Source organism: Rosa chinensis, chromosome 2 (assembly GCF_002994745.2).
Source record: "Rosa chinensis cultivar Old Blush chromosome 2, RchiOBHm-V2, whole genome shotgun sequence".
In the NCBI taxonomy this organism is placed as follows: Eukaryota; Viridiplantae; Streptophyta; class Magnoliopsida; order Rosales; family Rosaceae; genus Rosa; species Rosa chinensis.
Window position 1 is genome coordinate 62,185,978 of NC_037089.1, and position 131,174 is coordinate 62,317,151.

At 38.1% G+C, this 131,174-nt stretch overlaps 9 protein-coding genes, 1 long non-coding RNA gene and 1 pseudogene across 24 annotated transcripts in view; 3 read left to right on the plus strand and 8 right to left on the minus strand.

The window, feature by feature from the left end:
- Positions 1–811, minus strand: part of LOC112186455 (aminopeptidase M1) — a 5,822-nt gene extending 5,011 nt beyond the window's left edge. For 3 of the 4 annotated variants that reach the window (XR_005806086.1, XM_024324891.2, XM_024324890.2), the window contains exons 1-2: positions 452–811; positions 221–366 (exon numbers count right to left, since the gene is read on the minus strand). Coding sequence is in view for 3 of the 4 variants with exons in the window: in XM_024324891.2 (XP_024180659.1) it covers positions 221–366; positions 452–676 (371 nt within the window). In the remaining variant the exon portion in view is untranslated. The remainder of the gene's footprint in view (positions 1–220; positions 367–451) is intronic. The other variant, XM_024324893.2, reaches the window with a different exon arrangement.
- A 1,956-nt stretch (positions 812–2,767) lies between these two features.
- On the plus strand, positions 2,768–4,904 carry LOC112184716. The gene is made up of 3 exons (XM_040513524.1): positions 2,768–3,647; positions 3,807–4,412; positions 4,692–4,904. The coding sequence occupies exons 1-3, from the start codon at positions 2,768–2,770 to the stop codon at positions 4,859–4,861; spliced, it is 1,656 nt and encodes a 551-aa protein (XP_040369458.1). The 3' UTR covers positions 4,862–4,904.
- Positions 4,905–11,443: 6,539 nt separating this feature from the next.
- On the minus strand, positions 11,444–13,355 carry LOC112189389 (threonine synthase 1, chloroplastic). Its single transcript, XM_024328718.2, has one exon. It carries the CDS (start codon positions 13,247–13,249, stop codon positions 11,705–11,707), a length of 1,545 nt encoding a protein of 514 aa, XP_024184486.1. The 5' UTR covers positions 13,250–13,355; the 3' UTR covers positions 11,444–11,704.
- Positions 13,356–43,927: 30,572 nt separating this feature from the next.
- On the plus strand, positions 43,928–77,683 carry LOC112188271 (midasin). 4 transcript variants are annotated; one of them, XM_040514569.1, is made up of 73 exons: positions 43,928–44,402; positions 44,486–44,805; positions 45,811–45,895; positions 46,853–47,130; positions 47,825–48,022; positions 48,176–48,375; positions 49,125–49,234; positions 49,311–49,430; positions 50,389–50,467; positions 51,545–51,667; positions 51,742–51,841; positions 51,917–52,013; positions 52,094–52,228; positions 52,320–52,367; positions 52,477–52,653; positions 52,759–52,884; positions 52,968–54,767; positions 55,149–55,198; positions 55,288–55,483; positions 55,655–55,759; positions 56,162–56,929; positions 57,137–57,269; positions 57,443–57,541; positions 57,653–57,753; positions 57,883–57,972; positions 58,059–58,124; positions 58,224–58,388; positions 58,473–58,680; positions 58,769–59,661; positions 59,800–61,302; positions 61,393–61,573; positions 61,654–61,707; positions 61,800–61,888; positions 62,006–62,254; positions 62,556–62,691; positions 62,765–62,850; positions 62,928–63,013; positions 63,437–63,581; positions 63,678–63,743; positions 64,036–64,228; positions 64,491–64,645; positions 64,837–64,950; positions 65,573–65,731; positions 65,839–66,021; positions 66,105–66,293; positions 66,456–66,557; positions 66,648–66,857; positions 66,960–67,082; positions 68,509–68,590; positions 68,672–68,802; positions 68,894–69,058; positions 69,272–69,344; positions 69,430–69,545; positions 69,946–70,025; positions 70,127–70,240; positions 70,325–70,393; positions 70,518–70,716; positions 71,302–71,465; positions 71,560–71,657; positions 71,747–71,958; positions 72,059–72,265; positions 72,348–72,557; positions 72,637–72,795; positions 72,882–73,091; positions 73,235–73,531; positions 73,615–73,761; positions 74,248–74,451; positions 74,535–76,268; positions 76,356–76,637; positions 76,725–76,904; positions 77,015–77,122; positions 77,237–77,362; positions 77,444–77,683. In XM_040514569.1, the coding sequence occupies exons 1-73, from the start codon at positions 44,304–44,306 to the stop codon at positions 77,474–77,476; spliced, it is 16,392 nt and encodes a 5,463-aa protein (XP_040370503.1). In that variant the 5' UTR covers positions 43,928–44,303; the 3' UTR covers positions 77,477–77,683. The 4 variants fall into 4 exon arrangements, with proteins under 4 accessions (XP_040370503.1, XP_024183128.1, XP_040370504.1 ...); XM_024327360.2 differs by having other exon boundaries at positions 74,538–76,268; XM_040514570.1 differs by having other exon boundaries at positions 71,762–71,958.
- Positions 77,684–82,448: 4,765 nt separating this feature from the next.
- LOC112184717 lies at positions 82,449–84,579 on the minus strand (annotated as a pseudogene).
- Positions 84,580–87,634: 3,055 nt separating this feature from the next.
- On the plus strand, positions 87,635–89,412 carry LOC112189767 (solute carrier family 25 member 44). The gene has a single exon (XM_024329116.2). The coding sequence runs from the start codon at positions 88,133–88,135 to the stop codon at positions 89,174–89,176; it is 1,044 nt and encodes a 347-aa protein (XP_024184884.1). The 5' UTR covers positions 87,635–88,132; the 3' UTR covers positions 89,177–89,412.
- Positions 89,413–92,511: 3,099 nt separating this feature from the next.
- LOC112190411 (PHD finger protein ALFIN-LIKE 4) lies at positions 92,512–96,005 on the minus strand. Its single transcript, XM_024329838.2, has 5 exons — positions 95,728–96,005; positions 94,708–94,740; positions 93,631–93,859; positions 93,073–93,205; positions 92,512–92,945 (listed from the first exon to the last, which is right to left on the minus strand). The coding sequence occupies exons 1-5, from the start codon at positions 95,846–95,848 to the stop codon at positions 92,670–92,672; spliced, it is 792 nt and encodes a 263-aa protein (XP_024185606.1). The 5' UTR covers positions 95,849–96,005; the 3' UTR covers positions 92,512–92,669.
- Positions 96,006–98,055: 2,050 nt separating this feature from the next.
- Positions 98,056–102,843, minus strand: LOC112187824 (nuclear transcription factor Y subunit A-3). Of its 7 annotated transcripts, none has more exons than XM_024326774.2 (7): positions 102,488–102,836; positions 101,277–101,334; positions 100,901–101,084; positions 100,431–100,540; positions 100,279–100,350; positions 98,960–99,130; positions 98,056–98,861 (listed from the first exon to the last, which is right to left on the minus strand). In XM_024326774.2, the coding sequence occupies exons 3-7, from the start codon at positions 101,052–101,054 to the stop codon at positions 98,484–98,486; spliced, it is 885 nt and encodes a 294-aa protein (XP_024182542.1). In that variant the 5' UTR covers positions 101,055–101,084; positions 101,277–101,334; positions 102,488–102,836; the 3' UTR covers positions 98,056–98,483. The 7 variants fall into 7 exon arrangements, with proteins under 7 accessions (XP_024182542.1, XP_024182540.1, XP_024182537.1 ...); XM_024326772.2 differs by having other exon boundaries at positions 100,901–101,186; positions 102,488–102,835; XM_024326769.2 differs by having other exon boundaries at positions 100,901–101,195; positions 102,488–102,835.
- Positions 102,844–107,218: 4,375 nt separating this feature from the next.
- On the minus strand, positions 107,219–108,581 carry LOC112186181. The gene is made up of 3 exons (XR_002930671.2): positions 108,257–108,581; positions 108,100–108,189; positions 107,219–107,395 (listed from the first exon to the last, which is right to left on the minus strand). It is a non-coding gene; the product is annotated as an uncharacterized LOC112186181 (long non-coding RNA).
- Positions 108,582–112,397: 3,816 nt separating this feature from the next.
- Positions 112,398–120,270, minus strand: LOC112186179 (polyadenylate-binding protein-interacting protein 3). 2 transcript variants are annotated; one of them, XM_024324533.2, is made up of 15 exons: positions 119,963–120,269; positions 118,738–118,887; positions 118,506–118,655; positions 118,255–118,391; positions 117,732–117,919; positions 116,766–116,943; positions 116,438–116,677; positions 115,823–115,950; positions 115,485–115,533; positions 115,339–115,372; positions 114,388–114,695; positions 114,036–114,182; positions 113,246–113,338; positions 113,084–113,146; positions 112,398–112,926 (listed from the first exon to the last, which is right to left on the minus strand). In XM_024324533.2, exons 2-15 carry the CDS (start codon positions 118,865–118,867, stop codon positions 112,897–112,899), a joined length of 1,875 nt encoding a protein of 624 aa, XP_024180301.1. In that variant the 5' UTR covers positions 118,868–118,887; positions 119,963–120,269; the 3' UTR covers positions 112,398–112,896. The 2 variants fall into 2 exon arrangements, with proteins under 2 accessions (XP_024180301.1, XP_024180302.1); XM_024324534.2 differs by having other exon boundaries at positions 112,848–112,926; positions 116,462–116,677; positions 119,963–120,270.
- Positions 120,271–123,146: 2,876 nt separating this feature from the next.
- On the minus strand, positions 123,147–130,582 carry LOC112186178 (disease resistance protein RPV1). Of its 2 annotated transcripts, none has more exons than XM_024324530.2 (9): positions 130,444–130,582; positions 129,782–130,338; positions 128,524–129,634; positions 127,907–128,284; positions 125,924–127,822; positions 125,018–125,811; positions 124,384–124,452; positions 123,999–124,104; positions 123,147–123,875 (listed from the first exon to the last, which is right to left on the minus strand). In XM_024324530.2, exons 2-6 carry the CDS (start codon positions 130,267–130,269, stop codon positions 125,134–125,136), a joined length of 4,554 nt encoding a protein of 1,517 aa, XP_024180298.2. In that variant the 5' UTR covers positions 130,270–130,338; positions 130,444–130,582; the 3' UTR covers positions 123,147–123,875; positions 123,999–124,104; positions 124,384–124,452; positions 125,018–125,133. The 2 variants fall into 2 exon arrangements, with proteins under 2 accessions (XP_024180298.2, XP_024180299.2); XM_024324531.2 differs by having other exon boundaries at positions 124,384–124,458.
- Between the last annotated feature and the right edge of the window lie 592 nt (positions 130,583–131,174).

Sequence of the window (131,174 nt, forward strand, 5' to 3'; positions counted from 1 at the left end):
ATCTGCATCTGTCTACAGTCATATCTTTTATCTCCTTTTTCCTTGGCAACCAAACAGACAAGAAAGTGGTAACAATGAAGACTCCATGTAACTAACTAGATAGCCTGACATGCATTTCTTCTTTTCTACACGCCTACTTAGTAGTTCGTACATTTCAGAAATATATCATTTCAGTGCTGCAACTGCTAGTTTATCTGGAAAATCAAACAAAATTTCTTACCATTTATATAACCCCACCAAATGCGCATTAAGGACTGCAGAAAAGTCAACCCCCAAGACTCCCTCACCAATACCAAGTGCTTTATCAAATACCAAAACAAGAACTTCATCATCTCCATCCAAAACAACATCGCAGGGGTGGTACTTCTGCAAATTAAGAATGAAGATCTTTCTTAGTGGAAACCCAACAAACCAACTTGATAAAACAAAATCATTGATTCAGAATTGTTACTTGGCCGTGAGAGTTGGTGAACCAAACTTGATGAACATCAAGTTCAAGAGCGTTCAAGACAAGAAACTTGGTCTCTTCAACGATGCTAACGTTAATCTGCACGGTGCCGGAGAAGGTGCAGGCAGAGAGATCAAGTTTGAGATGAAGATCATAGCGTTTCGGGATTGCAAAATTCGGTAACCTTGCTTGGCCTTTAAATTGCTCTATGCTTTGCTTCTGTTCCATATCTCTATGTAGCTTAGTGTAGGAAAGCTAAACAAGTGAGCTAGATATATATTCTCTGGTAGTGAGTGATGGGAGAAAAACTTCATAGAATGATTCTTTGCAGACCCAAAAAGCAGACGGCCAGCTGATGTTTCAGTTTTGCATCTTTGCGTAGAAAGTCATGCATGGATGGCTATGTAGGCTGTCTTAGGATGACGATGAACCTTATCTTGTCTTTGCTTCTGTCATTTAGTCAACACAGACATAAATGGGTGAAAGGCCAATGAATCATGGATCCCTCTAATAGATTGCCTTAATGTAAGGGGTGCCATCATTTTAGACATTGAGAACTGAGAAAAAAAAAAAGTGGTCCAGGGTAGAGCAAGCATCATACAGAAAGCATAAAAGAAATTGAACTCGAGTGAAATTTTCACTTGTTTAATGAAAGTTAGAAGCCTTAAGCTCATGTTTTTTTTTTTTTGGTAATGAGAACCATAAACAGAAGGCAAGGGGAATAAGAACCCAAGCAGAACCCTTATCCACTCGTAAACAGACGAAGGACCTAGTAAACCATCGAACAGTAAAATTTCAACCAAGGGGGAAGGTGGTTGGAGAACCCAATCAGGAGGACACTTCCCGCTATGAACTGACGAAGCAATAAGGTAAGCTGCTTTGTTAGCTTTTCTACTGATCCGTGACCAGTCAAAATGCTGGGTTGAAGAGAGGTACCGGACTTGAATGAGGATATGACAATGACTACATTCAATCTGAAACAGATAAGTGCTTCTTAATAGCATCGATGAGACAATCTGAGGATATGACAATGACTACATTGGAAAAAGGGTTAAATATTGCTTACTCCCTATATTATAGGGTTTCATCGTTTCAGTCCCTGATTTTTAAATTTTACCTAAAAAACCTCCCAATTTCCTCCCAATTGGTCACTGCCGTCAAGCATCCGTTAAAAACTCCGTTATCTTCCCCTAAAAAATCTATTATACCCTCAATTACTTAAAAAAAAGGGGTTTTGTCCATTTACCCTAATTTTAGAGTCAATGCTCTCACTTACCCCATGAAGTTTTTTTAATTCTCAATTACACAAAACACTCTAAAGACTTATTTCCTTTTACACAAAAGTTCCATTTTTACATCTTTTTATTGACATTTTTGCCCTTTTCTTAAGGTTTCTTAACTACCCAGCGTCTTCAAAATTTCGTTCGAACGAAGAGAGAGAATTTCTGGTTCGCGCGAAACAGAGAGAACCGCGATAGAGAGAGAAACTCTGGTTCGCGCGATAGAGAGATAGAACGAAGAGAGAGAAGCTTGCATGGAGAGAGAAAGAAGCAATGTGGCTCTATATTTCAACTCTGCTTCAGCTCGGTTTGAACTATTTCTTCGATTTCAATTCCGTTTCTTCGATTTGTTTTTTGATCCATGTTTGCTATTCACCTGCATTGAATCTGAGTTTGTTTTCCTGCGCGGTTTGTTATTTCCGAATGATTTAATTCTATTTTTTGTTTCTTTTTCGAAAAGCGTGAATTTCATCTTTGATTTGGTTCGATTTGCTATTTTCATGCTTATAAATTTGTTGTGCTAAGTTAGATCTTTTTCGTTGTGCTAAGTTTGTGTGGTTCTGTTTTAGAACAGTTCGATCCGTTTCGGTATTTGTGAAGTGTCTATTGGCCCCCAATAGACCCATATTTGGGGGCAATAGATGGTTTACAGAGCTGCTTTTTTTCTTTTTTGATACGCTTAGTTTTTAATGAAGCTCAGAAATAGTTGTTTATAGTAACTTTTTTCTGTTCTGTGAAGTTATTTTGGTGTTCCAGACTCCTGTATTGGGAGGCAATATGTGTCTATTGGGGCCCAATAGTGGTTTGATTTTGTTTTGTTTTTTGTTTTTTATACAAGAATATGGATGGTTCTTTGGCTGTTAAGTGCACTCATATTGGACAAAGTTTCATGTTTTGTATTAATCAATATATGAGCTATGCTCATTTGTTAGAATACATTTGTGAACGGTTCAGTTTTTCTGCAACTCATGGTATTGAGCTTCATTATTCGCTTCCTGGATGTTCTATTTTTTTTCTTCGCAATGATGACGATTTCCAGATGCTGTTTAGCGGTGCCAAGATTTACAAGTTGGATTGTGTTGATATTATGGTGTTGAAGAACAATGGAAGTTGCAGCAAAAATGCTTCTGTTTCATTTGAAGATAGCTGCTCCGGTATTGTGGATGAAGATGATTACCTCACTGAGGCATTTAGGACTGAAGTTCAAAAGTCTTACTTGTCGAATGAGTGGGCTAGTTACATTCAATGTGTAGGGCAGAAATTTCGTGGAGGTTCCTCCGAGTTCCGAGAGAAGCTTAGAAAATATGCTGTTGAAGTTGGGTTCAGCTTTGTGTTTATTAGAAATGATTGGGATAGAATTCATGCGGTTTGTTCCAATTGGGGAACTGAAGGATGTGATTGGAATGTCCGTGGTTATGTATCCCCTGCAAATGGATGCTTTATAATTGGTGATTTGAACAATGTGCACTCTTGCAAAGGTGTTCTTCGGAAGCAAAAACATGAGCTTTTGGGATCAAAAATTGTCAAGACATGTATTGAAGAGGACATTAGCTATAACTTATCATTGAAGCCAAGGGAAATTATCAGCAAGTTCAAGTCAGCTTATGGGTTTGATATATCGTACAAGGTTGCTTGGAAAGCAAAGCAGAAGGCTAGGGAAATGATTTATGGTTCTGAGGCTGATTCGTTTAACAAGTTAACATGGTATAGGGATGCTGTATTTGAGACTAACCCGGGATCTTCGTTTGTTTTGGAAGTTGATCCATCGAGCAATCGGTTTCAGAGGCTTTTCCTAGCTTATGCAGGCTGTGTTAAAGGCTTTGAATTTTGTCTTCCCGTCTTGTTTGTCGATGGGACTTTTGGGAAGAGTGTCTACAAGGGGCAGATACTTTGTGCAACTGGAAAGAATGGAAATCATGGTACTTTTCTCATTTCTAAGATCTTTTATTTGTATTTTTGTTGAAAATGTGGAGCGGCACGCTCCCGTTGGCAGTGCAGCGGCACGCTGCAATCATGTACTGCCTCCCAATAGACATATATTGCCCCCCAATAGACTTACTATTTTTTTCTGTTTGCAGGTTTCTTTCCTCTTGCAATGTGTGTCTGTGATTCTGAGACTGATGCTAATTGGTCCTTTTTCTTCCAACACTTGAAGAACTTGCTGGAACCTCAAGGTAGATTAATTACGTTTATTAGTGATCGTGGTGTTGGACTATTGAGTGCTTTCGACAAGATATTTCCTGGTAATCCTCATCTTTTCTGTTACAAGCACTTGGTGCATAACCTTATGACTAAATACAACGGTAAAGGGTCTTCTGTTTTGAAAGATGATGTTAAAAAGAAGTTTTTTGAGTTGGCATATTCGTGCACTGAAAAGGAATATCGTTTTCATTTAAGAGAGTTGAGAGAAGTTGGTGGTGCTGATATTATAGATTCATTTCTTGCTGATTTGCCTGTTCAAAATTGGTGCCGCGCATTTTTCCCTGGATGCCGTTATGGAATTATGGCTAATAGTGTAGCTGAATCTTTTAATGCTTGGTTTGCTGTTGAGCGTGAGATGCCAGTATACACTATGCTTGATCAGACTCGGATTAGGGTGATGCAGATGATGGGTGAGAGGAGAGACGAGGCTCAACTTTGGACCTCGCAACTTACTCCTGTTATGGAGGGTCGTTTGAAAGAAGGTATGGAGAAAGCTTGCCGTTTCAATGTGCATTACTCCCATACAAATGTTTATGAAGTGAGATCAAAGTATTCTTATGTTGTGGACCTTGGAACTCTTTCTTGCTCGTGTAAAAAATGGGCAATTAACTGCTTTCCTTGCTGCCATGGTCTTGCTGCAATTCAAGCTGCCTCATTGGATGTTTATGCTTTTATAGATAAGCATTTTCATGTTGGTTATTGCCAGAAGTGCTATGATTTTCCAATTTATCCAATTTCCAACGTTGATATGGCTTCTTCGGAATCTTCTAGCAGTGGCTTCATACTTCCTCCAAATGCAAAGAGGCCTCCTGGGAGGCCTAGGCTCAAGAGGTTCAAGTCTAGAGGAGAGTGTGAAAAGAAACTCATTCGTTGCAGCCGATGTGGCAAAATGGGACAGCATAACAAGAAGACCTGCACTGAACCTATTTGAAAGTAAATTTGTCAATTGTTTTAGCATTCTGACTGGTTGTATTGGGGGGCAGTACTAGGCTACTGGGGGGCAATAGATGATTTTATTCAGGGTTAGTTTAACATTATTTGGTGTCAAAGATTATTGACATTGATTTGTCCTTCAATTTTATTGCTGACTGATAAAATTGATTAAGTTTTTCAAGAACTTGTATTGAGATTTTTTCTGGTTGCTCTATCCATTTTTATTTCATTTTAACTTTATCTTATTTCATTTTAGCATGTCTGTTTCTGAGTTGCAAGTTTTTCCAATGGGTTGTGAAAGCTAACTGACCCTACAAACGTCTATTGGGGCCAATAGACATCTATTGGCCCCCAATAGAACCTAAGTTTTGGAGTCTTGAAGTTCAACAAGTGTGGAATTTTTACACCTGCATATTTGCAATGTAGTTTGATGTCCTACTATTTTATTTCTGGCGCTCTATACAAGTTTTATTGGGGGCCAATAGATGTCTATTGCCCCCAATAGAACCTGGTTTCTGAGGTCTAAATGCACAGGTATGTAATATGGGCCTGTATTTTAAATATTGACCTGTGATATGATAAACAGTAGAAACTGGAAACAAATTCTTTCAACTTAATAGAAAATATATTGAAAAGCTTTCAAATCATCCCAAAGTAGTATTAATATGGGTCTTAAATTTACATTTTCTAGCTTTGTGCGTTTCCTGCAGTAAGTGCAGCTTCTTTATGGTATCTTTCAACACTCCAACCACATTCCTCCATTGCAAACCTCTCAAGAATTGTTTTCCTCATGTCATCGGCTTTCTTCTTGTTCGGTGCCACTCCGTGAACTATGCTTTCCATGAAATAGAGCATAAAAGGCCCACAGTCCCCCCTGTAAATCATGAATTAAACTTAGTGATCCTCAACAAAGTACTTATTGCCCCCCAATAGGCATGTATTGGCCCCCAATAGACTGAAAACTTGGCACAAATGTAATAATTAAATTTTCATTTTTCACATCATAATCAAATATTAAAGCTTTTTGAAGCACTTACGATGAGGTTTTCTGCTGAGGGCAGTTGAAGTCTTCTACAAGCTCGTAGTCATGTTCGCCTATATGATTATCCAAGATCCACCTTCTGACCTCTTTCTCTCTTTCGGTCATTTCTTCAACCTCAGTGATAAGTTCTCCTTGAGCGTCCTCACCTTTACACTTTTCTCTTGTGTTGTCTTGATCCTGGCTGTCAGTGTCAAATTTTCTGGCTGTCATGTTCACATCATGGATGAACCTCCTTATGTGCTTTACCTGTTTGATACAGATACATGAAGCATCAATAGACATTCTAAATTTGACCACTTTGAAAAATAAACAAAGTGTTTTGATATTATTACTTACCACCCAGTTTGCGTTGGTGTAGTGGTGATTATCTTTTGTCCATTCCTTCTTTGGAGGCAGCATAGAGTTCATGTGAACAAAGCATTTTTTCTCATTGTCGATGATAAGCAGTGTGTAGTGCTGGCTGTAGCAATGGTGGATCGGGATGAGCACCTTGGGGTAGCTGAAGTTACTCCACAGTTGTTCAATTAGAAATAACTCTATTTCAATCACATGGCCTTTGAAGTCGTCTTTCAAAAGGCTCTTTCCTTCTTTCTTGAAGTCTGCCAGTTTCTTTTCATGTTGAATAGCGTAGTACTGTACAGGAAATAGACACATATTAAATCATTCAATTGTTATAGACACGCTTCTATTTTTGCTTCATTACTTACCGCTGCTTCAATGTCCAGCAATCCAATCTGAGTCTTCTTTTCTTTCAGTTCATTCTGTAATATTTCAGTGTAAGCCTTGATCACCTGCCATCGTTTAATTTGTTAGTATTACATATGTGAAGTTCAGCACCTATATTGCCCCCCAATAGTCACATATTGGGGACCAATATATGCCTATTGGGGGACAATAGGTGACTATTGGGGACCAAAACAAACAAAGATTTAAAACTTACACTAATATCCAAATCTTCCTCTTGGATGATAATCTTCATGTCTCCCCTTGTTACCCCTATTATGCCATTTCTACTTGTCCAGTAGGTATATCTGCACAAACAAAAAAATGTGTAGTTATTACATGTCTATAATCCATTAATATTCAAATTTTAATAGTTATGCTATACACTTACAAATTGTCATCAACCATCTCAAAGAATTGCTGGTAGTGTCTTGCGAGTTGAGGCTTTAAAGTTTTCCAAGTGTACTTCTCGCAATTCACATCTTTAATTTGAATTGGCTGCTCCACTTGTTTCCCTTTCTGCAGGTTTGTTGCCACCTTCTGTTCGGCTTTCTTTCTCTGCTTTGGCTGTTCTTGTGGAGCAGTCTTTCTTTTCTTTCCGTAAGTCTTCAAGATCTCTGGAGTGTCATACTCAAAATCCTCATCCTTGTCCTTAGTTGATGCCTTTCTCTTGTTTTGTTTCACGTTCCTCTCAATAGAATGCATGGCAACCTTTTCCTTCTCTTTCATGTCTTCTGTCTTTGTTGCAGTTTCTTTCTTCTCTGGTTCTGCCATTTCTGCCGAATTAGCTGCTTCGAGAATTGTCGAGACAATTATATCTATTTTTTCTGCTTCTACAGCATTTAGTATCTCCTCCTCATTTAGTATTTCCTCTTCTGATTTCTTGAAAGATTGAGGAACTGCGTTAACTGGATCACCTCCCCTTGGTTCTTCGTTCACTGGTGTTTGAGGTTGATATTCAGCTTGGCGTCTATCATATTCATACCCCGTTCCATCTTCTTGCTCCGTTGACACCAGCACCATCTGAAGTTGATTAGCTCTCTGATCACTACTTTCCTCATCAGGTTTCTTCCCATTTGCCTTTGCCAACAATTTGTTCAGAGCTCTGATGTGGTTTTTGTGCGCTCTGTTTTCTTGCATCGCTTTAGTCACTTTGTTCTCCATAGACAAAATCTTGTCATCAGCAACCATAATCTTTTCCCAAAGCACCTTAATATGGTTTGCCAAGTTTTCATTTGCTTGTAAGATAGTCTTCATTTTCTCTTCCAATTTCTTTTTGTCACCTTCGTCTTCAATCACTGTATTCATCTCCTTTAGCAGAACTCTCATGTTCCCAGTAACCCTAATGTTCTCTTCTTTCTCTTCCTGACTCGCTTGTGGAACCTGCAACCAATAAAACAACAAAAAAGTCAAAAAAAAATTACCATCATTGGGGGCAATAGACGTCTATTGGGGGCCAGTAGACACTTTACAAAACCTGTATTGGGGTCCAATAGATATCTATTGCCCCCCAATAGAGACATTATAAACCCAGTATTGGTGTGCCAAGACAGGTCTACTGCCCCGCAATAGACAATTTGTAAAGTTCCAATGTACCTACTAACTTACCCAGTTGGTGAAAGTTGGTGTTTCCTGCTCCTCTTCCATCTCCAATAACTTGACGAAGTTATGTTCCAACCACGGCCCTTCTCTTATTAACTCCTCCGGCCAGTCTGGATTCTGGTGGAGCTTCTGCAGGTTGAACAGCTCCTTTATTGACCACCTCACAAATCGCGGTTTTTCATCCTCCATTCCTTGAATCCAGTTTCTGATCTTTGTTTTCTCCAAGAACCAGTACTGTAAAAAAAACCATTTTTGTTAGTAAATGAACAACAGACACCCAATTATACTGTATTGGGGGCCAATAGATGTCTATTGCCCCCCAATACTCAAGAAATGATGTATGGTACTTACATATATGAGAAGGAGGCAGCCAGAAAGAGTTGACGGATGATCTTTTCGATACCTCTGAAGCCCATCCATCAGAAAATTGAGTACCATCTTGGCCCAATTGAAGCTGTTTATGTTGTCTAGGTCTTCACAAGCGTTGATGAGGTCCCATGTTAAGGTTGTAGATGTCCTCCTGAAGAGGAATGCGTTGAAGAGGTACATGATAATCAGTGCCGCAATTATCTTGGGATTAGCCTTCTTCTTGTTGAGCTCCTTGCCAAGTGCCTTTTCCAGATCAGGTTTGATTACTGTTTCTTTCCTCATATTGACATCAAATATCGAAGATGCTTTCCGTTCCTCCTTAAGCACCTTCTTGCTTAGATCCCATTCAATACCAGTTGTTGGCAGGTCAAACAATTGATTTATGTCTTCCAATGTTATTTCCATTTCTGTGTCCCCGAACACAAACTTGGCTTTTTTAACATCAAAGTACTTCAATATAATCTCCAAGTCGGCCTCATGTTTGTGTAGCTGAGTTTCAGTGAGCTTCTTCTCGAAAAATGGCCGGATCATCCCCCAAAATACAGTAGTACTCAAAATATCCCAAGCCTCTTTTGGGATTTTGTCTCTGTATGTGTCAATCAATCTCCAGAAAGCACTTAGAGTGCATTTCTGTTGCCTGCACTCGATCTTTGCATTTTCTTTTCTATCTTCTTTCTTCTTCCTTCCCTCTTTCTTTGGCTTTTTCTCTTTTGTCTTTGACTTTTCCATTTTAATCTTCTTTTTCGTTGTCTGTTCATCCTTGTCATAGTCAGACTGTTGTCTTTTCTTACTCCTTTGACTTCTTGTCTGGACAAAGAACCTTTGTGTCGTTTCTCTGTCATCATCATCATCATCATCATCATCTTCTTCTTCTTCTTCTTCTTCTTCTTCTTCTTCTTCTTCTTCTTCTTCTCCTTCTTCTTCTTCTACTACTTCTTCATCTGTTTCTTCTTCTACTTCTTCTTCTGTTTCCGCCTGTTCTTCTGTTTCTTCATCTTCAGTAGAAGTTTCTTCTTCTCTTCTAGATTTCTTCTTATTCTTTAATTCTGTCAGCCTTTGCTGAAGTGTTTCCCGTTTTGTTTCTTCCTTATCTTCTTCAGAGCTGGAACTGACTTGTGGTCGCTTTGTTCTTGCCATTCTGTTCATGAACAAAAAAATAAAAAATCATTAATAATGATCAACACCTCAACTATTGAACTTCAGTAAACATCTATTGCCCCCCAATAGTCATCTACTGCACAGAACAGAAGCTTCTTTGTCCGAATAAACATGTCTATTGGGACAAAAGACATGTATTGGCCCCCAATAGACATCTACTTCATCACAACAGAAGCTTTTGCTGGGAACCAATACATGCCTATTGGGGGGCAATACATGTCAATTGGGGGGCAATACATGCCTATTGGGGGGCAATAGACATGTCCATTATGACAGTATACATGCCTATTGGGGGGCAATACATGCCTATTTTTGCCCCAGTTGAACTCAATACCATGTATTGGGGGGATATACATGCCTATTGGGGGGCAATACATGTCAATAGGGGGCAATAGACATGTCCATTATGACAGTAGACATGTATTGGGGGGCAATACATGCCTATTTTTGCCCCAGTTGAACAACAGTACTAAGCTCAATCACATGACAGTACTAAAAAAATACCATGTATTGGGGGCAATACATGCCTATTGGGGGGCAATACATGCCTATTGGGGGCAATAGACATGTCCATTATGACAGTATACATGTATTGGGGGGCAATACATGCCTATTGGGGCCAAATAGGCATCTACTTCACCACAACATGAATTTGTAACAGATTTGAAACCGAAACCCTAAATTTTTCAGATTTTGAAACATGAATAATCCTATTCTTGTCATTTACCCACTCGATTAACCAAACCTATGCTACGAACAAGTACAGATCTCACAGAAAGGAAAAGAATATGAAACGGAAAAGAGATTTTCACTCACTTTCTATCAATACAGACGCCGGAGAATGTTGAAGCGCCGCTGAGTTGGTCTAGATAGCAGAGTTGGTGGAGTAACTGAGAATCGAGAGCGAGATTCGGAAACCAAGAATCGAGAGCGAGAGGGAGAGCGAGAGAAAGATGAAGAGACGAAATTTTTTTGAAACTGAAAATGGAAACGGAACCGCCTTAATGAGTTAGGTGGGTTAGTGGGTAAAATGGTCTTTTTCTTGCATGTTTGGGTTAGTGGGAACAGTTTTCTTTTGCTGGTGTAAGTGGGCTAAAATTGCCCAATATTGGGGCTGATGGTCACGGCCCCTAAAAAAAAATTTGTTCCTCTCATTTTTTTTTTTTTTACCTCTTCTTCTTCCGGCTCTCTCGCATCCTTTTGTTCATCTCCTTATCAAGATGGTTCCAATCCACAGACCTTCAAGAGGTGAAATGAAAAAAGAAATAAAAGAGAGAAAAAAAAATTTAAAAAAATTAAGTGAGGGCATAATAGACATTTTTGGCAACTTTAACAGAAAATTTTGACGGCAGGCACTAATTGGAAGGAAATTGAGAGTTCAGGGACTTTTTAAGTGAAATTCGAAGGTCAATGACTGAAACGATGAAACGTGTAAATAGTAATTAATCCTTGGAAAAACAGCTTGCACGATTGCCAAGGCCTCAGCTGCCCTTGGGGAAGGAGCTAACGATTTCACTGCTCTTTCAGCAATTAAGCAAGCAAGGAAGCAATCAGAAGTTTCTCCTGCTTACTATCAGATACCGAACAAAGCAAGGAAACAAGCAATTCACAGAACATAAGTGGAAAGGAGAAATCTGTAAGATACAAAATGCAAGTAGAGACTTGGAAGCTAAAGAATACTTGTCATAAGGAAAAATGTGGTGAAATTCATATGATAATGAACTCAAACACAAAATTTGGCAATGCTGCCTTATAAATGACTCCCTTCTCCACCATATTCTGAGCACTACAAGCTAAAACAGTTCCTCATCCTACATTGAATCACCAAAGCAAAAAGCACATAGAGAACAATACCAATGCCTAAAGGCTCTAAGCAAAATAACAAATAACATTTCGAGTACATGAAGCACTAGAGCAGAACACACTAGAACACTGCCCTCTACAAAACTAATGCTTTGGAGCCTCTGACTTACTCAAGTACTTCTTCAAAACATCCATAACCGACCCAAAATCTGCCCTCACTTGAACCGGTGGGTTAGCAAACCGGCAAGCCAAATCCGGAATCTCCTTAGAGTGATAATCAATCTTCGCCTGCGTGAACTTCAACCCATGAGCCGTGCTCACCACCACAGTCCTCTCCGTAGGGCCTATAACCCCCTTATTCCGGAGCTTGATCAACGCCGCCAGCGCCACACCAGTGTGAGGACATATAAACATGCCGGTAGAATCCGCTTGCGCCATTGCATCCATCAACTCCTCCTCGGTCGCCTCCTCCACAATCCCATCCGACTTCTTCAGCGCATACACGGCCCTGTCAATGGAAACAGGATCCCCAATCTGAATTGCAGACGCAAATGTAGTGTTTGCCTTCACAGGCTTGAACTCCTCATCCCACCCGGACTTGTAATGCAAGTACAAAGGGTTTGCATTTGCAGCTTGAGCACACACAAGTCTAGGAATCTTATCAACCAGCCCCAATTCCTTACACATATGAAACCCTTTGTAGAATGCATATATATTTCCGAGATTGCCTCCCGGAACTATAACCCAATCCGGGACCTGCCAATCAAACTGCTGCAGAATCTCAATAGCAGCTGTTTTCTGGCCCTCCAGTCTCAAACTGTTCAGAGAATTAGCTAAATAAATCGGCAATTCTGCAGTCACTTCTCGAATCAGATTCATACAGCCATCGAAATCGGTGTCGATGCTCAGCACAAAGGCCCCGTTTGCGATGGGCTGGACCAGCTGGGCCATGGAGATCTTATTCGCCGGCAGAAACACAATGGAGGGGATCCCGGCGGAGGCGCAGTAGGCGGACAGGGCGGCGGAGGTGTCGCCGGTGGAGGCGCATCCGACGCCGACGACGGGGCGGTTCATTTTGCGGAGGCGATTGACCTGGCTGATGAGGACGGTCATGCCTAGGTCCTTGAAGGAGCCGGTGTGGCTGATGCCGCAGTGCTTGACCCAGAGCTCGTTCATGCCGAGGACTGTTTTGCCGTAGCGCTCGGCCCAGAAGAGGTTGGAGTTGCCCTCGAAGGCGGAGACGATGTCGTCGCTGTCGATCTCAGGGAGGACCCACTCCTTCTTGGACCAGACACGAGAGCTATAGGGCCAGGTGGGTTTGCCGACGCGGGAGTCGAAGAGGTCGCGCCAATACTTGCCGTCGTAGTTCTTGAGGGCGGCCATGCCGTGCTGGACGTCGAGGAGGCCGCCGGACTGGGAGCGGTAGACGACCTCGTCGAGGGAGTAGGACTCGGACGACGTGTCGTCTGCGGGGGAGTTGAAGGGGACGTACTTGGCGGAGAAGTGGTGGGTGTGGGTGGTGTTGTGGCGGTGGGCGTCGTCGCGGATGTTGTCGCGGCATTTGGCGGCGGAGGAGGACGAGGAGCATTTGATGGTGGTGGTGAAATGGGGTCTGGTGGAGGGTGGGGAAATGGGTTTCTGGGGTTTGAGAGAGAAGGAGGGGGATTGGAAGAGAGAGGAAGACGCCATTGTTGAGATTTCAGAGGTTCTGTGAGGGAGGGAGGGAGGGAGTTGGGTGCTGGTTTTGGTGTGGGTCAGGTGGAGAGATCTGAATGGGGTATCTGGTTTTGGTACTAGTACTAGTGACGTTGGTGTAGTGTACGGTTTAGGATAGGTTACCTTTATTTTTTATTTTATTTTTATATTAACTTTATGCGGTGATAAATTAATATTTCAGCCGCCTTAGTATAAAATGTTAAATGTGTGCACAGTTTGATAAGAACCAATCAGAAGTTATGAACTGTTTGAGTGACTTATTACTAGAAGCTTGTTTCATCAAAATGGTGCTCTATATATGGACAGTGTCGAATGCTGTTCGACAACAACACTTGAGGTGTATTGCCATAAATGGTTGATGTAAAAATTACATGAGGAAGAGATGCATGTAAAGAAAAAAAGAAGAATAAAATGCGTTTGTCTGATTTTGATGCAGGATGAAGGAATTTCATATAACAAAGTGAAAAGTTTGAATAAAGCTATATTTGTATTTTCTCTATATACCTAACTAACCAGAAAATATATACTTCAAAAAAAAAATATTCCTGATATAAACTAAAGAATAAGAGATAAAGAAAATAGTTCTCCTCACGCGCCTTACCCTTTTCTCTCGGTGATAGCAACCGTTCGTGATAATTGACTGTGGTGTTCATCGGCGTTGACCTCTTATCTCCGGCATCTATTGAGCCATTCTTGTTGCCTGGTGGCGTCCCCGGTGTTCACCTTCTCCGCCCTTCCACCGGGAAGCGGCGGAGAAGGAGGTGGTTCCTTGTTCCAACGAAAACGAAATCGAAACGGTACGGAGCTGAGTTCTGAATTGGCGGCTCTCAGAATGGAAGACTTGGATTCGCGACGGGTTGAGAATCCTGCTCCTTCACCTGTGCCCAGCTATGCAAGTCTATTGAAAAACCCAGTTGATCGATTCCATCAAACCATGGTAGAAGACTTCGAGATGACTGATGAGGATTATTCTTACTCTGCTGGTAAGCATGGTCTCAACGTCTCCTTTTCTCAGAAAATTCATAATAAACTCGATTATGACTGGCGTAGTGCTGTAGTTATCAAATTGATGGGGAAGCCAAATTCTACTAATGCGTTTGATTTTATGCTAAGGGGTTTAAGGAGAAAATGGCAGCTGAAGGGTGGTTGGCATTTGATTGATCTTCCTAATGATTATTTCATTGTTAAATTCAACCTTGATGAAGATATGAATCAGGTTCTTTGTGGTGGACCTTGGATCCTAGCTGGGCAAACATTGGTGGTGCAGAAATGGAGACCTGAGTTTGATCCAGCTGAGGAGAAAATAAGTCGAATGGCTTTATGGGTAAGACTCTGTGGTTTGCCTGTGAAATACTTTAAGGAATTCACAATTGCTAAGATTGGTAGGATAATTGGGGATGTTGTGAAGATTGATCAGGTGACTCTTGGCCAAGCTAGAGGCAAATTTGCCCGTGTCTGTATTGAAGTTGACTTGAGTAAACCTTTGAGACCATTTGTAGAAGTCGAGGGTGTGGCTTATGGAGTTGTCTATGAAGGAATTTCTATGATCTGTTTTGAATGTGGCTGCTATGGTCATGTTAAGGATAAATGTCCCTATATCCACACTGAGAATGTTACTGGCGCTAATGCTTATGCGAATGCTATTCCTACATCCAATGTTGGTAGTGGTCCAGATGATCCCAATCATAATATTAAGCAAGATATGGATACCGCCCAAGTGAATGTGGTTCCCTCTCCGCCCGTTATGAAGAAGGACATGGGTCCTTGGATGTTGATGACATACAAGAATAAAAGAAGAACTAATGCTGACAATGGGGATGTTAAGAAAGTTCAAGGCTCTGGGTCTCGTTTTGCAGTGCTTCAGGAGGCTTCTGGAGAGGAGAATATCGGAAATGAGACAAATGCTTCTCTTAGCAATGAACCAGCTCCTCCTTCTGATCCACCAATTGTTAAGCTTTGGAAGAACCTACAAGAGACAGTTCAGCAGACCAAGGTGTCTAAAGAAACTGATGATAAAGCCTCTGATAAGAGCAATGGAAAGAGAGTGATGAATGAAAAAATCAAAAGGCTGAAAGATAAGCTTCCTGCAAGGGTTCCAATGAAAGATATGTCTAATGAAGTGATTGGGCCCTCTAGCAGTGGAGTTGTGCCCAAATCCACTATGCGGTATCAGAGGAAGAGCAAAGTTTTAACTAATCCTGGTACTAGTACTATTGGTGTGAGTTTTAGTACTAGTGTTTGTCAGGAGAATAACATACCAAGTTGTTGTGTTCCAGCAGTGTTTGGTCATTGTCCTCCGGAGGAGAAAATGTCGAATGGGGATTGTTCAATGGAGGATACAGTGTCAAATGCAGCTGAAAATTTTGTTGAGAAGACCTTTGCAGATAACAGTGTTTTGACACAAGTTCAAGAGGTGCCTTCCCTTCTTGTGGAAGGTGTTATTTCTGAAAATTAAGGGATTCCTCCCTACCTTATCTTCATCTTACAATGTTTAAAATTTTATGTTGGAATGTGCGAGGTGCTGGGGGTAAGAAGTTTAAATCATCTATTCCCGATCTTGTCCATTTATATAAGGTTGATATTTTAATTATCTGCGAGCCTAGAGTTCTTTTCTCTAGAGTTAAAAATTTTCTTCGAAGACAAGGGTTTCCTGATGCTGAAGTGTCTGAAGCAGTGGGTTTTTCTGGAGGAGTTTGGGTTTTATTCGATAGGAATAAAATGCATGTGGAGTTTGTTGATAGTAATTCTCAGTCTGTCACTCTTAAAGTTTCTGTGGATGGTTCTCAGGAATGGTTCCTTTCAGCTATTTATGCTAGTCCTACAACCTCTTTGAGATGCCAACTATGGAATTATCTATCTGCCTTTGCTATTCGATGTCAGCTTCCTTGGTTAATTATTGGGGATTTCAATGAATTATATTGTAGTGCTGATAAAAATGGGGGTTCAATGGCTGGAAAAATTGGTGGGATGAAGAGGTGGATTGATCAATATGGTTTGATTGATCTGGGGTTTCATGGATCTGCTTTCACTTGGACTAATAAGAGGGTTAAAGAATGACTTGATAGGGGTTTTGTAATGATTTATGGAAACTTGCCTTCCCTGAAGCTTTTATTCAACATTTACCACGTATGAAGTCTGATCATTGCCCTCTTTTTCTACAGTCTAATTCTTCTGTCATTACCACTGGTGCAAATAGACCGTTTCGTTTCCAGGCGATGTGGATGGGAAACATTAGTTATAATCAGTTTGTTCATGATCAGTGGAAAAGCTATAATGGTACCCTGCAAAATAAAGTTGTTCAACTTGCCTGTGATCTCAACGAGTGGAACTCCACTGTGTTTGGTAATCTTTTTAAAATGAAAAGAAGACTGCTGGCTCGTATTGCTGGGATTCAGAAATGTACGAATAGGATTTCTAATTCTTTTCTTATTAATCTAGAGCAACAACTTATCCAGGAGTATGAAGCTGTGCGGGACCAGGAAACTTTATATTGGCAACAAAAGTCCAGAGTGAAATGGCTACAGAACGGGGATAAAAACACCAAATTTTTTCATATGTCAACCATGGTTCGAAGAAGGAGAAACAGAATTGAGGCTCTTCTTGACAATGATGGAGTTTTATGTAGTGAAATAAATGGTATGAAAGCTATTGCAGTTGAGTATTTTGCGAATTTATTTTCTTATGATTCTACTGATGATGTGAGATTCATTATTCCTTATCTATTTCCTACTCTGGATAGTTGTGATTTGAGAAAGCTGAGTAAATGCATTTCCAGGGATGAGGTTAAAAATGCTGTGTTCAATATTGGGGGCTTGAAATCTCCTGGTGCTGATGGATTTCCTACTCTTTTCTATCATCGCCATTGGGATATCCTTGCTGAGGAAATTTTTCAGTTGGTTAGTTCTGTTATGCATTCTGGGAAAATTCCTGATGGGCTTAACCACACTCTAATTACTCTTGTTCCCAAAGTGGCTAGTCCTCAGAGTTTGGCTCTCTTCAGACCCATTAGCCTTTGTAATACTCTCTATAAAGCTATCTCCAAGGTGTTGGTTGCTCGTATCAGACCTCTTCTTAAGAATCTTATTAGTCCTAACCAGGTAAGTTTTGTACCTGGTAGGCATATTACTGACAATATTATTATTGCTCATGAGGTTTTGCATAAGTTCCAACGCTCTGTTGGTAAGAAAGGATTCATGGCCTGGAAAATTGATCTATCCAAAGCTTATGATAGGCTTAATTGGAACTTCATTGAGTCAGTTTTATATGAAGCATGCTTCCCTGAGAATATTGTCAAATTGGTTATGAGTTGTGTTTCTTCCACAAGCTTTCAGGTTTGCGTTAATGGTGAGCTTTCTAGTACTTTCAAGGCTAGCAGAGGCATTAGACAAGGAGATCCCTTGTCTCCTTATCTGTTTGTCCTTTGTATGGAAAAATTATCGCATCTGATTACTTCTAATGTGCAAGCTGGTCACTGGAAGCCTGTTAGGGCCTCTGGTTCTGGTCCTTTCATTTCCCATTTGTTCTTTGCAGATGATCTTATTCTCTTTGCCGAGGCTAGCTGTGCTCAAGCTAAAATTCTTAAGAGATGCTTGGATCTATTTTGTGCTCTGTCTGGGCAAGAGGTTAGTTATTCTAAATCTGTGCTGTTTTGCTCTCCCAATGTTTCTAAGTCTCTGGCCAGAAATATTAGCAATATTTGTGGTTCTAATCTCACTACTAATCTTGGTAAATACTTGGGGATGCCTCTTATTCATTCTAAAGTTACCAATCAGACTTATGCTTCTATTGTTGACAAAGTCCAAAGTAGACTTTCAGGATGGAAGAGTAAACTGCTTAGCTTGGCTGGAAGGCTTACACTTATCCATTCAGTCACTTCTTCCATGCCAGTTTATGCGATGCAAACTGTGAAGCTCCCTATGTCTATTTGTGATAAGCTTGATCGAATTAACAGAAACTTTCTTTGGGGTGATTGCAATGGGGAAAAGAAAATTCATTTAGTTAATTGGGATCTTGTGTGCAGACCTAAGCAATTTGGTGGTTTGGGTATTAAAGCTACAAAACATATGAATCAGGCTATGCTTGCTAAATTAGGTTGGAGACTTTCTCAGGGTGATAAGGGCCTGTGGAGCAAAGTGCTACATAAGAAGTACATTAGTGATGTTCCTTTTCTGCACCCTCAATACTCTAGTCCCTCTGGATGCTCTAGTACTTGGAGAAGTGTTGTGGCAGGCATTCAGCTTCTGAAAAAAGGTTTGTTGTGGAGGATTGGAACTGGTACTACTATTAATTTCTGGACTGATGCTTGGCTGCCTATTGGACCTTTAATCAATGTTGTTTCTGTTCCTCCCAGTGTTGATCTTAATTGGAAAGTTTGTGACTTTTGGGAAGATAATGGATGGAATTTAAGTTTGCTACGATCTTACTTTGATGAAGACATTATCAAAATGATTATGCATATTCCTGTTGGTTTCGAAGGAAGTGGCCCTGACAGAATTATATGGGGTGAGACTTCTAATGGGTGTTTCTCTGTGAAATCAGCTTACTTGGCCTTGATTAAGGAAGAAAATTATGATGCGTTTCCCTGGTACTTTATTTGGAAACTCCCTATTCCTCCTAAACTAAAGACATTTATGTGGATGTTATGTCAAGGCAGAATTCTCACTAATGTTGAAAGAGTTAAAAGAAGGTTAGCTTCTGATCCTTCTTGCCCTATTTGTCATGAACATCCGGAAACTCTTATTCACATGCTTAGAGATTGTCCCTCTGCTAAGAATGTGTGGAATGGTGTTGTGTGCCTAGATACTATTGCAAGGTCTATGCAATTAGATTGGTATGATTGGTTGGCTGCTAACACTCACTGCAATAGACCTTGCTTTGATGGTCTAAAATGGTGTGGTGTTTTTGTATATACATGCTGGTACATATGGAAATGGCGCAACATGGCAGTTTTTAATGGTAACTTCTACCCTCTTTCAATTTCTAGCAAAATCATTTTAGATGCTGCTAATGATTGGAAGATTGCTAATATTGGTTCTGTTGCCAGTCGTAGAACTTCTACTATATTTTTATCTTGGTCTAAACCTCCTGACCACTACTTTAAACTTAATGTTGATGGAGCTAGGGGACCAAATGGACTTATTGGTGCAGGAGGGGTTTTGAGGGATCACAGTGGTACTTGGATTTCTGGCTTTTCTGCTAGTCTTGGTAATGGAACTGTTTTACAAGCTGAGGCTTGGGGGCTCTTACTTGGTCTACAATTGGCTAGCAAAAATCGCTGCCAACATCTTATTGTTGAATGTGACTCTGAGGTTTTAGTGAACTTAATCAACAATGGGGTTAATGACCTACATCCTCTTCGGTCAGTTTTGTGCAGCTGTCAATTTTTGCGGGGACAGTTCTTGAGTTGTGACATTCGACATGTTTATCGAGAAATAAACTTGGTTGCTGATTTGCTGTCTAAAGATGGTGTTGGTGCTGATCTTGGAGTGCATTTCATGGAGCAACCTCCTCCGCAAGTTATCAATGCATTGCTTGATGATTTGTGTGCTAGTCCTAGATCTAGGACTGTAATTTGTGATTTTTAGTTGTTTGTTTTGTCGGGCCTTTTGGCCCCCATCTATCCAAAAAATAATAATAATAATAAAGAATAAGAGAAAGAGAACAAAGAGAGACATAATATATGAGGAGGTAGAAGTGTTTAATTCATTCTCTCATTAGGTCCATTTATATGTGAGTACTAATGTTCACATCATAAAAATATAACTATGAGTATTTACGTGGACAACCACATTATACATATATAAAAGTAAAATGAGAATGGTACTGTTGAATGAATAGTACTACAGTGACCAGCCCGTTTTGCCCCTGCATTCTCTTTGGCTTTTTACCTGATTGCCCTGACAGGTGTACGTCTTCATTTGCGTCCGAGGCTTTCCGCGTGGCTCTATTTCCTTGCTCCACGAAGAGAGAACAATGAAAGAGAAATCAACAACTAAACTCCACCTCCACTCACCGGCCAACAACTTCTGGGAGTTATATCATCCATGCATGCTGCTTAATCGAGGCCGCCTAAAAAAAACACCATCAAATTGGCTCTAATTTCTGGTGAAATTGTCTGCCAGTGGTAAGGGAAGCTGATTTGGTCAAGTGGATTTTCTACTTTCTGGGATTTTTTTTGACACACAACAAAAGAGAGGAGAGGAGACGAGATGAGGGACAAGGGGACTGGAAGAGCATGAATTTGGGTATTTGACTATTCAATGCTCTGCTCATTGAAATATACCAAATTTGTGGGAATTTGAATGTTCAAGTGAATTGTTTTGTTTTGTATTTTCATCGTCTTCCCTTAATTTTACATCACTTTCTGAGAAAGTTTGGAAATTTAGAGTTCTGGGTTGAATTCATACGAATTCTGAATTTGAATTCGATATCTTAATGCATGTGGTTTTTGATTCTTGCTCTGTTTGGATTTTGGTTCTGCTTGCATCAATCCCTCACATTAGATATTTACTTTTTGATGGTGGGGATGCAATTTCTGTTATAGGGTAGTCACAACAGTAGGTAGATTTCACCATCATAAATGTGAAACTATTGTCCGTCAGTTTTTGGTATTGGCAGCATTGAGATTTGGGGCTGAGTCAGATCAAAGTGGTTTTCTTCAACTTTGGTATTCGCAACACAAGTGTGAGATTTGGGATTGAGTCAGTTGGATCGTAATCGAAAAGAAAGAGCTTTCTGCTGTATTCTTGGAGGGTGAAAGAAGGAACAGAGGAAAGACCTCTGTGTTGTTTTGAAGATTTGATAGTTTAGGTTTGGATTAGGTGCGAATGAGCTGATATATTTTTGTTGTTTCTCTTTCTGTCACGTGAGGACAAAGAGTGCATGGAAGACGAAGAACTAGGATTTCATCAAGGCTGACGAAGGCAAGTTGTTCGATGTGATCTTGGTGCGTTTCTCTTTCTGTTTGTGATTGAAAGTTGAATTCAGATAGTGAGTTTGCTATGTTTATGCTTAATTAAAAGGTTCGCTAATATGATTGATTGAATAAGGAAAACGACTTCTGAAAAGTGTATGGGAAAATTTGAATAGCAATTGGAGTGGATTGATGTGTGCACATGATGAATCTAAACTTTTGTCAAAAGGTGTAAACTCTTTATGAATTCTCAGACAGATTAGGAAGAGAAATAATGGTTTCCATGGGTGCATGTTAAAGTAAAGTTAGGAAGACGATTTAGTAATGTATTAGAGTTTGTGATTGAAATTGTTTATTCATGATAAGGTTTGTCTGTTGGGTTATTAAATTGAGTGTTGGACCACAATGTTTTTGAGCTTATTGCAATGTTAGCTGGTATAATTTCAAGATTTGTTTGCTTCGTTGTTATTTTCATATTTTTTTTTTTATACTTTCAATTGAATTCATAGATCCTTTCTTGCATTTCTATTCTTGAAAGCAGCTTGCATGGCAGATATGTTAGCAAAAGTAAGTGAGATTTCATCTTTGTTCTTTTGCACGAAGACAGAGAGTGAAAGATAATGAACGTATTCTGGATCTGCTTAAAATAGGAAGAAGTAGGATTTGATCAAAGGTGATCTTGGTGTGTTTCTCTCTTTGTGATTGAATTTAATTGTCTAATTTCAGAATTTGGATTCCAAGTCTGATGAAAGTTGAAAGCAGATAGTGACTTTGCTGTGTTTATGTTTAATTAAAAAGTTCCTTAATACAATTGATCGCAGGAGGAACAATTGAAACCTTGATAATATCTGCATTATAATTATGCTCATTCATAAATATATTATAATTATGTTTCATATTGTTTATTCACATAATTATGTATTGAGCTTAGCAGTGATTTAATAGTCATTTTGATGCCGTATCATTGATTTTCTACAATTTCTCCTTAGTTTCTTGGACTATTCTTCACGCTAAGTTGGCTATTGTAACAATTTCTCCTTCATCGATGAAACTTGCGCTTATAATACTAAAGGCTTTGGATCTTCCCGGAAAATCTCAATAGAAAAGTTGATTCAATATGAAGTCCAATACTAAAGCCTTTGGATCTTCCCGAAAAGTTTCAATAGAGAAGTTGATTCAATATGAAGTCCAAACTTCTGCTTCACTTCAATCAGCACTTTTTCTCCATTTCATTACAGCAACGCGCAGGCGATCTTGCTAGTATATATAACATTTATAATACTCTCCGTTGAATGTCCACCAATAAATGATATGGTGTTGGACGCGCTTGATGTTGTCTCATTAAAAACCTTTATCAAGTAACAAAAATTCAGTAGGAGAAAAACAACCCTGGTTGAAGGAGAAAAATAGTGCAAGGTGCATATGTCCTGGCTAGGTAAAATAATTTTTAATGTTCCTCATGATGAGAATATCTCCCTGATTGATGCAAGCTTCAATCATGAATCTAATAAAATACATGTACCATGTATAGTGGATATGATGTGTTGATCACATAAGTGAGACCATGTGTTAGGGTAATACCAATAAAACTATGATATTCTCAATAAATCTTATCTCACATGATAACAGTATAAACAATTTCCTATGCTCAACTTCATAAATAAAGACATTAGCTATAGAAAAACAATGTAATAACAATTGGCGCACATTTACCTTTATACAATATTCCAAGCATTGTGTTTCAGTGGTAAAAACGGGGTTGTCGTGAGGGCTTCCATCTCCGAGATCTGGTACCTGTCAACCATGAACATAGGTCAGAGGGAAGATCGGGCTAGCCGACCTTCGACTCTCCGATGCCTAAGTCAGATACATGTGAGAATGTAGACTATGTAGGAGTTAGTGGAGAATGGTGGCTTACCTTGAGTGAGTGGAGAGACATGTATTTATAGTGTGGGGATGAGTTTGTCACCCTTTTATTTCCAATGTGGGACTAGCTGTGGTCTACCCGATACCACAAGTATACGGTATCGGCATCATGTCTGAGCTTTATTGGCGTTACTTTAAGTGGCTAATGAGCCTTGTGCTTCCAATATTTGTGCCTGAGAGGTATCTATACCAACAAGTCCCCTAAGTCCTTGGTCAAGAGTTCTCTTGGGTGGGGAGTTTGTCTTTAGTAGAAGTATCGGAAGTGCAAGGCGAGTATCTTTGCCACGTGGCTTCCATACAACAATTACCCAGTGTTCTAAAAATCGGCCGCGTAGGCGTTGGGCGGTGGCTTTCGGACTCGATTAATGCCAAATCGGGAAGGTTGAGCGGGCTGGGGTTAGGCCACTGCCTGGGTGGCCTCGGTAGCCGACTAGGCACCTGAGCGGGTGGGCGGCCACTCTAGGCTGGCTTTCACGTTTATATAGAAATGTTTTTTTCCCGACCTGCCTAATCGTGTTGCGAGACGCGATCTGCCTCTCTCTCAATCAACTACTGGGCGCTTCTCTCTCTCCACCGCGAGTCTCTTAATTCGATTCTAAGGTTCTAACTCCTCTCCAATACTGCTTCATCCTCTCTCTCAATCATCACCCTCCATCTCTATCTCTTTGATTTGATTTATTGACTGGGTTTTCTGAAATTTTCTTTTTCTGGGTATATGAAATCCATTTTTGGGTTTATTGATTGAATGGTTGCTGCAAATCTGCAATTGCAAATGAAAACTGAGTTTTATGTTTTCTGTGCTGTATTGGTTTGTGTTTAGATAGTGAAAAATCAACCTCTTGAGGTATTCAGAAAGCTCAATTTTAGTGGGTACCAAATATGAAAATTGAAAATATTGGATGGTCTGATGCTGATACGGCTACCATATATTCTTAGCTGACTATGCAAAAGTGATGGGTTTTATTGCATTGTTGGTCCTGTTCTTTGTGTTTTCAATTGGCAACTTATGAATTGGTCAAATTTCTAATGCGAAAATGAGTGATGGGAATGGCGTTGATGCTGCTATGTACTTATGAAGCTTTTCATGATTGTGCAGACATTGTATCTGATTGGATCATAATAATCACTTGCTACAAGTAAATGGGAGTGACGTTTGTTTAATGTTTAACAATTGCTAATTGTTCGTTTGATTGTTTGGAACATTGGATTATACCTGCGAGTCTGGGGAAAAAAAAAAGAGCAGCTGCAGCTTTGTTTTTAGATGAAAAGCAAGCAGCTTTGTTTTATGTCAAGACAATATCCTCTTGTGTACTAAATAATAAAGAATGTTCTTTTACTAGACTAGCAGCATGCCTTCTATAATTGTCATGAACTACATGATAAGTCATAGTTGTTTCCATAGTAGTATAAATCATGAATATTCAATATTCAATTATATTACTCTTTATATATTCTTATACATAAATAAATGCTATAAAAATAAAATAAAAAAGAAAAAAAAATACGAAACAACCTATGTGTCCACCTAGACGCCTGGGCGCTAGTCCCCTGACCACCGCCCAACTAGCACCTAGCGATTTTTCAAACTTTGCCATTATCCCTAGTCCCCAACTAAGAGGAGTCTTTACTGGGGTGGTGATTTCATTTTCCAAGTAAAAATGGCGCAAGCATTCATTGGATATTTGGCGAGAGTGTCTTCCTTGGGGTAACTAGTCCTCCAATCCCCCGAGACCTAGATAAGGGGGTCTGGACTAGGGTTTGCTATCATATGGCATTAGGTGTGCTTGATACAATGTTACTTGTGGAGAGAACACGTGGCGATATTGTGTCGTGTAATGGAGAGATGAGATATGGCGATATCATGTAATGGAGATAAAACATGCTAATGTATAATAGAGAGATAAAACATGGCGATACTGCGTGTTGGAGAAAGATAACACATGCCGATATCATATAATGGAGAGAACATGCACATGGTGATATTGTATAATAGAGAGAAGATTAAGCGATATCGTATCATATGACGCCGCTAATAGCAAGCGCGTAATTTAACCCTGAAATATCGTTAGTAGTATAAGCAAATAGGGATCGTTCTATCCGGGGATTGAGGGTACACTTGTAATTGTGAAACAAATAAAGAAAAGTATTATTTACAAAAATAAAATAAAGAATATAAATATATACAATTGTATAAACAAATAAAGAATTAAAATAATAAAGTATTATTTACAAAAATAAAATAAAGAATAAATATATACAAGTAAACACAAATAAGGGGGGGAATAGGATTCTTAAAATTAAAATTAAAATAAATAAAATAAAGAAAACGTAAAAACATATATACAAGGGTGGAACGCAAGGAACAAAGATCAAAATCAATTCCATGTAATCAAATTCGATTCAAACCCTATAATTGTTCTTCCAAGTCATGAGAGAGGAGTTGATCATGTGAAACATTCGAAAGCAAATGATTTCCCATATTTTACTTTTCAATGCTAATTAACCTAAGCGAAAGCACCTAGATTAATCCTATCAAACATGCAATCAAGCCCTAGAAAGCTAGTCAATCATGACATGTTCAACGCATTAGACATAGAGAAAGGCTATCAACTCAAGTGTACAACTTAGTTATGGAAAAGTCCACCTAATTGCAATCCTCCTCAATTAAATTCGATTCTTGTCCAGAACCTTTACTACTTTTGATTCAAGTTACACAAAACGAAAAGTCGATTTCATGTTCTTAAACCTAGCACCAATTACATGCAAATCCTATAAGTGTCGACCCAAATAAGATAAACATATAAAAGTTTTCTGTAAAGCAAATTTAATCGAACAAACTCACATAAGCAACTTAGAATCACAATTATAGAATTCGAAAACTTTATTTAAACATAGAAATTGGGCTTAAACTTTGCCCTAAACATTATTGTTAACTAGAAACAAGTTCATATGAATTCAAACAAGGAAAACAAAAGATCATTACAAGGAAAAAGAATGAATTACACCGTGAGGGGAGATGGAGATGGAGAGCTAGATGGTTGGATCTTGAATCTTGGAAGCAAGCCTTCAAGGTGGATGATGGAGGATATGATCTTCACGGCTCCTTCTTCTTCTTCCTCTCCTTGCTTGAAAACGCAGAACTTTGCAACTAGAGAATGGAGAAGGAAAATGGAAATGAAATGGAGAGACAAAGAAGATGAGATGGATGAAGGAATTTTTGTAGGAAATGGTGACTAAGGAAAATGGAGAGGAAATGGTGAGACAAGGAGATGAGATGGATGAAGGAATGTGTTTTAGAATGAGAGGAGAAGGTGTTTATATAGGGAAGAAAAAGAAGAGTGAAATGATGAGTGGAAGAAAAATAATGAAAGTGGAGTATGAAAGTGATTTGTAAAATATGGAAAAGAAAGAGAAATGATGAAATGAAAGCAAAGCATGAAGGTGCAGCAACATGGAAGTGATGATGATCAATTAAAGAGATTGTAGAAAAAATATATCCAAGGAAAAAGAGAAAAGCATCTAGCTTTCTTCATGTGGGTGGGAAACATGAATATGTGGTGTTGAGCTGTTTTCAGGTCAGTTTCTTCCCCTTTATTCCTTCAATTATTTCTCCAACAAGACTTCATTATATGCCTTCGACTTCTTCATATGAAATGTTCCACTATGAGTGTAGATCATCCTGACAAATTTTCAGAGCTTCAATCCATGTGGTTGGGCCGGAAATGCTGTTGGACCTCTTACAGGTCCAGTTTTCCGGTTTTGCTTCTGTAGAAAATTGGGCTGATTGTTTGAAGGCCTTCCACTCATATTTTTCTCTGGCACTCTTCATAAGAAATGATCCTTTGGGTGTCTAGAATGGATCTGGAAGGTTTCAGCTCATTTGAAGTTCATTTGGTCAGGCGGCCGCTCCTTCTTCTTTGCTTGGCTTGGTTTCTCCTAGCCGGAGTAGGAATATGTGTAAAATTGATCTTTTAGTACATTTCCATTTTTCTCCATCATTTCCAGGTAATTATGGACCTAACGCTCATTTCACCTTCATTTACTCCAATGTACCTAAAAATAGAAATTGAATTAAAAATCGATTCAGTTAAGGAATTAACTAAGCAAAATGTGAGGAATTAACTATTAAAATATCACATTAAAATGCTCCTATCATCATATAATAGAGATAAAACATGGTGATATCGTGCAATGGAGATAGAACATGCCAATGTCGTATAATAGAGATAAAACATAGCAATACTGTGTATCGAAGAAAGATAACCCATGCCGATATCATATATTGGAGAGAACACATGGCGATATCAAATAAAGAAGAACGTGTCATAATTATGCCTGTGGTGATATTATGTGTTTTCTAGAATAGTGCTAGGCTATGCACAACCATGCTTGTAGTTATTTCATCTTGATCATACGTTTAGCCATTTCAGCTTGATCGCATTTAGACATTTCACCTTGATTGGATATCATTTTGGTCGCATTTAGGCATTTCATCTTGATTGCATTTCATTTGAGTGCTTCACCTTGATCACCTTTCACTTAGGCATTTCGCCTTGGTCTCCTTTCATTTAGGCATTTTGCCTTGGTCGCCTTTCATTTAGGAGTTTCGTTTAGGTATTTCACTTTGATCGCATATAGCCATTTCATTTTGATCGCATTTAGGCATTTAATCATTTCGGCTTGATGGCATTTAGGCATTTAAGCATTTTGGCTTGATCGCATTTAGCCATTTCGGCTGGATCGCATTTAGCCATTTCATTGTGATCACATTTAAGCATTTCACATTGATCGCATTGGCAATGCACTTATAGTGCTATATCAGCACAACCAGCCGTTAGCGATATTATTGATTTGAGCCATTGTGGTTTGGTTATGCATTAGGCAATAGTTTGGCATTGCTATATAGTGTGTCCATGCCTTTAGCAATATTTTGATGGAGAGAGATCAGAAATGCTGATATCGAGCCAATTTCATTGAAAACTGCCAAAGGCAGTGATAACATATAAGGCGATCGTGGGTGAATACATGAGGATCATTGGAGAAGGCGTGGCGGTCATCCGACAATACATGGCGATCATTGGAGAATATCATTAGAGAATATATGGTGATCATTGGAGGATTCCTTAATATCATTAGAAATACATTGCATTGGAGAACACATCGAGATCATTGGAGAATTGGTAGAGTTCCAGAGGGCAGGTTTGTAAGAGTATAGTCCCGAATGCTGCTAGGGCACGAGCGGAGAGTTGAGAGAGTGTCTGTTAGGGTATAAGCTTGAAGCTAAAGTATGGGCGAGTATATGGTGCTAAGATATGGCGAGTACGTTGAATATGTCGCTGAGGCATGGCGATTGTGCAGTTGAGGCATAGCGAGTGTGTCATTCGAAACATGGTGAGTACGCCACGTTGAGATATAACTAATGTAGGTCGCCTGAGACATGGGTGAGATGTCGCTGAAGCATGAATAACACATCGCGGAGCATGTATATGACATCACTGAAGTATGGATAGTGTATGGCTGAAGTATGGATAATATATCACTAAGGTTTAGAAAAGATACCGCTAAAGCGTGGAGAACGTGTCGGTGAAGCATGAAGGATATATCGCTGATGCATAGATGATGCTGAAACATAGATAATTACTACTAACAGATAGATAATATACAGCTGAAACATAGGGGAGTTACCGCTGAAGCATAGGTGAGATACTGCTGGAGCATAGATGAAATACTATTGAAGCGTAAGGAAGATATCGCTGAGGCCTCGATAATATGCTGCTGAAGCATAGATGAAATGTTGAAGCATGGATAATATATTGCTGAAGTGTGGCGAGTACAGGTCGCTGAAGTATAGATAACACGTTGAAGCATAGATAAGGTACTGCTGAAGCAAGGCGAGTGTATGCCACTGGAGCATGGCGATTGTTACGTCATTCCAACGTGACGAGTAGAATGTACAAGTCCCCCAGTATTGAGAACATTTATCATGGTGAATGTTATGTCATTCAAACATGGCAAGTGTATACCATTCAGGCATAGCGAGTGTATGACATTCAGGCATGGTGAGTATGGTGTACAAGTCCCCCCAGAATCGAGGACATTTACCATGGAAAGAGCGAGGATTGATCTCGCTGGTGAGATGTCATGTAACTATAAGTAATAAATGTGCTAAACATGTATCAGCATGTGGATATAAGATTAAAGTGTTTAAATAAGAGTATTGAGTATAGCTCAATGAGCAATTTTGTGTGCATGACACTATTTGGGCCTCTATGCATGTCACAATTAGTGAAGCGAGTATCGCAAGTGTATACGTAGTAATGTAATCAAGATAACAGCATGACATGTGTGTTTAGCATGTAATTGCAGTGGAGATATTAATAATATTGTGCATTTTATAGTCATGCTTGATAATCATTGAGACATTTAAAACATTGTATCATCATTAAGGCATAGCGAATATGCTACAAAGATGATCACATGTAGGCACATGTTTGGATTAATGATCAATGAAGTATGTGAAGTATAGCATTAGCTCAAATTGAAAGGGTGTAGATGAGAACTTATCTGGAGCCTTTCGTAAGTGGCGCAAGTTTGATAAGAATATTGAAGTTGTCCATGCATAAGACTTTATCTTGGTCAGGAGTGCCAGTAGCTCATTTGGCATTGTTTTGTATATAAAGTATCCCGTAAGGGTGATGGTACCTTCTCAAAAAAGAATAAGTGAGTAGTACTATGTTTGCATAGTATGACATGCTTGGCCATATATATCAATTTGTACAATTTATAATTTTACATAGGCTCTATAGGAGCTCTAGATAATTCATAACTTCGTGAAAGTTAGAATATGTTGCAACATAACTCGAATTCGATATCTTGGTCTTGTCATAATACACATTGAGGTAATAAGTCACTTTGACTATAATAGAATGAGTATATGATCGACTTTAGACTCTTTGATTCCATGAGTGAGCTTAAAGCTCATTCATACATTCATGGACATGTCATGTGGGCAATATGAATCCTTTAGGATTTGATTAAGCAATATGCTTATAATGACACATACGATTTGAGGATTTGCTGTTAGCAATGTGTCTTTAAGATCTTTAGAATAACCAAGACAACCTACCATAAGCCTTCCTCAATATAACAGCTATATGTAACACTAAACTTATAAAAAAGTTGTCCTTAGAATGAATGGAAGAATGATATTCATAATCTTGAGTCACTATAAAGAAATTTGTGTTATAGTGAGTTCAATTCACTTTAGTACACTCTCTTGTAATTTTTAGGATTGATAAAATCCAAGTATATCATCACAATTACTCAAATTCATTGGAATTGCTTCTTTCTAATTTGGCCAATAGTATAGTTTGTAAACACAAAGAAATGTGGTATAGTATACGGCCCTTGATTAGTAGCTACTATATATAAGATGTATCATCAATTTGCGATCCCGCAAATTCATATATGCATGCATTAGCTATAATAAGCTTATTCATATCAGGTATCCATGCATTTTTTAGGGCATATGTTTTCTATCAAGGACAAATTAATTAAAGAATGTGAATATTTGTATAACCTCATGATATAGGATGCTTTAAACATTAGACTTATATATTTTACATAATTCACGCCCTTACATTAGTATTTCATCTCCCTAAAGATGGGAAGACTATCAGATTTGACCACACAAAATATGTGTTTATAGATATTAGATTGAAAATCCATTAGTGGGTGACAAGCCCAAATCAATTTTTAGGTAAAAAAGATAATGGGTTGAGACTTTTTCTCAAATATTAGATGAGATATGGTGGATAAAACCTCACACTAATTCACAAACGATATTTTTTTCATAATGGCAGAATGATTGTCTCATTAAAATGACAACTCACAAATATGTGATAAATTAATAATTTCCTTGTTAACAAGATTTAATATACAATGCATACCATAAAATAAGGAAATATAGTTCTACCCAACATGCTAGATTGAAAGTGAAGTGATGAACCACAATTTGATAAAATATATAGTTCAGACACCTTTGTATAAAATATGTGCACAATTTGATAGAGCCAATTGGAAGTGATGAACCACATATCTAAGTCTTGGTTTAAGAAATGATACTTCTCTAAAATCTCAAACCCAAGCTTAAGCTACCAAGTAGCTTACTGATCAATACCATGATGTCGCCAAAGGACTTTGATAAAGGATATTACTCTATTTTGTGACTTATTGATAAAAGTTTGTCTTATCAAAAATGTGCTTTAAATATGGACAATGCCCGAATGTTGTTGAACAACCTCACTTGAGGTGATTTGCGTCCCATAGATAGTTGATGTAAAAATTGCACAAATGAAATATGTATATTTCTCAAGCAATAGCTTGACATCACTTTCAGCACCAGATTGGATTAATCTGCATATCTGTTCCTTTGTCTGTCAGTGAATCAAGTAAAAGGACATCAGAAAAAATTTTCAACCTTAATTTGTCAAGGAGTTGATATCACCGTTTTACCAATCATATGCTATTTGGTTAATAGTTATGTAAATGATGGATAATCTATAGAAAAATTAAAACATTTTGAAGTAAGTCTTTTAAAAAGAAAAATCACAATTTTGACATGGAAACATGGTATTCAGAGGAAAAATTGAAACTTTTAATTACACAGCCAAGCTCAGCATCACGTTCCACATTTTTTTAGAGGAAAAAAACACCTCACCCAAAGCTGGAACAACAAAGTGCCCAAGAACAGAGGAAGCAATATAGGAAAAATTACATCAAACCTACTTCAAGGAAAATAGGACAATAGATCTAACCCTTTAAATTCTAATTAAGGAAAGGGAAAAAAGCCGCCTACCTTTCTATTACAGAAGGAGGACAAGGAATACCATTGTTCGCAAGCACATGAACCAAAGATAGTGGTGGTTTGTCGGCCAACTTTTCAGTTCCACAATCTTAACACTCAACGAAGAAGCAAGATGTGCCACTCCATTCGCTTTTCGAAACACTTAACTCCAGCGAGATGTTCCACACTTACTTTCAGAGATTGCCCAATTCCACAAGTTTGTTCTCCATAGTTAAGATTAATAGTACATATTTTGAAGTGAAATGTGGGAATGTGGCAAATCACTGAAAGTATGAGCTGGAACATAACATAATATGTTCTTGAAGATTCAAGAATCACTCTCACTCTAAAGATTCAAGAATGATGCAAACTCATATTTTCATATTTGCTAAATGTAAGGAGAAAGAGAAGACCGGATGAGAGTGAATTGGGAGGAAGAAAGAAGAAAGGTAAAATGTGTTTGTCTGATTTTGATGCATGATGAAGAAATTTCATATAGAAAGTGAGAAGTTTAAATATAACTATCTTTGTATTTGCTCTATACATCTTAACTGACCAACAAAATTATACTTTAGAAACAAAATTTTCTTCGTTTTCATTACGAAGATATATTGTGCTTCTTAGTTCACATAAGTTATTGGCCATGCCCTCAATAACATCAAGTTCTCATTCAAGACCTACCATATATAGCACATATGTATGATTTAGCATCTTAATGCAGTTGTCTCACTCAAATGCCAAAGTTTGTGGTTAATTTGTTCACGGATAAGCAAAGTTAAAGTGTGACGTGTGATGTTAGATTATGGATGTATTTGATGCTCTCAATTTGTCATATACTTGGAATTATAAAATATATGCATTTACTTATATATCAAAGATTAGTTAGTTTGGGTAAAGAAAAGAAAAGGTAAGTGTGACGTTAAATTATGGATACATATAATGCTCTCAATTTTATCATATACTTACCATATATAGCACATATGTATGATTTAACATCTTAATGCAACTGTCTCACTCAAATGCCAAAGTTTGTGGTTAATTTGTTCACGGATAAGCAAAGTTAAAGTGTGACATGTGATGTTAGATTATGGATGTATTTGATGCTCTCAATTTATCATATACTTGGAATTATAAAATATATGCATTTACTTATATATCAAAGATTAGTTAGTTTGCGTAAAGAAAAGAAAAGGTAAGTGTGACGTTAAATTATGGATACATATAATGCTCTCAATTTTATCATATACTTGAAGTTTGTAAAACATATAGTTTTTCCTTACTATTTTCTCTTTTGGCTAATTTTGGTATGCAGTGTGACATTTATTGCTTGGATCTCAAATCCAAATAAGAGAATTGAATAACATATTGGTTTAGAAGCCATGTAGAATTTGAATTTGGTATATAGGTTGTGCTTCATAATTGTACCTCAAGTCTTTATGGCTTGTACGCCAATAATCTTGAGTTCATCTTTTCCTCACTTTGTTGGCCATTTGCACAATGACCATTTTCGCCTTCTAAATTAACAAGTGGGGAAGCAACCACTGTATTGCAACTAGTGGTATTGTATGATCTATTTTCGTACTGGTATATATGTATTGTTATTTGTGTTACTATGTGAAGCCAACATCACAAAAAATCGTTATTTTGTTTTTATTTATTTTATCTATGGAGCAGCTTCATACTGTGAGTCTATTTCCAGCTATATGTAGTTAATAGATCCATCACTAAGTAATAGATTTTTTAAAAAGAGTTTTTAACCCCGGGCGTGAACACATCTAACAAAGATAAATTGAGGTATTTTAAAATAAAAATTTGTAAACTAGAGTATGAAATTGAAAACACTACTTTGTTTAGAGAGTAAAATTTACCATTGAAATTAGGAGATTATTGATCCAATTATTGCATATTGTTACTTGTAGTTTTGCTTATAATGAAAAAAAAAAAAAAGTGAATTATGTCTTTTTGTTTTCTCAGGGTAGTTCTAATTGAATCTCCAAATTTGATACTTGGACATCTCCTATTAAACCTCAAATTTACTTTTTTAAATACTTAAAAAGCTAAATACACATTCATAATTTTAACAAAAACCCTTGAACAATTACATCTTTGTCGGTCTTCAACTATTTTTTGATGTTGTTGGTTTTTTATTTATTTATTTTTATTTATCTCTATCAATTCAACTATGAAGAAATTTGTAAGGGAGTTGCCTACTTTTTTTGTGTACTTTCATCTATTTCTAGGTAATAAACTTAGTTTGTTGGCCGAAGCCCAAACTTTGTCTTTGATAGAGAATCAATGATAAAAGGGAGAGGAGGTTGCATTTTATTTTCATTTTAAAAATAGAAGTTAACATCTTTATTTTTAAGAAAAAACTCTCCCCTTTCTCGAGCACACGACAAGAAAACCCTAGAAAAAACAGTTTCCTCGTCGTTAGATGGTCCAAAGTCCTTAACGATCTTCTTTAGCATATGCATAGTAAGGGTGGTGGATATTGATTGCTGATAGTGGAGTCGTTCAATCGAATCATACTTACTTTTCTTGAATCTGTAGCAAAGGAAAGCATGACTGACCGGCGCACAATGGTGGATGGTTTGTGGATCCATCTGGGGAACTGCGGTCTATAAGCACGATCTGGTGTGGAGGCGTGGTGATCATGGTTGCATTGTGGGTTTCTATGTTTGGATTGATTGCTTCCAATCGGCAACAAAGATCTTAGAGTCTGCTGGGATCATACGTGGTTGCTCCTTAATAAGTTTTCTAGTGAAGCGGTTGCAGATGGAGGTAGGACGGTGGTCAGCGGCTGGTTTGTCGGGCCATACATGTTCACATAAAGGCAAACATCCCTAGACTTTGATGATGGGAAAGTGGAGGCTATTGCTCATAGTGGTGGCTTGGTCGACCATTGGAATAGTCGTATGGTTCCAGATTGGTGGTTAATTAATATTGGTTCGGTTTGTGATTATGAGACTCTTTGTATGTCTGAGTATCAGTTTATTGCCTTCAGTATGCTGCGCCACAGATTTTGGTCTTTCTCTTGTTGTGGTTTTTAGTTTTTGAAAATGTTTTTAGATTTCAAATAAGTCCACATTACTGTTAGTTAGGGTTGTAGTCATGGATTCCAACGAGTGGATGAATTCGGGTAGCTGATTCATTGTTAATAGAACCGAGTCTTCTGCCGGCTTAAGGTCGTGCGTTTCCTGGAGATCCTGGGATGATCCACCCAATAATTATCTATTGTGGTCATTAATTGGGACCTATTTTGGTCAATTTAGCTTGATCACCTAGCCATTTCATGTTTCGTCGTTAGATCCATTGCCATGTCAGTGTCTACTCTTTAGAGTGAGAATGTGTTGGATGAGTCTAGAATTATTTGTCTTTGGTTGTAATATGTTGTTGGGTGCTGTGATTGCGATGTAATTGCAGCTTATTTGAATGGTCCTATACATGTATATCGAAATCTACTAAATTCCAACATCTCCATTCAATAGGATGAGTAATAGTTTCCCTCGAGGAATTTTATTTTTATTTTTAACAAATTCAAAGCGTATGATTATCTAGATACATTATATTAGCAAACTTTCTTGTGGCATTAAAAGAGAATTAGAAAATCAAATCATTAATTTGATTCATAATTGTGAAAAGAGCATAAGCTTGTTAATTTCAATCAAATTGACGATTATAATTTCTGGCAATCTCTTTGACAATAATACATCTTTATTGATTTCCTAATAAACTAAAACAAATAATCAATTTGGTCATTTACACAACGTCAATATACTAGTATATACTAATCATATTAAATAGTATAAATAATATTGTCAAACAAAAAGATATTTCTGTTGAAGGAAAACCTAATTTGTGTTTAGCCCAAACTCTAGGTTACTTGACCTAGTGGTAATATGATTTAATTAGAAGGATCTAGAATCCTAATCAATGTAGAATTACTTTCCTTGTATGATTGAGATTCTATGCATTGTAATCCTCTATATATAGAGGCCCCTATTATCAATGAGAATACACAGCAAATTCCTCTCAAATTCAGTTTCTCTACAACACGTTATCAGCACTAGCCCTAACCCTGAAACCCTAAATTCGTAGCCTTCAAATCCCAGAAACCACCGCCGCCCACCTTGAAGATCCCAACTCCAGGAGTCCAGAACCGGCGGCCTCACCCCCAGAACCGGCCGGAAAACCACCAAACCGGCCACCGGAAAAAGCAAAGGTTCCCCTGCCCGGTTCAAAGCTTTTCTCACCACCTCCTGCAGCCATACTCGACCACCTGCAGCGTCTCCAACCCAGAAACCCGGAACCGGAAATTTCATCACCAGAACCGGCCAAAATTTGACCGAACAGGCCACCGGAATCCTCCTAACCTGAACCGGCAGAAGAAGAAAAAAAAAAAAAAAAAAAAAAAGGACCTGTGCAGCCCACCTGCTGCAGGCCCAAACCCACATGCAGTAGGCCCCAACCCAAGCCGCCAAGCATTCTGCCACGTCAGGACTCGGTCAACGACCGGTCAACGCCGGTCAACACTTTCCGGCAACTTTCCGGCGATTTTTCCGGAGACTTTTCCGGCCAACTTCCCGGCGACTTTTCCGGCATCTTTCCGGTCAGCTACAGTAACTCCAGCATCTACAGTACTTCCGGCCGCTACAGTACTTTCCGGCGACGCCTTTTCCGACCATCTTTTAAGGTAATTTTTTTCTAAAAGTTCCCGTTTTGAAGTTCTTTTTCAATTTCCTTTTCTTTTCTCGGGGACTTCCAAAATCCCTTCTTCTACCCCCCTTTCTCTACATAGGGGAGACCAAAAGCCGAACTGTGGGGGTTTGCGCTCACTCCAAGCTTGGAGCTTGTAGAGTCCTCCAAACTTAGAGTTTGTTGAGAAGAAAACGATCGACCACATACATCGTTATTTCGATCTAATCCAAAACCCCTCTTGGAATCGGATTTTCTTGGAAGCGACTACGCTCAGAAAATTCCTAATTTCTTGGAAGCGACTACGCTCAGAAATTTAATAGTTTTTCGTGGTAGCCTTTTTCGCTCCGAAACTAACCCTAATCTTGTGTTGTTTTTCAGGATGAGTTACCTGAACAAGTTGAGCTTTGTCCCACTCGAGACAACTGGCGCAGGATAACATAGGTGGGTCCGAGATGTGCACCAACATCTTAAGGCTGATGGAATTCTGGAAACCATCCAAGAGCCTGGTCAGAACGTGCTCTCAATCGAGCAAGCTACTGCTTTTGAAGCAAAACAAGCTAAGGCCATAATTCTCATGACAAGGCACATGAATGACGCGCTCCAAAATGAATACCTCAATGAGGAAGACCCAAGAAAGCTATGGGTAGAACTAGAGCAGCGATTTGGCAACGTTCGTGACTCCCTGCTTCCTGATTTAGAAGTGCGATGGCATAGCCTTCGCTTTTGTGATTTCAAGTCTGTGCTTGATTATAACTCGGAAGCTCTTCGTATCAAGTCTCTGATGGAGTATTGTGGCCAAGCCATAACTGATACGATGTTGATCGAGAAGACTCTCTCTACCTTCCCCGTCTCTGCATTGATGATTTCAAAGAATTATCAGATTGATGTAAATGCATGACGTATCACAAGGTTTCATGAGCTCATTGGCGCCATGAACGTAGCTGAAAAGCACGATAATATCCTTGTGAAGAACTATAATGCTAGACCCGTGGGAACTAAGCCTATTCCGGAGTCTAACTATAGTCGCACCCCCAATGGAGGACGCAAGGAGCGAAACCCTAAGGATAGGGACAATTCTGGACGTTCTGGTCCATATATTCGCCCTAAAGAGGAAGGAAATCGCCAAGAGATGCAAGCACGGAACCGTAGAGGTCAACGTGTGAAGAGAGAGAGAGGCGGAGCCTCCGACCATGGTGGTAACGCCACCAAGAGGATAGGTCGTTCAAATCGCGCCCCAATGGTGCCTCGATCAAGGGAGCCTGACCATGATGATGTTTGTTTTCGATGTGGATCAACTGAACATTGGGCCAAAACATGTACCGCACCCCAGAATGTTGCAAACGCATACAAGACGTATCGTGAAGCAAGGGAAGCAAATTACATGGCACAAGAAGATCAAGATGGTGATCTAGATCTAAGGGTGGAAGACTACAAGGATCAAGACCCAGAAATTGGCGATTTTGATTAAGTCTTTTTATTTTCCAAGAGATGTAGGCGATTGCCATATTCCTTTTTATTGGATTAGATTTTCTTTGATCATAGAAACAATGATGTATTTCGTTGGCTTATGAATAAAATTTCGAGTTCTTTTCATTATGACTCAATTTTGATTCTGAGCATATGACTTTGTGACTACGATGGCTAGACCATCAGTATTAATTTAAGGACATGGAATAGCCCAAGTTCCACTTGCCAAATGGCACCTTGATTACAGTTGTCACAGAAACTCTCTACGCTCTTAGGGCAAATAGTACCCTACGAATAGCCAACGAATTCCATGCGAAAATGCATGTAGAGAACGAAAATGAGTTCATTTGCATTACCTCTAATGATTGCGAACAAAGACGCATCTTAGAGACGTTTATGTGTCTCTCTAGTGGACTTTATGTCACTATTCGAGCTATTAAATCCAATAAACTTATGAAAGAAGATCTCTTGGATTTAGACACATATTGGCTTTGTCACGACAGGATAGATCATCCTAGTCATGATATGATGATCCGTTTACAAAAGACTTCACATGGACATCATTTCTTTTGAGCAAAATGAAGCAAGATGACGCCATAAAAGGCGCCAACCATGGGCATAACGCCATGGTTGTTCCTCCTTGTGGCCATGACGCCATACATGCTAATTTCCATGGCTCCCACGCCATGATGGGAGATGTAGTCACATATTTTGCTTCTAATAGCGCTACAAACGCTTAGGCCTAACCAAACTCCTTATTGGTTGCTTCTAAGGCCTCTCGCTCGTTTTACAAAGCCCATTCCTTATGGAAATTAGGACTGAGACCGTCCTATGCAAAGGATATGACAATACTCATTCTGTTCTTACAAAGAATCCGTAGGGATTTTGTGGATTGATTCAACCAACTTGCGGACGCTTAAATATTTCATGATGTTGGTTGACACGCAAACACGCCGGTCACGTGTTGTGCCATTGTCCACCTATCAATGCTACTTATGCTACACTCCTAGCACATATCATGTGACAATGGGCTCACTCCCCGAATCATCCTATTCAGTCAATTGGATTTGACTATGCTAGAGAGTTTACATCGAAAGACTTTCGATGGATCATCTGCTTGGGGTGATGCGATATCGCATGCAGCCATGCTAATTCGTCTACGACCTACCGCCACTCAGTGTACCTATGCGTTACAGCTAGTGACTGGGTATACGTATTTTGTACTTACGCACATTTGAGTGAGCCATTTATGTGCTACTTGCGCCGCCATAACGCTCTATGATGGGTCCTTACAGACGAATGGGCAACTACGTTGGATTTGCGCTTCCAACAATCGTCCGCCACTTAAATGCCCTTGCTAGGCGATCTCCTTACCGCTAGATTTGCAGATGTCACTTTGATGAGACAGTCTTCCCGTCGTTAGGGGGAGATAAGAACATGAATGTTCAACAGGAACGACAGAAATTGTCGTGGTCTGTCCCCACTATGTCTCATCTTGATCCCTATTAAAGTGACGAGATCACACAAATATGCTGCAAACATGCCTGCAAGGAAGGACGTCCCTACGAGAGGACGTAAGCGCCACCCTACACGGAGGTAGGCATGGCGCCAATGCCAAAGAGAGTGGCACTCTGGCATTACAGGCCATGGCCCCAGCTAGGATGCGTGGGAGGCCCGTGGGTTCGAAGGATACTTTGGCACATTCCAATCCTTTAATCATCATGACTCAAAATCAGTCTCATGAGTATCTTCCGGGTTATGGTTATCGTTGGGGGACGCCTCAACGTCAAACCCTATTCCTGAGAATATAGAGCTCTATGAAACTTACACTAGTGTACATGAGACGTGGGATAGAAACTCCATCATAATTGATGATGTAGTTACGCATTTTGTTGCGCATGAGTTTGCTGAGTCCGATGATATCGAACCACGCTCCGTTGATGAATGAATGCCAACGTAGAGAGTTTTTGGCCTAAATGGAAAGATGCGATCCAGGTTAAGATGGATTCTCTAACGATGAGGAAGGTTTTCGAGCTAGAGATGCCAACACCTCCTAACATAAAACCTGTTGACTAATGGGTCTTCGTTAGAAAGCGTAGTGAGAAAAAGAGATGGTAATCTCGCCTTATGGCGCAAGGCTTCTCACAAAACGCCCTGGAATCGACTACGATGAGACATATTCTCTCGTAATGGATGTCATTGCACTCCACTACCCTGTCAGTTTGGTAGTTTCCGAATAACTGAACATGCAGCTTACAAATGTGGTCACTACGTATCTCTATAGGGATCTAGATACGGAATATACATGAAGATTCATGGTGAACTTCATTTACCCAAGTCAAGTGGCTCTAGACCATGGAGCGCGTTTACAATAAGGTTGAAACGCTCACTAAAGTGACTACTTGATTGGGAAGGGATATGCCCACGCATTTCTATAACAAGTTTCGGATTCCATCGCGGTTCATGTTGGACATGATCTTCATTAGAAGCCCTTAAAGAGTTAAGGGAAACCGCTAAACACTTGAAATCCGAGTTTGAGATGAAGGATTTTGGGAGAACACGATTATGTCTCGGTTTGGAACTTGAGCATCGTGTCGATAAATGCTTAGGCATTTTGACAATGTCAAGCCTTCAAGCACCCCCATGATCGTCCGTAGTCTTGATCCTGAAAATGATCCTCTTCGTCGAAAGGATGATGATGAAGATGTGCTAGAGGCAAAAGTGCCTTACTTAGTACAATAGGCGCATTATTGTACTTATCTCAATGCACAAGACCGAACATCTCATATGTTGTGAACTTGTTAGCTAGATATAGCTCTGCGCCAACGCGACGCCATTGGATTGGTGTAAAAGATATCTTTCGATACTTGTGATGTATGAATGATATGGGCTTGTTCTATCCCTATACAAAGAGATGATGGATTCGGACCCATCACACACCAGGTACGCCGCCAACGCTGGCCTGCGTTCTCTATCCCCATCCCAAAACGACATGTGTTTTGGAAGGTTTTGCTGATGTTGGGTATCTGTCTGACCCACACAATGGTCATTCCTAATCCGGTGAAGTGTTCACCATGGGAAAAGACCGTGATATCTTGGAGGTCTACATATTAGACCCTAGTCGCTATATCTTCGAACAATGCAGAGATCATTGCTCTTCACGAAGTGGTTCGTGAATGTATATGGATTGGATCTATAATTACGCATGTTCGGACAATTGTGGTTTGAAGTCTACCACAGATGAGCCTACGAGCATTAGGATAATGCTACTTGTTTTGAACAAATGAGGCAAGGCTACATCAAAAACGACAACACCAAGCATAATCAGCAACAACAGACACTCCTCGAGATCAAAGTGAACTAGGTTCGATCTGAGGACAGTGAGGCAGACTTGTTTACTAAGTCATTGCCCAATACCACGTTCGAGAAACATGTGGCAAGAATTGACTTGCGGAAATTATCTGAACTCCCATGATCGTAGTCATCAGGGGGAGGTGCAGACATCAGGGGGAGATGTCTACATGTTCGTCTCGAATCGTGAAGGGTGTGTTGTGCTCTTTTTCCCCTTCGACCGAGGTTATTTTTGTCCCACTGGGTTTTTGTTACTCGGCAAGGTTTTTAACGAGGCAACGAGAGAAGCACCGCGTTTGGGCAACACAAGGGGGAGTGTTGAAGGAAAACCTAATTTGTGTTTAGCCCAAACTCTAGGTTACTTGACCTAGTGGTAATAGGATTTAATTAGAAGGATCTAGAATCCTAGTCAATGTAGAATTACTTTCCTTGTATGATTGAGATTCTATGCATTGTAATCCTCTATATATAGAGGCCCCTATTATCAATGAGAATACACAGCAAATTCCTCTCAAATTCAGTTTCTCTACAACAATTTCATGATTTTTGAGAAGAGTTTTAGGTATTTTGAATTGTGTATTTATTAAAATATTACAATAAAAAATTAAATCAGTGGTTTTGAGTAAGGAGTGTGTATTAAGTAATTAGAGGTTTTTTTTTTTTTTGAGGGAAAGGTAGGGGATGAAGCACCCCTAACCATTTGTATTATTGATGAATAAGATATTACTAGACCTCGGAGGGGACAAAGTACCTAAATTTCTCATTTTCTATTAATAAAAAAAAGTTTTTTTTTTTTTTTTTTTTTTTTTTTTTTTTTAAGTTGAGGGAGGTCAGACTTTATTGATAATCAAAAATAATTTCAAGGTACAAACTTTCTGAAAAAGAAAAAGAAACAATAATTGCATCAAAAATACAAGAAAATAGGAATATAGCAATAGCGCAAGCGCTGTTTTACCACTACGGATTGCTGCCGTGTAGTGAATGCTGTAGTCGATGGTATGACTACCCTTGCATATCCAACTCACAAAATGACAAAAGTCAATCTGAGAAAGAACAAAGGGCAATCTTCCATCAAAAGATCGAAGCCGGCCAAGGGTGTCAGAACATGGCCGTGTTGGCATACGATCCTAGAAGGGATTTTGATCGGAAACAATAACTAATTGAAAATTTCAACAAGCATGAGAGATTGAGAAGAGAATATACTTTGAGATTAAAAAGAAAAATTGACGAGGTTTTTTTTTTTGAATAGGATTTGATGTTATTATATATCAAAGCCATGAAAACAGGCCAGAGTCTAACAGAACTTGCATAAGAAATCCGGTAAAACTAGATAAACCTATCTAAGCCAATACTAAACTCATTAAAGTCTAAAGGGACGCTCGCTGGAAAGCAAGCCTAACCAAGCAAGAACAACCTCGCTATTCTAAGGAAAAATCATTCATCTAGTTTAATCTGCCAGCACACACTTGTGGTACAAATAACAACTAAAAATATCTTAAAATAACTCATAGAGATTACTCAAACTTTAGAAGGCTTGGATTAGGGCTGTCAATGGGTCGTGTCGGGTTGGGTTCGTGTCGGGTCAAGGTATATGTCGTGTCACAAGAGACAAACCCAAACCCAACTCATTTATTAATCTTGTCAAAAATTTAAACCCAAACCCAACCTATTTATTAAACGGGTTACCCGTTTCCAACCCGCTTAACCCATTTAATAAATAGATCGTGTCGTGTTGGACAAAATGACTCATTTAAAGGCTAACACTGCGACCTATTTAACTAAAAAAATGCATAAATTAATTAAATTCACTAAAAACTCCATAAGACGAAGAATATAGATAATTATATATAATTCATAAATAATTAAATCCAATAATGATGAAGCAAAATATTTCAAATTGTCCAATCCTAGGATCAAATACTCCAAACTTCCAAAATTTCAAAGAAGAAGGATAGCATAATCAGGTTATATGGGTTCATTTCGTGTTGGTGGGTTGACCCGCGGCTGACCCGTTTATTAAATGGGTCATGACGGGTTGACCCGCTACCGACCCGCTTTTTAATTATGCAGGTTCAACTCGCTTTATTTCGTGCGGGTTTCGAGTCATGTTATCGGGTCATGTCGGAATTGACAGCTCTAGCTTGGATCCAGATGTCTAATATCAGAGAGACTTAAGAAAATGTTAGCTCCATCCCTTATGATTAGACAAAGTTAAAGATGAAGGTCTAAATATTAAATTTAAATATCCAACTAGAGCGGCCGTGTTTCTTAAAAAAAAAAAAACATGAAAAATAGATTGGACCAAATTTTATTATTTTCTTTTGGGGTTTTTTCTTTTTTCTTGTTTTCCGGTATTATTTAATTGAATGTCACCTGGCTAAGCGGTGTCCGGTTGTCTTCTATAAAACCCCTCTGCCCCTAAACCCTAAAAAACTAAAACCTCAGAGGCTGAACCAAGGATCACATAAACCCTAACGTCAAGCTTCCAGGCCAAACCCTTCCTCCACGAAAAAGAAAACAAAAGAAATCTCCTCGCCAAAACCCTAATTTCTCTTCGTCTTCTGGTTACGAGTTTTGCAATTGAAAATCGTTTTCAAAAGTTTTGGGAAAATCTGTTTTGTCAAATTCATTTGTACTTTGAAAAAAAAAAAACAAAACGGGCTTTGTGTTTTTGGAAACGAAATTTCTCCATTTTCACTGAACTACATTCATACAATTTTGTTTTGGTTTGATTTTGGTTTTGAGATTATATATATAGAGTATCTACTAACATATATATACCCAGTATAGTTTTAATCATCTTTTGCAATTGAGTTTTCAAAGCCGCCATGGATGGGAGTTTCAGCCTGGATTCTGCACTGGAGAGGTTACTCGATCGTTGCCCAAAGCTCCGATCGTTTCCGAAATTCGATTGGCTCTCAAAAAAGGTAACCATTTCCTTCTCAATTGTTTGGTTGCTGAAGAAATTGAAGAACAAAAACTGACTAGAATATGAATGAATTTTGTGCAGGGAGACAAAGTTACTGAAGACGAAGTGGTGCAAGCTCTGGTTGAGGTGTTTGTGAATCCTAGTTATACTATTCCCCTGACAGGATGTTTTCGCCCTATAGCTGAGGAGGTTGTGGTTAAAACTGTGGAGTTGCTTCGGCTGGTGCCCAATTTGGGGACTAATACCGACAAGAGAGGTGGAAGTTTTGGGGAAGATAGAGATTTAAGTGAAGTGTATAGTGTTATTGAGTTCTACAATAGAGCTGGGAGGGGATTGGATCTCCATGAGCATGCTTGTTTGGCCTTCTGTCGCGCCCTTGATTTGGCTCCTTTTTTGTTGGGGTAGGTTCATCTGTTTATCTGTTTAAGCCTAATGATAATGTATAATCTATGTATTGTGTGCATGCATATGTGTCTTGTTTGAGTGTTTGTGTGTAATTTTATATACTACCCAAGGTATTATTTAGTGATAAATTATTGGAACATAAACATATCTAGATTAACTTAGATATCAAATATAAATGAATAGTGATCTGAGGAATGAAGCTAGTTGCTTTCTTAGGAACATAAACTTTATAAATATCCGAATGATTATTTGGGCAGAACCTACCTATTATGGAACAGAGTCTGTTTCTGTAGCTTTTTGTAGTCATGGCCACTGCTTAGGATGAAAGAGAAGTGTTGTATAGAATACTTTCATAGCTGTGTGTGTCTCAGCTTTAAAATGTAACTTAAAAGGTGAAATATGGTTTGTTATTGGTTGTTGGGCAATATATTGGGGCTTGGACTCTAAGATTGTGGACCACGGTTGCCGATGCAAAAATGGTCCAAAATTGCTAAAGCCAAAGGTCCAAAATTTTGCAGGAGCAACTACTTTCCCCCTGCAACCTCCCTCGAAAGGCTAGTGGATAAGGGATGGATTTTGGGCTCTCCTCTATGATTATTTTCTCCCTCAGCTGTCTAAGCTGATGCTAGTAATCATATAAGGAACTTGACTCGTAATCCACAAGGATATCACTCCTTCAGCGTAACAAGAAAATATAAGTTAAAATCTCAGTAATCTTTATGACCAAAAGCATAAATTATTGATTTGTGAAACTTTTTAGTTTATTATTTATCTTCTGTCAACTCATTTTGTCATTACCCTGCTTCATTTGTTTTTTTGACATAAAGGAATATAGCTTTAGAAACTAATTCTTGAGCATTTTCTTTAAACTATTGTTGTACGTAGATGCAACTTTCTCTTGGTATTTGGAAAATGTTTAGATGTGCTATCAGGTTGATGTTGGAAGTTTAACTGTAGAAGTTGTATCATGTGTTCCGTCTACTATTTTCCCATTTTTGCAGGTCTGTAGAAAGTTATTTCAAATTTGCTCCACCTCCATTTGAGCGCATTTTGAAGAGGCCAAAAACTTCTGATCTCTCTTTTGAGGTATGTAAAATTTTCTAGCAAGTGTTTCTGTAAATATGGAAATCTATGTCTTCCTTGCTGCCTTCTAAGACCAATAAATAAATTTAAGAAAGAGTTGATCTATTTATTGTTATTTTTTTTTCCTTCTAATTTCCAATTGCATATATTTTGGTTCAGCTTTTTTATTGTCTATAATTTTGTACAAATTGTGCCAGTCTCTACTGGGGTTATTACTCATTTTTGTACTTGCTGTTTTATTTTTCAATAATATGGAGATTGGATGATTAGGCAGCACTTTCACATTGACGCACTAGATATACATTTTCACTTATAGGTTCAACATTATATATTGGCTAAACTTGTTGTATATGCTATTCCCTCTTCCAAATAATCATTGTTGGTATATTTGCCCCAAATGATATCACTACATAATCTTTTTGATGCTGCTTCCACTTTTGTCTTATTTCATATGCTTTTCTTGTGTTTTTAGAATTAGTTTGACCTTATGGTAGCAGAATATTGCAGAAACTTTTTCTCAATTGTTGTAAAAATGAAGACTGGAAATACATAATAATGGTTCAAACCTGATGGAATGTTTTTGTGGTGAAAAAATGGTTGAAAAAGATTCCCACCAAAATGCTCCAAAATGTATATCAAAACCTCAAAAACATTTTCGTCATAGATGTTCAAAATATACTTGAACATGCCTTTTCTGAAATGAATAAATTATATGTGCCTTAGCTTCAATGCGCTAGCCTTGCAGTAATGTAGAATTTTCTTCGCATACTTGGAGAGTGTTCTGTCACAAGTGTTCTGTTTTTGAACTTCACCTTCTCATGAAAACAAAAAAAAGATAGCTCTTCAGTGAGTGGGGAGAAGTGGAAGCAACACATAGTTACATTTTGGTGACCTTTGGCATTTGTCAGCTGATTGGTCCACATTTATCAATTTATCTTATTTCACGTCTTATTTTTGTAGGTTGGAACTGGTGTATTGTATGCAGTACGGATTTCTTACCGCCTCCTTTTAACGGAATATAATAAATTTTCTGAAGTTTGGGACTTGGCCTGTTTCTTGGAACTTGTTAGCCATTATGCAAATCTTGATCTGCGCTGCAGTACTCCAGATATTGTGGAGGTTATCACAGACATAAGATGGTGTGGACTGCAGATAGTGTTGCTTATTCTTAAGCTCAGCGATAAAGCAATTTCAAATTTGGGTATTGGAGATGAGGATGCATTTTCATGTTTATTGAGGTTGGTTTTTGTTCACTTTGAAATAGTTAAATGTAGAGAGCGATACAAAGGAGTGAATGAGGACTCCACAACCTAGAGCTGAGAAAAAACACAAAAGACTAGCAATTAGAACACACCAGAAGCTAGCCTTACTTCACAACCATTAACAGGTTGATTGTAATAGAACGATAAAATAGTGCCTAAAAAGCCCGAGCATCACTTGATCCCTAATCAGTTTTATTGCCACCCCCTCATAAACCTCAAAATTTGTTTGCTCTGCTCCATCAAAAACTTCGTTCCTAAAGCTGGAAACATGTGCCCAAAAGCTCATAGCACCTTTCTGGAATAATGCAGCGAAGTCTCCCTAATCAACTTCCAATAAGAACAATGGAGAAATGCATAATTTCCATTTTTCTCCCCATCGATGAAGTAAAAGAGACACAAAAGTCCTCCTTTGCACAAGATCGCATGTGTTGACTAACCTAATATCCTCCAGCCAAACCTTGACGCCTTTAGGAGGGACCATCAATTTCCAAATCCGAGAAACAAGAAAGAAATAGGGACTGCTATTTTAATAGTTGTTATCTACTGCCATTTGTTCACAATGTTGGATGAAGTTTGAAGTTCAACCACCCCCAACCCCACCTCGCAAGATGAAAAAACTTAATTATCTATGGTTGTTATGCCAATATTTATCTTTATTTCATTATTCTAGGTGGAAAGAGTTTTGTCGGGATGTCTCGTTGGAGGATGCGGGCTTGTATGTTGATTTATTCAATGGAGAGGAATCGGAGTCACAGAATGAGAGCATTGATTACCATCAGAGAAGCTGTTTGCAGCCTAGTAGCCTTAATACAATGCCTATTCCTTCATCACAGTGTTACGGAATTCAGCCACAAATTAAGCGACAAAGGTGAGCTACATGGTTGTTCTCTTTTGCTAGAACATGAAATATTATCCACTAAGAACTCTGCTATGTCTCTCTCTCCCTCACACACACATTCATTCACAGCTGTTCTTTGGTCTTTGGTTTCTCACGTTGCATAAATTTTATTTGTATGCTTAGGAATGAGAGATCAGCTGCAAATCCTCTGCCCAATGATATATCAGGTGCAAATCCATTTGTCTTGACATCAGCTGTGAAGAAAAGTTATGAGATGATGCTCTTAGCTGTGAGTCAAAGGTGGCCCGTTCTTCTTTATGGTCCCACCGGCAGCGGGAAATCTGCTCTCATCAGCAAGTTGTCCCAGGACAGTGGCAATCATGGTATATGCAAGTTGATATTCTAGTATCAGATCTTGTAAACCAAAATTTACACTAGTAACTTTACAGTACTTTAGGATGGAGTATGGAATGCATAACGATTATTTTTAAAACTGATTTAGGTCATGGGCAAGAGAAACCCCATTAAGTAATGGTTTTCTATTGAATGGTGCACCTTGAACTGTTAAAAGTAGAATCTTAACTAGTCTGTGTTGCTATTTTTGTAAAAGCAGAAACTCATTTGCAGACGCAATATCCTCAAGGATATTGTGTTTGGCACAAAAGCTGGAACATCTCTCTGTTTGAACTTTTTCTATAGTGAAAGTGAGAATCCAGAATTTGGCTTGATGCATGAAGACTTGGGATTGCTATCGAACAAAACAGATGATGAGATAAAAAGAAAATGATACTGCCCATGGTGAAATTTTTGTATTTTGTTAACATTGGCACTACAAAAGTAATAGGCATCCTATTGAGATACAGCAAGCATAAATAAGTGGTCTAGAAATGTTGGACATAAATTTCTGCTTATGCCTTAAGAGTCCTTGGGTAGTGTTGAACGTGCATTAGCTATGAATTCAGTGATTTATGTATGGCTAGTGTTTCTAGTTTCATGTTCTTTAAATCTGAATTCCAGTTTCTACTTTCATGCTCTTTAGCTATGTCTAGTCTTTTCTTTGCGGCAGTGTTTCTAGTTTCATGCTAGTGGTTCTATTTTCTTGTGTGACTGGTATCTGCTCTCTGTATTGCAGTTTTATCAATTCACATGGATGATCAAATTGATGGTAGAACACTCATCGGTAGTTATGTCTGTACTGAAAAACCTGGCGAATTTCGATGGCAGCAGGGGTCACTTACCCAGGTTTGTAAACCTTTTTCATATACATTTCTTTTTGTGCATACAAGTATTCTCTAACCTCAAATTCTCCTTATTGCAGGCTGTTTCTATGGGGTATTGGGTTGTCTTTGAGGATATAGACAAAGCACCATCTGATGTGCATTCTATCTTATCACCCTTACTGGATGGTGCACGCTCGTTTGCAACAGGGCATGGACAGGTTTTTCTGCTTTCTTGTATTGCTAACTCCAGTAAAACAAATCTACTCTTATTGTCAAGTAGTAATCAGTATTATTACTGAGCCTTAGTTCAAGGATCATAGGAAACTAATTAAGTCATAGTCAGAGGATGCTTGTATCATTAAGTTCGAGTAAGTTTATGGGATCCCACAATAGATCTGCTATGAGTATGCCAGCCACCCAACGGATTTGAATGAGTTTTTTGAGGTGCATAGACCGTAGATCAGTGAAACAACATCGGGACTGGAACACTTTGTTTTCTTTTTGATAAAAAACTTTTAACTGATTCCATAGCTCTGGAGAAGTTCAGAAATCTGTGAAACTTTTCTTCTTAACCAACTGAACAAGTAGAGTAACAGGTAATGCAAAAATCAAGCAACAATCCCAGCGATGTTTGTTAGACACCCACAATTGACATTTTACCTTGGACCGTAAACAAGCTCTTTACATTCTTTTGCAAAATCTAGTCTCTGTCTATCTGTTTAGTTGACAGATGTCATAATTTAGATGACTGAAAATTTAAATTTATTTTTTTGGTCGGAGTCTAAATTATCAATAATATCCCTGACATTTCCTTTATGAAAAGGTTTGATATAAATAAGCATTTTTCTTATAGTTCTATTGATATCAACATTTGGTCGGTGAGTCTATGTTTCTGTATTATACCCTCTACATATCTTCTATCCTCTTATTTTACTCATTGACCTATAAAAAGAGAAATGGAAAGGCCTGGAGGAAATAGTTGCTTCGGTACTTGTTTTTTATTTTTATTTTTTTTCCTGGTTGCTGTCCCTGATTTCCTTTATTTTTTGTTTTGATCTATGTTGCGAGTATTATGTATTTATTTATGTGCGGTGAAAGTGGTTTCTTCATCAGTGCAAACTTGCATTTCTATTCTAGCCTTTAAATGTTCTTGAAGTATTTCTGGGACATTTGCAGGAGATTAGGGTGGCAGAAAGTTTTCGACTTTTTTCGACAATTTCAACTTCAAATCTTGATGTATCTTCCATCGCAGAAGGTTGGTGACCTATTTCTTTTTGTCCCAAGGCTTAATAATTGTACATAGCACTATAATGTCATTTAGTTCTTGATCTATTATTTGGTCTTGGAACTTTTATGGCTTAATTTGCATAAGTTAATTGGAAAACAGAGTATACAGGTAATCTTTTCTGGCTCTGTAGAGAGGTTTAGTGGAAGTTTTGAAATTTTTTGTTTTTGGTCTTAAATTTTTGTTGATTGTATTTCTTCCTAATTTTGCCAGACTGAAATGCAGTTGTGTTGGAAGAGTTACCTAGTTGTTTAGTTCTCTTTGTCTAGATGTGGAAGCCTAGCTGTTCTAGGATAGGTTTCCTTTTTTTTTTCCTAAATTTTTTTTTTATTGGACTTCATGTTCACAGCTTGAACTGTTCTATTTGTTTTGATTTTGTTTTCTTATTAAATGGGAAAATATCACAAATGGTCACCGAGGTATGACCCGTTCGACACTTAACTCATTGTATTTTCAACAATATCATTTAACTCACTCACTTTTAAATCAGTCTTGCACTTAGCTCACGTTAATATTATTGTAAGAAGCCGTTAAAATTGAGGGTATATTTGTCTAAACACTAAAAAAAGGCATTTCTAACTTGATATTTTTTTTCTGAAGAAAAAATGACATATTTTTTTCAAATTATATTTCAATTTAAAAAAAAAAGCCTTTTCTATTAGAAATTTCAGAAACAAAAAAATTGAAAAAAAATACTTAATAAGCTTAGATTTTTTTTTTGTCAAAGTTGGAAATATATTTTTAAGTGTCAAATATACCCTCAATTTTAACGGCTTCTAACGGAAAATTTAACGACATTGAGTTAAGTGTAAGATAATGTTAAGTGTGAGTGAGTTAAGTGATATTTTAAAAATATCAGTGAGTTAAGCATCAAACAGGTCAAAACACAGTGACTATTAGTAATTTTTTGCCTTTTTAAATACAAAAAATCTTACGTTGTCAACCATTGTAATCAAAGATGGGGTAGTGTTGAACGGCATTTACACGTTAGAACAAGTGATATTTTATATTTCAGTTCATTAGTTCACGTCAAACTCTTTGCGGCAGGTGGGAGTTCACTTTCTGCTGTTTGGAGGAGAGTGATGGTTGCACCTTCAACTATTGATGACTTGCAAACGATATTGAAAGCGTGTTATCCAAGTTTAGGGTCTCTCTCTGTCAAGCTCACAGGTTTGCTCTATACCATGTTGGAAATTGTTTCGTATTACATGAATTTACAAACTGCTGACTAGTGTCTGTTCCAGAAACACTTGGAAGTGTCAACTCTGTCATATTACACCAAATTGGTGGATATCAACCCGGGAACTCTGCTTCTGTTAGTTACCCAAGTAGATTCTCTTCAAGGTAAGTGGAGTTGGACTCTGGTTTTTGTTTAGTTTCTGTGGATTTTTAGGGATCTTTCACTAAATTTAATGACAGGGATCTCCTCAAATGGTGCAAGCGCATAGAAGGGCTGAAATTAAGCTTTTATGGAGATAATTTGGATTGTGATGCGAGAGTACGCATCTATGAGGAGGTGATACTTGAATGCCTTCTTTCCCTTTTATCCTTATATATTCTTTGCTGCATATTGTGAACATTGTCTTGTGATCTTAGGCTGTGGCCATATTTGCTGCTTTCTCAACATCTACGAAAAGTCGCTTAACTATAATGAAAGAGATCGGCAGGTTATGGGAAGTGCCATCAGATTATTCAGAGACCTTGTATCCTTCTAACAAACACAAACTCCAGGTCTAAGTTAATTTCAAAACTTAGATCGCATTAAACTTAGTTTATAATTTGGTGGCATCATCAGTTTCTCATAATTTGAACTGTATTGCAGGAATTACTCTCAGAATTAAGAGTTTGCTTCCGTCACCCTCAGAGCACTGTTAGTCCTGAGCTCTTCACCTTGTCTACGTTGTTTTATTTATTTATTTTGATAAGATGTAAAACGTCGAACATGGAGTTAGGTTTGATATTTCTATGTACGCTTGCAGTTATGTGGCAAAAGGAAGTCTTTTATTGATTTAGATAGGTCCATTTGTTTACTCGAGAGACTAGCTTCATCAGTAAAGTGGAATGAGCCTGTTCTCCTGGTTGGGGAAACTGGGACTGGGAAGACTACACTTGTTCAGGACCTGGCTGGGAGGCTTGATCAGAAACTAACAGTTTTGGTACTATCACTAGTCCCCCTCACTGTTTCTCTCTAATCTGTGGTCAATACCTTATTTATAGGCGTATCCTTTGAAGTAAGTTTAATGTGAATATATTTGTTTCAGAACTTAAGTCAGCAAAGTGATGTTACTGACTTATTAGGGGGATATAAACCCGTGGATGAAAGTTCTGTGTACCCTCTCTTGTGTAAGGAGTTTGAGAATCTATTCAAGAAATCATTTCCTGTGGAGGTATTATTTAATCCAAACATTCTTTGCTACTGCTTGTTTGTTACAGTCTTCTGATAACTTATGTTGTTTATGCTCATATGCAGAATAACAATAAATTTCTTATGCGTTTACACGAGGATCTTTACAGAAAAGATTGGAAAAAGGTGAGAAAAATCTTAACAAAGGCTGTTGATCACTTCCGGAAGTCTGCGAAGGAAAGAATGGAGTTGGTAAAAAAGGAAACAATTGAGTCAGTCGAAGAGACAAGATCTGAGTCTCTTAAAAAGCGGAAACGGGTGAAACCTCGGACTGATGAAGAAATCAAGGCATGGGAAAACTTTAAATTCAACCTGGAGAATGTTCATGGAATGATATTTTCATTTGTAGAAGGAGCTTTTATAACTGCAATGAAAAATGGTGAGTGGGTTTTGCTTGATGAGGTGAATTTGGCCCCTCCGGAGACCTTGCAGAGGATTATGGGTGTTCTTGAAGGAGAGCACGGGTCACTCTGCTTAGCAGAAAGAGGGGATATTAGTTATATAGAACGACACCCTAACTTCCGGGTATTTGCCTGTATGAATCCTGCTACTGATGCTGGAAAGCGGGATTTGCCCTTATCTCTAAGGAGCAGATTTACAGAGTACTTTGTTGATGAGGTTTTAGATGATAAAGATCTGGAAAGATTTGTTAAGGAGACTTTTGGAGACCTAAAATCGAAAGAGGACTTAGTAAAGAAGATTGTGTATTTTTATAAGACTGCGAAGAAACTATCTGAAGAAAAGCTGCAGGATGGAGCTAATCAGAAACCGCAATATAGTTTAAGGTCTCTGTACCGTGCTTTAAAATATGCAGAGGAGGCTGAAAGATATTTTGGATTTGAAAAAGCAATATATGATGGGTTCTGTATGTTTTTTCTCACTTTATTGGATAGAAGTAGTGCTGTAGCCATGGAAAAAGTGATCTTAGAAAATTTGTTGGAGAAGAAGACTCCGAAGAGAGTATCATATGATCGTTACTTGTCCAAATGCTACACCATTGGAGAGAACTCTGATGAGTTTAAAAAGAGGTACATTATAACTGCAAGTGTTGAGGAGCATCTCAGGAATTTGGCTCGTGCTATTTGGACAAAAAATCAGAAGTATCCTGTTCTCTTGCAGGGGCCTACATCCAGTGGCAAAACTAGCCTTGTGCGGTATCTTGCTGCAGTAACGAATCATAATTTTGTACGCATAAATAACCATGAACACACAGATTTGCAGGAATATCTTGGTTCCTATGTAGTTGATACTTCTGGGAACCTCGTATTCCAGGAAGGTGCGTTGGTAAAAGCTGTACGAAATGGTGATTGGATTGTTCTAGATGAGCTTAACTTGGCTCCATCTGATGTGCTGGAAGCATTAAATCGATTATTGGACGATAACAGGGAGCTTTTTGTGCCTGAGCTGCAAGAAAGTATTCATGCACATCCCAATTTTATGCTTTTTGCTACGCAGAATCCACCTGGTCTTTATGGGGGGCGTAAAATGCTTTCTCGGGCTTTCCGCAATCGTTTTGTAGAGATCCATGTAGATGAAATTCCTGATTCTGAGTTGAGCACAATCTTAGAGAGGCGGCCACCTGGAATATCTCCAAATGTGGCAAAGAATATGGTTGCTGTGATGAAGAAATTGCAAGAGAAGAGGCAGACAAGCAACGTTTTTGCTGGGAAGCATGGGTTTATTACTCCGCGTGATTTGTTCCGCTGGGCTGATCGTTACATAGAACTTGGGGGCAAGCCAGAGGATCTGGTCCGAGATGGTTATTATCTTCTGGCAGAGAGGTTGCGGGATGAAGGTGAGAAATGTGTTGTTAAAAAAGTTCTGGAGGCAACCTTCCGTGTGAACCTTGCTGACCTTTATAGTCAGGTACCATCTTTCTTCTCCTTTATGTTTATGTTTGTCTTTGGGGCATTCCTGCTTTGAGGTTCTTTTGGGTATTGCTTGTTTTTCTTATGTTTAAACTTGCATTTGAATTTTATTTTCAAGTTAACATGCACTGTATCATTGGTGTATTATCACGTTTGGTCACTTGTCAATCTCACATTAACTTGAAATGGATTTATTTCACTGGACTTGCAGTTTATTATGTTGTTGGAAGAAATTTCAAATCCCTTGTTTGTTTGTTTTTTTTTTTTTTGTGTCCTGGAGAAAATCACTATTGCTTAGATACTTTGTTTGAAATATCACAAATTGTATTATATTGAATATTTGTGAAATCTTGTTCTTATTTATTTATTTTCATTGCAGGGGCATGTTCCTGACTTGCCTAATTGTCCTGAACTACCAGAGAGTCTCAAGTATGTGCTCATATTTTATGTAGTGCTAGTGCTTCTGATTGTTTTATGAATATTGTTTGCACTCACACTAGTAATTATGTACGATGTAGTGTTAGTTGGACGAATAGTATGCGGAGATTGTACTTTCTTGTGGACCGTTGCTATAGAGTGAAGGAGCCTGTACTTCTTGTTGGTGAAACAGGGGCTGGAAAGACAACTGTCTGTCAGTTACTGAGTATTATTTTACGTTCGAAATTGCACATTTTGAACTGTCATCAGTACTCAGAGACTTCTGATTTTCTTGGGGTAGGTTATTATTTTATATTCTGTTTGTGGCTTAATTTTAATTCCTATTTGGTATTCTGTAGATGCTTAGTGTGTTTTTTTTTTTTCCGATTGATGATGCTTAGTGTTTTGTAAAGCATCTCATTTTTATTCTTCTAGAAATTGGACTGGTAGTTAATGAACTTATTTCAGGGGTTTTATCCTATTCGAGATAGATCAAGACTGATGTCAGATTTTAAGGAAGGAATTGAAGAACTAATGACTGCAGAAGTGTCGAAACGCTTCCATCTGGACCATGTAAGCATCTTAATTAGTTGTTTTCTGTTCTACAGCATCTGTATGGAAGGTGGTATTAGTTGAGACTTGAGAGTACACTAATTGAATGTGGACTATTGGTCTAGTAGTTTAGATGCTTTTGACTATCCTTTGAAAGGAGATTGAACAAATGGGATTTCTTTTGTAATTAATTCTTTCTCATCTGTTTATATAAGTTTAATAATTTATTTCCTGCAGAAAAAATGCATCTTCTTCTTTTTATATTATATTTTATTTATTTTTATTTTTATTTTTTTGTGAAAATTGACAGCACTTCCAGATCTGGTGTCCAGCCAAAAAATGAGTTTGCTTATGAGGAGTTATTTGCAATTTCTTGCTGTTTAGTATGTTTGTTGTTTTCTCATGCATCTCTCTTTTCTGCAGATTCTTTCTTCAGACATAGGTCAAGCCTCTTCAGTGTTGTCGTATCTAGACAAGATGTTCAGATATTACGAAGGCAGTTCTGATGTCACAAGTGAAGATAGAAGGACTTTACAAGAGATGATGGTGAAGCTCTCGAAGATGCACCAAGAGTGGAAAAAACTTTTTATGTGGCAGGATGGGCCCCTTGTTCAGGCAATGAGGAAGGGTGATCTCTTTCTCGTGGATGAGATTTCCCTTGCTGATGATAGTGTACTTGAAAGGTTGAACAGTGTATTGGAGCCAGAAAGAACTCTGTCTTTGGCCGAGAGAGGAGGTCCTGATCTGGAGGAAATTGTTGCTCATGAAAGGTTCTTTTTGCTTGCTACAATGAATCCTGCTGGTGATTTTGGCAAGAAGGAACTGTCTCCAGCTCTTCGTAACCGGTTTACAGAGATTTGGGTACCTCCTGTAGATAATATAGCTGAGCTCAGAAGTATTGCATTGAAGAGGTTGTCCTCTCCGAAGCTCGCGTGCATCCTGGATCCTATGTTGAGTTTTTGGAAGTGGTTCAACGACCTAAAACTGGGGAGGATGCTTACCGTGAGAGATCTGCTGTCTTGGGTTGACTTTATCAATGTAACTGAAATTACATTAGGGCCTCAGTATGCATTTCTTCATGGTGCATTCCTTGTTTTGCTTGATGGTCTCAGTTTAGGGAGTGGGATTTCTAAAAGCAACGCTGAGGAGCTAAGACAGCAATGCCTATCATATCTTTTAGTGCAGTTAAAGGTCTGTGTGGTTTTCCTTTTGTAACGCTTCTCTCCCTGCTGAATCTGTCTTATTTTATTATATAATTCAGTATTAATTGATTAAAGAAATTGTTTTTTTTCCTATTCTATTTTTTACCCGTAAAACTATTAGTTTTGAGTGTAAAATTGTAGTGTTTTCACCATCAATTTAAAGTAACCTTGCTTCTGTTCACTGATGGTAAAACAGGGCACTGATAAACATGTTTACCCGATGCAAAATTTTGGTTGGGGTGATCTTGAAACAGCTAGAAGCGATTTGTGCATTGATAGCATGCAGTGCGACAACATTTTTGGTGTCTATCCATTCTACATAGAAAAAGGTAACTATTTCTTGCATGGTTTGGACTTTCTCAAAGGAAATGATTTTTATTTGGGAACAATGGAGACAGGATAGATGTGCTCACCCCCCCTCATTTTTTGATTTCCAGTGAGTTTCTTTTTGATGTTCTAGATCTTCAGTCTTATACAGTTCCTTTTGCATTGCGGTGTATAGGTGCTGAGAATTGTGATGCTGAAGGTTTTGAGATTTTGGCACCAACCACCAGGAGAAATGCATTGCGTGTTCTACGAGCTATGCAGCTTCCTAAATCTGGTAATTTTGCATTATGTGTGCCTCTTCTGAGTGTCCTCTTTGTCTTGAGTTGTTCTCTTCTTTGTTTCATTTTGTCCTCTTTAACATTCTCAATTGTTTTATGCATTCCAGTTCTATTAGAAGGTAGTCCAGGTGTTGGGAAAACTAGTTTGATAGTTGCCTTGGGAAAATTTTCTGGTCACAAAGTTGTAAGGATAAATTTGTCTGAGCAGGTATCTAATATTTTTTTTTTCCAAATTTTTTTTACTTGTTGCACTGCTATATTCATCGCAAACATCTCCATTGCTCTCTCTTCTTGCCTTTTCCATGCAACCATGACGGTTCTCCTGCTTCTGGTGCAGACTGATATGATGGACTTGTTGGGATCAGATTTACCAGTTGAAAGTGACGAAGGAATGAAGTTTGCCTGGTCAGATGGAATCTTACTGCAGGTTAAAGCACCTGAACTTGAATGTATTACTCCGTGACTCGAGTTTTCACGATTCTCATTATTCTTTCTTATGTGCAACTCTTGCAGGCTTTGAAAGAGGGTTCTTGGGTTTTGCTTGATGAACTCAATCTTGCACCGCAGTCTGTATTGGAGGCATATCCCTCATCCTTTTTTCCTCGGAATTATTTTTCTTGTTTTTAATTTTTGTTATTTGATGGTCATGATGGTTAATAAGGAATTGATTTTTATCAGGGTTTGAATGCTATTCTGGATCATCGAGCTGAGGTCTTCATACCAGAGTTGGGCTGTACTTTTAAGTGTCCATCATCATTTAGAATATTTGCTTGTCAAAATCCTTCTCATCAAGGTGGCGGCAGAAAAGGCCTTCCAAAGTCCTTCCTCAACCGTTTCACAAAGGTATTTGTCCTTGAATTTACCTGTGTGTGAATCTGATGCTTACATATTTCAATTTTTTAATCCATGTCCTTTAATTTGTTTCAGGTTTATGTGGAGGAGTTGGTTGATGACGACTATCTTTTTATCTGTAGTTCACTTTATCCTTCAATCTGTACATCTCTGCTTTCAAAACTGATTTTATTTAATAAACGGATGTATGAAGACACCATGTTGCATCGCAAGTTTGCTCTGGATGGTTCTCCCTGGGAGTTTAATCTACGAGATGTGATTCGATCCTGTCAAATAATAAAGGGTTTGAACCACTTGTTTTTCCTTTTCATTTATTTCTTCAGTATTTTATGTAATGTTGCTGGTTTCTAAGATGTTGTATTCAATCTCAGATTCACCATCAAAGTCCAAAGATTATTGCTTTCTGGATGTTGTCTATGTTCAAAGGATGCGTACAGAGTCAGACCGGAGAAAAGTCCTACAGTTGTATGAGCAGATTTTTGAGATGAAGCCATATATAAATCCTCATCCACGGGTTCAGCTCAATTCTCAATACTTATATGTTGGAAATACTGCTGTAAGGAGGAGTTGTGCCCAGTCATCTGCACTCCCTAGTAATTCGCTTCAGATTTTGCCTGGAATTCGTCAGAGCTTGGAAGCTGCTGCATGTTGTGTAGAGCATGAATGGATGTGTATCCTGGTAGGTCCAGCTTCCTCTGGTAAGACCTCATTGATCAGGTTACTGGCTCAGCTCACTGGAAATGTGCTAAATGAATTACATCTGTCATCGGGGACTGACATATCTGAATTGCTTGGATGCTTTGAGCAATACAATGCCTTCCGTAACTTACGTTCGGTTATTACTCGGGTCAAGTTCTGGGTAAACGAGTTTTGCAGTTTGCAATTGGAGTCGTCAAACGAAGCTTTTTTATCTATCATAAAAGATAATTCTACATCCAGATGGTTTGCTTTATTATCGAGCATGGACCAGGACTCTGTTTCTTGTTTCACTTCTACTAACGTGGAAGATAGAGAGAGATTTTCAAGCATTCTCACTCTGTTGGTTAAGATTATCAAACATTTAAAGCTGGTACTGGAGGACAACAATTTATCTATAAGTTGGTCAAGCAAAGAACTCGATAAAGTCATGAAGACAATTTTCAAGTTGCAAGAAGGATATGAGAGACGGCCAGGGAAGTTTGAATGGGTGACAGGAGTACTAATAAAGGCTGTAGAACGAGGGGAGTGGATTGTCCTAGAGAATGCAAATTGTTGTAATCCCTCGGTACGCAAGTTCTGCTATGTTGTTGACTTATCTTTCTTCTCTTGTTACTATGGGGTTGTCCTATGTAATACCAAATTTTCCAATTCGTCAATGTTCACTTATCTTCTCATTTGATTTCTTTTTATTTTTTAAATTTAGGTACTTGACAGGATCAACTCTTTGGTGGAACCCTCCGGATCCATTACACTTAATGAGTGTGGGGTCATTGATGGAAGGCCAGTTGTTCTGCAGCCGCATTCTAATTTTCGTGTGTTCCTGACAGTTAACCCAAGGTTTGGTGAAGTCTCCCGAGCAATGAGGAACAGAGGAGTTGAAATATTTGTGATGCCACCATATTGGCTAATGAATGAGAACATGAGAAGTCGTGGAAGAATTGAACTAAACGATGTGAAAAGATTCCTTGTTCTATCTGGTATACCCTTTACTAAATTGGTCTATTCAATGGCCAAATCACATATATATGCTAAAGAGGAAGGATTACGTTTTAATGTTTGTATCACATATCTTGAGCTTTCACGCTGGGTTCAGTTGTTTCAACAGCTTCTCAAAACTGGCAGCCAACCTTTGTGGAGCCTACAAACAAGTTGGGAACACATATATCTTAGTTCATTTGGTGAGGCCATTGGTGAAAATGTTATTAGTCATGTGAAATATACATATTTATCCATGACCGACTTATGTGTATCTGGCTCATCACTGTCTCCATATTGGTGTTTGCCTGGAGGATTTCCCATGTCTATGAAGCCCAGGGATCTTGTGTGGCACTCAAAAGAGTCTTCTGTGATGACTAACTGCATGTACCTAGAGTACCTGGGGGCCAAGTATGCATCATATAAATTACATCTAGCCAGGAATAGGTGCTCCATTTACCAGGATTCAATTGCCTGTGGATTTGCAGTGTCTTACTTGATGGGTATGAAGATTCATAAGGCTCCCCATCTTAATACATTAACCCCCAGGGAGAATGCTGAAATTCACAAGGCATTGGCCAGGGTTGAGAAAAAGCTATTGTTTGCTGCCAACTGGGCTTTTGAACAAGCTACTGAAAGTGATCTGAAGCTCTATCTTCTGTCTTTTAGCTGGTTTCGTTCTCAATTACAGCCCTTCTGTGACTTCTTTGATTCTTTGGTGAAGTCAATTACACTCACCATGGAGCATAAGATTTGGAAATATGTCTCCTGTCATTACCATCTGCTGACATCTCTTTTCCAAGTAGAGTTTGAAAAGAGGCTAGTGCCAATGCTATCTTTTGAATTATTTGATGTGCCCGAATCAAATGACTCCATCAAGTTTCTCCACAACGCCATGTGCTGTATAATGCCGCTGAGGCTTAGTTATCAACAGTGGAATTCTGAGGACAGCTACATGTGTGAAAAAGCTAGCTGTTTTAAACCAGTGTTAAAATCTTTGCGGAAGTTGGAGGAGCAATTTATCAATAAGTTCCTTGATTTATCTCTCATTGAGTCTCCTTCTTTCGATGCACTTATTGAGATGTACACTGACCTTCTTGAAGATCACGTGTTATTTTGGGATGCTCTTGAGTCATCTGAATTTGAACTCTCACTAATTTCCTGGCATATATTACTAAAGGGTGCTTCAAAATTGAAGGTTTTCTGTCCACAAGCAGTAGATGACCTACTGGTAGGTTGAATATTGATATGCTGTTTTAGTTTTTCTGTAATATACCTTCAGCTTGATTTATTTTTTAATTTTTTTGGTTGTCTGATATAGAAGGAGAGCAAGAATCTGGAAAAGATCTCTTCGTGGCGATTTCACTCAGAGAAGTCTTTGTTGTGGGTTCATGGTGGTCACCCTATATTGCCATGCTCTTCTAAAATATTTGAAAAACAACTCCTGATTTCAGAACTTTGCGAGTCAGTTTGGCCAATGTCCCCAAAATTATTGGCGCATGGTAATGTTAATTTCCTGTTTCTTTGGTTATTGCAACTTTTTATTTTGAAATAAAATGGTCATCAGTGTTTATTGTTACAGTTAATGATCCTATTGGCTTTGTTTCGTCGGATATGCGCTTCCGTATTCTGGAAGGTAGAATCTTATCCTACTTGCAATTTCTCGGAACCACATTTATTCATTGATGTACCATCTCAATTTCCTTTTGACACTTGTTATTCATGTAGGTGTTTCTATCACTTCGTGCATCACTGGAAAATCTGATTCTGTCGAGGATGAAGAGCACCTTTTTACGCAGTTGGACGCCATTTATCAGGTTGTGGCTCCTCATATGTATAATTTTGTGTAATCAAGAGAAACAATGAGCACATTAATCTGTCAATACTGTGCTAATGGAAACATATGTATATATGTATATTTTTCCCCTCTGCAGAAGCTCCTACAAATGTTTGAAAAGCAAAGAATCAAATTGAAGGAGATTTCATCATCTAACAAGCTTTTCTCTGGATCAAATTTATCTAGTTGTTGTTCTTATTCAACTGAGGCATTAGGCCACACATCTGGGTATGATACTTGGCGGGACACTTCTCCCCTAGTTGACAGTACCAGTTTTGCCCTGGATATGAAGCTACTTCTGGAGTTATCACATGTTCTTTTAACTGATCCCAAAAGAATGCAGCAAGTAAGATCATCTATATATAAGTATAAGCTACATATGTTTCGGGTTTTATAAGTTCTGATTTTTAATTGATCAATTGGGTTTCCTTAACCCCTTACAGATAATATCTCTTAATTGTATGTGCAGTCTTTTAATTTAGGGATATCTGATTCTTTCTGGGTTTTGCTTTTCAAGTTCTCTTTGTGGTTCTTTAAGTTTTCTTTTAGATTGACTGCTTTTCGAACCCAAAGAGAGGTTGCTACCTTAGAATAGAATGCTCTCATTTCATTTCTATATCAAATGTTTATTTATCTGTAAATCACAGGATTTTGCCAAACTATCTGGCCATCTGAAGTATGCGTTGGATTTCTCATTGGACTTCTCATCAAGACCACCTCAGGTGTTTTTGCCACATCAAAAGATTTTGTGGATACTGGATGTGTGGAGTTCAGTGGATGCAGGTAAATGAACTTCCTCTTGTATTATTTCACTTTTGCTGGAATCTGTACCCTTATGTATTTCCTTGTGTTGCAGCAAATGTAAAAATGGCCAGTTTTGTGCTCGAACTGTGGTTCAGGTGGCATCAATCTTTGTGGATCTATTGCCCTCTTTCAGTTAAGGTACATATATTAACTTATTCTGTATGTATAGTTATAGTATTGGTATGTTTCATTGATGGACTTCCTATTGTATACAGAGCTTCTCAGGGACTGATGATTATAATATTCCAGTACCTGATGTGCTCCTTCAGCCTGTGGTAACAGCAACAGTCTTCCAGATAGTGTAAGATGTTTATTTCTCTTTCCAGGATTACTGTTTCTCCCATATGATTAGAAATGGAAGTTAAATAATGCATGCAGGTTTGCTTGTTGTGCAACTGGTATTGTAGATTTTCTTACTGATGATCCTTTCTATCTGTAAAAAGGACTATTAGGATGAATTTATAATCACATTGGGATAAACAATGCATGTATGTTGTTCCTCTCATGTTTGATAAATATAATTTCAAAAGTAATTCAACAGCTAGGTTGTTTGTCCCAAAGAAGTTCCCGGTTATTTAGTGGTTGCCAGTTTCTTGCCGAGGAGCTGCTTTCTCTTCCATATATGCACAATTGAAGACATATGCATGCTATTATATATGTCATGCAGTTTTTTGGTGTATTTTAAATAGATTAGTTTCATAACTCTGTTTGGTGTGCAAAATAGGCAAAGCAGCATCTCTGCTATTAAGGATTATTTCACGGGTTCTCTAAAGCTTAGAGTCGCATCATCTAATCTTTGGAATAGCTCACACCCTGGAGCAAATTTACCTGGTTTCTTACTGTCTGCTGCTCACTCTTTGTTCCAGCAGGTAGACTAATTTTTGTGACTTCCTCTGTAGCTTTTTATTGTTTAACTGCATTATCAAATGAAATCGTCTCCATCTAAATCTTCTGCTTCCTTGCAGATTGTATATGCACATGAGAAATCTTTTGATGCTGATCACTTTGCTGAAATAAAGTCTGTATTTGAGGTATGTTGTTTAAGTGGAGAGTAGTTGGTCTATGTATCCCGAGATGCTTGTAAATTGATGTTCCAAAATTTCATTAGTACCATGTAATCTCTCGATGCTACAATTGGTCATATGGTTATACCATTCTGCCATTATGCACTTTAATGTTTGAAACTGCATAACTGGTATACCACGGTTCTTATATGTAGAAGAAATTGTACTCCAATCATACTGATATTCTACGATAGGAAACCAAGTTGATTTCTAAAACTGAAAGATATTGACTGCACACTACATATTCTTATGGTAACAGAAAGGAAACATTCTTGTGGACTCTCTTCTTTCAAAGTCAAGACACAATGGGATGAAAGAGTCGATGGAAAAATTTATCGAGCATGTGGGATCTCTTATTTCAGAATCAAGTCATCACGGGCTGAAAGAGTCTGTGGATAAGTTTATCAAGCCACTGCTTTATAACCTGTATCTGCCGCATTGCTTATCTAAAGGTCATCTTTCTTTTACTTATTTTGTTCACGTAAATTTGGAATCTGTAGCAAGCAATGTTTGCATATTGTTGCTATCTATCTGATTGTTGTTTTTGGTTCACAAATGTTATATTTGTTTTGAGGGGGGATCTAATCGAATGTAGCCGTCATATTATACTGATCTTGGGAGTGCTTACTTTTGTTCTTTATGAGATTGCATATTTTCTTCAGTTTTCTCCTTTTTATCTTATTGTTGACTTCATTATTTGCTGTCTGACTCCAGATTTTCACTTTAATCATGGTTGTGCTTGGTTGCGGCTTGGGATATTACGTTTTAGACTACTGCTTAGCTGTGATGATATGGATCCTGCCATGAAATACTATTACAAGCATTCACAGATAGCAGAAAAGATTTCTGTGCTGAAACTTGAAATTCAGGTTGTCCTCCATGACAATATTCTGCCAATCCATTTTCAGTCTTCAAACATTCTTTTATTATTCATAACCCAAGTTTTCTACAATTGGTTTTCAAAATATTAACTTTCACTCTGTGCATGTGTTAATTATACTTGGGTTATACTATTTTTTCTAGTCAGAAGAAAGTAAAGGTTTATAATTTGATTTTGTAGGTGCGACAAAAATGTGATTGTTTAGCTGGGCATATTGGTAACAGAGATTCTGATGAAAAAAGGGTACAGACATTGAAAAAGCTAGAAGTGGAGCACAAAAAGCTGCAGGGAAAGGTCTTAATTTTTTTTTTCTTGTATTCAACTACCAGATCAGTGGTCTAATTTCTACGTGTTAGATGAGCTATGGTATCTTCAGGGGAATTACAGTCTAAAATCTTTATGTCAATGAAACTTCTTCACTTAAGAAACTAAAAAACAAAGTTACTTGATGATTTTGATGAGAGCAGGGAAAAACTTTGCGGAGTTGTTTGTTAGTAGCGGTTTTTGGGTTATTGGGGTGTTGTGGCATGGTAGAATTTACAAAGGGGATTGGAAGATTGAGTTAAAAGTTGGTCAGCTTTATGGTTTTCGGTCACTACAGATTTTAACGGGAATACTTCATGTGATTTGCTGGCCATGGGAGCATGACATCGGTGGTTGTAAGCTTGTTTGGTCAGGACTCTGTTTGGTTTTTGGTCTTGAATGTTGATTGGTTGTTGACTAGCATCAATGATTTTGGATATTGATTGGTTTTTGGTCTGAATGCTGATTGGTTGTCAACAAAGTTACTTGATGATTTTGAAAAGTGCAGGGAATGCCAGTCTAATATGTTATACTCTTCAGTAATAGTGTGCTGCAGGTTCTTCTCTTAGTTGTCTTTTTACTTTTAACTAATGGTAATTTTTTTATGCTTTAGATCATCTTCCGCTCCGACTTTCGGAAATTTAAGAGGTTAAAACATGAATGCGATAAATTTCTTGAACGTGTCACCTCTGATGTGTTTTTTCAACATGTTACAAATGATAAGTCCACCATGAATTCACAACAGCTTCTTGATCAAGGCTCCAACTGGCAGGTATAATTTTGAATGTATTTGTTGATAGTCATTCTTTTTTGAATTTCTTCAAAGTTGTTGCTCTGTTCTTAAACCACTAATTTTTGTTCACATTATGTTGTTCTCAGAAAATGGCAACTGGTTTTATTGAACAACTGTTATCAGAGAAGTACATCGAGTACAGTGACTTTGTTCAACCCATTCTGGTTGCATTATATGAAATAAAATTGGGCTTGTCACTGATTCTTTCAAGTGTAATGCAAAAAAGAATCCTGAATAGAGTTCAGCTGGGCAATACAGATATGATTTTGGTACTTCTTTGACTCTTTAAACATCTTATGGCTTCAACTTACTGGTCTTCTGGCTTCAATTATCTGACTGGAAATTCTTGCAGGGATCTATTTATTCATTTATGAGGTTCCCAATGTTAGCTTCTTCCAAGACCATTTCTGTCAACTTAAACACCGGTTCCAGTGAATTTCCCTCTTTTAAGTTGGAAATTCCTACAGTATTCGATGCTGAGGATATAGGTCTTCTGGAGAAATTGCTTACCTTTTCAAGCGATATTGGGTTTAATAATCGAGTATGTATTTAATGTTATACATTTTTTTTTTCAGAGCCTCATAGTGGTTGTCCCTCTTAAGTTTGGCTGTTTCCTGCTGAATTTATTTTCTTGTTCTGTATTATGACTACCGACCAACTATGAAAGTTAGTAGTGATTAAAACACGTTCCTATTTGTACCAGGTCTCTGTTACACAACTCAAAGCTGCTCTATATCAAAACATTCTTGTGCGTGTTGCCCATTTTGTTACCAATGCAAGACTGATGGATTGTGAATCTTTTAAGGTCTGCTTTTAATTTTTCTTTGTTTATGTTATTTTTGTATCACTTTTGGAGTAGCTGGCATCTAAGGATGTGATGTGTTTTTTGAATCAGCTCTTGGATAAGATATTTAGTGAATCTGCAAAGAATTGGATGAGTACAAAGATTCACATGAAAGCCAAACAAGACTATTCTTCGCAGCAATACAAGTTTAGGGCTCGTGCATTTAAACTTGAGAGTATAATTGAACTTGATATTTCGTCTCTCGAGAAGTCGTTTGCTAATGAAAGCTTTTCAGAGTGGAAGGATTTTCTTGCTGAAGAGGTACAAAATTTATTTGTATATTTTTTCAAGGTGTTCTGCCTGCATGGTACATTTTTCTTACCTTTCCTCTTTCTTTCTTTCCTTTGTCTCATAAAAACTCAGGAGGAAGCTTTGAAGGAACAAGAAAACTCAGAGGAAGAATTGAATCATATGGAGGATGCTAGTGTGAAAGACGTTGTTGATATTCACAATCAGTTATTTGGGACAAGTAATCTTGTCATAGCGGTAAGAATTTTGAGAAAGTCAATTGAAATTTACTTTCATTTACTGCTGAAAAGTTCTCCTATTTGGAGGTTTTATGCTGTGTTTGTTGATTTATAAAACTGGCTTCCTTTTCCCCTTCTATTTGCACCATTCAGTTATATAATTGTATATGTGGCACCACAAAAGCAATATTACATTTTTGTTAGACATAGTCATTGAATAATCCAAATACACAAACAGCCTGATTGCCTTGCACTCCAGCCAAATAGCTGAGATGGTCATCTTTAAGAGCTGCGACCAAAAGCCATAATGATATTTTTAACATTCCAAATAAATAGGTTTGATCATGACCAAATAAATAGAATAGTTTGAGATAAACACCGAAAATAATCATCATTATAATCAATTGGTGAAATGATTTTTGATTTTATATTAATTGTAAGTTTTGGATCTGGGAAAAACATCGTTCAGATCCCATGGTGGTGGTCTTGGTATATATGGAGGGACTGGCAGTGTATAAATCAGATGCTTTCACCTTGTCTGATTGCATTAGTTCTTTGGACAAGCCTTTTTTGGGAGGCTAAGCTGTGTTGGGACTCTGGTTTTATTGCATGGAGGTGTTTTTCATGCCTTTTTGTTGAATTAGTGGACGAAAAGGAAGAAAAGACTTTGTTCTTACATATATAGCATTCTTAAGCTCTTTATTAGATCAAAACATGTCGCTTAGTAAGCTGTTGGGGGCACTTGACGCATTTCTAGGAGAACCAGCTAGCTCTGGGTTCGAGTGGCATTTCACCTCTAACCACAACTATCCACTGATTCTTCAACATCAGTCGGTTCAGACCTCCACTTAGTTTCACTTGTGCTTCATCCCGGTTATGGATAGATCATCCAGGTTCGGGTCCATAAGCAGTGACAATTGCCCTATGAAGACTCGCTTTCGCTGCGGCTCCAGTGGGTTCCTTTAACCAAGCCACTGCCTATAAGTCCCGTCTCATTCTTCAACAGGCACGCAGTTAGAGGCGAACGCTTCTCCCACTGCTTGGGAGCTTACAGTTTCATGTTCTATTTCACTCCCTGATGTGGGTTCTTTTCACCCTTCCCTCACGGTATCACTATAGGTCACCCAGGAGTATTTAGCTTAGCCCAAATCGTGAGGGGTATTTAAGAATTGAATTATGACTAGAACAAATAAGGGGTTTAGTGTGGATCAATGTGGTTCTGGGCATCGTTATCATTTCCAGATCCTGTTTAGCAATAAATTTCATTTTTGGAATGAAGCTTTTTGTTGGTTTTAGTGCATTAATGCATATCTTGTCAACTGTTCTGTGAACTTAATAATGATATGATTCCTATGAAAATGTATAGTGTCTTGGGTCCCCTTGTTTTTTACTACTAAAACTCTAAATGCAATTGGAATTGTAATGTTTTCATTTTCTCAATTCAGCCGGGTCATCATCTCATCCATGATTCGGAAAGAGTGCTTTCATTCACTGCTTCACATACACTAGGAGTTGAGATGCTTAAAGGTATGCTGTCGGAGATTCCCTTTTTTGGTTGGATTTGATTATACTCCTTGTTTGTATGTGTTTACTCTCTTCTATTTCCAGGTTTAGGGTGTTCGTTTCTTGCCAGTTTGGAAGCCAAACTGGTGCCAGAAAATTTGTTTCGTATTTGTTTGGAGCATGAGCAGGTGTTCAATTCATCGCACCAATCATCCTTCAGATACAATTTTTACAAGGTCCGGATACATTGAAGTAGTAATATGGAAAATTTACTACAGTCCTATCAAATATTGATTATTTTGTTGTGTGATTGCATCCCTATTGTAGGATCCAAATACCACAAAGATGTATGAAATGGTGGAAGCGCTTATCCCTCTTCAGCAGCGAATTTATTCCCTTTTAAATGAATATGAAGATCATCCACAGCTTCAGAAAATATTGGATATAATTGAAATGCTTTTGAATATTCCATTGCGCACCTCCTTGGCTAAGGTATTGATTCTCCTATTGGTACTGTTTTTTTAGTTGTGTAATAAGAACTGGCTCAATGCTCTTATTGTAAGGATATACTTATTGTCTTTTTGGGGATTGCTGCGTGTTTGTATGTGTGCCTCAACTACAAGTCTGCGTGCTTGTTTTTGTTGCTAATTATCTTATTTGGAAACTAGAAAGTATCAGCTATTTAAATTTATTTTATTTTTCCAGACTCTCTCAGGATTGCAGTTTCTAGTTAGATGCCTCGATTCATTAGAAGATGGCTCAAAATTCTCTTTTGCTGGTACCAGTTCTCGCTCAATAAGCATTTTCTTTCTTTCCTGGAATTGCTTTGTTGTGTACTATGTTTTTCTTGTGACTGCTTATAGATCAAGTGAAGAAGCCCATTTATGATCTTCTGTATGCATGGAGAAAATTGGAATTGGAGTCATGGCCGGCATTGCTTGACGAAGTGCAGGATCAATATGAGATTAATGCTGGAAAGGTAAATCCTTGACTGGGTCAGTCCGGCTACTTATATTTGTGAAGGTTGAATCTGTTGAAATACAGTTTGGCTAAGAACTCGGATTGTCAACAGGGGTCTGGTGAAATAATAAACTAGATGCAAGTAACACTAACTTTGCACAAAACCGATGTGTTGTCGTCTCTGTGTCGTAATAACTTATGTTTCAATTTTATTTTATATTATTTTATTTATCAATGTTCTGACTTTAATTGTAATTGAGGGAATGCTGTAGCATAAATTATTAATCAACTGATATGCATATACATTAGTCTCTTACCCTATGGCATTGTGAACTGTGTTGCCTTGGTCTGCAAGCTGTCCTGGATTTAAGTAATGATTTTGATTACCTAATTTAATAATTTGTTTCAAAATTTTGCAGTTGTGGTTTCCTCTTTACTCAGTTCTACGAAAGCGAACTTCTCCTGATGCTGCTGCCTACAAATTGTCTACTATCCAAAGGTATGTTGAGAGAAACTATTTACTTAAATAATGAAGCTGCTTTATGCAGAAACTTTCTTTTAATATCTTTGAGGTTTTATGACACAATTGTAACTTTACAGTGTGGAGGACTTCATTCGCACATCCAGCATTGGCGAATTTAGAAAAAGACTACAACTTCTTTTCGCGTTCCTTGGCCATATAAAAACTGGCGTATGCCTGGAAGTTTACTCAAGGTAGAATTATAAATACTCTTAAAGATACCTTGGTGTTTGATTACAAACAGGCACTCATGGCCTTTCCGGTAATAATTTGTGCAGTTATTACGAGAAGGAAAATGAAGAGATTTTGTACAATGCATTTGGATATTATGTGCAATTCTTACCAAAGTAAGTTGCTTATAAGTTGACACTATTATTACTCTCTCTCCTGCACACACACATCCTCCCCCCCCCCCCCCCCCCCCCCTCCTTCACAGGAGCATTTGATATATAATCTATCTTTTCATTTTAGAATTCTCGCGCACATAGAATCTGGTAGAAGTGTTATTGAGAAGAAACTCAAAGATCTTCTCAAGCCATATCACTGGGAGCATCATGAGAGTTCTCAGGAGCTCAGGAACATTATTGAGAAGAAACGCGCAGATCTTCTGTCTGTTGAAAAGTCCAAATCAACAAGGCAGAAGCTCAGGAAGATTATACAGGAGTACACAGTAAGTACACATGAACTATTTGATTTCATTTCTTATATCAGCTTGAAGTAATTTAAATACAGCGCAGAATACTTAATTAGTGGTTCAGCTGGTGGTGTTCCTCAATGCTGAACTAGTAACTCGATGATTTATCCCTCATTATTTCCTCCTATGCAATCAGCATAATTTTTTCATCATGTTTGGCAAGGGCCCAAGGATTTGAAAGGTCGTTTCTGTATATCAATATAAGAACACTCAGTTGTGTGCATATTAGGGTTAGTATTTCTTACATGGGATAATAATATAGTTACAAGCACATTTAGGGTTTGAATAGATTCAGCTAATCACATTTTTTACAAGCATATGACCTCAAGGGAAATGAAATAATATAGTTATGATGCAGAAAGTCTAATGTTGGGAGTGTTTATAATATCCAATTACGGAGCAAACTGTTTGTCAGGTAGTCTGATATAGTCTGTTGTGTGATAGCGGGTGATTCACTGTGCTACCATATGAAGGGGCCAATACTCCCCAGTCATGTACTTAGTCAAGTGCTTTCACACATTATTACAAGGTGCAATACTAATCATGTGTTTTGTTGCCTAGGTTCTGCTGGAACAACCTGTGATTGTCTTCCTTGAGCAAGATGCCGCTAAAGGAACTGAAACTTGTTCTCATCAAGGTCAGAATTTTGTCATTGATAATGTGAACAAAAAAATTAAGTTGATGGATGCTGCTTTCGATTGGACAGTTATCAATGATGAAGACAGGTAATTCTTGTTACTTATTTAATTATTGCTTATGCTTTATTTCAAAATGCAAGCAGTCTAAATCTAAACTTCTGACATGATTACTTTGTAATAGGTGTATGTGGTATACTGGTTGGGCCAAGAAAGCGGATTCTGCCCTGCGCAAATTACAGTGTGATGCATTAATTGAGTTTGGACATTCAGAATCTGAAGGTGCTGCAAATCTATTCATTTTTTTTATGATTGTTTTCTTATTGTTTCTCTTTCTTCATTCTTGCATATTTAATTTACTTAAATTTCAGATCTTAATAACTCAGGAATCTGCTCAGAGGTTACAGGAGTTCCCAACCAATGGAGTGCTGTGTGGGACACACTTCAAAGAATAATTAGGAAGGCGATGGATTGTTGTGAGCTGTGGAAGGATGCAAACAAGAGTCAAAAGAAGGGGCGGAGTTTCTCTGACCTTCTGAATCTTTTAAAAAGCAGTGGTTTATCTAGAGATGTATTTACTGAGGTATGAATGTTATATGGTTGTGTTAATTGGTTTGTCTGAGGACACTTTATGTCAATTTGTACGCTAATTGGTTTTTCTGTTGCTGATTTGCATTTGATAGGATGAAGTTAATTCTTGGTGGTTCGTTGAGCCATCATTCGATGTTCAGCATTTGCTGCTAACAGAGAGTAGACTGCCCCATCTTTCTGATGCAGCTCTTCCAGGCAACCTTCAATGTTCTTCCCGTCAGAATTTGGTTACAGAATGGAGAATGGCCAATGCATACTATTTCACAAGTGTGGAATCTGTTCTTTTCACTCACCAACAGGTAATACACCTGGTTTCAAAAGTTAGACTTGATGTTTTGTCTTCTCCCGAGGCTTTTTGTGTTAATATTAGACACGCTGCAGGTTGGTGTGCCAGACCCTTATCTGCAACAATTCATCAAAATACAACAAGATCAACACCAAGCTGCTAATAAGTTTGCAGAGAAGTTAAGGCGTTTGAAGCAATGCATTTCTACTTTTGAAAAATGCATTGATTTTGATGATGGAAATGGTAGCAAGTGCTCTATCGGTCAAAATCAACATGCCACATTGAGTTGTATGTGGCAGCAGAAGGTAGTTTCTCATCTTGGGATTTCGCTATCCAATTATTTGATTTGTTTTTACTTTACTCATAATGTATGTTATGTTGCAGCAACTGTTTGATAGTCTGTATGCTGTGACACATGATGAGGTTTTGTTGCTAAGGATATTTGAGAACACCCATTTAAGCAAATGTCATATTATGAAGAATGAAGCAAATGAGTTTCTTGCTTCTGTCGAGAAGTTAATTCCAGAGCTCCAAAAGTCTAAGGTTTGTGTTTTCTGTTCCTTGTGTGTTCTAGACTTCTACTCTAAATGCTGTAGCTTTCACACTAATTCCTTGCACAACTGTAACAGGAATCCTTGGACAATTACCTTCTTGGCCCAGAGAGAACAATTCAGCCTTCTCAATCCTTTATTACTTCAAAGCAGATGGAAAAATTAGTGATTCAAAATTTTGAGGTTATAAGGCAGTTTGAGGCCCATCTTCTTGCTTTCCAAGCCCAAGATGTGAAATGCTCTGTTAAAGATATTTTGCTCCATCATCTTCTGGAAATATTTGAGAAGGTATTTCTAAGTTTGTCCTTTCCTCTGAATATGATCTTTTTTTTTAATATTGTTGGTACGACAAATGGATTTGTTATATCGGGGTTCAAACTTTTAGGCTTTGTTATGAATGAACTCAAATTGTTTTGTTTGTTATTTTTCAGGTAAAATTGTTGGAAGTTGTATTTAGTTCAGCGAAGGACAAGAAAAAGGATTCAATCAGTGAACATGATATGGACGATTACCATAAAACAGATGCTGCATATCAGCAAGCCCTTAGAAGTACATTTGAACATATTGTTGAAGCGATGCAGAAATTGGGTTCACCAAGTAATGGCCAGGTTCATCCGGACAAGTCTTTGGGGCAAATTACCTCCTGGGAAAAAATATTTTACATATTTGTCGAAAATCTGAGCTTGGATCAATTATGTGATAAGCTTCTAAGAACAATATTTTCTGCTGTGAGTTCTATCACGTCTATGTTTTTTTTTTTTTTTTTACTTCTGGATGAATACCCAATAATCATCTTATGTGCTATCTTCAGGAAAAAATGGTGAATCATAGGGGTGGTGGATCTAGCAGTCCACTCATCCGAGTTGAAGCTGATTTTAAGCAGCTGCGTCTGTGTTTGGACATCTTCTTGGATTTTGGCCATGCTTTGTTAAAAGAACTTTTGGCCATGCAGAAAACTGTAAGTTGGTCTTATCTGCATCTTCATCTCGAGTATATCTCAGATGCGGTCTCTTATTGTTTGTCTTTTGGTTACCACCTGCCCATTACCATAATGCTACTGACCAAGCCTGTACTATGCACCATTTACCATTGTCTGCATTGCGTTATGTTATTCTTCTCCTTCCTCCCCATTCTGCCATCACAGCATGCCTCTCTTTCACCAACCAGCACCCCACATACAAAAGCTTGACTTGAACATCTAGAGATCCACAAGTACTGACTGTTGCTCAACCCAAGACAAAAGCTTGACCACTAATAATCCATATAATGGCCTCATTTTCTATGTTGTATGTCATGTTTGTTTAAATTTTTGACACAAGACACTAATATTATATTGAATGGTAGTTGTCCTGTCGTTTGAAATTTATGTTAGTAGATATATGATACACCGAGTCATCATGTGGTTCTTCAGGTTCTTATATTAAATATGAACGCTTGTGTGCAGGTGTCTCTAACGACTCATATACTCGCAAGTCTTTTGGCTTTATCTTCAAATGGCCCTGTGATATCTCCTGAGGACAATGGGGATGATGCTACTCGTGATGTTTCTCAAGAACAAAATGGAACAGGTATGGGGGAGGGTGTTGGGCGGACTGATGTCAGCGATCAGATTACGAATGAGGACCAGTTGATTGTGGCATCAGAAAAGGTATTGATTTGAGCACTTGATATTTTCAAACAATATAGGTGGTTTGCCTTGAGAAGTTACTAATTTTCTTTTTCATTTTTCAGCAGCCCAGCGAGGAAAAAGATGCCCCAGGTCAAGCCCCAAGTAAAGATGATAAAGGGATTGAGATGGAGGAAGATTTTGAAGCTGAGAAATTTAGTGTCAGTGAGGACTCCGAAGACGATACAAATCCAAATGATGATGAGGATGATGAGGATTTAGACACCGAAATTGGAAAGACTGGAGAAGATGGTGCATCAGTTGACGAGAAAGGTGGGAATAAGGATGAAGATGAAAATCCTAATAATGCAGATGACAAGTATGATCCTGGGAGTTCAGTTGTTGATAAAGATGCGAGCTCTAGGGAGCTTAGAGCGAAGGGAGATTCTGATGCCACTAAGGAACTGGGAGAGCTTGATTCTGATGAACTTGACGAACCAAAGGGTGAAACTGGAAGCCAGGATGACCCTGTGGAGAATGTAGATGACAAGAACCTGGATAAACAAGCAGATTTGGACCCTACAGAATTAACTCCTGATGATCCTGATGGCATGGATCAAAATCCTGCTGAAGAAATGGATTTGGATGATCCTGAAGAAATGGATTTGGATGATCCTGAAGTGCATGATAAATATGATGAGAATATTACACATGAAGATGACCATGAACGTCCAATTGATGAAACCATGGAAGAACCAGAGGCAGTGGTAAAAGAAATAGATGCAACCTTAGAAAGGGATGACTCTAGTAGGGATAAGGAAGAAAATACTGAGATGAATTCTGGAATGAGAAAAGATGTGTTCGAATCAGGATTATCTGACTCCATCAATGGTACTGTGCCTAATGCAGAATCTTCAACACAACCAAAGGGTGACTCAAAGACATCAGATGCAGAGGATATAGCACCAGAGTCAAACTGGGCAACTAACAATGAAGTCAATAATGAGCTCACACCAATCAGAGGTTTACCTTCCAATAATACGTCTGAGATGGATATGACGACTTTGGACTCATCAAATAATGGCAGAAATGTTGGTGAGCTGCCAAAAGGTCAACTGCCTAAGCAGGAAATGCCATCTGTTTGTAGAAGTCAACCAAATCCTTACCGTAGTATTGGGGATGCACTGAAAGAGTGGGAGGAAAGAGTAAGAGTGTCTGTAGATCTTCAGGAGGGTGATCTAGGGGCACAGGATGATATCGAGAGTGAAAATGTGGAGGAGTTTGGATATGTTTCTGAGTATGAAAAGGGGACAGCTCAGGCTTTGGGACCTGCAACATCAGAGCAGATTGACAAAAATGCCAATGGTAATAAGACCAATGAAGATGGTATTTCAACGCACGAAGATGACTTCGTTGAGATGGAAATTGAGAAGCTACAAAATGAAACCCTCCCTAACAGGAGTTGCGACTCGATCCTTAAAAATAGGGTAGAGGATCAGATGCATCTTTCTGGTCTAGAGAAATTTCCTGATGAGGGATCTCAGCGTAATCATGATGATGGTGAACCTGAAAGCATGGTTGAGGATGTGGTTTCTATCAAGAAATCGTATTTGAGTGATGACATACATCAGCTCAGTAAACTTTCTGTAGATGACGATGACATGGGGAAAGCACAAGATCCTGGGGAGTTTTCTGATGAAGTTACAAAGAATGCTACTGCTCTCTGGAGTAGATATGAGAGGGTCACGACAAGGTTGTCCCAAGAGTTGGCTGAACAATTGCGTTTAGTCATGGAACCTACCCTGGCCAGCAAGCTTGAAGGAGATTATAAGACTGGGAAACGTATTAACATGAAGAAGGTAAATGAAAGATGGCCTTTTTTGTAACTGTTACATATTTTTGTATAGTGTGTTTATTTTTCTTGTGCTGTTATATTTATTTATTAGGTGATTCCCTACATAGCAAGTGAGTACCAGAAAGATAAAATATGGCTAAGACGGACCCGGCCTAACAAACGTGATTATCAAGTTGTTATTGCTGTTGATGATTCCCGCAGTATGTCTGAGAGTTGCTGTGGGGATGTTGCTATTGAAGCTCTGGTGACAGTGTGTCGTGCAATGTCACAACTGGAAATGGGCAGCCTTGCTGTTGCAAGCTTTGGAAAGAAAGGCAACATAAGGTTGCTCCATGATTTTGATCAGCCCTTTACTGGAGACGCTGGAGTTAAGGTCAGTACCCTTGATATCAGTTTTATTTCTAATGAATTTGATAATTCCTTTGGGGCTGAAGCTGAATTTACTTTTGTGATGGCACAGATGATCTCTGGTTTGTCATTCAAGCAAGAAAATACTATTCTTGATGAACCAGTTGTTGACCTATTGACGTTTGTGAACAAGAAGCTAGACACAGCAGTTGCAAGAGCAAGACTGCCGTCTGGACGGAATCCATTACAACAGCTTGTTTTGATAATTGCAGATGGTCATTTACATGAGAAGGTAACTTTCATTTTCTTTCTCTTTTGACTGACCAACAAGCTATTGTTGCTGCCTATATTGTTCAACTTCAATGTTTCTTTATTTCACTGTTAAAATTTTCATCTGTGCAGGAGAGGTTGAAACGTTGTGTTAGGGATGCCTTGGCTAAGAACCGGATGGTTGCATTTGTGCTTGTTGATAACCCACAGAACCCACAGGATTCCGTGACGAACATGCTCGTAATTATCTATACTTTTCTTTTCACTGTTATAGCTGTGTATTTTTCTAAAACGTTTCTCTTTCTAGTCAAGTGGATCTAATTCCAGAACTTTATTTTCTGCAATGTCCTTTAGGAAACATGTTATGAGGGCGGGCAGGTCAAATTTACAAAGTACATGGAATCTTTTCCCTTCCCATACTACATTGTACTAAGGAATGTTGAAGCACTACCTAGGACCCTTGCTGATCTACTGAGACAGGTAATCATAAAAACCTGTTGCATATTTTGCGTTAACATACTTGGTTGCTGTTCTCTGAAATCCTTTACCTGTCCTTTGCAGTGGTTTGAGCTCATGCAGCAGAGAAGGGACTGAAATCGAAGTGATGCAATTGCCAATGAAGTGGCACCCCTTTGCGGGATGTATGTTGCTGGAATCAAGAACAAAAAGGAAGATTTTGTATAGTAGATGATGAAACTTCTAGTATATGGGATATTCCCTCCAAAGAAATTCTTGTATAGGGAAACCATTACATCATCGACTCAACTTATCATCAATGAATCAGCAAGTTTTCCGTTCGTCTCTTTTTGCGTCCTCTACCACCACACACCATCTCAACCTATACAATCCTAAATGAATGACACTCGCATTCTAAATATCAATAATATACTAGTAAAAATGTTCAACTGATTAAGAAAATTAATCCCAATTATAGTTGAATGTTAAAATTATTATTTCAATTATTAAATTTACATTTAAGAGTCGTTGAAAATAATTCTTTTTACATTCAACAATAATTGAGCATAATTTTCTTAATTATTGAGCATAATTTTCTTAATTAGTTATTGGTCATGTGAACATACTATTTCAAACCATTGTAGCAATCCATGGTGAGTATTTGAGTCGGGCTTGTGGTGTAGACTTCATCAAAATATGGTTACGAATGAAATAAAACTCAAAGAAATATTAAATTCAAATGGTCAAAGTACAAGTAGGGATGTTAATGGGTCATGTTTAGTTGGATTTATGTTGGGTCAATGTATTATTCGTGTCACAAGAGACCAATCCAAACCTAACTCATTTAATAATCGTGTTGAAAATTTAAACTTAAACTCAATCTATTTATTAAATGGGTTATCCGTTTCTAACCCGCTTAACCAATTTAATAAATAAGTCGTGCCATGTTGGACAAAGTGACCTATTTAACTACATGATTAAATTCACTAGAGAATTTATAGTGTCAATGGTGAAGTGGTAACCTTAGTTAAAAGTGAGAAAAAACTTACTCGGCCGTTATATACATATAATAATATTATATTTAAAAAATAAAAAAAGAATTGCCTACACAAGATATAAAATATATAACCCCACTCACTTAATAAACAGGTTATACGAGTTCATTCGTGTTGGTGGGTTGACCACCCATGTCTGACCCTTTATTAAATGGGTTGTAGCGGGTTGAACTGCGGCAACCCGTTTTTTAATAGTGTGGGTTCAACCTGTTTTATTTCGTGTGGTTTTCGAGTTGTATCAGAATTGAGAGCCCTACCCATGTGGAAACGCAGGGAAAGTAATCAGAAAATGTATTTTACTTTCTTTTCCAATGTTTGGTTTGTGCATGAATAGGAAAGTAGGTAACATCAGTTTTTCAATAATATGCTTATTATCAAAACATAAACAATTCAAGGTAGACCCAGGCATGTCTGGAAGAGGCATTCTATATGATCTAGATTTGGAGATGGCGATGAGTGACATCGCAAAACTTGGATGGCAGAGTGCCGGTGCTTGGCATAAAGGACGGAAGCAGGAGATGATTGGATCAGATTGACAACAACAGGCTGCAAATCTGCCATTGCAGCCTGTCTTTGAAATTGAACGAGCAATGTCGGAGTTCAACTGTGATCAGAAGTCGACGACGACGATGAGGCCTGATTGCTCACGACGATGCAGACTGAGGATGTAGAGAGACATACATCGATCGGCATGCACGGCGGCGAAGTTTGCTTATGCTGCGACAACGAATGTTTGCATGGCAATGATGCTGCGGGGCGATGGGTCAAGGAGCGGCCGTGAAGATGGAGATCGTAGGCTGGGTCTTGATAGGGTGTCCCAACAAGTTTGGATGCTTGCAACATACTGGGTGCCCAAAGTAAATTCTGATTGGGGGCCCAATGGAAGTTTGAGACCTAAATGGATGAAAGTTTGGAAGTGGGCTCAACTAGGGGCTTTGAGCTGGAGTCGGCCTCTCTTGTGGGCCAAACTGATGAGCTCCAATCTGTTAGGGTTTTGTATTTGGGATCCCGGAGGCTTTGATCGAGCAAAGTATGTTTACCTTGACATAAGTGATATTATTGAATGAGGGTACGGAAGGAGGGTTCAAGTTATTCTGTAATGGCAGAGCATGAAACGTCAAATGGGTGGACCTATCTCTATGTACCACCGTGGGTACTACCACATCTTCTTGTTTTGTCTGTAGATAGCAGCGAAGGGGGTATGTAATGGCCACTCTGGCCTTAGGTTAACACAAATTTCTAGTTATTTGATAACACTCCACAAATGCTATTTATTTGGAGGTGTTACGATATGGTTGTAACCAATCTCTATTGAATTTATAGATATAAAAAATTTTCTTTGATTAAAAAAAAAGAAAAAAAGTTTCATGGATAATTTTGTAATAACAAGTTAACAACCATTAAAATAATATTATATTTTTAGAGTAGGTAATTAATGTGCAATTAATGCAGGGAAAATGAATCTCATGGAGTAGGGTGTGCGAGGAGGATCCATTTTCCTCCTATTTTCCCTTCATGCAGGAAATTTGTTCATTTCCTTGGGTGTGCCAAACACAAGAAATGATCAACTTTCATTTCCTGACATTTTTATTTCGTGAACCAATCGAGACCCTTATATTTATTCATGTAACCATAAAGCTTAAAAAAAAAAAAAGGGGGGGGGGGGCCAGTGCTACACCCTTATTGCACCTATTCAGAGTCGGCCCTGATATTAAATCTTCACAATCTCACAGTTTTTCCGGGTTCTGAGAAACTGTATAATATTGAGAAGTTTATTTATTTATTTTTAAACTAACAAAGTTAACTCTGGTTTAGTGAGAGATTAATGGATGTGACAAAATGTCGAGAGATTAATGTATGTGACAAATGTCGAGAGATTAATGGATGTGACAAAATGGGACAAGTGATCTCCTCCCAAAAAAATGATGCTGCATTTCTTAACAAATTAAATGAAGACAAACTAATCCCATATGCTAGTGTTCTAACTTGGTAACTTGCATGGAATGTAAGCACATGAATCATTAGCTTCCCTCCAGCTACGGAAGTAAAGGCCAAAAATCTGTAATTTAATATATAAAGGTTAAAATAGTTAAAAAAAAAAAAGAAGGAAAAATTGAAACAAAGATATCGAAACATGTGAACAGTTACTATAATCACAATTTTTTTTGTCTTTTTACTTGTTGTTTTTTATTTTTTACTTTATTGAAGAGAATCAAGGATAATATTTGGATAACCGGTTATGGTTAGCCAACTGTAGCCAATAACAAGAGGATACGTGTCCAGTTAACAAGGATAATACTCATAGTAATTGTGGTAGAATCTTGTTCATATTCTTGTCAAACACTTTTAGCTAGTTATTACACACATGTTCTCTTATTATTAACTAACTATAGCTGGTTAGCCAAGTATTATTAGAGAATCAAACAGAGCAATTTTTTTTTTAGTATCAAACAAAATTCTCTAGCCACAAAAGTACTATGTATATACAGAGAAAAAACAAATCATTGACACATGCGTAAGCATGTATTAAGAGGCTAGTATAATTATTATATAGTATCGATCAATTTTAAAGCTACCAGCATCAGTCCCATTATTTGGAGCTAGCTTTTGGTTTGAAGCTCCAAGCTCAACAGTTGATGTAGTACAAGCTAGATAAACATGTACTGTTGCCTGTTGGTGGAATATCATCAGAGGTCCTGGTTAAAGAGTCCGATTTTCCCCTTTCGCTTCTGCTGTTCTCAGCAAATTTCACACTTGCGCGACGAAAACCTTTCTCCTTCTCCACTGAAGTCCATTCGGACATGTAGTACTCCTCTTCAGTACCGGTGTTTATAGATGATGGAGCACTCAACATTCCACCCCATTGCGGGAAATATATTAGCGTCAATGGGAGAGTGCAACATATGATCATGACCCCCATTAGAGTAAGCCCTATTTCTTTCGAATACTCGGATCCTTTGAAGAAAAGAAGGTGGGTCATAACTGCACCCAAGCTTCCACCACCCCCTATTAGGGGCGGATCCAGATAGTAACTGGGGCGGGCTTGAGCCCGTCCGATATTTTTGGGCCTAAAAAAAAATTAGATGTATACTATTTTTTTGTTTGTTTTAGTTGGGTATTGTCCAGCTCAAGCCCGTCCAGGCCGTCCTAATTCCTTAACCCACTCCCGAGTCCGACTCCAGTTCACTCCAATCACTCGACTTCGACTTCTCGATTCTCCAGTTCGTCTCTCACTCTCTCCGGAGTCTCCTCCTCCTACTCTAAACTCCTGCAGCTCTGCCATTCTCGGCTTCTCCACTTCTCTCAGTGATCAAGACATCAACATTCAGGGGCGGATCTACTTCTCTTACTCTCCCTCTTCAATTTGGGGCAATGAATTCAATGTAAGATTTTGTTTAATTGAATCAATCCAATTTGGGGCAATTTATAGGGTTAAGGATTGATGTGAAATTCATGTTCGTAGGTTGTATTGGATTGAAGATTTCGTGGATTGAAGAATGAACTAATGAAGGTTGCGGTCAGCCGGTCAAATTCTCTATTTCTCTTGGTCTGGGCATTCTCTTCTTCTGCAATTTATTGTTTAATTGATGTGGGTAAGTGGGTTTGATTAATTGATTGTTTTCAAAACTTATCAAGGTCCATCAGACATTAGTGGCCGCTGGGTCTTCTTTGAGTTATTTCTGCAATTCTGCTGTGCAATTGTTGTGGCCTTGTGGGTTTAAATGTTTAATTGATTATTTGATTTCAATACTTATCAAGTGGGTCTAATTAAAGTATAATGCAGTAATTGTTGTGCTAATGAGTAATCAAGTTTGGGTTGTTTAATCAAGTTGTATAACGATGCTCACTAATCAAGTTTGGATTTAATTAAAATGTTGTGCTAATCAACTTTGTGTCTTTGCACTTCAAACAGGACTCAGGAGGCTTCTTTCTGTTTGTTTGTTTAATTGTGAATGGCACTATGATTCTATGAATTGGGAGTGGAACTACGAACTGGAACTGTGGAACACTGGAACACAAAGGGATCAAGTGAATGGCAAAAGCTCTGCTTGAGTCTACTGCATTTCGAGGTGCTTTTTTTTTTGTTTAAGAAATCCCAGCCCGTTCAATGGTTCAATCCTGGATCCGCCCCTGCCCCCTATCATACCAGAGATGACACCTAGTGACCTGACAACAAGATTAAAATTATAATCAAGCCTGATGATGCACAAATGGATTGCATATGCTAACTTAAACCGGAGGACAAAACGTTATATCCTTCATTGTTGACATGTCAAGCAACAATTAATCAAATACACTACTAAACATTATCAAATCCATCAAATACCCCACACACACACATATCCATATAAAAAATAACAATTCCATAACTATAAATAGTCTTATACTCCTATGTACTTTGAGCATTCTAATATGGAAATTTCATTCATCATCATATTGGGACATCAACATAGCATAATTTATGGGGAGTGAAATCTACACTCCCTATTTTACAATCCACACTCCATATTTTCTTTTTTAGTAACTTAAAATTTTATCTTTAGTAACTTAAATTGTCTTCTGTTTTGTTTAGAATTTCAACTAAAAAAGAATATGAGTGTGGATTTCACTTTCCTAAACGAACAATTCTTAGGTTTACTCTTTAATTGGGTGAATGAGCATATTCACCATCTCTTGCGATTAACGCATAATAACTTTATAATTTTATAATCCAACCATTCATGTTATATAACGTAATGCAAAGATTGGTTTTGTAAAAAATCAATCAATTTGAAGACCTTTTAGTTATTCATTTATATGAAATACATGGACGGCTCATCATAATAATAGTAAGTGTTGTTAGAATCATCAATTTATTTGATTCAATTAGATAATTAAACAATTTCTGATTTGATTGATTTTTTACAGAGATGATCTTTAAAGGCTAATTTAAGATATGGACCGTTGGATTATAATTTTATTAAGTAAAAATATGTTAATCGATAATAAGGGTGAATATGCCTTCCTAAACTATATTTATTTTAATGTGTCAAAGTTGAAGACGTACCTTCTGGAAACAAAAGGAACCACTCCAAATGTAAGCCCACAAGCACTTTGGCAACACAAGGAGAACAAAATCATGACACCAATAGAAGCCTTCAAAGAACCAACTCTTCCAAGAATCACACAGAACACACCCCCCAAAGTTTGCACCACCCACAAAGTCCACAGCCTCCCCCTCATCCCAAACCTCCTCGCCATCAAATCCGATAAAACCCCTCCTGTCGGTCTAGAAACAATATTGGCCAACCCGAAAGTCGCCGCTATCATCCCTGCAGTGTGAAGCTTGAGATTGAATCTGTCGTAAAAGTACTCAGCTATGATATTATCCACAGTGAGCTCAACACCAAAGCAATAGCCATAAGTCAATGCCAGAATCCACCCTCTGTAATTTTTAACCCCGTGCCAGAAAACATTCGAGAACTTGTCTTTCGGTTTGTCACCGGACTTCTCCAACCGGTGGATGTTACCGTCCGGCATGTCCTGCCCGAAAAGCAAGATTGCAATTGCGGAGAGCATCTGAAACACGGCAGGGATTTGAAACGCTATTCGCCAAGCAGTGAACTTGGCAGCACCAACGTTATGTTGAATGAAGCCAAACACAAGTGGCATGATCAGCTGTGTCGCTCCACCACCAAAGTTCCCCCAACCTCCTGCAAAGCCATTTGCTGTGCCGACCACCGGAGGCGAAAACATAGAGCTCATCCAGAACAAAGTTGGCCAAAGAGATACCGACGCAAAAACGCAAGAAGAGAAAAGAAAAGGGGGACGAGGCCATTGAGAACAAGAAGACAGCTGGTGCAGTGAGGAGTAGGAGTGAGGCAGAGGCGAGGCGCGGTCCGAATAAGTCGGAAAGAGTTCCCATGGCTATACGGGCAAAGACTGCGCCTGAGACCGAAGCGATTCCGGCTTTGCCGATGTCGGTGGTCGTGAGGTTGAGGTTGTCCCGGATTATGGGGAGTAGAGGTGCTGCGGCAAAAGTGGTGAGGAAGCATGAGAAGTATGAGAACCAGGCTAAGTGAAAAGCTCGCATGTGAGGTTTGTCTATGGAGAAGATTCTGAACTGTGTTGACTTGTGATCAGAGTCCACGCGCAGAGCAAACTTTGGGGACTGGGAATCGTATTCCATGACAGGATTTAAGGAACTAACTCACTGTATAGGGGTATAGAAGAAGATGGTATTTTGAAGTTATATAGACAAATTATGAGTGAATAGACTATCTGACTCTTAATAGAATTTCGTTTTCGTCTTCCAAAAAAAAAATAAAAAAAAAAAGACTATCTGACTCTAGGTTTAAGCAAAGAGGATGTCATGGAATCAGGCTTGATTCCTTGTTGACTTTTTCTTCTCTCTCATGTTGTATTTAGCATTAGCCTTTAAGCATTTAGAATGTTTTACATACTAAATTAATTATTAATTATAATGATTAAGAATGTTTACACCCAAAAATTTAGGTATCAAGTTTAACCATATTGTGAATATACCTATATATCCTCATATATGCTAAATAGAGTTCGAGAAGTTTGATTTCGAAATCACGAGTATCTCATACCAATCGGTCGGAATAAACAATGAGATGTCCTATTGAACGTACTGAAGAGGCTAAAGGCATTACAATTCCTTAGAAAGCCGACTCTAAAATACAAGACCAATCAAAAAGTAAAACATGTCAACGACTTCCAAATACCAGCAGGTTGAAGAAGAATCACCATGTATTCTTAATTCGTATATGGTAATCTCTTAAAATATATATGACGCAAATGACTAGTTTAGCTAGGACTACATCGATGATAATGCATGCAAATCCAAATATTACAAAACAGAAACTTGTTTGAATTACATACAGCATCTCGAAAAAGAAAGAGAAGTAAACCCTCATATATGGGGGAGGTAATTTCCCTATTTATATATGGAGGACTGAGGGTGTGTGTGTTTGGTGGGGTGGTAAGGCTTTGGTCTCATATATAAGAGGTCAGGAGTTCGAGCTCCATGAAGGGTGGGAATGGGGTGGAGTTTAAAAAAAAAAATAAAAAAAAATGGAGGACTGAAAGACCACTCGCATATTATTGTGCTCTTCCCATCACTATTGAGTTGGAAACTCCTCCACTTATAACCTATAAGTTTGTACTTGGGTAATGGGTGGTAAACGCATATGATTCGGTCGCATATATATTAATATTTCATAATTAAAGAACTCATGGAAAGGACAATGGTGAAGACGATGGAGGTACCGTTTTCATCCCAGCCAATGAAAGATGACTAATTTGTCTGAAGTCAGACCTCACAATCTAACATATAGAATTCTAAGTGATCACAATTCACAAGTCCACAAAGTAATTACCTAACTGGTTAAACTTTTCCACTTGAGAACATTTACCTGAGCGCTAATCACTGGGAGTGGGTGCTACACTTAAGTAAGGGTTAAGTACGTTGGACCGAGACCGAATTATCCAAATTCTTTGTTATTTGTCTCATCTCTTTATAGAATATTATGATTGAAACTCTTTGTTGGACCATAATGACTAAATCGTTCAGTAATAGGTGAAGTTTTGAATTGACGAACAATCAATTTGTCTGATAAACAGTTAAATAGGTATACGATAGAATTGATACCTTTCAACAAAATAGGAAAAGACAATTTAGATGTTTTGGTCCTGATTGAATTTTGCCCTTGCACTTTAGGACACTACAACCAAACTACAACTATCACTTGGGCTTGCAAAAGATGGGGCTTGTGCTTTGAGCCTGAAGCAAAGGGTCGGGCTTAGCAACGTGTGTAATATTGAAGTGGGGCTATCAATGAGTGGTGCTGAGTTGAGTTCTTGTCAGGTCAAGATATTTGTCATGTCACAGAGACAAGCCCAAATCCAACTCATTTAATAATTGTGTTGAAAATTTAAATTCAAATCTAACCTATTTATTAAACGGGTTACCCATTTCCAACTCGTTTATCTCATAAATAAATAGGTCATGTCGTGTTGGACAAAATGACTCATTTAAGGGTTAACATTGTGACTTATTTAACTAAAAAAATACATAAATTGATTAAATTCACTGAAAACTCCACAAGACGAAGAATATAAATTATTATATATAATTCATAAATAATTAAATCCTATAATGATGAAGCAAAATATTTCAAATTGTCCAATCCTAGGATCAAATACTCCCAACGTCCAAAATTTCAAGAAGTATAGCATAATCGGGTTATATAGGTTTACTTAGTGTTGGCGAGTTGACTCGCGGCTGATCCTTTTATTAAATGGGTCATGGCGGGTTGATCTACGACCGACCCATTTTTTAATCGTGCGGGTTCAACAAGTTTTATTTCATGTGGGTTTCCTTTCCATTTTTTTGAACACTAATTGAACACCCTTGTTCAACTTTTCTATGCAACAACAATTTTAAACGGTGATTGTCGGTGTGTTTATAGGAGAAATGTATTTTGATGTGCTTCATAGAACCAAAAAAAAAAAAAAAATTTAAGTCATTTCAAACTTCAATGTGCATCACACAGGTATGAAGCTAGTACTATTATTAAAAGAATATCAATTTTATAAGAACAAGGATGGTCTTGGACGTTCAAGACAAGCCCAAAAGGCCAAAAAGAAAACAAATCACAGGCACCCCAATGTTTTTTTGGACGACCTGAGGCCTTCCCGACCCAGCCCACTGGCAGGTCTTGGACTTTAACTTGGTCTTGACCAATATGGGCACATGGGCTTCTGGCGTAAGATCATGGTGGGACCATGCATATTTGAATTAGTTTTTCTTGTTCTAACGTGGCACAATGAGATTGATGGAGATGAGATAAAAAAAAATATCATTGCACAATAACCATTGGATCACATCTCAAAGAAAAAAAAATTCCATTAGATTAATTAGTGAATGATTGAGAGGCAATTGACCTTGCCAATTTGGGGTGCATGAAAAAATCGAAAGGCAAAGACAATATTAGTGAATAATGAGGCAAAATCTTGCCTTTTGCCTTTGCGTAAAGCCTCTTTAGGGGGTCGACAAAGTTTTTAGGCTTCAAGGTCAAGAGAGTCGCTCAAAAAATTTGTATTTTCATGTGAAAGTGAAACGGATAGGATCACACGTCACACGCTGTCGCTGGCTCCGCCTCTATCATCTTCACCTTGGCAACCGAAACCGACACGTGTCAGTTACCGGTTCCTCTTCCTCCGCTCTCACCACTAAAAACCCATTCCCTCTTTCGCCTCCTGCCTAGAATTAAGTCCGGTCACCCACTCTATCTCTCTCTCTCTCTCCTTTTAGGGATCTGTATTCTCCGTTTGATGTTCTTTACTTCTTTGGAACCTTAGCTTTGCTCCTCCGGCGAGGTCTCCGGTTTCCGATGACCTCTCTTCCGGTAAGGTTCTTCGGCTGTGCCCCAAAATGTTAGACGCATTCGGCGGTCCCCTTTTCCGATCCAATACCTGGTTCCACAGGAGGAAAAAGACGCTCATTCGTTGATTTGGATCTCTTAAATTCAATCCATATCTGTGTATCATATTTTAGAAGCTTTTTTTGTTGTTGTTGTACAGCGCCAATTATTAGATTCGTTTCCATTTTTGTAAATTTTGTACAGTTAGGATTGTAGATTCGAAGAGATTTGGTGAAATTTCGATTGAAATTTGATAGGTTTTAATTTTTTTGGGTGAAAATTGTGGTTGATTCATCTGGAAACTGGCTGAAATGAATTTGAGAGTCGCCGAGGATGAATCGGCGAAAAAAGAGATTCATATCCCGGCCGAAATCGACTGGGAAATGCTTGATAAATCCAAGTTCTTTTTCCTCGGAGCGGCGCTCTTTTCCGGCGTATCGGCGACTCTCTACCCTGTCGTGGTTTTGAAAACCAGGCAACAAGTATCTCAGTCTCAGCTCTCGTGTATCAAGACGGCGTTTTCCATCGTCAGGCATGAAGGATTTCGGGCATTGTATAGAGGCTTCGGGACTTCTTTGATGGGCACAGTACCTGCCCGGGCGCTGTACATGGCGGCGCTTGAGATCACCAAGAGTAATGTGGGCGCTGCCACCGTTAGGTTAGGGTTTTCGGAGTCGTCCGCTGCCGCGATTGCCAATGCGGTTGCAGGGTTGAGTGCGGCGATGGCGGCTCAGCTTGTGTGGACTCCAATTGATGTTGTGAGTCAGAGACTGATGGTGCAAGGCGGTGTGAATCCGAATCCGAATGCCAAGTTTCCTAAAGCGTCTTCTTGTAAATATGTTAATGGGTATGATGCTTTCAGGAAAATTCTTCGGAGTGATGGGCCGAGGGGGTTGTATAGAGGGTTTGGGATTTCGATTTTGACATATGCACCATCCAATGCGGTTTGGTGGGCATCATACTCTGTGGCTCAGAGGATGGTTTGGAGGGGAGTTGGGTATTATTCTTGTAAGAGCAATGAGGATGGGGTTAACACGTATAGGCCTGATTCGAAGACAATAATGGCAGTTCAGGGAGCCAGTGCAGCCATGGCGGGTGGCGTGTCAGCTTTGATCACAATGCCACTCGACACGGTCAAGACGAGGCTGCAAGTTCTGGATGGGGATGACAACGGGCGGCGGGGACCAGGCATTGGGCAGACTGTTCGGAATTTGGTTAAAGAAGGCGGGTGGATGGCTTGTTACAGAGGATTGGGGCCAAGGTGGGCCTCAATGTCGATTTCTGCAACCACCATGATCACCACCTATGAGTTTCTGAAACGGCTCTCCACTAAGAATCAAGAGGTTTTGACATGATGATCCAACTAGAGAGACTCAGATGCCTTCTTCATCTTTGTCTAATCCTGCTTATTTTAAATGTTGTCATTGTTGTTTTCTCTTCTTGCAAGCAAGAAGTTGTCTTTTTTATGTTTATGTGAACCTGCACAGGTTGTTGATAATCAGTTGTAATACAATGCAGGTTTTTATGTTATCCCCTAATTGCTGTTAAACCAATGGGGATCTTATACAAGTTCTTCTGGTTTACCATATCATAACACTAGTGATTCAATGTTTCTGAGAATCATTCTAATGTCTCGAGGTAGCTGAACCTTAGAGCTACTGCTACTCTGCTAGTGGTATGTCCATTGAGTTTATCTTAGATCTCAAGTTTCAACCAAATCCACCAAGTTGGTAGGGTAAAATTCTAGATCAAGGATGTCGTTTCCTTGTGGATAAGTCTAGATTAAATGGTGGGGGCTCTACCAAACTTTCAATTAATCAGGGGGCCACCCATCACATCAATATTCCAACTCTACTTTTTTATTGTGGTTTATATGACTAATTCATTAGATGGTTAGTCTAATCCATAGTTGTGTCCCATAACTAATAACTTGTTTATTTAAGGAATCTATCCCAACGAGACCAACTTGGTTTTCACTTGATGCAGATCAGGATTTGTTTGATTATGCGGACCATCTGCTGGATGTAACATTAGGAATTGCTAGTTTTATATCACAATCCATCAATTATACATAAAATTCTCAGCTATAGACTCACTTAATTGCGAAAGAGTTGTCTTATACGACAAGAATACTTACTGGAATTTTTTAGAGGGTTTTTTATCTGAATTCTTCGAGAACTTTTGAAATGATACTTGAACTTTCAAAGTTATCAATGTGATACCTGAACTCATTTTTTCGTATCAACGTCATACATGCGGTCGATTTCTGTCACAGAACTGTTAACTATGACCACGTGTCCAGCACGTGAGGCACAAAATAAGGGTAAAAATGACCTTTCCCACTTCCTTTAGTTCTTCACGGGGTTTTTTTACTTCAACAGTATCTGAACTCTTTGAGGACTTTTGAAATGATACCTAAACTTTCAAAGTTATCAATGTGATACATGTGCTCATTTTTTCGTATCAACGTCGTATCTGTGGTCGATTTCCGTCACATAACCGTTAACTATGACCACGTGCCCAGCACGTGAGGCACTTAGTGAGATTAAAAGACTAATTTACCCTAAAAAATATTGTTTTTTATTTTTCTTGCTTTTTCTTTTTCTTTTTCTTTTTCGACGTCTTCTTCCCTCTGATTTGTCCCCTCCGATTGGAAGCCATGGCTGCAAATCAGATCTCACATTCTCTCTCAACCACCCAACCCTTTCCAAGCACTACTTGACTACAACCACATTGAACTCAGCTAGATTGATATGGCTACCTTGCAAAAATTCAAGCTCCTCGCCACTCAATGCCCCGTCATCGCCTGAAGCCCCACGCGCAGCCCCGTCATCCACCTCCGCCACCGTAAAACCCTCAGATTGTTCCTCACCCGCCCCGACTGCTGCTGATTGCCTCGTCAGAGTACCTCGTCCGATGCTCCCACTAAGTAATGATATTACAGCCGCAAATAACCAAAGGCCGGTTCTTTTTTGGACAAATTGATTAGAAGCTGGAATCAGTGAAATGATCATTGCCCCATTATTCGATAAATCATATACTGATAGATATAGTTATACACAGACACGCAGTCGTGGAAAAATCTGTTTTGGGTTTTCTCCCATCATCACCGGCCATCCTTTGCCTTTTCGCCACTGTTGGGAGAGAGAGACTCTCAGTCTCCTTCACTTTTGCAGATTTTGATTCAATTACAAAGACACGGACTATTTTTGAAATTCATGAACTTATGCTGTGATGTTAGTTGCTGTGAGGAAACCGAGTGCCACGAAGGCATGGCCCGCCTCCGTCATATCTCTGGCAAGCTGCACAAGAAGGTTTGGATTGCTGCCGGCCATATTCTCTCTCTCTCTCTCTGATCCCTCTGTCTGAAATCTCAGGTAAATTCCGAGTCTCAGATCTGGAGGCCAAGAGTTGTGAAACCGTCTACACCGCTCCGGCCTGCAATAAATTCAGAGAAGTAAAGCCATCGAGAAAGCTATGCTTGGAGAACTTCGACGATATGGAGTCCCCGACGGAGTCCATCCATCAGAGAATTGGATTCAAGTTTTGCTTTGGGTTTTGCATTTTGGTAGGAAATGTCATCATCCCATCTGATTGCATTTTGCAGATGAAAAAGGAAATAGAAATGGAGAAGAAGAACTGAAGGTACGACGGGACACATGAAGAACTAAAGGAAGTGGGAAATGTCATTTTTACCCTTATTTTGTGCCTCACGTGCTGGGCACGTGGTCATAGTTAACGGTTCTGTGACAGAAATCGACCCAAGGTACGACGTTGATACGAAAAAATGAGTTCAAGTATCACATTGATAACTTTGAAAGTTCAGGTATCATTTCAAAAGTCCTCGAAGAGTTCAAACACTGTTGAAGTAAAAAACCTTTTTTTATACTTTTGAGGGTAAATTAGTCTTTTAACCTCATTAAGTGCCTCACGTGCTGGGCACGTGGTAGCAGTTAACGGTTCTGTGACGAAAATCGACCGCATGTATGACGTTGATATGAAAAAATGAGTCTAGGTATCACATTGATAACTTTGAAAGTTCAGGTATCATTTCAAAAGTCCTCAAAGAGTTCAGACACTGTTGAAGTAAAAAACTATTTTTAAGAGGGTAAAAATTAATTAATCTATCAAAATTACCAGTTAAATTGAAAAGACAAGGTGATGCAAGAATAACCATCAAATTTCTGTATATCATTGGCTAAAAGTTGTTGCGACGAGTTTTTGCGCAAAATTCACTTTGCTAATCAATTAATATTTTCACGTGTGAAATGTGAATGCTAGAAAAGACCATAAAACATCAAAAGAACCCCTAAAATATCATAAATTATTAAATCATTTGCTATTTTAGAGGGTCGAGCTCAAAAGCCCAAATGCTTGTAATTTAGCAATTTACATGTTTAGTTTCCAAGTTATTGAGTATATTCCTAATGGTTTAGATGCTTCATATGTTTTAACCTCAAAAAACTATTCTTTCATAAATTTGTGTTTTGACTCCCGCTTCAAATTTAGCCTGAGCTAAAACTCCTTGACATAACACAGGAGTGTTTTAGTGAAATTGCAAGTTTTTTAATGTCTTAATATAAATATTAGATAACATCTGTTGGAATACGGCCTAAATATCGGGGAAGGTTAACCTATGCGAATTGGAAACTCTTTGGTCTTTTTAAAAATATCGAGATTATCATCGATATTTATACTTAAGAATTTAGCAATGCATTGCAGTACTAAAATGCTAAGAATTACATAAAAACATTAAACAGTCAAACGTTTTATAATAATAAACAACAAGCTATCACTAATGTGTTCTGAAAGTATGTTTACGACTAGAAAAAAGCCATTAGAAGAAAACTACATTGGGCGAGCCCTCTTGTTGCTGCATGAAGGGCATTTGTACTGCTTAATCTGCTTTGCTTTTGCAGGGGTCACCTTCACACACTTCATGTGGAACCACGTCTCACAGAAATCACACAAAATCCAGGGTTCATCTAATGAAGATGGCCCGCCTCGGCCACAAGCTCCACAAGTCTCTTCTTCATGTTCGTCTTCCTCATCTTCGTCTAACCCCTCATCTTCATCTTTTGCTGGCAGCACTTCCAAATGTCTTGCTTGGGATTCTGATCCTCTCTGCTTTTTGGTCACCAACAGAAAAGAAAATAAAGCATGTTAGTTTATAAAGAAAGAATAACTAGGATAAGCTTCCCCCTAACTTTTGCACAAGTGCTAATAAGTATGAACAGAAAAGTTATTTTACCGCTTTGGAGTTTGACTTGGATTTGTTGCTACCGTGGTTTGAAGATGGCTTCTCCTTTACTTCCTTCTTTGCAGTACCAGTCACAACTTCAAATATTGTTGGAAGTTCATTTATCATGCTAAAAAGTTTCTTCCTGCACCACAAAACATCAATAAGTTATAGAAAACAAAATGAAGCAAATAGTCAATCTCACAAAAAGATAAGGCAACATAGAATATTCTTTAACTTGTAACTGAGCTTCACAAATCAAATTAACCAGAAGTCATAGAAGACAAACGCCCTTGTTTCCTTGTTCCTTTTTTTTCTTTTAAATGATAGGGCCAGAAAACAATATAGAGCTAGAAGCTGGTATTTATTTCAGTATACCTGTTGATCCCACAAAAAGAAAACGCTATGAAAACATAATATGCAAGCATCAACATTGGTTCTGTACCATAGACTATTCTTTACCATCGGGTCAAATCTAACCAAATTAACTCTCCACCCTGGGAAAAGAAGAATTTAAACTTGAACAGCTTCAACTAACAAAGAAACTCTATATATAGTTGCTGGACTCACCTATCAACCTTATCGAACCCAAATCTGGATCCAAAATAGAAGGCAACAGAAAGTAGCCATGCATCACTGTGGACAGCAACCAAAGCTAGCCAGTCCTTTTCTGCCATACCATCTCTTGCAAAGTTGATACCCAGTGCAGGCTCTGGCAGCTCCGGAGGCACTTCTTCAGCAGGTAAGTTGACTTCCCATTGCTCACTAGGGTATCCATACAAGGAAAGATTCTCCTTCTCTGTAAATAGAAAACAACTCAAAAACACTAGTTGAAAAAACAATGGAAACATAGCCAAAAATAAGAAGTAGCAATCAACAAATGACAACTGATTGGAAAATTCAATTAGATACAGCTTTTGTTGTTAATAGCCTGAACTTCAAAGATTAGAAAGCAATTCGAAGATTTTATAAGGCCTGGTCTGTGTGTGTGTGTGTCTATAGAGATATTTAGGTATATGATTAGTTAAAAAATAGTATAAGGACTAATCACTCATGCATAAAAAACCAAAAGGAACAGCACAAACATTATATAAGTAGCAACAAAAACAATCAGAATTGTCACCATTACTTCATAAAAGCCTCATCCAGAATGTAGCATCTCTAAATTCGAAAAGCGGGTAACTCTCCTTTGACTACAGCTCTAAAGAAATCTAAATATATTTCACAACACAAATAAACCTAGCACAACAGACAAAAATAAGATTTCTTTCTTCGTTCTCCAAAATCACTATTTGGCTGATTTCAATTAAATAGTATTTCACCAAATTCAATATATTCAATAATTGCATCATTCAACAAGAACTTCCAGAACAGAAATATTCGACACTAGAAATTCAAGCAATGGAAAGGACTTAAAGTGTCCCTCTTTTTTTTTAATGTGACATCACAAGAACCTTGAAGTGGCTTGAACATGCTCATTTATGTGCATGATTGCTAACAGAAACTGAAGATGACCATTTTGTTGCAGACCTCTCATTTACAGCTCCGAGAACAAAGGAACAATTTATATATTGCACAGAAGCTATTCTACAACTAGGTACCACATTTACAGAAGCATTTAAAAAGCACACAGAGAAAAATACTTACCAGGATCACACTGCTGATGGAACTCTTCAGCATCTGCAATAAAAAATGTAAAAGCGTGTAAATCACTCGATCAAAACAAAACAAAAATCAGTTATTACTGTAAACAAGTAAAGCTCCAACAAATTATTCTAAAATACTTTAAAAGCAAACTGAAATGACCCATTATGATAGAAACACACAGGCACAAAGAAACAAAACAGATTTAAAGCAGTGTCCTTTTTAGTCACAGCTCTTATCACACATGCTAAGTATTAAAATGAACTTCTTTACACTTTTCTTTTTTCATACCATATGTTTTCTTCACATCCAATGATCCCAATAGAGGTTGATTTTCGTTTCATAAGAATTCACCATTTAGGGTTATAAGGGACTCAAGTTTCCTAACATTAAGTCTAAACCTGCAAACACAAGTCATCCTCCAAGAATACGTTGGACGATGAAATGAAGTATCATTTTAGCCACTTTTCTTAAGGAATTCCCTGAAAACTAACACTGAAGCTACAATACAACGTACGATTCCAAGATCAAAATAGTTCATCCTGTGTTCCTCAATGAACTCAACAACCATCTAAAAAATAGGACCATATGAAAACAAAGCTCAAAACTTTACTCCTAAATGAACTCAATTCACCATTCCTCTATCCATTTCTTCAGATACAGAACACAGATAACCAATAATCCAAATCCCAATTCCAAAATGCATGAAAAGAGCTATTCCCCCATCACCCTAGAACTGCATCTCAATGGAATAAAGCCACATTATTCCGAACCAAAAAACATCACTTTACTCTACAATTCCTTATTCTGCGTAGTTATTACTTCCTGGGCTATCTCCGAAACCAAATTCACAACAAGCTAGACCCAGTAAAAGACAAAAAAAATAGGGCAATTTCCAATTCAAAATTCAAAATTGAAAACAACAAAAACCCCAGAATCACCAATTGCGTTTCTGGGTGTTCTGAAAAGGCAAGGTAGAAGCTAATTGAGCAGAAATTGAATAAAGGAAAAGGGGTAAAATACCAGTGGTTAGAGCCTTGATCAAGCCAGTCCGGCGGCCCTTGAAATCTCGGAAAACCTCTTCAACGGTGCGAGGATTATAGGCTGCTGCTGCTGCTGCGGCGCCAGCTCCGTTCATAGCCATCTCTCTCTTCTCTTCTCTCTCTCTCTCTCTGTGTTTCAGTCAGTGAGTGCGCTCGGAAAACCAAGTCAATAAGTTATTATTGAGTCAGAGCCAGAGTTTATATCAAAAACGCAATATGTGAATTTTGTTAGCCTTCGCCTTCGCCTTCAAACCTTCTTTCTTCTCATGTTAAATCGATCTAGACTTTTCTACCTTCCTTTTTCCACATTTACCCTTTCTCTAATTTTTATTTTCTTAGGTAATCATTATAATTTTTTTTTTTTGGGACTGCGACACCCCCGACGGTGACGCAGTTCTCGATAACCTATATCTAATAGCTATCATTGTCATCGGCTTCCTTGTACTGACGGTTGGTTTTTTTGCCGTGATCTTTTTTTGTTTAGGCCTGAAGTTGTCTTCTACTTGTGTGTTTCGCTCCTTTGTCTTTGACTTTGGTTGTGGAGCCACTTTTGGTCTCAGTCTTGCTAATGTTTACGATATTGGTTAGACCGTGGGGGCTTTCAGATTGTTTGTTGATTTTATTTTGATCTAATTTTTTCAATTTGAATGGTTATTTTGGCTATCTTCTTGTCTTTGCTCATCAGACAATAGTAAATGGATCTATGTCTGGAATTCGTTTTTAGATAAATTCTTAGGTAGGGCAAACGTACCTGCCACGTGGTATGCCCAGTCAATCGCGTCTTCTATTTTTTAATTGTATTCTAAAACAACTCATATTTAATTATAATGAAATACCCAAAACACATCTCTGCATAAACAATGATTGACTGGACGTATTGCCACGTAGCGCGCCACTACGCCAACTTTACCTAAGAATCTCTCGTTTGGAATTCGTTTTTAGGTTAGTTGTTGGTGGATTTTGACTTCAATTTTGATGGTGGATTCTTAATGAGTGGTGGCACTAAATAGAGAAGATGCACCATTTGTGGGACATGTTTCAATATATAAGGATGAGTATTGATTTTTTAGAATCGGGTTGAGTATGGAACCCATTTTTAGATTTATTTGAATTCATATTCAAATTTGAGATCCATTTCGGCTCTCTCCATAGCTCCCGGCTCTAGATTTGAGTTTTTTTTTTTTTTACACTTATTATCTGGACTAAGGATTTGATTCAATAATTCGTATACTTTAATAATATTAACAATAGTAAAATGAATCATTTTAGATAGATAGAGGGTTATGTAGATTGTAGAGTCTTAGTAGTTGTATAAAATATCTGTCGAGCTCCGGTGATGATTGAAGGCTATGTCGCTATGCAATTTTGGGACATGTTGAGCCTAATCACCCTATAAAGGCTAAAGATGTTAAACAATGTTCAGACCTAGCACCTAGTTTGCTAACAATTTAGGTATGTTGGGGCTCCACAACCATGTCTCTACTCTATTGTCTTTACTACTATTACTCTATTTAGCATTGGCTACTTGCTATTTGCAAGGCTGTCGCAACAAGTATATTCTAGTACAAGTCCACGGCATTAATATGGTCATTTAACTCAGTTTGCAGCCTCCTCGTTGTGTTTTTCTGGTCAACTCTTGGTTTTGAGATGTCATTGGTACTCCTCATTTTCATCATTGTAGTTATGTTACAAGTGGTACTTTTTTCTTTTGTTTGAAGTTTTGTCCATATCGCTTTGGTTATATATATTGCAATTTCAATCTTGTTATCTTATATTTTAGACGAGAATAAATTAAGACAATTTTCTCTGGAATGGACATTCAAGTTTAATTTTCTCTGTCCATTCAAGTTTGTTTTCTTTGTGCCATGTAATTGGTTTACGCAACGCACCTATACTTTTAAGGATTAAGCACTCTCTTGTTCTGCCTTCACGATTGGATTGTGGATGAGCCACATTTGATATCATGTCCTTCTATCTCGATATTGTCCGTCCAACACACCCAACATCTCTCCTTTGAAGTTTATATGATCACCATTCCAGCATCTCTCGGTCTTCCCTGGTTATCTACAGACTATAGCAGCATCAAAGTTTAATTTTTAATGGCTTTCATCAGGGGGTTATCAAATGCCAACGAACTCCAGCTCTATTCGCTATCTTAGGTTCTATCGAGTTTGCAGCGTCTAATTGATTAATTCAGATAATACTTGGGTTAAGCTGTAGCGTTTAAACTATCAATCTGGTTTGACCCAAGCATTGTTCTATGTTCATTATAAAAAGATCAATTTTGACACAAGTGGGCACTTAAAAAAGCATACAAACTGAGGCCTCTCACTTATTATTCATTTCATTGATCAAAGTGGCTGTTTGCTCTTCAGCACAAATTTAAACCAAAGTCATTACTATTCTTTGCACGAATACACAAATTGAATATCATTGCATACATAAATTTCTTCAACCGTATGTCAATTGTATGCACAAGAACAGATTATTCATCACCATGCAAGAAAAATAATGTTCTTTGTCACAATGTACCAGTTAACCATCGGTTCTTCAAGCATGCTTGCATTGCTTGAAAAAGGGTTAAACCATCGCCAGCACAGGTTAACACTGACGATAAACAAACAGTAGAAGAGTAACTTGAATGAGCCAAGGATGACTTCCCAAAGGGAAAGGGAACAACACTAGTAGCCGTATTCTCCAACAGAATGTCGGAATACAGACTGCTGAGTTGACTGTTCACCGGAAGATGGAAACATGGTGCTGGTTTCCGCCACCACGCACATCAACTAGAGAAACTTGCAGCATCCCGCCAATGTGAGAGGGGTAGCCAGAGAACCTAAAATCTTGCCGTGGAAAGATGTCGTCACTGTTAGAGGTGCTAGTGACGTCCGAGCAAGAGGTTGTCGAAGCACCATCTCGAAAGTTGTCAGCCTCATGAACATCAGATTCTGACATATTTCTGGTCAAATGTAGCTGAGCAGAACCTGAAGCATCCACTCTATGGCTTGTGGAGTTAGGCTTGGAATCTTGGAGCTTTTTCATGTTGAGAAAGCGCCCACCAGATCCCCTAGCCCTCTTTAATGCATGAACATGTCGAGATTCATGAAGATACGGCTGCAAATATATCACAATGGCCTTTCTTAGAATACACTCTTTTGTCAGTTATAAAAAAAGTACAACTCTCCTTTACACAATGTCCTACAAATACATACCTTCCGAACTTTGGTCAGCTTGTTTTGAGCTTCAAGCTTGGCACGAAATTGCCTCCTCCTCAGAATTGCGCGGTACTGTTTTGCGTTTACATAAATCGGTTCATTTTCTGTGAGATCAAGAGGCAAGGGAACCCGACCAGGAGAAATCCCCATCATCTGGGGATGATGAAACTGGAGATGTACAAATGATAAATATCTCATAAATAGGCAACACAAAACACACATTCTCATGGAAAAACAGCCAGAGAGGTGTTTTCTTATATAAACCTTTAGGACATAGTTTGACTGAAGGACAAAAGAATCAGAATCTATGTCAACACCACTAGATTGTAGAATCAACAGGATACATCCAGAGATGAATATAATCGAGTATCTTTAAACTTTTGTGATTAGACTTTTGATCCCAACAAGAAAATCTCTTCAAGATTAACCCCACTTTGCATACTCACTTTGCATATATGCCTTAAATGTTCTAACTTCATAGATCTAGTCCAAGCTTACATGGACAAGAAGAATATTTTGTACTATAAACAATCACCAAATCAACAAAATAGAGAACAATAAGAGCAAAGGAGATGCGAAGCAAAATAGAACAAAAGAATTATAAAATAATCACCTACTTTAAGAATACTGAGGTATATGGCTAAAAAATTTGCAAACAGAGAGGCCTAGGCCTAGGAAAGTGCTTAATGGCTCTGTACAGTCTAACCTTTAAATATGTATATGCTGAGTTGATAATGGACCCTTTATCCTACCTAATAAAGGCAGTCACCTAACCACAGCACTTAAAAACAAGAACGAAGATAAAAAAAAAAATGCTAGAAATACAAATATTGTCCTACATAAGATTTCAAAATTTCCTTTAAAGATTATTTTTACAGTATTGTAATTGCAACTGTCATAATGAAATACAATTTAATTATGTAACCTCAACTATAGTTACAAGAACCTACTGCTGTAGAAAATCCATTTTAAACTTTCAACAAATAAGATTTTCATGTTTTGAAGCTCATGATAAGTTACAGAATCCTGGAAAAGAGATTCCCTTCATAGTCACAACTTTCTATTACATATCGACAACAGTTAATGCCCAAGTCACCGTATTTAGTTCAAGAAGCTGTGCGACCACATTGAAGGAAATAGCCATTCCCCATTACTATGCATCAAGTAGCAAGTTCTAAAGAACAACTAACCTTTAGTGATTTCATTTGATAAGCCAAACATTGGAGAGTATAATTTTTTAGTTTCTAACATAACACAGAAGCAAACAAATACAAGTTGCAAACAGGGATTAAATGAATTAACTTTGAAGCACTAACCATAGCTTGTGGCCCATAAGCAGCAAGTAAGCCACCAAAGTATGGTTCAGCACAGTGGAATGGAACATGAGCCTGAATTATTAGCCATCAAATGATTAAGATTTTAATCTTCACTCAACAACCACAAAATACAAAAGCAGTGATCAACCTACCATGGAATGGCTAAAATCAAGTTGTGAAGGGAAGACAAGTTCCTGACTTGTGATTGAGGAGAGAGATTTCTTGTGGCCCCCAACAGGCCTCCCCTGTGTTTCATTATATCCTGTGCAAGAACATGACTAACAAAATTAGAAAGTGATCTGGTCTGGTAACTAAAGAAATCAATGTGCAGAAAACATGGACTTTATTAGGGGAAGTTCTCCATTAATATCGTGGAATGTCAATTCCAAACAGAATAAAGACACGACATTGATGAACATGATTGATAAACATGTACTCTAGCACATTAATGTAAAGTCAAGTTATCTCTTTTACATATCTTTTGTATAAACCCATTATACAAAAAATATGCCACTTAAAATGGACAAAATCCAAAAATGCATCAAGAATAAGAAATTTCTTATATAGATATGAAGAAAAAGACTACAAGGGAAAGAAAGCATAGGAATATGAGTATATGGACCTGAAACTACGCCTTGCCCACAAGGGTTGCCTTCTTTCAAACTAGCAAATTCAGAACGCGATTGACCAGTGGATTGAGTTGAGGATGAATCCTGATCTTGAAGGTGTATTCCAGATTTCGTGGTGTTACGACAATGTTGTAGTGGCACACCCATCTTCAAGATTACACTTTTCGATATAGATGACTGCAGAGCGTGAGTTTCAACAGAATTATCCCATGAAGAGGATCCAACAATGAATGAAGATGTCGAGTGGGCAGAACTACAGGAGGTTTTACTATACAAACTCTGCATAGTCTTAGACAACTATTCAGCTTGTTGACAAACTGAAGGGTTGAAACTTAGTAGTTATCTTCAGATATGTTAAAAGAGAAAGACCTGAACTTTTACTTGAATTGTCCACCAATCAGCAACCAGGTGTCCAATTAAGTCCAAACTGCCACAGTGGTATTTGAGTCATAAAGTACAGTATGGACTTACAAATGTAATAATGACACTAAGAAATTTCAACTGAATATGAAAGAAGAACAATATAGCTAGAGGGAACTGAGGTAGTGATAGTAAATATGATGCATAACTAGAAACATATCACCTCACCAAACCCAATTAAATACAGTACACCAATTAAAATTATTCAGGATACTAAGTATAGAAGAGCTCCAGCAAGAACCATGGATGTAATCAAAGGAAAACTATCTAGGGGATGGTAAACTAATCTGCAAAATTTTCCCAGACATATCGGATTTGAGAAAAGACAATGCCCTGCACTACTGATATACACAGAAAAGCAGAATCCATCCCATCAATTAGAATTCGCCACAGAACTTGAGCTATTATCTCATCCACTGCGATGCACATATTACTTAAGGAGCCATGGTACCAATTTGGATATTCATGAAATAAAGAAAATCTAAAGACATGCAAACACCGTTTCTACTCTCAAACATCATTTGAACTTGGATAAAAGTATTAGCACCAATCACAACCAAATCACCATTGATACAAGCGTATTACGGGGGGAAACAGATAAGCATACTTGATGCTCCAAAAAAGAAAAGTAAATCAGGTAATTAACTTGAATTTTGGTAAACCACACTGCGTAGTTCAAATGAATCATTCGTTATTTTGGCATATAACTCAGAATATATTTCTGATACGGAATAAATGCAGAGCTGAAAAATGTTCCACAGAATAGAATGCCATCTCATACATGCAACACCAAGAATAAGAATCTCAATACAAGAAAAGCAAAATCCATATGATACTTTCTACACCCAATAACAAGAATAACTCTTGAATCAGCAGAGAAACATTGACTCTTTTGTCTTTGCCCAAAATAATAAGAAACCCATCATTTCAAACCCAGAAAGCACTTCACCCATCTCAATTCCCACATGCAATCAAATCAAAGGCTCCCCTTCTACCACACAGTAGATTTAAAAACAGGATTCCCAAAATAAATTCTAAGAAAAAATAAACTTTAGTAAGTTCCACCAAAATAACTGAAAGAAAACAAACCCAGGTCAAGAAAAAGAAGCAGAGTCAGAGAGAGTGAGTGAGCAAGTCAGAGACATAGACAAAGAACACACCTTTTGTATTGTCAGCTCAGAATTGTACACGTCTTTCTTCTTCTTCTTGCTTGTAACAACCGTCTCCTTCTCAGAAACTCACTGTCTCTCTCTCTCTCTCTCTATAATCAAACAAAGCAAAGCAAAGCTTCTTTTACGTCTCCAAATCTCTCCTTAAACGACGGACTTCATTGCATCAGACTCCACAAAGTCTTGGTCACACAGACACACTAGAATACACAGAGACTCAGATCAATCTCTCTCGACACCCATTAAATCCCTCTCACCACCTTCCCACCTTCTCTGTCCTTTTAACTATAAATTAATCATTTCCCGAGTGTCATTTAATCTATTTAATCCTGCGGATAATGATCCTTCTCGTTTGGTACTTCGTCTGTATCCTTAGTAGTTCCGACTTTGTCGTCTTCTGCTCTTTAAATACCCGTTGTCACTATTCAATGCCACCTACGACGCCGTCCTTTGGATAATCACCCACGCGCTGTTGCTTCGCGTGCAGCTTTTCGGGTCAACGTCGGGTGTTCGAATGGTTCGGTAATCTGGGGACCCTTGGATGAGGTGGGGTCCTGCATCGGACGGTGATCTATTCCTCGGCGTCCAGGGTGTTAGGAACCTTGGGAAAAGTCGGCTCATGAGACGTAGGAACAGTTGGCTCATGAGACGTGGGGAACTGGAATTGGGGTATTCTTGACCGTATGAAGAATAGTAGTTATGTTGTAATGTAAGGGACAAAGCTGTACACGTCTTTGGGTACGTATCGTTAGATTCTTGCAGAGGGATCCTGATTCTTTGGGTAACGTCTAAGTTTTGAAGGTTCACGCGACACATCATCTACCAAGTTATTTTTCGTATTATTGTCTTTCTGAGTCGCTATACATTTAATTAAAATCAACTCATGTTGTTAGGTTTTAATATCGAGCCTTGTAGCTAGTCTTGAGTATCAAGTTAGTACAGTTGTTCATAAGCTCTAAATTTTGAGTTTCAAATAATGAATCTCGAGCTTAAATCTTATGGTAATCTAACCTTAACATGTGACTACTCAAGCTAGCCTATATCTCGATTGAAGACCGTAAGATCTGTACGTTTGACACAAAATCACAAAGGACACAAGGCCATGAGCCTGAAGCCTTCGACTTACAACACAAGCTAGTAAAATGTTTGAGAACCACATTTGATGGTTGTAAGTATTAGGTTACCATTATTCAATTTGAAATGTCGTTTATACACACTTATTATCAGTTCCTTAACTTACCTTAACATCTAAGTCTATATCACCACTCTTGTTCGCTTCAACTTCCTTTACACATTATCTTAATTTATGATCTTATTTATTCTCTTATACACGCTTGAAAAGAGAGTGGAACAGTGGTCATGAGTTTTCTCTTCACCTTTTCTTAAGAAAGATAAGGCATGAAAGGCTAAAGCACTTGAGAGAAGATAAGGCAGCTCCCACACAGCTGTATTAGGGTTATTTAATACATAAGTGCCATCTGCCATGGCCATCCATTATTATTTGGAAGTATTAATAGTGTCTAATTGTAGTTTAATTCTAACTTGGGATTACATTAATAGAAGCTTGTTGTGTCAACTCATATTCATAATTTCATATATCCTCCCAAAAGCTCCGAGAGTTACACAATGGTAGTTCTTTAATATTTCGCTAGTGAAGTTTGAATTTAGAGATAACAAAAGTGTCTACTAGGTATTTAGAATCATCTGTTTCGCTTCCTCATTCTTCTCATTTTTCTTATATAAACGGAAGAAAATTGAAGATTGATGGTGAATAACGGGTGACCTCTAAATAACTTTGCTATATTTACGTAGTTAAATTAGTTCTAATTTTGTCAAAGACAACATTGCGGTAAGTACCTTGAATCGTAAACATTTAAGAAAGCTTTACATGAATTACATCTAATAAGTTTAATAAGTAAGAGGTTGACAATACAATTTCAAATTATACTTATATTGCGCCCTTTCAGTAATATTTTTTTTTTTTTTTTTTTGAGGGGAACGGAAGACTGATCCATTGATATAAAATCATACGACCTCACTCGGTCAATCATGAAGGGTACAAACACCCCTCATATTACAATCATTGCTCAAGTAGTGCACTGAATGCACAAAAAAATGACTACTAGCCGAGACTACTGCGCCTTGAACACCAAGAAGCTACAACACCAAAAATCAGTACATCCGCCTAAGACCCTAATGGTGTACATCAGTACTGATCCTTGGGCACATTATAACGTCCTAGAGAAACAAGGTATACAAGGCCAAGGCCTATAGCACCCAATAAGGGGATTATTGAAACAAAAAGACAAACTAAAAAACCATAGAGATGGGCGGAGAAACGAATCCCTAGCCCATCAAAACACTGTCCCAAGAGGCTCCATAAACGTGCCCACCCCAAGCCCAACAGGCCAAGATTGGCCCAGACCAACTGCCATCTCCAAATCCGTGCAGCAAGCCCAGCAGACCTCAGCCGCCACCAAACCCACGCCCGCTCCGGCAAGGTACCCACCGGCGCGACGCGACACCGCCACAGACCCTACCACGACCCAGCGCCCCATGATTCCGCCACCCAAGTCGAACCCGCCTCGACTCCACAACACGACGCTCCACGATCCACGCCGCCCCGAAATCGAAACTACCCCAACCCAGCGCCCTCAATCTGCAACCCCGTCGATCTGCCTACGAGACCCACCAGACTGCACCACCACGCCCCAGAGAAATCCGTCGATCCAGAGCCGAAAAATCACCTGCAAAACTTTCGAGCAAACACCTATACTAGAGCCTCCAGCACGCTAGCATCGAATCCCGTCCGGCAGCAGATCACGCGTCATTGGTGAGGCAAAGTGCCCTCCCTAATACCATAGCTGCCGCCGGACGAGAACACTCTTCTCGGTTGAGGCCGCCGCCGACCTGTCTACGGTTCTGAGAGAGAGAGTATGCAAAGTGCTTTCTCCCCTTTCAGTAATATTTTAATCTAACAGCTATGAACACAAATACTTTTTAACACTTAAATCAAAATCAAGGAAATTGTAACCTAGCTAAGACAGATAGAGATTAACAATAGAACTCCACATGCCTTGGTGTTAATTTTTAATTGTCATTAAGAAAACCAATGAAACTTGGCATCACAAAAAATTGCCAAGTCACTGGTCATGGAGATTTATAATAGAGGGCTGGCTCAAAGAGATTCAGCATATATTTAAACGAGTGAGCCAATATTCAATTAGTGGCCAGACCATGCATGAGTGACCATGAGATTAGATCAAATTGAAAATTTCATTTTCACATGGAGAAACAGAAAAGAGCGAAAAAATGTCACACCCCGAATTTTGAAATAAGGATTCAAATCCGGAACATGACTAAAAACAATACAAATAACGTTCTGAATTTTTCTCTCAGAAACAACCACTAGTTACACCTCTTGATATTACATAAACCAAATCCTCAAGCTACTTATTACAGCACACTCTCACCAAATCAAATTGTAAAACTAAAGTGAGTATAATTCTCCTCACAAAACAAATGCTGTAAATCTAATACTAATACTCTAAACTGCACGATCACTGCCCTGATTCTCCTGACCTGTGAGATTTCCCGCTACACAATTTGAATAGTGTACCGGGAATTGCAACAACACAAACCCGGTAAGCTTTTGACAGCTCGTGAGTAAACAAGAAAGAACTGTTGATTTATTATGTTACAATTATTGTATCTCAAGAAAACAATCAACACACTCACAAGGTAACTCCAAAAATCACAGAAACATAAAAGTAAGTATTTTTCGATACTCTCTTTTAAAACTCAATCAACAAATATTGCATCATTAATATGTGAAATAACATTAAAGCAATGCATGCTAGATTTTCTTTTTACCAACACCTTCACATACTCAAAATATATCATGGATAGATATTTGATCAATTTCACATAAGTACATTTCTCTTTTTAGTGAATTTTCGGATTAACTGGTAACAAATCACAAATCCACATGCTAGGGACCGACGTACTATTCCCATAGCATGGGACAACCAGGTTGACTGGTATCAAATCACAAATCCACGTACTAGGGACCGACGTACTATTCCCAAAGTACGGGTAAGCCGCAGCACACCAAGGACACAACCAAGGCATGTATACTCAAAGTAAGCACCCTTCCTAAGAGTATAATAGTGCACTATCTGAAGGGACTAGGGCCCACAGCTTAACTCCTCATAACACCAAAACAGTTTTACCAGTAATTCACTTAAGCACGGGGTTGTTGTAATCACCCGGCTTCACAATTGTACTTTTCAGCCATAAACAATTTCTCAACATACAATCTTTATAAGTTTTAGATTGTATAAATGTGTATAAATGTATATGTACACCCATATAAAGAGACATATTATTTCAAGACAAATCTTTACTTCTTAGAATAATTTCCACATATTCATAATTGACCATATAAAATAGCTTTCACATCTCATGATCAACATTTCATTATTCAACAATTAAATGGGAGATTAATAGCTTGAATAATATCCAATCAATTCTCAATCATTTCATCATACCAATCACACGCCAATTAACATATATATTTCACGTAAATATATATATACGTAATCATCCGCTCAGGAATGACCACTAATACCAACTATAGTATAAAAACCATGAAATTCATTTGTATAATAAAATCATTTTACTTACCTATGGACCGTAGTTGATCAAGTCCATATGATTTAAAACAAATATTTATTCCATAAATATTTTCACACAATTACGACAAAAATAAAGTAATTAAATTTATTGGGTTCGTAATATGAACCACGTGAGGTTTACTCACCTTTAATCCAGCTGCGTCTTCCAAAAAGTCAATTATAACGATATTCCAAACGCTCGTCAACTCAAACCGTCAAGTACCTAATCAAGTATGGTCTTTGCTTAGTAAACGAAATACGAAATAAACTTAAACGACGATCCAACGGTCAGATTCTAAAATAAAGACGATCCAACGGTCGGATCCTAAAATAAAGGTGATCCAACGGTCGGATCGAAATTATATGATGATCCAACGGTCGGATCCTCACGGATCGCCCTTAGGATCATCCTCCAAAATTATCACGAAGATCCAACGGTCTGATCTTCCTGAATCGTCCTTATAAACATCTCCACAAAATTTCATGAAAATCCGACGGTCGGATTCTCACGAATCGCCTTCCGAATCACTATTTCACAATTATACGAAGATCCAACGGTCGGATCTTCGCCCGTGACCTCACAAAGTCACCGGGACAGTCATACGATCAACATATTAAAATTTGAAGTAAAACCGATGGTCTGATCTTCACAGATCGTAGACCGAAGATAAAACGTAAAACTGTTAAAACATAAATCCACTATTTATCAACGTTTTCTAAAATAACCTTGTAATATATCAAAACGCTCGTATGGATGCGTAGATCATTGTCCAGATAATATAAACTCAAAATATGGTCCGACGCGCCGCCACAAGCGGTGGTCAGTGGGTGGTCAACACAGCGGTCAACGTGGCGGTCAACCACCTCCGATGCAAAAGTCGTCAACTACAAACTTCTTCAAAATGAAAGGGAGATCAACTTTCATACCTGGAGCTAAGTCCGGTTCGGCCTAGATCGTCCTAGATCAAGCTTTGAAGTTCAGATTAATCTGGTGCGTCTGATCTGATCAGATTGGATCTGGGACGTTGAAAAAGTCAAACCATGATCTAGCGTTCTACACACAAAATCGTGATGAAAGACTTACATGGGGATGATCAGGGGGAGGAGAACAACCCAAAACCGAGAGGATCGGCCCATGCAACGCCGGCACGACCAAGATCCGATCGGGTCGAAACTTAGGTACGGAGGGGCTTTGATCCAGCTTTCGGAGCAGCGGCGAGGCAAGGCGACACCAGAGGGAGGCTCGTCGTGGGGCGGCGATCCCAAGGGAGTCCGGGTCAGGGGCCGGAGAAGGCCGGAGGGGCCGTGTTCGGCCGGGTCGGGTCGGAGGGTCGACGGGCCTGGGGAGGGTTTCGAGCGAGAGAGAGAGAGAGAGAACCGGAGGGGGACTATTCCGCAAAAACTGGAATTTTTCGTCCTTAATGAAAAAATTCCGGATTTTCCTCTATTTATAGAAAATTCCCGATTTTCAAATATTCATCACTTATTCATACGAACTCCGAATATTGCGTTCCACATATGCACGCGATCGTATCGACGAGCTCTACAACTTTCATGAAGGAAGCCTTCCCAAATTCGGTACATATAAAAAGTCAACTTTCGCGGGTCCCTAAATAACGTTCGATTTCGAAAATAAAATCGTTCGAACTACTTCCACAACTTCTTCAAGCTTCGTACTCGCTCCTAATACCGAGAAATCAATTATAAAAATCCACAGAATTTAATTTGGATTTTTCGGGGTATTACAAAAAACAAACACAGAACAAAACAAGAAAAGAGGGCAAAAGGATTAGCATTTAAGTGACCAAAATTCTCACGTGAAGGCGCCATGGTTGTCATCTTATGTTCCTTATTAATCAAATTTCTAGCTTCATTATAGGAGAATTGCTACATTTAATGTATAATGAACAAAGATTTTAATTACCATCCCTTTGGAATATAAATAACTCTTGCCCAAAAAACAAAACATGTTGTGTTATATGTTTTCCGGCATATTTCTGAGAGTCCAATATAATTAGAGTTTTTAAATACACACCCCTAATTACTTAATATACATACCATACTCAATACATCACCCATCTAATATCTCATTTTAATATTTTACTAAATAGACAACTTAAAGTACCCAAAATATCCTTAATCTCAAAAACTATTAAATACCATATTATTTGACTATATTAAGGTTACTATTTAATATATTGATGTTTTGTAAATGACCATATTGATTACTTGTTTTAATTATTAGAAAGTCCATAAAGATTTATTATCGCCTAGAAACAGATTTTGTACTATTTGAGTTCTCATCCACCAAACACCTAATGATCAAGTATAAAAATTTTAGTTGAACATTCAACAAAATTATATCAATAGTTTGTCAATAGTGGCAGAACTACAAAATTGTCATTGGAGGGGCCAAAAATTACAGAGTCTTCTACCTGTGATGTATCATATTAGATAATAATAAATTGACTAAGCATAAGTTTTAGAACAAACAATGAAAATTAACTAAAAAATGGGAGTTAAACGATATATTTTAAAAATATTTAATGTCATTGATTCCAAAGTTCTGAATTATTGGCACGTTTACTTACTTGGAATGGAAAATAATCATGAATCGGAGACAAGTGAAATGGGAGAAGAAAGGAATCGGTATTGATTTCGGATGAATGATTCCTAAACTCATCTCCCCCATTCGTAATCGAATTCCTGAGTATTCAAGAATCGATTCCTGATAAGGAGGTGGGACCTACATCCATTCCGATTCCTTCATGTGTTAATAAACGTAGGAATTCTTTTACCCGGAATCATTCTGATTCCTTTATGTGTTAGTAAACACAGGAATGTTTTTACCCCGTAATCATTTCCTTTCCTTCCAAGTAAGTAAACGTGTCATATATGTTCTCTCACTCCATTTAATTACTATCTGTTTAAGAAAAATTTAAATTAGATGGTTTCTAACTTTATTCCTGTATTAAATGTGGAGTCCTTGTAGAAATTTCTTGTGTTTATCTATCTATTTATTTATAATTATAGAATAATATAAAGAAAATATGACTATTTTTCTTCTTCTAATAAATAGATGTCTGTTTTGGACATTTAATGTACCTATAAAATCTGATTTGAAATATAAAATTATAGGCATGTGTATTAAGAAGTTAGGAGTGTGTATTTAAAATTTCTCCAATATAATAGCAAATTATTTTGCAGCTTTAAGTCAAAATGTTCTTCATAATATTGTTTAATTTCAGGACTTCCCTACTAGTGTTTTTGATAAAGCTTTGTATAAAATCCCTAGAACGTGCTTGTAAATTGTAAATTGTAATGCTTAGTTTCATGTTAAAAAAATATATAATAAAAAAATAAAATAAAAAATCTCTTAGGAGCTGCACATACTACGCAAAAAAAACAAACAAAGAGACTAGTCCAAAGATGGCCAAGGCTAACAAAGTTGACATTGCCAAGGAACGGATGCAGCTAATTAGGGGTAGAGTTTTTGGAGCTGAATACTGATTCACCGCACTGAATCAAACTTAATTGAAAACTAACAGAATTCTAACTGAACCGATGGTTGCGATGTGGGTTTCAGTTAATATGTAAGAAAAACCAAATCGAACCAAAAACATATAAATAATTAAAATTTATGTTTTTATTAGATGCGGTTGATTCTCATTAGCTTTAAGAACAGACAGAGGGGTGCAATCATCATCATGTGAAGGGGTTGTATCATTTCCAAGTTCTCCGACGCCTATAGGATGAAGCAAGGCACCTCGTTGGCACACACTAGAGCTCGCCCTAACAACCACGCTCAGTGCCGTCTGTTTGCACCACTCCTTCATGAGATCAACCAAGGCTTTGACTACTACAACCAGACGCACTTGATAATTGTTTGAGTATTCATAATCGTGATTTACTATTATGAATATGAACAGTTCATGTTGGACAGATTTTGTTCGTCTATTGATTTGTTCTTGTTCGGTATCTTAAGAACTGAATAGTCGAGATACCGATATGTGATTGAAAAGTTGGTCCCCCAAATGATTCCTTAAATTCTTAAAATGACAAGTATATATAGTTAGTGTGTGTGTGTCCCCCAAATGATCCCTTAAATTCTTAAAATGACAAGTATATATAGGTAGTTTGTGTGTGCGTGTGTGTATATAGTTAGTTTGTGTGTGTGTGTGTGATGGCACTTGCACTAAGGGATCCCATTTTTTTGTCATTTTAAGAGATCCTCTGGGGGAGCCACTTTTCAATCACATCAACATCTCGACCGTTTAGTTCTTATGACCCCATGAGTGTATCACTTATGCAAATTTTTAGCCAAATTGATGGCTGTGAAGGTTCCAAACTAGATTAAATCAATGGACGAATCAAATCTGTCCAACCTAAACCGTTCATGTTCATATTATAAATCACAGTTATGAATGTGTTAATAATGTTTTGCTGAAAATTTGCAAAAGTGATCTACTTATATAGACCTAAAAACTGAACGGTCGAGATGCCAATATGTGATTAAAAAATTAGTCTAATAAACGACCCCTTAAGATGACCCAAAAAAGGAATCCTTCACTGCTTGTGGTCAAACTCTATTATGGATTTCTGACCACATTCTCCATAGTCCGATTTATCTCTTCCTTCTTCAAGCTTGGGTTATGGAAGAAGGAGAAGATGGAACAGAGACGAAACAACAACCATTGGTTTTATTACAGGACAGCTCATAATGTTCATATCTATCTACCATGCGTCTCTGCATCTAGCTTCGAGTAGACCTCATACAATAATTGTCCTAGCACTGTCGTATCTTTTGTTTCATTTCTTCTGGGCCAATCGCAAACACTTTTTGAGTTGAGACTAAAAGTAATGTATAAACCAATACTATAACAAATAAAAATGATAAAAGTGTAAATTCTGCAATTGTGGCCTCAATGGGATTTGTTATAATTTGGATCAGCTATTTTTGGGTTAATTATATATGTAGGACTTGTGCAAAGAAAAAGAGGAAGGATATACTTTTTAGAAAAGTGGGTCATAATTTCTCTCCCCTTCCTTCTACATATATAGAAAAATTAAGAAATTGGAAAGTTAGGTCAAAATTCTATTTATTTTCCAAAATACACCTTAAAATCACATGAGAACCTACAATCTTGAAAATCTACCTCGTGAACACTTTCTTTCGACAATTTGTCATACCCAAACACTATTATAATTGCCAGAACTTGCTACACTGAAGTTAAAAATCCTAATAATTTGCAAATATTGTTACAACAAAACCTAATGATACATGGCAATAATACCCAATATTTGTACATATAAATGAAAACACATCAAATTGTGGGTCGATCAAATAACAAACCCCACATGTATGCATATGGCATTCACAAGCTTGGCAAAAAAGTAAAATGTGAATTAATAGTACATTAACCCAAACAAAGAACTCCTTGAAATATAACTGTTTGCATAAAGGAAAAAGAACACTGTGGCAACATGCTATATGAAATTGGGAAATCCAGAGTCATCAGTGCGGGTTAAGGTACAGGTTAATGCATAGGTCACAAAGGTATATCCGGGAAGGAGAAAACTTCCCTGGCACACAAAGGTTCATAAAATATGTAGCATCTTTTGGACTCAAGGGCTCTCTTCCGTGAAAAATTAATCCAAGTTTTCGAGGAATTATTCTTTAGGTGCAGACCGGAACAGCCAGAATGCATTCATCCAAATAAATGGTTAATAATCTCGTCCTTTATATGGCATTTCCTGGAAAGACAAATACAAAGAGATAGGTTATATTTGATATTTGAACTAAATTTATATTCTTTAGATAAAGTGGCAAGTAAATTGTGATTCTACAAGAAAATAGAATATCTCAATCAACTAAGCCAAAATATGTTGGAGCACATTGTAAATGGCTTACAGGTTGGTAGTTCGGCATGTATACAACTTGTCTAGGGTGTCCAAGAAGCATCTGTTGTCCATACTGCAATTAGATGAACAAATGTAAGAATATCAGGAGCTTAAACTCTGTGTGAGAACTTTACACACGACCTGTGAAACGAACTTCAAGATAGAGTCGCACCTGAGGCCCATTGGGATGATAATATGCTTGGGGTGCTTGCATCTGCCCCACCTGTGGATTAAACATAACAGGTTGGTGTGCAAAAGAGTGTCCCTGCATACATCATAGAAATAATCTTGGTTACGAATCTTTAATAAAAAGGTTGAATTTAGAGTTCCAAAAGAAATAATGTAGGCCAAAATGTAAGATCTGTAAGGGAAAAAGTGGAATGCTTCAAAATAATCTAGGTAGCAGCTTCCCCTTTCATCTAATTTTATCCCTTCCCTACGCCCTAATATAACAGTATAACACAGAAAAAAAGTAATAACAAAAAAAATCTATAAAACATAGCATTAAGAATTTAAAATCAAATTCAAGCCACCTTATTATATTTTAAGTGATCAATTTATTATATAATTTTGAATTCATGTCACTTAACATTTCCAGAGATGTAGCATCTTTTCAATTCAGGTCAGTATTATCGAGGTTATGCATCGGACATAGTGCCTTTACTCTTGATAAACTAAGATTTCTATGAATTCTATCTATACCAGTGCAGAAGGGATTGGGGAATATATAACCTAGAAATTAAAATAAAAATTTAATAAGAAAACAGTTGAATTTCTAGTTGCTTCTCCAGGTCCCAAGTCTGGGTAAGATGCCTGGTAGTGAATTATGAACACAATCATAGATTGTCTAGCAGTCATAAAATCCATATGGCACCATATCTAAAACAAGTCCGTACCAAGAAAAAAAAACAGAGGGGAGCGAATAAAGGTGCAAGAACTAAACAAAGCATCAAAGTACTTACTCCAATGCCAACAGGCATGCCAGGCATATGTGGTACAGCAGGCATGTTAGTTGGATAATAGAAGGAACCATCCGACACTGGGGAAGGAGGCCTAACAGGGGTTTGAGATGGAACGAAACTCTTTGCATGTGGGTTGAATTTGAATTCCTGAAAATAAAATCAAAAATTAAAAATTAAAAATAATAAAAATAAGGGAAATTTATAATAGCTGGATGTATCAGCTACCCATCATACACAGGTACCTAATTTTAGCAAGTGAGTATTTCTGATTAATGATGACGATGAGTACTTGTGTGCACTTCAGGCCTACTATTAATAAGGGTATCAACAAAACATAAGCTGCATCACACACCTTAGCATTGGGATTCAATGTCGACTTTTCAGAGGACAAGGAACCAAGCGATGAGCTTGGTGATAAACCACGGCCACCAGAAGCAGACACAGCACCTGCACATTCTGAATTGGAAGATGCAGAACTACCAGGTCGTCCATGAGTATTTACTGTGTGTGTCTGTGCATGTGCTTTACCCGTCACTGGACCCTCCAGTTCACTAGAACTCATCTTCTCCTGACCTTTTGATGAAACAGGAGGTAGAGCATAAGAGGTGGCATTCGAGGATAGCACATCTGTATCAAATGCATTTTTTGTCTTCTCTGAATCTACATCCGATAATCAACAAATCAGTTCTCAACTAGAATAATGACAAACTATTATAATATAATGCTTATCATCCTTTTGCGCTAAGAAGCGAAGAATCACACAGATAGGGCAAGATCAAGAATGACCATGAATAATTAAATAGGGTTAAATCCCTTTCTGGACTTTACAAAAAAAACATTTGTGCCCCTAGAGTTCTAATTTGATCACATATGTTCTTATACTCTCCAATTTGATCAATCATAACCATCTGCCAACTAATCCCTCAATTTTTCCATGAATTGATGATGCGGCGAGTCCACTAGGGTCAATTTTTAGCCTTGACTATGTAAACGGTGTGTTTCTTGGGTGACACAACCAAAAACTAGTTTAAGTGGGCTCGCCATATCAACAATTCATGAACAAATATATGGATGGATTAGATAAGAGTTGGTTATGATTGATCAAATTGGAGAGTATAAGGGCATATGTGATCAAATTAGAAGTTCAGGAGCACAAACAATTTTGAGTGTAAAGTTCACGAAGATAAATGAATATAGCACATTTAAATACAAAAATTCATAGTTAGCTCAACTTTAGAAAACCACATATAATAAAAACCTCCCTTTAGATGTCTAAGGAAGAAGCACATAGAATGGCACTCACCATCTGGTTTTGACGTTTGACTGTCCCCGGCCAGCTGTATTGACAAGAACATAGATCATGAAGCACTGATTTTAGACTCCCGAACAAATAATAATAATACAGGGCACCTTAAACATTTCACATAATAGAACGGAACCATCACTCACCATATGCTTTTCTACAGAGTCAGTAGCACTGTCGGTATCTACATGTTCACTGGAAATCATGCACATTGTTAATCAGAAGGAAACCAAAAAGAAAAAAAATATTTTCATAAACCCTGGGGGCTAGCCCAGGCAGTCGGAGGAACATGGGAAATGACGGATAATGAGTTTAAAGCCATCCCAACATAGCAAAAAATGGGTGTTTTTGTGTAACCACAATGAAAATAATCGATAAACAGAAGTGCAGAGCAGATGGTGGGTCACACCTCTACAATAAAACTAATCCTACTTGCAAGGAAACAAGAAGCTATTCAGACTTGGAAAAGAACCAGAAATCAGACCTGCTTTCACCAGCTGTACTGGCAAAACTTTTATTAGGTGGTTCTGATGCCAGCTGCCTAGCATGGTCATAAGATCCAGAACGATATAACTCTGGGGCGACATTTGATTCAGAATAGTGTGTGTAATCCTGCAAAGCAAAATATGATCAATATACTGTTCACCATTGATAAATGAATTGTTGTCAAATGACTTTAAAAGAAACTCACAAACAAGCAAAAAAGACTGAATCAATCCATAATAATATGAGATCAACTCCGATAAACTTTGGGGTAAAAATTGTAGGCCTCCATTATTGATGGAGGAGGAGGACTGATAAGCTCCCCATACATTTGTCTTAATTGCTGTCATTTTGAGTAACGAGAGAGCCCTTAAAAAATGTAGAATGAGGGAAAGGATGGAAAAAAATATATATTTAAAAAAAAAAGTCTCATGCTTCAGTGACTACCAATCCATGAAAATTAGCACAGAAGAACACACTATTTATGGCATCTACATAGATGTCCTACAGGACGATATCCCCAGCCAAACAAATTACACACTATAGAACTTAGAAACTAAACCCACCAGTCCCAGCCAACTATGGTCAGAATAATGAGATAATAGTGAGGAAGTACCACAGATGAAGAGCTTGAAGGCACCTGAACTCCATGGTTGCCTTTTCCACTGGTCCAATCGATTGAACTCTTTTGCTCAGAACCAGGAGAACCTCCAAAGGTCTCAGTATTACGTGAATCCAATAAAATATCCTCATCTTCATCGTATCCACTATCATCAACTACCTCACCCCGATAAACAGAGGAGTATCTGGTCTCCTCATCAATATCAAAATTTTCATACGGCTGCATGCCTCTTTCCTGTGAAAACATATTAACATGTAAGATATAAGGGATGAGGATAAGTGATAATTTGTACAAGCATGAAATCACATCAACAAAGCCTCACCTCTGCTGCATGCAGATCCTGGGTATCCTCACCCTCAATTTCTCTTGCTATTCGTAAAGCTTCCCTTTCCAACTCTCTCATTTTAGGACCTTTCTCAAGCTTTGTTGTGTAAAGTTCCTCATCAAATGTGCTTTTTACCCCAAATAATGCTTCATTTGTTTCAAATTGATCCCAGTTCCTAAATAGAAAAGAATAAAGAAAACATTTAGCAACCACAATTTTCCTTTCTTCTGAGACAAATTATAGAAATTATTTGTGTTTCATTTGATACAAATAACAAAATGCTTTGAGAACTAAGCACCAATCCTATATTCAATAAACCAAAACGCTACTTGCAATTATCACTCCTACTATATGACTCTGAAGGCTATTATATTTCTCAAATCCATGTCTAAAAATAGCATCATATAAAGTAAACTAGTACATCATTGGTCCATCTACTCCCATTTAACTTCTTCACTTTCTCAGGAAACTAAATGACAACATACAGAAAAATAGAGGCACCATGCTACAAAGAAATTCGGCACCACACCTCTCTTCAGAAAATATATAATGAAAGGGCTAGATTTCACATAATGCTAGCCATCAAATCATAATTTCCACAAGACTTAGAATTTCACAAAAGGACATTAACTGCTCAACTATAGCCCATCCCTACACCCTTAAAGTATGTTCAAAACAATTCAAGGTTCCATCAATAATAACAACAAAAAATCAATCAACTGAAAATATCACACCAGGGCACAAAGCTCCCTGATAACATAAGTAAACAAGAATAATCAGATATTCTGGAATAATGTGCTATCAGATTATTAAAGCTGATTACCACTTTAACAGGATATAGCAAAAGTCATGTAACCAATTGAAAAAATAATTTCCAGATGGCACTGGATTCAAGTAGAGAAGCTATTGAACAGTTGAACAATTACCAAGAGATTTGGGGAAAGAAATTTACTATATAACAACCTATTCCAATGTCCATCAAATATATTTTCCAACTCAGGACGTGGATCATCTTCATCAGGGATCCACGGCTCCAGCTCTCTCTCCATCTCACCACGGCGGGATTGTGATATGGAGGAATCTAGCATAAGCTCCTGATGTTTTTCATGCTGGACCTCACTCAACAATCCCTCTCTACTTATTGAGACATCCTGTCATTAATCATTTAAACATGCAATTAGTTCACAAGAGATCAGAGGAACAAAATATAAAAGTAGCTGCTTAATCTACCACAAGATCTACTACTTTATTATTGCATAATCCTTCTCTCTCTACTAGCTATTACTCCTAGTATACGACTCAGCAAAGAGGGAATCATGAACACAGAACAAGAAGACAACCACCACATTCCTTTGGAAAAGAAAAGACACTTTAAACTAATTCACTCGCACGGCAAAATGATACAATGATAGTAAATCAATAATAATAATAGTTTAATGATTTTACAAGGTTCAAACAATAACATTGCTAGAAAATGCAGCAATACCTTTGCTATCACTTGCACAAGTTCTTTGGAAGGTATAATTAATGTCTTTAAAGGAGCCTTGCTAACTGAATCTGACATAGACTTCTGCCCTCGTAAGGAACCATCCTTTATCATGCGAGCCATTTTCAATATGATTCCTGAAAGTGAAAATCAGGACAAATGCATGATCACTCAACAAAGCAAAAATGCTAGCGTAAATTGTAGTCTCTTGAAGAAAACCAAATTCAACATCAATGAGGAAAAAACTATACCAAAATCTTTATCAGCATTCGTTGCATGAAATATTCCGGTGTATATGGATCCATTTTTCACCTGAACCTCCACATGATGTCCAATAAGACATGTAGTTAAAAATACTACGCGATCACGCGAAGGACTCTCATAGTTACCAGCTTTGCTGCCTGTTCGAGCATGTAACAGTTAGAAAAGGAAAAATAATGTAATACACAAGCAATTTGATATTAGCAATTTCATCAGTATTACTTGATTTGCTATGGTTTGCCTTCCCCGACTGCGACTTATTCTCGACCCTAGCACCCCCTTCTCTTTCACTTCTTCGACGACCAAAACCATTAGCAGATGATTTAGAATGGACAGCTGGTTGCATATTCATCCTCGGTAGCAACCTCTAACCTATGAAAAAAAAAAAAATTAAAGCCTGTTTAAACATACTACTAATATATATATAAAAATACAAAAATAATAAAAAATATAAAAAATTCAGACAGACGAGTATATCTTGCACCTCTATATGAAGTGTATATATATATTAAAAAGGAACCGTGAGGCAAAGAATAAACATAAGAAACAGGAACGAACCATGAGGCGAAGAAGCTATATGATGTTTTAGGGTGCATATATGCTACACAACCTATTATAGTATTAAGTTTTAATTGCAATAACATAATCAAAATCTAGTTCATGGCTCAAAAGAACATAAACCAAGGAAGCAATCGACTTTCGAAAATTCCATCCAAGTACACGAGTGGAAATGCTAATACATGCGCAATTGATCTTCAGGGCAAAAAGAACAAAACAATGCAGTTGCTCAACATATACAAAGACAGACAGATGGACATGAACAACCACACGGAGCGGCTGACGCTCAATATATACGTGATGAGAAAAAACAAACCAGGGAAATATAAGCATTCGAATCCCAAACAACCAACAATCGCCAAATTCACATGCACCACCAGGTTCAATCAACATCAAGAGTCAACATCACACCAGCAATATTAAAAGGCAAGGAGCTATAATTGAGCTTCACTGAAGCTGGTAAGGAGTAATGGAGAGGCAAGCTGGACCTCGGAAGTAACAATTACTAATTGGGTGAAAGGAAGTAATCCGAAAACAATGGCCATTAGCAAAATAAAACTACAGAAACTGGGGGAGAAATGCTAGGGTAAATAGAAGTTAAACTCCTTTAATTTTGTCTCCTCTTTGAATTCGGCACAAAAAGTAATTGTTCTTTGATACACCATAATATCAATATTTCGATTCCTTAGCTTATACATCCTAGAGCACAGAGATAGTAACCAACACGGGCTAGGGCTCCAATAATAGATTTTCCATTAACAAAAAGCCCACAAATTTGGATTAACTAGCCGGCCTTAAATCTCCTCCCAAAATGCACAAGAATTAGGAAAAACCGATAGAATAAAGAAATAAAGCGATGAAGATAGGAAATTGGAAAGGTGATCCTGACCTTAATAAGCTTAATGAAGCCTATAATAACTCCGAGGCTGCTTCCGAGTTGGTGGGAGAAGCTAGGGGATTGGAGTCACTGCAGATTAGGGTTGGGGGTTCGAATTAGGGTTTCGTTTGGGGGGGGGGGCGGGGCGGAAGAGCGGAGCTGGAAACCCAGAGGCGCGAATCAGGAGGGACAAGGAGAGAGAAAGAGGGAATAGAGGGAAGGGAGGAGAGGGTGTGATCTGAGCAAAACGGAGAATGGAGGAAAAAGAGTTTTGAGATTTTGAAGATGTGTGAAGAAATAGAAACGACGACACACCCCGCTGTAAATTTCGCAGGCGTTTGTGTTCCCCTGTGCTCGGCCCTACGGTAATATAATATAGCTCTTTTCTGTTTTTTCTTTTTCTTTCCTTGCTCAATGACTTCTTTTCGTTTTACTTCTTGCGAGAGATCATTAATTGGTGCCATTAAGACAAGGTATTAGTACTATTAGGACACGGTATTAAATTAGCTCTTCATTTAGATGACTTAAATAGTAGTGAAAATCAAATAGGAATGCCGACGTGAAGATTTTGTTCATTTTCAGACATCATTTTTGCATACAATATCTTTGATTTGAGAATCTCTAAATGAAAATCTAAAAGTGTACTTCAAAATGTAAAGTTTACCGGTTGTTTTTGAACCATTGAAGGAAAAGAAGTTATTGAAAATTTGGAAGTAATGTTGAGGAAAGGGTGTGATGATGAACTTAATTCAGCACATCTGAAAAATGCCAATAATTAATGGAACACATTGCGTGGATTAGAGATGGATTTGAAAAATGCCAATAATTAGTGGAACACGTACATTGCGTGGATTTGAAAGTAAATAAAACCCCTGTAGGATTTACAGATAGAGAGTTATATATATGGATGCCTTCAGTCCAAAAGTAGAAGCTAAGCATGGTAATTGGTATCCAAGACCCACTTCCACATCCCCATTCCAACTCAGTCTACAGGACCCCTTGTAGAGGACAAGAAACACAATACAGGCTGTTTTGATGTCTTCTTTGGATCTATTTATCTTCTCATATAAAGTGACATCTACCAAAAAATAACAAGTTTCAGAACTCAATCTATGCTATACGTGGGGAAGAGCTTGTCCTGGTCAATTTGGCAAAAGAAACCAGCATCACATATATTAGTATTCCGATTAGACAAAGGGAATGTAACTATAAGTCCATAAGAAGTAACTGGGTGGGGAAGCGCTGTAAAATTAACCAAAATAATGCAACCCTTAAAGAGTCTTGGCCCTTTTTTTGGATCACCAAAATTCCGACCACAGTAGGTTTGAGCCAGCACCGGATGACACTCGAGCACTACAATAATCTAGATCAAATAATGAAATGAGAAGTATCAATCTGATGGAATGTTGCATGATATCTATAGCTCTTTCTCTCTCTCTTTTTTTACAAATTAAATAGCTCTTTCTGTTTTATGCCAACTGCATTCTCTTTTTGTAAGGGCAGCATTTGATAATATGCGAATAAACCATAGTGACAGATGAGGAGCAGTTTTAGTCGTCGGAGCTAGAAAATAAATACAGCCCCTACAAAACAAAAAGATGTTTCTTGTTAATTGTATTGAGCAAGAAGCATCTTTCTCTACTTTCACATTGCTTCCTTTGCAATACTTAAACACCTTGCAGTATACTACAATGACAACCTAAGAAGAAAAGGTAAAAACCAATGTTACCAAACATGAACATTGAACAAAATCAGTACGTTTTAAGTAATTTTACATGGATCAGTCGAGACGTTTCTAAGTACTTCCATTCAATTAAACAAAACATTCCAAGTTACTTTAAACAGCAAAAAGAAATCAGTTACGTACATAATACTAAAAAAAGTTTCTTGACCTCTACTTAATCATTGAGCAAAACCAGCTAAATTTCAATGTAAGTACTAGCATATATAAAACTTGCCACCAATATGTGCCAACCTGATTTCAGTTTTAATTGTAGTTTGGATCCAAGGTTATATAAAGCCATTTGATCAAATACTATTCCATCTTCATCTTCATCTTCATCTTTTAAGCTAAGGAATACTAGTTCATTATCTATGGTAAAGCTAAGAGGGAAATACAATTCTCCTTCCAGAGGAGACATTGTGTGCAACTTCTCTAAAGTTTGTTCTTTCATATTCCATAAGTCCAGGATCTGTCTTTGTCCTTCACGATAGTAATGAGAGGCAATCAAATCTTTGTAGAGATGAATAAGTGCCGCAGAGGACACGCTATCTGGCACCATGAGTTCTTGAAACTCCTCACTGCCAGTGTCAAACGTCACAATCCTATAATTTTAACCTTTCTTAGCAGGCCAAAATGATATTCCACTGAAAAATTCATTTCCAGTATTAATGTTTCGAATGAAATTTACCAAGGAGGAGTTACTCCAATCCTCTTCCAACAGTTGGTGCTAACCTCAATTCAAAGGAACTCTCCATCAAAAGCTTTTTACCGAAATACAACATTGATTAGAGGTGTATCATGATCAGGTAAACACGTGCCAATATTCGGAGGATCGGAGTAGTCCCAGACTTTCCGATAGATGGGTTCCATATACACACAGACTATTCAAATCCAGTGCTTCATCAGAGATACACAGAAGGCCATTGCTTGAATCATATATCCTAAATTTTTCTTTTGAATCATATATCCTAAATTTTTCTTTTGGTCCTTGGATAACGTGTTAATTTCAAGCACTGCTCCAATATTTCCATAGAGAAAAGAGAGTACTGGCATAGTGCTGGTTTATCTATGGTGGATTGGTGGTAAGAGATTAGAAAGTATTGGAACTTTCTATTACATTCCTATTATTATTTGTTCGAATAAAACCTGAACTGCCAATCAAATATAATCTCTCTATGACTTGAATGCACGCCTACTCAGAATGAGCGATTTTGATGGTAGTCTTACTAGGATGTCGATACATCTTCAGACATATATGATTCGGACTAATGATAAAAAAACAGCTAGTTGACCGTAGGTGCTAAACCTCAGAACAAGCTAGGATATAGACCAGAAGAGAATTATTGGATTAAAAGACTGATTATAACCAGAGCAGGCCTTTATATAGGCTTCAACCTCCCAGTTCTAAATTTCTAATAGGTAAATGAAAGGGATTAACAAGTAAACCAAAATGAAACATGAAAAGCAGTCCCAAACCCAACCGTCCTAAAGGACGATGAAAAATTCATCTTTCAAAAGAGTTGAATGTGTAAAATACTACAGGATGATGAATTTATTTGTTTCCAGAAATTAATGAATCAATCAAGTCGGAATAAATGAAACAGTCAAATAATACACTCTGAGTGATGAGATTCACTCCACTACTCATCGTAGTCCATATTATGTCCTCCAAATCAGTCAAAGGCAACTAAGCCCTCAATACCCAATGTCAAGTCTGCATGATTTGAATTACATGATAGAATAGCTGCTGGTGTTATCATCATTGAACAAATGAGCTGCAATGTTTCCGGCCATCACCACTGTAATTAGGCTCAGCACTAGTAAGGATATGAGGCAGAACTAGGACTAGGACCAGGATAGTAGTGGTAGTAATTAATTGCCAGTACTTAGAGGAATGAATGGGAACCGGTGATACATCATCCGTGGTTGTTGGAGCTGCATTGCTTCATTTTCTTGCCTTGTCTGCTTCATTATTGATGGTCTTTTGCTCCTGGTTTTGGACCGCAGAATGTTTCATAGCAGTTTGTTGATCAAAGTGGCAGAGTCTTTAACTCCTGAAACTGTGACTCTGCTGTTCAGCATCAATATTGACTTGGTAAACACCTTCAATTCTCTGAAGGAGTTTCTTTACTTTTTGCAGGAACCCATCACAGTTTATGTTCACTTTGATTGCTCAAGTGTTGATCTTGAGGAGCTTAAAGTCTTCATCAAACAAAGAAAACAGTCATACAAGGCTACAAGAATGATCATGATTAGAAGATATAGAAAATTAACACAATGTTTATTAATTCATGAGCTGATTAGTGACTGATAATTATTCCTTACCTCAATACTTGATCATCAAAAAGCATTGTGAATGAAGGACAAGCACGAATAACAAGAAGCAAACATCGTCCATAAAGTTTCCCCATACACAATACAGATGAGAAAGCTGGCACATAAATAAAGAAAAAGAAAATTTAGAACCATTTTTTAAATTTAACATTTCAAGTAGCTGGGAAGAAAAAAATGACTGGATCATGTATGTCATTGCTATCTTGTTGTAGCCTAGAGATCATTTGTTGTAGCTTAGGGATCATTTGGTATCTTATTTGAGATTAAAATTTTCTTTTGTAAACATGAACATATCTGCATTGCTTAGGGCCAACTAGCTAGCTCTTTTGTATCAAATAAGGAAAACAAAAATAGGCGTTAACACCTAATTAATAACCTTGAGTAGAACCATAAAAAGATCCCAGATGGGCAGAAGCGGTGTCATCAGTAAGCAAGTCCCCTTTCCCTGCAACTAACAAAAAACATATCATGTATTAATGATTCAAGTACAATTAATCAAAAGCCTCAGAAGTTCAGCCTTTGAACCATCATAAGATACATAACAGATATGCATATAAATGAGACATAACATTGGAATAGGAAAAAACTCCGAATGAAGGAAAGAGTACCCACACACCCTGGCCTCAACTCTATGAAAAAAAAATGAAAAAAAAAAGAATTACATGAAATTACAAACAAACAAACAAAACAAAACATTACATAGAATCATTTTCAACACAATTTATTAACCAGCTCCCATCCAATGAGACCAACCACTATCCCCAAGACAATACCTTGCTAATGTATGAGCTATTGACACAGTTTCCCTCTCCAGGGTGGAAACACACATCACTTACTAACCATAGCTTACTGCATCAGAGACATAATGTCTCCAACCACATGCCCCAAAACTCCCCAGCACTCATTTGGAGAGCAACAACAACGTACCCCTTGAGAACAAAATTCTAACTCCTAGGGATTAAGAGCATGCCCCTTAAAAACATAACGCCCAGGTTCAGAAGTTTTATTACCTCGCACGGTGTCTTGACTAATAACAGTGCATAATATTGTCATCTGGTCCTGTCTCCATTTGTCCGCCGCATCAAAACATTTAGTGAAACAAATCCAAGAGAGCAACAGTAGCGCTTCAACTGGCTTCATACTGATCGCGGCTTCTCTTTCTTGAAATAACCTGCTCTGGTTTTGGTTCTCCAACATCTTGATCGACCCCTACAAATTTCACAACATCTTGGCCTTGCGAAGACAGCAAGCAGACCCCACACCTTTTCACCTTAAAGCGATCGAGCTCACGTGGGTAATATGGATACAAGGAAAAATTGAACGAGGCCTTGCTGGCATTGTGAGCATGAGCGGACAAGTATGGGCAATACCATACAAATACCTGAGATTTGTCATTGCAATTCGTGCCTTTTTCTATTTCAATTTCATTATTGGGCCAGGGAAGTTCAAAATATTCAGAGCTGTCACCATTGTTGGTCGTGCAATTGAATTCACAATGGAAGCCCATAATGTAGGGAATGTATCTAGACGGTTTGAACTGGTCCTCGTCCTCGTCCTCATCTTCGTCTTCGTCGAGGAACTGGTCCTCGTCCTCGTTCTGTGCGCTGTCCTCGTCCTCATCTTCGTCTTCGTCGAGAACAGCGCACAGAACGAGTTGCCAGAAGTTTGTATCTGTATGAGAAGGATCCACAGGAAGGTTGATATTTATTGAAGATCCCTCTGCTGTTTGACACCTGAACCGCTCTGGAATTTCATTTCCAGGATAGACAATAGAAACGGAGTAATACCAAAACCCATAATCTTCCTGTACCACAGATAGACTTACATCACGATTTTGTATAGTAAACAACAGACGAATCATACTCAATCAATCTCATACAAGGATTTATTTCATAGATATATGGAGAGAGACTTACAGGATCTATTTCTTGCAATTTGGAAAATGCAGCTGCCATTCGCATAATTCTAAGCTCTGCATCATTCATCATGTTGCTTTTTGCGGTCTCACTCAAGCTTTTGCAACTACGAAATGAATATCTCTCTTCACGTGTTAAAGAATCTTCATCACATAATTGATCCAGACCTTGTGTAACTGCAGTCATTGAGAGTGACACCATCTTCAGATTCCTACAACCATCAGCATCCAAAATTTCTAGATTATATGGGAGCTCTGGTAGAGAACCTAGGTACTCGCAATTCCATATGTACAGGGATCTTAATCCAGAAAGTCCTTTGATGCTTGTAGGTATGCTCTTAATCTTGGTTTTGCTAAAATTTAATTCTTTTAGTGAGAAGCAATTCATGAGTCCATCAGGGATTTCTTCCAACCTGGTGCATCCTCCGAGGTCTAAATTAGATAGCGAAGACCACAAAATGTCCGATGATGAGATAAGACGTTTCTCTAGTGCCCAACAATCAGCAACTCTGAAATCCTTGAGAAATCTTAATTTGTGGATACTGTTTGGGACAGACTTAAGGCTTCTGCACTTGGATAAGTCCAATACTTCAAGCCCAACTAAGTTTTCAATGGAGTCGGGTAGCTCTATAATCTTCGTATCACTTAAATCGAGAGTCTTCAGGCATTCCATAGGCTCTAAGATCTCTGGGAAGAATTCGAGTGAGGAACAACGAGAGAGTTTAAGTTCCTCAAGAGATATCAACTTATAAATTCTGGTTGGAAGGCTCTTCAAGAGACGGCAAACAGAGAGATCAAGTTTCTTGAGGCATTCCATAGGCTCTAAGATTTTGGGGAACAATTTGAATCCATTGCAGGAAGAAAGATTAAGTAGTTCAAGAGATTTCAACTTATAAATACTGGTTGGAAGGCTCTCCATGCGATTGCAACCAAAGAGATTAAGTTTCTTGAGGCATTCCATAGGCTCTAAGATTCCCGGGAACAATTTGAATCTACGGCAGCAAGAAAGATCAAGTTCCTCAAGAGATTTCAACTTATAAATGCTGGTTGGAAGGCTCTCCAAGCAATCGCAACCAAAGAGATTAAGTTTCTTGAGGCATTCCATAGGCTCTAAGATTTCCGGGAAGAATTTGAATCCATGGCAGCAAGAAAGATTAAGTTCCTCAAGAGATTTCAACTTATAAATGCTGGTTGGAAGGCTCTCCAAGCAATCGCAACCAAAGAGATCAAGTTTCTTGAGGCATTCCATAGGCTCTAAGATTTCCGGGAAGAATTTGAATCTTTTGCAGAAAGAAAGATTAAGTAGTTCAAGAGATTTCAACTTACCGATGTTGTCTGAAAGACTCACAAGCTTGACGCAATTTTGCAAATCAATTGAAACAATCCTAGAAAGACACTCAATTGATGAGGGCAGATAATTTAAACTCGTATAAGACAAATCAAGAGATGTGAGGGAATTCAACAACCAAATGCTGCTTGGAAGATTCTCAATGTGGCAACACCCTTTAAGATCCAATTCGACAAGTTTCTTAAAAGACCAGATTGATGAAGGCAATCCAGATAATTCCATCAGTTCCAGGGTGAAGGAATTCCATAGTCCACTTATATGTAAGAATTCCATATTGCTTGGCATCTCTGGAATACATTTTAGAAGCCGGCACCCCCTCAGATTCAGAACTGTAAGCTTGTGAAGATTTTTAAAGTATGAAGGAACTATAACCAACTTCTTGCACCCTTGAAGGCTTATACTCCCGATATTTAGACTCTTTGAGAGATTTGGAACTTGATCCAAACTCACACATCCTTCAAGATTTATACTCTCAAGACATGCTGTGAGGTATGGGACATCAACCAGCTCCGTTGAGTTACTAAGATCGACCTTTTTTAGAAGCTGAGGTTTCTGTAAAACAAAACAGAAACAGAAACTTGGCATGATTATATGACTCTTACTTCTTAATTTACTAAAGAACTAATTTAAGCATACCTGGTCTGTATTCCAAACTGTCTGGAGTTTGCTATTGCGCATATGAAGCTCAACAAGACAGCTCGGAGAAAACTTTGATGGCAAAGTTCCTAAAGGATAACCCTTCCAGGACAGATATCTAAGGACATTGGGAAGTGACTCGAGACCGCCTTCAGGAAGTTTCAATTTGAAGTTATGCCCATCAAGTTCTAGGAATGTTAGATTATACATCCTTCCAAAGACTTGAGGGGTCAACTTTAAACTTGTAGGCTTCTTCCAATTACACTCCAATGGAGAGATGTCATAGTGGACCATGGAACTTGTAGGCTTCTTCCAATTACACTCCAATGAAGAGATGTCATAGTGGACCATGGACATGATTTCAATTGTTGCAGTTCCCTGAAAATCAGAAGTAAAACATATGTAAATGAGCATACAATATAGAGAAAATTTTCAAAACATTGCAATAACTAGCCTTATATCCGAACAATGCAAGTCTTATTGATTGAAGGTAAAATTTCATTTTACATATCAAACCTTTTTTTTTTTTTTCCTCTCTCTATCTTTCTGTTACTTGTATTTTCTTTTTAAAGTGCATGCAAATTTCAAAAACAGAGTTGATGCATTTAAGTTCTTACCGTATCATGTTGCAATACATGACAGATGTCCTTAAGGCTGTACAACCTGGTGCGTCTTCCAGCCTCTTCAGGACATTGTTTGCGGACAATTTCCCGGCCCATTTCTTGTATCACATCGTGCATCCATAGGTGATCTTCTCTTACTTCTATAAGGGACCTACCAATAAGCTCATCAATTCCACTATCCGCATTGAAACCACGGCAATTTAAATATCCTCTCACATCATTTATTTGCTTCCCTTTGTGGAAACATGCCATGTCAAGAAATATTTCCTTCTCATCGTCTCCTAAGACATCATAACTCACTCCATAAATGCTCCCCATCTTTTCGTTGAGTTTCTTTGTCATCTGATCCCATGAATATTTACGGGATAAGGAACTCCAAATTTTAAGGGCCAAGGGGCAGCCTGCAGCATAAGTTACCATTTTTGTAAAATAATCCGTAGAATCTACTTCAGAATAGAAACCTGCGGAGGAATTCGACTTGACTAACTGACAAGCTTCATCTTCATTTAATTTCTCAACCTCATATATCTCAACATCATGGTTACCTCCCTTCCTCAGTGATTCCATCTCTGTAGCTCGTTGCTTATCTCTACTTGTTATCATGATTCTACTTCCTGAGCCAAACGTAACACCACGTCCAGCTAACTTGTCTAATTGGCTTGACTCGTCAACATCATCAAGAACAACCAGGACTTTTCTACGGCTGAGTTGATTTGCAGTAGAAGGGTCTATAGATTGGGACTGGATATCTAGTTTTTCATTCCCTAATAATGTACGAAGAAGTATGTTTCGCAATTCTTGGAGTCCATTTGGAGTCCCAGAACGTGCTCTAACATCTTTAAGAAAGCAGCTAGCATGGAATTTCTTCTCGAGACGGTGAAAAACAGCATCAGCAAGGGTGGTCTTGCCGATACCTCCCATACCCCAAATAACTACGGAGCGAACGCGATCATCTCGAGAATCAATACATAGTAATGATTCAATTTGCTGAACCCGACGTTCAACTCCAACTAAACCTTTTGATTCATAACTCGAGGACTCAAAACCCAATTTCACAATAGAGTCAACAAACTCGACAACTTCCTGAACCAGAACGGCATCATCCCTAGCACATATGACCAAAGACAAATAATTAATGGTTGCTTATACAAGGGATTAATTAGTTTTTTTTTTTTTTTTAATTGATCAAAATTATAATTGATTGATCAGGACAAGTAGAAATTAGTATACAAGTTGCAGAGGCAAGAGTTACCTGAACTTCATTGATTCAAATCCAACTATAGTAGATGCTTTCTTCAAAGCATCCTTCCACTTGAGACGCTCAGACTCTGTTCTATCCTTGAAACGTTCATCAAGTTCATAACTCCCGTTCTGGTTCGATATATCTGATACATCTGTATTGTAAAATATGGGTATCACACGTTTCCTGCATTTCAGTATATGCACAAGTTCGTCCAAGCACCATCGAGAAGAAGCATAGTTTTCAGAGAAAACGATCACGGAAATCGTTGATCTCTCGATTGCTTCTAGAAGGGCAGGTTCGATTTCTTCTCCGCGCCCAATATCATAATCTATGTAGGTAACAATCTTCTTATCATCCAAGGCCTTCTTTAGATGGCCGATAAAAGTCCTGCGGGTATCGAGGCCTCTGAAGCTGAGAAAGACATCATACTTCTCTTTTAGGGGGATGTCAGTGGAAGCAGAAGCAGAAGCAGAAGCAGAAGCAGAAGAGGAGGCCATATTACAGAAACGTGCAAGTCCAAAACTCAGAGCATGAGCGTTGGGACCAAAGCTTGACAATCCTAGATCCTGAATCAGGATAACGAAATCCAATATACAAGATTAAATGGTTAGAACTTAGAGGCATATACACATATAATAATTGATAAATAATAAAAGTTTACAGAAACATACTTCTGAAACAAAATGGGATCAGACTGTGGGAGAGTAAAGGAAACAGAGAGATAATGCTGATGTTCTGAAATTGTTGGGACAAGAATGGTCGGTAGCGGGATAAGAGCAGCAGAAAATGCAAGGAAATCTATGCGAATTATTACCAACCACTACTCTCTCTATCACTTTATTTAAAGTGTCTTTGAAAATTCAAACCAAGGAAAGTGAGAGGAAAGAGACGTGAACGAACAATGTTTCTTCCAATAATGCTGTTGGGCGAAAACTATTCAGTACACCGCCGGTAGATGGTACACTAGCACTTGTTTTAATCTCGACCGTTCATTAGTACTGGTGGTTGATTTGTCCCACAAGGAGGTAGGGGTCGTCAACGGGCCGGGCCGGGCCTAATTACCTTTTTTAAAAATAGCGGGCCGGGCCGGGCCGGGCTTTATTATAAATGTCAAGATCCAAGCCCGGCCCGGAAAGGCGGGCCTTGCGGGCTTTTTCGGGCCGGGCCGGGTAGCCCACGTATTTACGGGCCGGGCCGGGCTTCATTAAAAAAAGAAGTTTTAAAGATATGATATATTTTTTTTAAGGGGTTTGGAAATTCATTGGATAATTATCAAATACAACCAAATATAACAAATCTATATAACTATATTGTACCCAAAAAAATCTATATTTATATATAGATACTAATTTATTGATAAATACATTTTTAAAGACAATAATTTTTTATAAATCTATATTTA

Excerpts from the sequence above, each read along its gene's own strand:
- LOC112184716 (XM_040513524.1), top strand. The coding sequence starts at position 2,768 with ATGCTGTTTAGCGGTGCCAAGATTTACAAGTTGGATTGTGTTGATATT. Across the intron at positions 3,648-3,806 it reads TGGAAAGAATGGAAATCATG|GTTTCTTTCCTCTTGCAATG; the intron begins GTACTTTTCTCA and ends TTCTGTTTGCAG. Across the intron at positions 4,413-4,691 it reads GGAGGGTCGTTTGAAAGAAG|AATCTTCTAGCAGTGGCTTC; the intron begins GTATGGAGAAAG and ends TGGCTTCTTCGG.
- LOC112189389 (XM_024328718.2), bottom strand. The coding sequence starts at position 13,249 with ATGGCGTCTTCCTCTCTCTTCCAATCCCCCTCCTTCTCTCTCAAACCC.
- LOC112188271 (XM_040514569.1), top strand. The coding sequence starts at position 44,304 with ATGGATGGGAGTTTCAGCCTGGATTCTGCACTGGAGAGGTTACTCGAT. Across the intron at positions 48,376-49,124 it reads CCAGGACAGTGGCAATCATG|TTTTATCAATTCACATGGAT; the intron begins GTATATGCAAGT and ends TCTGTATTGCAG. Across the intron at positions 62,851-62,927 it reads ATTGCCCTCTTTCAGTTAAG|AGCTTCTCAGGGACTGATGA; the intron begins GTACATATATTA and ends TATTGTATACAG.
- LOC112189767 (XM_024329116.2), top strand. The coding sequence starts at position 88,133 with ATGAATTTGAGAGTCGCCGAGGATGAATCGGCGAAAAAAGAGATTCAT.
- LOC112190411 (XM_024329838.2), bottom strand. The coding sequence starts at position 95,848 with ATGGCTATGAACGGAGCTGGCGCCGCAGCAGCAGCAGCAGCCTATAAT. Across the intron at positions 93,860-94,707 it reads CCATCAGCAGTGTGATCCTG|AGAAGGAGAATCTTTCCTTG; the intron begins GTAAGTATTTTT and ends TTCTATTTACAG. Across the intron at positions 92,946-93,072 it reads CCAAGTCAAACTCCAAAGCG|AGAGGATCAGAATCCCAAGC; the intron begins GTAAAATAACTT and ends ACCAAAAAGCAG.
- LOC112187824 (XM_040515084.1), bottom strand. The coding sequence starts at position 101,192 with ATGCAGAGTTTGTATAGTAAAACCTCCTGTAGTTCTGCCCACTCGACA. Across the intron at positions 99,131-100,278 it reads CTTATGGGCCACAAGCTATG|TTTCATCATCCCCAGATGAT; the intron begins GTTAGTGCTTCA and ends GTACATCTCCAG. Across the intron at positions 98,862-98,959 it reads AGCTGACCAAAGTTCGGAAG|CCGTATCTTCATGAATCTCG; the intron begins GTATGTATTTGT and ends ATATATTTGCAG.
- LOC112186179 (XM_024324533.2), bottom strand. The coding sequence starts at position 118,867 with ATGAATATGCAACCAGCTGTCCATTCTAAATCATCTGCTAATGGTTTT. Across the intron at positions 118,656-118,737 it reads GGCAAACCATAGCAAATCAA|GCAGCAAAGCTGGTAACTAT; the intron begins GTAATACTGATG and ends ATGCTCGAACAG. Across the intron at positions 115,951-116,437 it reads CTTCAAGCTCTTCATCTGTG|GATTACACACACTATTCTGA; the intron begins GTACTTCCTCAC and ends TTTGCTTTGCAG.
- LOC112186178 (XM_024324530.2), bottom strand. The coding sequence starts at position 130,269 with ATGGCCTCCTCTTCTGCTTCTGCTTCTGCTTCTGCTTCTGCTTCCACT. Across the intron at positions 129,635-129,781 it reads TTTGAATCAATGAAGTTCAG|GGATGATGCCGTTCTGGTTC; the intron begins GTAACTCTTGCC and ends CATATGTGCTAG. Across the intron at positions 127,823-127,906 it reads CAGTTTGGAATACAGACCAG|AAACCTCAGCTTCTAAAAAA; the intron begins GTATGCTTAAAT and ends TTTGTTTTACAG.